The 128,267-nt window shown below is 33.9% G+C and overlaps 15 protein-coding genes and 1 pseudogene across 19 annotated transcripts; 9 read left to right on the forward strand and 7 right to left on the reverse strand.

Annotated features, from left to right (window-relative positions):
• Window positions 1-9,488: 9,488 nt before the first annotated feature.
• Window positions 9,489-10,892, forward strand: LOC110740060 (protein FLOURY 1-like). Its single transcript, XM_021920551.1, has one exon. It carries the CDS (start codon window positions 9,643-9,645, stop codon window positions 10,690-10,692), a length of 1,050 nt encoding a protein of 349 aa, XP_021776243.1. The 5' UTR covers window positions 9,489-9,642; the 3' UTR covers window positions 10,693-10,892.
• Window positions 10,893-13,972: 3,080 nt separating this feature from the next.
• On the forward strand, window positions 13,973-26,609 carry LOC110740063 (annotated as a pseudogene).
• Window positions 26,610-27,391: 782 nt separating this feature from the next.
• LOC110740061 (methylmalonate-semialdehyde dehydrogenase [acylating], mitochondrial-like) lies at window positions 27,392-35,311 on the forward strand. The gene is made up of 19 exons (XM_021920552.1): window positions 27,392-27,617; window positions 27,761-27,849; window positions 28,898-28,969; window positions 29,138-29,299; window positions 29,448-29,526; window positions 29,613-29,767; window positions 30,568-30,631; window positions 31,163-31,242; window positions 31,513-31,578; window positions 32,232-32,282; window positions 32,376-32,527; window positions 32,993-33,083; window positions 33,641-33,721; window positions 34,087-34,164; window positions 34,279-34,314; window positions 34,416-34,459; window positions 34,549-34,627; window positions 34,891-34,981; window positions 35,130-35,311. The coding sequence occupies exons 1-19, from the start codon at window positions 27,593-27,595 to the stop codon at window positions 35,234-35,236; spliced, it is 1,602 nt and encodes a 533-aa protein (XP_021776244.1). The 5' UTR covers window positions 27,392-27,592; the 3' UTR covers window positions 35,237-35,311.
• Window positions 35,312-44,988: 9,677 nt separating this feature from the next.
• Window positions 44,989-49,309, forward strand: LOC110740064 (gamma-glutamyl peptidase 5-like). The gene is made up of 4 exons (XM_021920553.1): window positions 44,989-45,894; window positions 48,351-48,506; window positions 48,631-48,798; window positions 48,940-49,309. The coding sequence occupies exons 1-4, from the start codon at window positions 45,490-45,492 to the stop codon at window positions 49,042-49,044; spliced, it is 834 nt and encodes a 277-aa protein (XP_021776245.1). The 5' UTR covers window positions 44,989-45,489; the 3' UTR covers window positions 49,045-49,309.
• A 2,728-nt stretch (window positions 49,310-52,037) lies between these two features.
• On the forward strand, window positions 52,038-64,232 carry LOC110740065 (dynamin-related protein 3A-like). The gene is made up of 20 exons (XM_021920554.1): window positions 52,038-52,653; window positions 56,118-56,400; window positions 56,507-56,535; window positions 56,621-56,722; window positions 58,123-58,191; window positions 58,301-58,360; window positions 58,451-58,564; window positions 58,788-58,836; window positions 58,926-59,035; window positions 59,214-59,306; window positions 59,459-59,551; window positions 59,629-59,766; window positions 60,324-60,437; window positions 60,524-60,619; window positions 60,756-60,798; window positions 60,927-61,072; window positions 61,160-61,306; window positions 62,351-62,403; window positions 62,515-62,614; window positions 63,500-64,232. The coding sequence occupies exons 1-20, from the start codon at window positions 52,288-52,290 to the stop codon at window positions 63,776-63,778; spliced, it is 2,484 nt and encodes an 827-aa protein (XP_021776246.1). The 5' UTR covers window positions 52,038-52,287; the 3' UTR covers window positions 63,779-64,232.
• Window positions 64,233-64,858: 626 nt separating this feature from the next.
• Window positions 64,859-70,277, reverse strand: LOC110740066 (GATA transcription factor 24-like). Its single transcript, XM_021920556.1, has 10 exons — window positions 69,777-70,277; window positions 69,030-69,116; window positions 68,815-68,948; window positions 67,862-67,963; window positions 67,572-67,686; window positions 67,425-67,481; window positions 67,011-67,079; window positions 66,711-66,779; window positions 66,125-66,205; window positions 64,859-65,202 (listed from the first exon to the last, which is right to left on the reverse strand). The coding sequence occupies exons 1-10, from the start codon at window positions 70,047-70,049 to the stop codon at window positions 65,116-65,118; spliced, it is 1,074 nt and encodes a 357-aa protein (XP_021776248.1). The 5' UTR covers window positions 70,050-70,277; the 3' UTR covers window positions 64,859-65,115.
• A 1,193-nt stretch (window positions 70,278-71,470) lies between these two features.
• LOC110740068 (costars family protein-like) lies at window positions 71,471-72,977 on the forward strand. The gene is made up of 2 exons (XM_021920558.1): window positions 71,471-71,700; window positions 72,554-72,977. Exons 1-2 carry the CDS (start codon window positions 71,620-71,622, stop codon window positions 72,755-72,757), a joined length of 285 nt encoding a protein of 94 aa, XP_021776250.1. The 5' UTR covers window positions 71,471-71,619; the 3' UTR covers window positions 72,758-72,977.
• A 424-nt stretch (window positions 72,978-73,401) lies between these two features.
• Window positions 73,402-77,823, reverse strand: LOC110740067 (KH domain-containing protein HEN4-like). The gene is made up of 7 exons (XM_021920557.1): window positions 77,251-77,823; window positions 76,217-76,645; window positions 75,846-76,121; window positions 75,157-75,450; window positions 74,940-75,010; window positions 74,115-74,226; window positions 73,402-73,785 (listed from the first exon to the last, which is right to left on the reverse strand). Exons 1-7 carry the CDS (start codon window positions 77,806-77,808, stop codon window positions 73,648-73,650), a joined length of 1,878 nt encoding a protein of 625 aa, XP_021776249.1. The 5' UTR covers window positions 77,809-77,823; the 3' UTR covers window positions 73,402-73,647.
• Window positions 77,824-78,607: 784 nt separating this feature from the next.
• On the reverse strand, window positions 78,608-81,796 carry LOC110740069 (fructose-1,6-bisphosphatase, chloroplastic-like). The gene is made up of 3 exons (XM_021920559.1): window positions 81,255-81,796; window positions 79,827-80,223; window positions 78,608-79,421 (listed from the first exon to the last, which is right to left on the reverse strand). Exons 1-3 carry the CDS (start codon window positions 81,630-81,632, stop codon window positions 79,021-79,023), a joined length of 1,176 nt encoding a protein of 391 aa, XP_021776251.1. The 5' UTR covers window positions 81,633-81,796; the 3' UTR covers window positions 78,608-79,020.
• A 4,832-nt stretch (window positions 81,797-86,628) lies between these two features.
• Window positions 86,629-87,481, forward strand: LOC110740071 (VQ motif-containing protein 10-like). The gene has a single exon (XM_021920561.1). The coding sequence runs from the start codon at window positions 86,837-86,839 to the stop codon at window positions 87,251-87,253; it is 417 nt and encodes a 138-aa protein (XP_021776253.1). The 5' UTR covers window positions 86,629-86,836; the 3' UTR covers window positions 87,254-87,481.
• Window positions 87,482-89,666: 2,185 nt separating this feature from the next.
• LOC110740070 (ADP-glucose phosphorylase-like) lies at window positions 89,667-92,923 on the reverse strand. Its single transcript, XM_021920560.1, has 3 exons — window positions 92,212-92,923; window positions 90,880-91,170; window positions 89,667-90,165 (listed from the first exon to the last, which is right to left on the reverse strand). The coding sequence occupies exons 1-3, from the start codon at window positions 92,704-92,706 to the stop codon at window positions 89,848-89,850; spliced, it is 1,104 nt and encodes a 367-aa protein (XP_021776252.1). The 5' UTR covers window positions 92,707-92,923; the 3' UTR covers window positions 89,667-89,847.
• Window positions 92,924-93,439: 516 nt separating this feature from the next.
• Window positions 93,440-96,277, reverse strand: LOC110740072 (protein usf-like). The gene is made up of 5 exons (XM_021920562.1): window positions 96,060-96,277; window positions 95,265-95,407; window positions 95,043-95,172; window positions 94,699-94,890; window positions 93,440-93,846 (listed from the first exon to the last, which is right to left on the reverse strand). The coding sequence occupies exons 1-5, from the start codon at window positions 96,228-96,230 to the stop codon at window positions 93,640-93,642; spliced, it is 843 nt and encodes a 280-aa protein (XP_021776254.1). The 5' UTR covers window positions 96,231-96,277; the 3' UTR covers window positions 93,440-93,639.
• A 1,967-nt stretch (window positions 96,278-98,244) lies between these two features.
• On the forward strand, window positions 98,245-100,106 carry LOC110740074 (nicotinamidase 1-like). Its single transcript, XM_021920568.1, has 5 exons — window positions 98,245-98,522; window positions 98,659-98,842; window positions 99,070-99,203; window positions 99,299-99,484; window positions 99,686-100,106. The coding sequence occupies exons 1-5, from the start codon at window positions 98,379-98,381 to the stop codon at window positions 99,767-99,769; spliced, it is 732 nt and encodes a 243-aa protein (XP_021776260.1). The 5' UTR covers window positions 98,245-98,378; the 3' UTR covers window positions 99,770-100,106.
• A 184-nt stretch (window positions 100,107-100,290) lies between these two features.
• On the reverse strand, window positions 100,291-108,898 carry LOC110740073 (protein EXECUTER 1, chloroplastic-like). 4 transcript variants are annotated; one of them, XM_021920565.1, is made up of 12 exons: window positions 108,310-108,891; window positions 106,912-107,028; window positions 106,768-106,833; window positions 106,398-106,504; window positions 104,403-104,484; window positions 103,256-103,987; window positions 103,025-103,148; window positions 102,706-102,875; window positions 101,751-101,825; window positions 101,568-101,660; window positions 101,306-101,448; window positions 100,291-100,739 (listed from the first exon to the last, which is right to left on the reverse strand). In XM_021920565.1, the coding sequence occupies exons 1-11, from the start codon at window positions 108,745-108,747 to the stop codon at window positions 101,356-101,358; spliced, it is 2,097 nt and encodes a 698-aa protein (XP_021776257.1). In that variant the 5' UTR covers window positions 108,748-108,891; the 3' UTR covers window positions 100,291-100,739; window positions 101,306-101,355. The 4 variants fall into 4 exon arrangements, with proteins under 4 accessions (XP_021776257.1, XP_021776256.1, XP_021776258.1 ...); XM_021920564.1 differs by having other exon boundaries at window positions 100,291-100,674; window positions 108,310-108,890; XM_021920566.1 differs by lacking the exon at window positions 100,291-100,739 and adding an exon at window positions 100,746-100,862.
• Window positions 108,899-109,852: 954 nt separating this feature from the next.
• LOC110740075 (pentatricopeptide repeat-containing protein At1g63330-like) lies at window positions 109,853-115,815 on the forward strand. Of its 2 annotated transcripts, none has more exons than XM_021920569.1 (3): window positions 109,853-112,568; window positions 114,351-114,657; window positions 115,616-115,815. In XM_021920569.1, the coding sequence occupies exon 1, from the start codon at window positions 110,121-110,123 to the stop codon at window positions 112,281-112,283; it is 2,163 nt and encodes a 720-aa protein (XP_021776261.1). In that variant the 5' UTR covers window positions 109,853-110,120; the 3' UTR covers window positions 112,284-112,568; window positions 114,351-114,657; window positions 115,616-115,815. The 2 variants fall into 2 exon arrangements, with proteins under 2 accessions (XP_021776261.1, XP_021776262.1); XM_021920570.1 differs by having other exon boundaries at window positions 114,533-114,657.
• A 433-nt stretch (window positions 115,816-116,248) lies between these two features.
• On the reverse strand, window positions 116,249-119,703 carry LOC110740076 (IAA-amino acid hydrolase ILR1-like 5). Its single transcript, XM_021920571.1, has 5 exons — window positions 119,320-119,703; window positions 118,606-118,731; window positions 118,030-118,344; window positions 117,559-117,687; window positions 116,249-117,022 (listed from the first exon to the last, which is right to left on the reverse strand). Exons 1-5 carry the CDS (start codon window positions 119,686-119,688, stop codon window positions 116,666-116,668), a joined length of 1,296 nt encoding a protein of 431 aa, XP_021776263.1. The 5' UTR covers window positions 119,689-119,703; the 3' UTR covers window positions 116,249-116,665.
• Window positions 119,704-128,267: the final 8,564 nt, after the last annotated feature.

The following is a 128,267-nucleotide window of genomic DNA, read 5'->3' on the forward strand; positions in this document are numbered from 1 at the left end:
AAATTGAAAATAGAACAATCGTATTGATGAAGAGTATATGTTAACTACTGAGTGATGTATTTAACTTAAAATCTTCTTACTTCTATTATCTACAAAAAATTTAAAGTATTTGAATGCTAATGTGATATGAGTATATGGTTTTGTAAAATTTTATGCATGCATATACATATATAGCGTTATAGATTTAGGCTCCGTTCACTTCACCTTATATTTGTTGAACTAAAATTATTTTTACTAAACTTAATTTATTTTTGCTTAACTTAAATTATTTTTACTGAACTGAAATTAATTTTACTGAACTGAAATTATTTTTGCTGAACTGAAATTATTTTTACTGATTTTCTACTATATTTCTTCTTTGAAGATACTGAATTTTACTAAACTGAACTTATTTTTACTGAACTGAAATTATTTTTACTGAACTGAAATTATTTTTACTTAATATTATTTTTTTAAGGTGAAGTGAACATGGCCTTAATTAATAACCAAAATAGAAAGACATAGATAAAATATTCTTTATTTTATCACCTGTTATGAGATCACGACTCACTACATACACAAATGTTAGTTAGTGAATCAAATAAATAAAATTTAATATAAAGTGTTCAGTTTTTTTACCCTTTTATTTCCATAAACTTTCTTTAAGAACAAACAATCATATCATAAATCATTCTGTCTAATGTCTATAAACGTTCTTGTTTTTGAGGGGAGGGGTGTCTTTATGTGTTTCACTATCTTCTTTTGCTTTTCTCCCATCACATTATAAGGGTTGATATGGAACCATATGCTATAGGGTAATATACTTTCATTTCTCTTTGATTGAAATAAAAGTAAAAAGTATTCCTTGAATTAGTTGTCTAATTATAGAATTCTAGAGCATTGGAATATATTATCCAGTTTGTCTCTTCAAATGATCTAATATGAGAGTCTCATTGTACGCGTTGTATTGGGCTATATTTACTGGCTTAAGTCCCGTGTAACACACAATTTTAACTAATGCTATTATGATTTATAATGTTAACAATAATAATTTATTCAAATAATGACATTAAGGTCTTAAGGGTAACTATTACATTAGGCCGACATTGTAAAAAAAGTGAAAGAAATTTAAGAACTACAGAGATGTGTTTAATAAATAAATAAAAATTAGATTAAAACTCATGTGATATACATACATACTTCCATCCTTATTTTGTTCGCACACTTTGACAGATACACTATTTAATTGATTAGTTAAGAACATTTTTTTTTTACAGTTTTTGAAAATATAATGGTGGAAAATTTTTGCACCAAATTTTGACATATATATACTACTTACTTTTTTTTTTTCTACAGACGCATGCTATTATTGATATGCTTTTTAAGAATAGAAAAATAAAGTATATTACCAAAATGATTTTTCTTTTATTTATTGAAATACAATTTATTACCCAAATAATGAAGTTGGAGCAATTTAAAAATAGAGCGATTATAATAAAGAAATCTTGGTTAATAACATTATTCTAAATACGTTGCATGTTCATTTATTTTAAACACCTACTTGTAATATAAATATATATAGAAAATATAACACATCATTTTTTTTCTTTATATAAGAATCAAATTATTCTATTTGAGTGTATATGGAAACCAATATAATTGTCAAAATGTAAGGAAAATATTTTTTTTGTTACGAAAAACATAGTGAAGATCAAATTTGGCAAAAAAGTGGAGGGAAAATTTTCAACCAGGAGATGGCATGTGTCACTCCTGATTTTGCTTTTAGTATATAATTATTGATTCATGTTTATTTTTCATCCGTACTACAACGTATATTATATTATATTGTATATTGTTTAGGTTAGTTTTAAATTAGAGCATTGACTCTTCATTTGTTTCTTTATAGCCGGCCTTGAATCTATATTTACAATTATCTATTAAAAGTGTATATTATTTGTTTTAGCTGTCATTTTAATTTTAGACTCCTAGAACGTTGGAATATGATCAGTTTGTCTATTTGAGTGTTGACCTGATAATAAGGGGTCTCATTGTACGCGTTGTACCGTAGATATAATATACTTCTTCCGTTTTACTAATATTGTAACAACTGGAATTTTACACTATTTATCATGCTTACCTTGTTTGACCACATAATATGATTTATACGTAAGGTAAAATATAGTTATGTGGGATCTTGTTAGATTCGCTCGTAAAATACTTTCATAATATCAACTTTTTATTATAATTTTTACTCTTATATAATTATAGATATTTAGCATATAAAATGTGATTTGGGATGCGTAATTTCATCTTTGTTACAATATTTGTGAAACAAAGGAAGTATTAGGACTATATTGTTTTTTACTCGTGCGTGTTTATTTTTCAAATCTATTTTGTTTATCCATGATGTTTTAGAGTACTATCAGTAGACGACTTTCTACCCATATTAATTGATCTAACTTAAAATTTTACTCCTTGATTAGTTTCTTTCAATCCTAATTAATTAAACCTCTCTCTATTACATTGTTAATAATTAAAGTTAAATTTGTGTGTTCTCATTAGTTGTTTTTGTTTAATCTATATGGTGATGGAGGATTATTAGTTGAATTTTTATATTGTTTTGGGGTGTACTTTACCTTTTCATTTCGATAAGTAAAGAGACTTATCAGAGAGGAAGATGTGATGAAGTACCTCTTCCCTAAAACAATTACTATAATATAATTAAGGCTCTTTATCATGTCCCATACTGATATAACTCATATTCCGTACAAAGTTACAGAAATCAAGTTATAAAATATTAATAAATCCATATATATATTATAAAGGTGAAGATTCAACCTTAGCTATCCAATCAATACATACAATGTGAACAACATCACAGCCAAAAAAATTAAAAAAATGTGAGCAACATAACATTATGGAATCAGATCACATGTCATGATCAGACAGTGTAGATCAAATTGCATATTAAAATAGATGATTTAGGATAAAATGGGTAATAATACAAAGTTTAGCTAATCATAAATAGTTAAAATGAACTCATTAATATACATTAATGTTAACAATAATTATATTAATTTTAGAAGATACTTTTGGTGGGGTTTTTGTGGTAAGAACATTGATTGCAAGTACACAAAATTAAGAATATTAATATTAATTTAATACGAAGTAACATTTTAGATGATGTTTAAGCATATAAGTAAAGACAATATTGCACAAAATCAAACCGTGTAAATTATTCTAAAACAGAGATAGCACTCTGATGTAATATTCTCCTTACATTTTATTGGCAAAAGTGGCTGCAACACCTTGAAATATGGGTTAGGTGCACTGAGCACCCTGAACTTTGCGTAGTAGCCAAAACACCACCAACTATGGTGTTAGGTGCAACGTGTGCCTTAAATAAAATTTTCGGCCACGTATTTCACCGGAGGAGGTGAATCCACCCGTGCTAAGGTAATGGAAGACTGTATAACTATTTTAGAGAGTGAAGATTCACCTCCTTCGGTGAAATAAGTGGCTAGAACTTTTCATTTAAGGCACGCGTTGCTCGTAACACTATAGTTGGTGGTGTTTTGGCTACTACGCAAAGTTCAAGGTGCTTAGTGCACCTAAGTCATACTTGGATATTGCGACCAATTTTGCCTTTTTTATTTCCTTTACCTTAAAACTTTTGTTACTCCATAAAACGATACTCCTATGTGACAATTTAATTAAGACAAAGGAATACAAGTATTTTAAATAGTAAATCAATTAATTAAAGTAGAGTATAGTACTGCTAGTAGACAATGTTCTGGTCAACTAATGGATGCAAGATTGCAAGTACATGAGAATGCCGAGGACTGTCAGTAGAAGATAGTAACCTGAAGCTGTACTTACTTTTTTTTCCCCTCATTTTTTAAAAGATAAACCTGAACGGCTGAACTCCTGAAGTAGTACCAAACTCGTTTGAACAAAAAAAAAACAAAAAAAAAACATAAAAAAAGAAAAAGAAAAAAGAGAGAGAGATCTCTATAGTCTCTTAATTAGAGCGACTTCCACATATAAAGCTTTATTTTAAACCAACTTATATGAGCGAGTCCCACCTATTACATTTGCTTAGGTTTAAGTGGATTTGATAAGGGAGTAAACGCGTCGTCAATTGTCTATCTTTTGATCAAATACAATTTATAAAACCTTAACAAACCTAACACGAGTATAAGGTAAGCATAGGGGTCGAACCACAGAGAACGATTAAACACCACCAAATGTTATCAACAATTAAGCTAGTCCGGGATTAGGGGAAGTAATCTTAAGTATAATGACACTAAAACAAGAAAGATATCACTAAGGGAAATGGTTTAGGCATAGCATTCACTCAAGCATGATCAAACATGAAATTGAATTGAACGTGAATTAAGTAAGTCATGTCAATGATTTAAAGCACAATCTAACCGTCTATCGGGACTAATTGATTTCTCAACTCAAGCAAATCATTCAATGGAAATTCCTAGATCATTCAGTGTAAGTTGCGGTTGAGTTGAGAAATCAATTAGTCCCGATAGGTGGTTAGATTGTGCTTTAAATCATTGACTTGAGTTACTTAGTTCAAGGTACAAATCAAGCAAATCATTCAATGGAAATTCCTAGATCACGCTATTGCCATAACCTAGTTCAATCCACCCAAATGCAATAATTGGTAAGACATGGAAAATAAAGCATTTTAATCACAAACAAATCAATTCCAAACCCTAAGTCATGCTCAAGATACAACTACACCACCACCATCCCCTTAATGGGGGAACTACTCACTAATCATGCTAATAACAAGATTAATCAACAAATTACAAGCATCAACATGATTAACAAGCAATCAACAAAGCAAAATCAAAAGAAAGCAATAAAGATAGAGGAGAGAAGGTAAGAAATTCTCATTAATTTAAGAAGGAGATCTCCAAAACAATTGTCATAAGTTGAATCTTTAAGCTCTAATTCCCACCCTTGAAGATATCTCACTTTCTCTCTCTAAACTACTCTAATCCTAAGCTAAACCTAGAGAGTGAAGCTCTCCTAAAACTAGAGAAAAAGATCTAAAAAGAATGGAAGAAGTCTCCTTCATCATTGTACAAAACAAGCCTCGCGTATTTATAGAGCCATGGAAATAAGCCAAACACGGGTCCGGCGCGCGCCCGCGCTTTTGTGGGTATGCGCGGCTTGTGCGCTGGGTTGCGCACCCGCGCACTGTAGCTGCACGCAAATATTCTGCCTCCGCTTTTGAAATTTGCTCTCATGTGCACAACCGCACACAGGGATGCGCGACCGCTTGCAAATTGAAATCTGTCGCACCATGGCACATATGCCGCGACACTGCAGCAACTGCCGCGCAACGGCAGCAAACGCCGCGACACGGCAGCCATTGCCGCACTACGACATCCACACTGCGCTACGGCAGCTGCCTTGCTGCAGGTGCGCACCTGTGCTCAATTCATGCGTGCCCACGCACCTTGCTTTCTTCGATTCTTCTCTCGTGCTTCCTTGTCTTTTTCTTTGCAATTCTTGACTTCAAAATCCTAAGCACAAACACCAAAGGAAGCAATAAGGTAGGGCAACGGTATTCACGCAATAAAGCCAGACATTCAAGTTCATACGCGATTTCATCCAAAATACATCGAGACATGAATGCACGAATTATTTGAACAAAAAAACTATAAAACAACCTAAGACAAGCTAAAACAAAGCAAAAACACTACCCTAACAGTGACATAGATGTCACTCATTAGGATTCCCTTATCTATCCCCTATACTCTCAAGCGTCGACTTACGGAGTTGAACTGACTTAATCTGTGAGATAGATGTGTTGGTTTAGTGGTGTCTTTCATCTTACTTTTAAAAAGAAAAAAATAAATTAATTATACGAGAAAACTTTAATAAAACATGAATACGTGTTCAAGCCACCAAAACGAGTATAGACCGCGTAAAAGTTGAAAGAAGTATATCTCCAACATTCCAACAATAATAATATTAGTGGTTGTACAATGTACAAGCTAATAATTGCATGTATTAGTGAGCCCATTAAAGTAATTCATTATCTGATATCTATATCTCTTTATGAACAACATTAGTGGTTGTACAAACTAGAAAAGTTTAAAGTTTTATGCATGTTCTTTCTCTTCATAGCACATGCTAGTTTAGTATGTAGATGTCCAAACAAAGAAATTTCATTTAAAAATTTGAAAATACCCACAGTATTTGCTCCACCACTTCCACTTTGTACTTTGGTTGTTTATGATTATAATTAATTTAATTAAGCATGATGTACCAACAATTAATTAAGATTTAATTCTAATCTTTAATGTTATTTTAAAGTGCAAATCAATTAAGAGTTTAATTTGTACACGGCTCTAAGTTTTATTGGTTTAGCCGTTGAAGACTTGAAGTGACCAAATAAAGCTATACTTAGCAAACCATATAAACAAATTAGAAGATCTATCAAAGGAATAATTACTTAATTTGAAGATGCTCCCTTTTTGAATTGAACCTCCCTAAATTATTATTTTTGTTGTTAAGTTTTAGCCATTTCATAAGAAATATAAGGAGTAAATTAATAAATGAATAAATTAGCTCAAATTAGTCGTTGACGCTCAAAGAAATATATTTGTGCAACAAAAAAAAAAACATTAATGGTCACTTTTTTTATTTGTTTAATTTATTGTTTCATTAACTTTTTCGGACTTCTATCCGAAATTTAAATTGATTTATGAATTTTTCAAAAAATACGCATTGCTTACAATACAGAAAGGTCAGCATATAAACAAATATAATAGTGGTATTTGTTAGTAAAATAGTAATATTTTAAGTACCTGGAACTTTCTAACTTGTTCAGCCTGAAATCAACCTGTCCCACTAAGGTGTAACTATCTAAATGTAGGTCAGTATTCTATTAGAGTGATCTAAATAAGGTGTTTAATTTTATTATTATTATTATTGTGTAATTAAAGATTGTCTTTTGTTATGATGGTATCAAATTTGATAGATTGTTTTGTTCCCTTTCCCAATAAGAGTGCATGCTATATGAATAGTAATTATGCCAATAGGTACTCTATATTCTAGAATTTTCATAGTCATATATTCCGTACTTATTAGATTTAGATGTAAGCTTAATCTTTCTTTATTATTTATAAAAAATATCTTATGATGTACTGGTATGAGTTTCGGTATTTTAAAATAAATACATGTATGTAATTTCTTCATAACTTGTGAAAAATTCCAAATAGCTTCATAAGTTGTTTTTCCATATTTAATTTATTTCTGTATAACACATAATTCACTTTATTGGAGCAATCCCCAATCCATATCTATCCTCCTTGCTAGTTCACCAAACTAGTTTTTCATGCTTAGCTTCTTTCAAAATTCTATATTATTAGTCTAAATAAGTTAGACTTTTCATAGAAGAAAAGTTGAAAGTACCAACTTCATGTACTAAAATAATTAAAAGCTTCAAAATTTGCCCAACCTTGACTAATTTATTAATGGATGGACATAAACGAGGTTAAGACATTCATGAGATTGAGACATTGAGTTGTTAATTGAGAGTCTCGACTCACTATACACCCTTAGATAATAGAGTAATCGTATGCATGAATTATGATTATATGATGATTGGGTAATGTTGCTCATTAAGATTTCTTTAAGCTAATTTACTTACTGACATCGCTTAATTATTAGAGAAAAAAAAAACTTTTTTACTTGATGGAAACCAAAAGATTTTATTAACTGTAATGACTAAATTTGACCTCTCGATCTGATGAAACTCACCATTTTTTTATAGCATTAACATACCATATATAACTATTAACAATTTAATTCAAAATGAATACTATAAGAGTTTGATTTCAAGTCTTTGATACCTCTTCTAAAGACTTTAATCAATTAGGTTAGTTGATAATCTATAAAGTAATTTTACTTACTATCCCCGTTAATTACTATGTGTAACAAAATGATATTTTATATCTCACAAATGATACCATTTTGTTGCACATAATAATTGACGGAGGTAGTATTACTTTCCTTCAACATTTATTTTCAAAATTTTTTGCTTGAACATTTTAAGGCCCAAAGTTTCTTGCCAAATTCATAATTAAGTTTGACCCAATGAGAGTCCATTTATATATGATTAATTGGATAATGATCCAGATTTCGCTTAAGCACAGACCAAAATTTAATTAAAGGGATAACCAATTTTTAAGCCCATTTTATTGCTTAGTCGTACTAGTACATAGCATATAATCCCATATTCCCATGATCCGGCCTCATTTGTAAAGTGTTCGTGCTTCTTAGAGGTTCTTAACTTCTTTCCTTAGTTGCTCCCTAATTTGTGTAATTAAGGCCCAATTATTGGTTATCGCTAAACTAGTTTTTAGATTTGGACAATACTCCGGGTAACATAAGATCTTTCTATGTGAGTTACCCATAACTCAAATATGTTCAAGATCGATACTTAACATTCGTACGGAGTATAATCAAATATTCTGAAAAATATGTTTGAAATTAATGGTATTTTATTACCGACTAACTAATTAAAGTAAAAATGTAATTTTATTCATCTATGCGTGAATCAATGCATGTATTTGGTCACGTAAAGATAACTTTGTTAAGTACCATAAAATGATCATTTTTCAAGGACTTCCAAACATGTTTTCTAAGTTCGCTAAAATTCTGGTAAATTATAATATGGAGTGAATAATTAGAAAATTAAAATGATAGAGTAAACTTAAGATCATCTTGAGTTTCTTTTTCTTGGTTAGGTGATGATTAAGATGTTTTAAGATTAACACTTAGATCTCTTCAACATTCTCATAACTCAAATATTACAAAAATGTCTAATTCCTTTATCAACCACAATATGTGTTTTGAATGTTGTAAGCAATCAAATATTTTCCAAGTTGTCATTTTACACTTCAATTTTGCTAATAAAAATAATTCATAATTAATATAAATAATAGCACATGTATTCTCGTAAATCAACTATTTTATTTATCCTCAGAACAAAGACAATCAAATAGAATAACCTAAGTGTCTTGAGGAGGAGAAAAAAAAAACACAAGTTTATGTTTATCAAGTGGAAAAACCATAAAATAAATCTACAAAATACCTCGTATCATGGTATTAAACCATGAAAGCCACGTATCTCAAAATTGGTTAACAACATATAATAACTTGTTAGATGTGAGTAAAAATCTAGTGAAAATAAAAATTGGATATCAAATCCCGCCTTATTACTTCCTTACCTTTATGACTCTCTTTAAGTCAAATCAAAAGCTTTTGTATACGCGAGTGCACTCAATTTTTTTTAATGCCAAATAACAATTTAACACTAATCTAGCGATTTACCAACACAATTATTAAATTAATTACAGAATAATCAAATCACAACAGCCAAATAGAGCAGAAAACTTTACCGTTATGTCTAGGAATAGGATTTGGACCCACATTTTCTTATCAATAAATTCATTGATTTTGGATTATACTCATACTAAATTAATTAATATTCATTCATACAATATAGTTTCTTCACCAAACTACCTTGATCACTCCAATATCATCACCGAACTCTACGTCCATCTCACTCCCTCTCCATGTGGGAAAATCTTCAATAGCTTCGTGTCCTTTACTCTGTGTTCATCAATGGCGGCCCTTTACCTTCTTTATCTCGCATCAAAAGGAGCAACATTTCTCTCTTTTCTATACAAAATATCTCGCTGTACCCAATTTAGATTGATGGGTCGTCTCTGTTTCCTGATTGTACTGTGTTCAATTATCGAGTTTTATAAAAGGGTACTTTTAATTTTTCAATTGATTTCGAGTTCAATTTTCTTGATGGATTGTGTATCTAATTTGAAGGTTTTGCTGACGAATTTTGATGATTTTGGATGTGGGTTTCTGATTTTCGGGTGTTTTTCCAAGATTTTCAATGTTTTTGTGTTGTTCTGTATGTTTTTTCTAGGGTTTATGGTGTTGCAATGTACTGGGATTTGCAAATTTAGGGGGAAATCTAGTGAGGAGAGAAAAGGGTTTTCGTTGATTTGTTCTAGTAATGATGAAATTAATGGTTTAAAGAAGTTGTCATTTGAGAATGGGACCACTAAGAAGATGTCTAGGGTTTTCAGTGGGGACCAGAAATTCGAGGAAATCGATGAAGTTTTGGGTTTTAATCGTGGGTTTCATGATGGTGTTGGTAGAATTGGTGAAGAAAGGGAGGATTGGAAGGAATGTTGTCATGAAGACCAAGTGTTCGACGTTATTACTCTGAGAAAGATGGTAAAAATTCAGAGACAAAGGGCTTATGTTGCTCAAAATGAGCTTGAGAAGGAAAGAATGGCTGCTACTTCCTCTGTCGACGAGGCGATGGCGATGATCTTGCGGCTTCAGAATGAGAAGAGTGTTCTTCAAATGCAGGTTAATCAGTTGCAGAGAGTTTCTGAAGAGAAACAGTTGCATGATCAAGAGGTTAATCAATCACTTCAATGGAATATAATGAGACACGAATCCGAAAGGAGTATATTAGAGGATCAATTGAGAATGTGTAGGGAGAAATTGAAGGTGCTTATGAAGGGTGAAGAGTGGGATCAATTTGATAGTGTTTGTCCTACTCCAAGTGCTACTTATTCCTCATTTGGAAGTAGGGATGATGAATTGCTAATTGGCTCGCTCGATTTCGAATCATCGCCTATGTAGGATTCGAGTTTCTCAGCTATTGTTGTGATTTGTTTGGCTAATTGTAATTGAAGTCTTAAAGGAAGATTTTTGAATAGGGAAAAGGTTTATGTGAATATGCTTAGTTTGATTACACTGTTTCTTTTCTTTCATGTAAAAGCAATTGGGATAAACTCAATAAAGTTACACATTTTTGGTTTAATAAAATTTAGTTAGTGCTATCTACAGCTTGATTTCTTGGAATCATTTTGTTTTGTGTATTGCAGCTGATTAAATTCTGCATTGTTCATGTTCAATTGTTGTTTGCAGCTTTTGTCGAATTTTGTTAAGGTCATTGTGATGATTGTCTTATGTCTTAAAACAGCCTGTGAAGGGAAGTAACTGAGTTGCTTTCTTTGATTAGTGTACTAAATGTTGATTCTCTCATTAGGTCATACCATTTAATGGTTGGAAGAGCATGTCCTTACGACAAGCTATGAATCGTGTACTATGCGGTCCAGTGTTACTGTGTAACCGGTGAGGTTGCTGCTTGTCATACTAAGATCAAGAGTTTTGTTTTAGACTGTCTATTATAATGAAAGATGCTTATCACTCCGTAATTATTATACTTCCTGATTTAGATTATAGTAATTATAAATGCATTATGAATTTATGACAGTCAGCTTTAGAATTATCTAATGTGGATTTTGTCCGTCCTACCATGAATAACAAACGAACTTGATGTTGTGAAATGAGATGAAAGCGAGGATCTCTAGTATGTCAACCTATCATTCAACATTTAGAAACCTTGGCCTGTTGAGAGAAAGCGAGGATCCCTGGTACTTCTTCGCTTCTACAGAAAATGATTGCTTTAGTCCTTCTACGGAATCTAAAGCATATACATTGAGAGAGAGTAACCTTCTATGTGTAGTCCATTTAGAAAACTATCAAATAAGAAAGATTATATCGGACTGGCAATGTTACTACCTGCCTTCTACGATAAAATTGAAAGCTGTCATCAAATTTAGAGGTTATTCTGTTGCCTTTTATATCACAGTTATGTGAATAAACGAATTAGATAATAACAAAACATTTTCAAAGGTTTACAGAGAGCAGTAACACTTCTACTAGTAGAATTTCAGAGAGAAATTATCAGACAGCATAGGATAACATATTAATATAAGACTGCATAGCTGAAATATCATCAACAGATCCTTGCTCTTGATTATGGTAGATAGGATTGCATTTCAACAGCATGTTATCAGTAAACCCTGACTCTTGCTTGCAGTAGCCTGTACTCGTTATAGAATAGTCGCATTGCAGAGGAAAATTATCAGCAAATCGTGGCCCTAGATCACCATTGTAGATAGAACAACCCATCATTGGAATGCATTGCAGAGGATAGTCATTAGCAAATCCCGAACTTTGATCAACATCAGTGTAGCTAGTAGGAGTAGGATAATCATCAGCAAACCCCGACCCTTGATCGACATCATTGTAGCCAGTAGTAGGATACATCATCGGAATGCATTGCAGAGAATAATTATCAGCAAATCCCGTCCCTTGATCAATATCGGTGTGGCTACTAGGAGTAGGATTCATCATATTTATGTCATACTTCCCTTCATAATCGGCAGTAGCTGGTTCTATCAGATCAGCAAACATCTCATCAAAATCAGACAGCATGAATTTATCGACGTCAAATGCTTGAATTTCTTGTTGATCAGCAACAAAACCATGATTCTTAATACTCTTTATTGCAGCAATTCTACTTGTCACAGAATCAAGCTTATGCTCCAAATTTCTAAGCAATATAACAAGTTGTTCATCAGTGAACTCAGAAAGATTTGTCCTTTTGCACCTTATATTATACAAATCTTGGTCCTTCCTAACCAATTTCTCCTCATTAACATCTTTCAACACGTCACTTAAGTTAAGTGACCTCTTGTTATGTTTAACATCTATAGGGAGTGCTAAGTAACGATTGATTATCTCACGAGCCAATTCCGGGTTTGTTGCTGAGTCATCGCCTCCCTTGTATGAAAAAATTTCGGGTTGTTCGAAATTTTTGTTACCTTCAACAAAAGGAAAGATGATGACACAAATTGGAACATCACATAAAATCGACAACTCACGTGCTTTCGTAATCAAAGTTTTCTTTTTCTGTCGAAAGTATAAATTTCTCTTCTTTTCTTTTACTATGAATTGCCTTAATGATTTCGCCTTACCCATAATTAGAACGATTTTTGAGCTAGAATTTGAAAGAGAGACAAAAGGGAAAATATAAGGACAGCAATGAAGAGAAAGGTAATGTCCAAATAACTATTGTGGATTTATATTTATACAAGTGCTAAGTGAAGGAGATTATAAAAAATAAATTAATAGAAAAAAAAAATAGAAAAAAACCTTTGTACAAGGCACGTAAATGTATTACTCGTATTTTTACAACTGTAGTATCTTGCAAGATCTTTCTGCATAATGAAAAATCTTTTTTTTTTTTTCCTAAAAATTAAGAAAGTGATTGTTTTTTTCCTAGAAATCAGGAAGAATTGATTTTTTTAATTTTTTTTTATAAAGATTTGGAAAGTGTGTAATGTGTGCGGGGAAGAATTATTTCAAAGATTTTACTCCTCAAAACAGTTTAATTTTTATAATGCATGTGTTCATATTACATATGAGTGATATAACCCTAACTTATATTCTTATGATCTTTCTTGACAATCTATTAGTTGGTCACACCAGTTACTAACTACAAGAGGTACTTAATTAAGTAGGGCTAGATGGCTAGTCCTTCTCATCATATGTCTATCGACTAATGTAGTAGTTCTAACTTTTAAAGTACGCATTATTTTCTTTTCTTACATCGGATGTGTTAAGGTTGACCCTTGAGAAAATAGAGATTATGCAATTATAATGAAATTTTAATAAATTTAATTTTTGCTCAGAAGTACGGATTATAGAGTAATTGTACCAAACTACTAAATGTTATACTAGTACTTTGTATGTATTTAATTTATTGATCCCTTTAATTGGGTGTTAATCAGAAATTCAGAATTAGTCATTTAAGTCTTGCTAAATGAATGTAATTGCCGTATAACTTAAATTATATTCCTTAAGGAGTACTTTGGGTCACCTCTCGTATTGTGTCAGATAATAAAGGGATCACTAGAGCACTACCTCTACAATCAAATTCGAATTTAACCCGATAACCCGAAACAGCGGAATGTATCATAACATGAAATCCATATACGCGGAATGTATCATGTATACCGTATACGGTAATTCCGTAATGCCTACACTCTCCAAATTTCAATTTCAGTGTTTCACCTTCTAAAACGCAAACACGAACACAAACATCAAAAGCCAATAAGCAAAGAAAGGAAAATCGAAAATCGAAAATCGTTTTGCGCCAAAAATTAGGAAGTTTCGTCTCTTTAATCAAGTAAGAGTTCAACAATGGTGGATTTTCTTGCATGTATTATTACCATGGGACCGATTATGGCGTGAAGAATTTCGATCTGAAACATTAATTTTATCATATTTAAGGTTTGGCAATCTTCACAATTCTTATTTTCAGGGCGAAATTTTTATTCTATGTAAACCTTAAATTTGAGTTCATGCTTAAATATTCATACATTTTTTTTGCCGCTATAATTTAGTAGCTAAGAATCGGAATGACACATTTTTTGTTGTTTGTTTTGATTGATTTAGTAATAATGATTTCATAGTATGAAATTGTGTTGTAATCTCGCGGATATTTGATTTTGCGACAAAGGAGTTGTAACTATGCTTAATTTCTTGTTAATTATGTATTTATGTTGTTTGTTTGCTGGATTAGGACACTGAATTGCACTCTCATTAGGATTTTTTAGGACAAAAGGACTTAAATTTAAGATAATTATTACTAGGGTTTATGCAGTTTATGAAGTTAATTGCTAAATTTAGATTGCTATCCTCTCCGAATTATACTGTCAGTACTTGGTTCATCATGTTGTAGTAGTAGTTTAATGTTTTATGTATATAGATAATTTACCAAAAGACATAGAGTAGCACAATGTTTTAGTGATGTGGTCAATTGCTTTTCCTATTGAGGCTAAGAGAGTTGGATAAGTAGCAAGATGATGCGTCGCTTAATGAATCCTCATTGTAAAGATATGGATGTCATTATTGACGGTAACTTAATGCTTTTCGCCATAGTATAAGGGCCTTTGTTTTCGTCCCCCATCTTAAAAATGTAGGAACTTGCCTTTTCTGATTTTGTGTTTCCACTTTTTATTTTGAGGAAAATAAAAAAGGTGCTTCCAAAATTTAGAGATGCCGAGTATATTTTTTGTTAGAAAGTTGTTTCTTCTTTATGCAGGCAATTCAAACTTGAAAATTTTATTCCTTGGATTGATTGAAAAATCTGCAATCATGATGATGTAGGTCTTTGCTTTACATCTTTAATGATGGATCCTGAAAGTTCAGTGCCTGCTGAACCTCAAATGCTTCCTCCACCACCTGGAAGTTATGCAAATCGTGAACAACTAATTGAGCATGTTGGGGATTTCGCAATTTCACAAGGATATGTAGTTATCATAAAGAAATCCAGAAAAGATAAAGCAGTAGTACTTGGTTGTGATAGGGGTGGTGTTCATAGGAATAAACGTAAATCTACAGAGACAGTCTGCAGAATGTACTCGGAAGCGAAAAATTAGTTCCCGAAATGTTAACTGTCCTTTTGAAGTCATGGGTAAAAATGATGGTGGAGTGTGGTATATAATTGTAAAAAATGGAACTCATAACCACGAACCTATGAAGGACATCGCGGAACACCCGGCTGCTCGTCGATTTTCCGAGGATGAGGTTTTACGGATTAAAGAGATGACAGAAGCTGGCCTTAAGCCACGTCAGATTTTGAAAAAACTTAGACAGAGCAATCCAGAACTTTTATCTACTCCAAAGCATCTTTACAATGTCAAAACCAGGCTAAGACAAGGAAATTTAACTGGTATGTTCTTTCGGTGCTGACTATTGTCATAAAAAATGCAGAAAGTATAGTAGATGATTGTCATATAGAAAGGGATAGCCTTTTGGTTTTTGTTCTTTTGAAGCTAGCTTTGTAAGTACTTTTATACTATTCTGATATTATCAACTTCAACATGTGGGTATACTTATCTCCTGTCCTATTTATTTATATGCTGCTAAGGATTGTACACGGGAACTCTGGGAAGTTAATTGTGCCTGATGCTTGCTTATAATAGATTTCATATGAACTTTCTGTACCTTTTAAGTGCCTCATTGCCTTTTTTATATTACAGTCAGAAAATACAAGTCTTTTAAACCTCAGAAAGTGTCGATTGGAAGTGCTCAGGTTCCTGGCAATCCAGCCTCAACTGAGCCATCTTGGAGGCTTCGATTCACGGTAAGCTTACGTTGCCACAATTTCACCAATGTTCTACTCTTTTGCCTTCATGATACAATTCCTGTGGTTAAAACTTACTTTTTTTTTGTCTCTATCAGAGAATACCAAATTTTATTGGAGGCCAATTTGTGGAGTCACAGTCTACTGCAACAGTCGATATTATAAATCCTGTGAGAGCTGCAATGCAGGCCTTCTTATTGTTTCATTTAGTTCTCAAATTGGTCTGCTATTTCTGATCATGACAAATTTTTTTTGGGGTAATATTGCTAGTAGGCTACTCAGAAAGTCGTATCTGTACTTTCTTTAACAACCATTGGAGAACTTAAAGCTGCAGTATGTGCAGCGAAATGGGCGTTTCCTTCTTGGAGAGATACGCCAGTCACATCACGTAAACGTATAGTGTTAAAGCTTCGGGAACTTATTCAGAGGGACATGGTAAGAATGTTCTACCTTCTTTATTATCTTGTCAATACAGAAGGTATGATTTTCTCTCCTGTTTATTCCACTAGGATAAACTTGCTGCTACTATTACATCTGAAGGGGGCAAGACACTGAAGGATGCCTATACTGATGTGCATTACAGCCTTGGTGATTGTCATTTTAAATATATTCTTATAATTTTATTCCCTTTAATAATCTATGACCATGTTTGCAAAATTTACTGTTTTCTATTGTAGAGGCTTTGGACTGTGCTTGTGGGATGGCAACTCCGCAGATGGGACGATTTGTTTCAAACGTATCCAATGAACTAGATATCTATAGCATTAGAGAGCCTCTTGGTGTTTGTGCAGGAATTTGCCTTGCTAATTTTCCTGCCATAATTGCTTTATGGGTATGGATACATACTTCAGCTGTTAATTTTCACTGCCTGTGTTTTCTGGTTCAAATCTGGGTGATGTGCTTCCCATTGGCTGTTGATGTTTGATGCTCGTCACATTATTTACTCAAAGCATATTGTAGCATTCTAAAAACCACATTTGCATACTCAAGTTAACTTGAGAAGTCATGAATGAACTTTCTTGTGCTCCTGGTGAATCATTGCCTCATATGCTTGTATTTGTTTTGTATTCTTCTGCCTTGTTTTAATTAGGTTTTAAAATTTATTTATCAGTTAGAATTTAGAAGGCTTCTGATGCGTATTTTTGATAGTTTATATTTAGTGGAAGGATTTGAGTGATTTTAATGGTGGAAATTTGAAGGATAGTCTTAGAAGGCAACGACTTCTAAGTTTGATCTTAGGAGCAACGATCCTAAAACCCTAGTTAACAACTAGTTTGAACCTTAACAAAGTTCTCTTCAAGCAAAAGCTCAATAATCTCAAATTATAATCCATAAAACATCTTCCAGTTTATATTTAGTGGAAGGATTTGAGTGATTTTAATGGTGGAAATTTGAAGGATAGTCTCAGAAGGCAATGACTTCTAAGTTTGATCTTAGGAGCAACGATCCTAAAACCCTAGTTAACAACTAGTTTGAACCTTAACAAAGTTCTCTTCAAGCAAAAGCTCAATAATCTCAAATTATAATTCATAAAACATCTTCCTAAAATTATTGACATATAACTAGTATATATAGGAAAAAAAAATCTATCCTACTTGCCCTGCAAGCAAACTAAATAAAAAGCCCTAATAATTAATTAATGAACCAAGAGAGCCCACTAATTAATTAACACAACTTTGGAAGTCCAAGGCCCCATAACTACTACTAAGAAAATAATTAAAACATTATTAAAAACTCACTTGTAAAACCCCTACTTTAAGAGTTAGGTAAAACCAAGAGAGTACCTAAATAAAGCAATAAAAATAGTTATAAGAAAGGGGACTCGATTCACATCATTCCCTCCCTCTTAAAAAAAACTTGCCCTCAAGTTTCGTTCGGAAGACAAGGTACCAAATCACTAGCCCTCATAGTAGCGCAAATTCCCGCTCCAAGAAGTACTTGAAAAGTATCATAATTCTCCATATGCACAATCTTGAAAGGTCCTTCCTCTAATGGTTCATTCTTACCTCTAGAATTATTAAAGATTTTTTGAGCATTTAAAGATAAGAAAACATTGTCACCAATCTCAAAAGGATGTTGGTTTCTCAATGACAACATATTAGCCCTTCTTTCCTTTTTGTCAAGTTTAGGCATAATCACAACTCTCTAGCAGGAGCTTGAATAGGTGGCGCCTTAGGGGGTAAAGGATGTAATTGGACTCTCTTATCCCCAACCTTCACTAAATAAACATTTGTAACACCATTAAATAACACCCCTCGATCATATTGCCAAGGACGACCCAAGAGTATAGAACAAGCAGTCATAGGTAAAATGTCACACCACATACTATCAGAATATGAACCCATGGAAAAGTTCACCAAAGCTTGCCTTTTAACTTGTAGTCCATCTCCATCATGTAACCAATTAAGCTTGTAAGGAGTAGGATGGTCCTTAGTAGCAAGATTCATAGTGTCAACCAACTTAGTAGATTCAACATTGGTACACGATCTCGTATCTATGATCAACGAGCAACTCCTATCACCTACTTTGCATATAGTATGGAACAAATTTTCCCTTTGCTCATGTGAAGTAGGAAGAACAAAATCAGCATGCAGAACTCTCCTTAAGATACCGATATGGTGATGTTCAGGTTCATGAGTAATCTTTTCTTGACCCTCAAACTCTTCAAAATCAAACTCTTCCTCTGTATTGAGAAAACATGTACTCTCCTTCTCTTTCTCTTCTTGGTCAAGATAAGCCAACAACATTCTATGTTCCTTCTTGGATACCGTCACTTTGTTACCACAATCTCTAGCAATGTGTTCCATGCGTTGACACTTGAAACAAACTTTTTTCGCCAATGCAGCTTGTTCGGGAGTAACAACAATCATCTTCCCTTTATTGTTTGAATTGTTAGAGTTGATATTCGAACCCTCACCATTAAAGAATGACTTCCTTTCCTTGAAATAAGAAGTTTTCTTTTCTTTCTCCTGTTTCTCAAATCTCTCTGCCAACCTTAAGACATCATCAAAGAACACATAATTTGATGTTTCCACCTTGTGAGAAATCGAAGGTGTCAACCCTTTTATGTATCATCCAATCTTCATCTCCTCTTTTTCTTGCAAATCACAAAGCATGCACAATTTCTCAAACTCTTTAGTGTATTTGGCAACACTAAGACTCTTTTGTTCAAGATGATTCAACTTCAATAATTGATCTTGGATAAATTCCCGTGGTAGGAACCGTTTCCTTAATTGTCTCTTCAACTCACTCCAAGTATTAATTCGTGGCTCATCTTCTCTCAATCTCTTGGCACGTAAATTCTCAAACCATAGAGAAGCATATCTCGTCAGTTTTAGGTTTGCAACCTTGTAGGCTTTTTGCTCATCAAAACCTTTATAGTCAAAGACCTTTTCCATCTGAAGAACCCAATCTAAAAAGTCTTCAGCATCCCCATCACCTGTAAATTCCGGAAGTTCCAACAACTTCAAATCTCGATCTTTGTCAATTGGAAAATTTCTCATGACTCCCCTAGGTTGTTCGTTGTTGATTATTCTTCCTTCCCCAACCACTTGAGTTGATAAAGTTTCGACCCTTTGATTGGTTTGAGCAATTTCTTGCGTACTCTTCTCAATTATTTCATTCATTCGTTCAAGACTCGCATTAAAATTTCTCATCATATCAACAAGCATATTATCTAGATCTTCCTTTGTTAAAAGTACGCATGATGTCGAAAATATTCAGAAAATTATTGCTCCGTATTAAAAGACAAGAACCCCAAACTAATCAAATAAAGCCTAATAATAATAATTTGGTCAAGGAGTAACAACTCTCACGCAACACTCTAATATTGTAATAGCAGGCGAAAGGGAAAAAAAAGGAATGAAAATTAATATTCTTCAATACTAAAATCAATTTGTGTTTATCCGTGAACCCTAATACGAATGCACAAAAGTATTAGTTGCACTATCTCCACCCACTTGATGATTTGCAGCAAGTAAATCAAGAAGTCAATATGCACTAAGAGACAAATTCACCGACTAAAACTCTAGAATTACGTACCTCTAGTACTAGTAATACTTGCTTCCAGATTCGAAGACGAAGTATACTACCCGAATATAATTGCAAATCACCCGTAATTCTTGAAAAGCAACCAAAATTTGTTCTAATTACCAAGATCGTGTAAGTCGTGAGAACTTACAAAACCTAAGCTCTTGATACCAATTTGATGCGTATTTTTGACAGTTTATATTTAGTGGAAGGATTTGAGTGATTTTAATGGTGGAAATTTGAAGGATAGTCTTAGAAGGCAACGACTTCTAAGTTTGATCTTAGGAGCAACGATCCTAAAACTCTAGTTAACAACTAGTTTGAACCTTAACAAAGTTCTCTTCAAGCAAAAACTCAATAATCTCAAATTATAATTCATAAAACATCTTCCTAAAATAATTGACATACAACTAGTATATATAGGAAAAATAAATCTATCCTACTTGCCCTGCAAGCAAACTAAATAAAAAGCCCTAATAATTAATTAATGAACCAAGAGAGCCCACTAATTAATTAACACAACTTTGGAAGCCCAATGCCCCATAACTACTACTAAGAAAATAATTAAAACATATTAAAAACTCACTTGTAAAACCCCTACTTTAAGAGTAAGGTAAAACCAAGAGATTACCTAAATAAAGCAATAAAAATAGTTATAAGAAAGGGGACTCGATTCACATCAGCTTCTTTTTTGAATTATGATAATATCTTTTTCTTGGATGATGGAGGCCCCATGGACATACTTTTAACCATGTTCTATTTTTTGTACAGATGTTTCCTGTGGCAGTTCTGTGTGGTAACACTTTCATTTTGAAGTCTTCAATGAAGGATCCAGGTGGCTGATGCTCTCTTTGTTGTAGGCTATATGTATAATTACTAATATTAGTGTCATGTAGAGCAAGTATATCCAGCTAGCATGCTGTGATTTTATTCTTTGGTCAAACTTTACTAATTATTACTCTCCTTTTCCCTGTATTAATATCTTTTATCAAATTGGTACTTTGTGGTTGGACTTGATGCTGAATTGCTGATGATCGTTCAGGTGTGTCTATGATCCTCGCGGAGTTGGCTTTAGAAGCTGGTTTGCCGAATGGGGTCCTGAATATAGTCCATGGCACTGATGTAAGCTATGAGCCCTCTTAACGTGTTTACTGTCTGTTTCTTGATGTCATTAAAACTCCTTCTGTCCCATATTATTTTTTACAAATATTTTCATCTGCGTCCTAGATTAGTTAATACACTTTTATTTTATGAAAGGCCCCACTTTTACATTAATACATCTCACTTTCCACTACCGAAAAGATATGACCATACTCGCATTCAATAATAGAATACCCTACTATCTTAGTATCTTTTATCACGTCTACTTTTTCATTAAAATAATACTCCACTGTTTTCACATCTACTTTTTCTCTATAACAATTGGTAACCAAACAACAAGTTATTACTCCCTCCGCTCCTTTTTGTTAGTTACTCTTTTACCATTTACTCAAATGTAACCAATAAATAGGAACGGAGGGAGTACCTAAACAATATAACATGATAAGTGTCAAAACTAATGTGGGACCGAGGGAGTAATATTGTAATATTTTACTGTATGTCCGTTGATTTAAACATCATTGATTTTGCTGACAAATATGCTCTAGAATGCCAGATGCACACGATGATATCTTAGGCTTCACTTGTGGAATTTTTTAGTGAGCCTATGTTCATCACTTAGCATTTGTTTCCTGTTTCAATTTATGACACGCGTGCCCTTGATTCTATAATGTTATTTTGTGCCAGGACGTTGTCAGTGCTATTTGTGATGATGATGATGTAAAAGCTGTAACAGTTGCTGCTTCTAAAGCAGTAAGTTAATCATTCTTGGAGTTTTTGCATGTATAATTGGTGTTGGTGACTTGATGTAGTTAGCAGCATACTAGCCTACTAGACATTCTACTTATTTCCTTCAAGCTTCAATTTCTGTTGATGAATTGTATGGTCTTTTATTCAAGTATGGCTTGCTTGTGCACTCAAGAGCATCTACTAAAGGGAAGAGAGTTCAGGTTAGTAAATCAACAAACTATGTAAAGTATGTTGCATGTATATCGCTCGGGGAGATAATCATTACTGAAAAATGATCCCTCATCATTTCTAGTCTTATACAGAAGGGAGAAATCATATGATTGTCATGCCTGATGCAAATACAGATGCTACTTTAAATGCTCTTGTTCCTGTGGCTTTTAAATCTGAAGGAGAAAGGTGCTTTGGACTTAGTACTGTTATATTTGTCGGAGACTCTAAGCCATGGTATAGTACTGTTTTTTTGTGCTTGAATTTTCTTCCTCCGGCTGCCTGGTTCATCCATGGCTTGTGTGTTTAGAGCACTGTCCACATTCATTGATTTGCCTTTTAATTAAGTGTTTCCACTGACATGTAATTCTTCACACTTAAGATTTTCTTATGTTGCTTCAGCTGATCAGGGAACTTGGTTTACTAGGACTCATTCACTTGTTTCACTTGTGTCTACGTGTTAGAGTCAGGTTTTTTTTGAAAAAATTTCGGTGCTAATCATGTCTGAGTGTTGGAGGATGTAATCTATATACTCCAGGCTTAATGAAGAGTCTTAGTAAAAATATTTACCCCTTGTTTTCCTTGTTTTTGGATGTATGTCTGCTGTTCCAGCATGTTATTTCTAAACTATACATTGATTTAGTTTTCCTTAGGAATTTCTTGGATTCTGTTCCTTAATCTGACTTTTCTCTTTTAATTTCCAGGGGATGCAAATTGGTAGAACAGGCGAAGGTGCTCAATGTAAATGCTGGTACTGAACCAGATGCAGACATCGGTCCGGTGATGAGTAAACAGGTGAGGACTTTTAAATGTCTTGGGAATACTTTCCTTCGTGTCTCTCTAACCACTATTCTCTTCCTGATGTTAATTTGGTTATTCACTTATTCTTGCACTGTTAACCTTTCAAAGGGAATTCACCTTTTATTTTTATTTTTATTTATAGCATAGTGAATGCGGCCCATGCAATTATAGGCCTTACACCATTGTCAAAGCAAGTATATACAGGATGATTACAAGCTCGTTCATTTTAACTCAAGAGTACTTTAGAAGAGCACCCTCCCCCCACTCCATTTTCTCCTCTATCACCTCTTCCTTCATGGATGTTCAATTGCTTGGTAACTCAAGCAAAGATGTTTCTCTTTTTCTGATGGAAGTCGAACATAATACCCTGTAAATTTCATTGGAGTCATGCGCAACCTACAAAATATGAAGAGTTTTGTTCTCCAGAAAAGCTTTTTCTGTGTTTTTTCTTTTACATGTATAGTTGAGAGGTCTATATTCTTTTTCCACTAAGAGGGTGGAGGGACTATAGATAAATGGGGAGGTTAATATATTTATTTGTCCTGAGGGGTTGCTGTATGTTACAGGGGCTTTCATACTGCTTGAATTGAAAGAATGTTAGGGAAAGGAAATTGAAAGGGAGAAAGCTCATTGAATGGAGTTTATGAAATAGACTTTATGATTGGTTTGATTTTTATGAAATATGTTTACTTGTTTAGTCTTTGTGTAAGGGGTTTTTGGTGGTAATTTTATGCTATATAAACCTACTTGTTCAAAGGACATGATTGTTTTTTTTTTTTTTTTTTTTTTTTTTTTTTTGTTGGGTTTTGTTTTCTGTGGTATAAACTATAAACCTACTTGATTTGAAGTATATGATATTTTCTCCTTCCTCGCACGTAAGCTCAGGTTTCTTTGTGTTGTCAGCCTGCTTATAACTGTAGGAACTGCCTCCTAAGTCAAATAGTAAATCAGTAAATTGAGCTTTTTGCGCAAATGTTTTGACACTGAAGATTTGTCTTGCAATGATGTTGCCTAAATTAATTAACTTATAAAATTCTGTATTTTCAATGAGTAGTATCGCCTATTCAATGACACATTTTTCCATGTCCCAGGAAAAGGACAAGATATGCAAATTGATAGAAAGTGCTATTGAAAGGGGTGCCCGACTCATTCTTGATGGCAGAAACATCATGGTATGAAGTTGTAGATTTTTTTACTACAAAAAGTAATAATATATATATATATATATATATATATATATATATATATATATATATATATATATATATATATATATTTCCTTTGTGGAAGACAAGAGATAAAATCAGCAGGACTCTTTAATAGACCTAATACCAATACTTCATATTATATACAATTAGTATAACATATAGAATTTTCACTCTGGTATGAGTCATGTCTATGGTCTTTGTTATTCATGTTTTGTGTAAACACTGAAGTAAATTTCCACCCATTAAATAAAAATCTAGCTTCCCTGTCTTAACTAAAGGAAATGTGTATGTCATTGATAGTTGATATTTATGTTCTTTGATATGTTTACTGGGAAAGCTGGGAAGAGTTATCTGGAACATGATCTGCCTGTGAAAACCATGTCAGTCTCTGTTAATTTTTGGTTTATAGAAAGAGTTTTTTGCAAACTTTTAGGAGGTTACAAAACTTCTGTAGTCTTAATCCTCTTAAATGATAAATGACTGGCTTTGGCGGGTGGATATGTTTACTCGCTTTTCTTTTGGAGTTTGCCATATCTCAGTTCTTGTTTTATTTGCCGGGTTAGCGAGCTTGCTCATTTGTTTCAAAGCTTGGAGCACCCTTCTTTTATAGTTCACCTCAAGTGCAAGACATGTTTGGAGTTTGCCATTTCTCAGTTCTTGTTTTTATTTGCTGGGTTAACTAGCTTGCTCATTTGTTTCAAAGCTTGGAGCACCCTTCTTTTATAGTTCACCTCAAGTGCAAGACATGTGTCAGTTGTGTGGGGACGTATGGTGCAAGCTACCTATGTATTACTTTGATGCAGAGTCCAAATCTGCTGATATTAGTTCATTTCTTGCTGCTTTTTCAAACTTCATCTGGCTATTTATGTGCCGATCTTCCTTATTTTAACCCCTCCTTTTATTTATTTTATTGGTATTATTTTTATTTTTTTTCTTAATTTCCCACTTGTGTCAAGCAATCAACATCCAAATGCATAGGAATTTTAGTCGAGTTAGCTTCTACAAAAGCAATGACCTGAATTGCTTTGTTGTATGACAGGGTAACTGCCAAGGTCTATCTGGTTTATTTTGTTTGATGCCTACATGTTTTCATATTTTTGAAACTTTCACTTTCCTTTTCTGATGGGTTATTTCATTTTTTATGTCGTGCGCTCATGGCAGAGTTTAGCTGGCTTTTTTCTTATATTACTAACTTAACTTCACTGGATGGTTTTTGTAGGTTTCTGGATATCAGCAGGGTAATTTTATTGGCCCAACTATTGTATGTGATGTCACTGCAGACATGGAGGCTTCAGGGTACATATATTGGCACTTTGGTGGTTTAAGTCTTATAACTATGTATATTGAGGTTTGGACAATTAATGATCGATTCATCTGATACTGTTCTTAATATATTGCAGGAGAAGATGTATGGGCCCATTCTTCTCTGTATACAGGTGCAATTATGTGTTTTGTAAATACGTTGCATGTTGGTCAATCAAACTGCTCCCTCTTTTTTGAGATTAGCTAACTTCGATATATTCTGTATTTCCTCTATAAACAGGTAAAGAGTTTAGAAGAGGCTATTAGCATTATAAATGAATGCAGGTAAGCTGCTACTCCTTGGACAAGTTCAAGTTTTTAGGATGTTAAGTTTGGCTGATTTCATATCAATAAGCAGACATTGTAATGGAGCATCTATATATATGGCATCTGGGGCCTCTGCGCAGTTTCAAACACTAATTGAGGCTTCACAGGTACTGCAGGATTTTCTCTACATCAGTCTACAATGTATTTATACTCCCCCTGCATGATAGATGAAGTTTCTATTTTAGGCTGTCCCTGAAATAGTCAGTCACTATTATTCAAACTTTTTCAAATGATTATCTTGTTATGTCCTTTTTCTTTATATTGTACGGTTCCTTATGACGATTCATGTTAGCCGACCCCAAATCATTTTGGGACTAAGGCTTTGTTGTTGTTGGTCAAACTGTTAACTTTCCCATACACCTTTAACTAAGATTTCCAATGCAAGACAACATTGTAATGAATATAATGATTGAATGGATGTATGGCGAAATGGTGTTTTCTTCACAGGTTGGCATCAATGTCCCTGTTTCAGTTCCTATGCCTTTCATCTCGTCTGGTGACCCAGAGGCTCCGTTTGCAGGTGAAATGTTATTCGTGCAGAACTTTTATTTATTTTTCCCTTGAAGGAAATGGTATTGTCCATCTTCAATAATGTTATGTTTGTACATCAGCATTATCTAAGACCTGCTTAAGTCACGCCATTGTTTTTATTTCTTACCCATGTACTTTTGCACAATGAAGTTCAGATAAGTTCTTATGTCCCGATTTATTTTCAGGACAAACTGGAGTACATTTTTTTACAAAACTCAAAACCGTAAGACAACAGTGGAATGATTTTCTAAAGGATGACGAAGAAGCTGTACCAATGTCAGATTCTCCTACTCCGGAGCAAATGTTTGCCTATCAAGAGGGTCTAGATTATGAGCAGAGAATTGAGGGTGTTTGAGTATAGTAATTTTATGTATATAGTGCAAGCTTCATATAACTCTTGGATGTGCCATTGATGCTTCAGGCCAATTTTTTAAAAAAATCAATGTGTCGTTGATGCTGCTGAGCCCTAGGACTAGGACCTTGAAATTTTGTTATTCCATCACTATTCTAATCTGTTTGTTGGGAAAAAATAGTCACATCCACGTTTTTGAAATATTTAAAAATTTCATGAACTTTTTGGAGTAGTTATAGCTTATGATTATATTTCTTACATTGATCCTAGCCAAGGAGAAATTGCAATGAACAAGAAGAATTCTCAAAAAAAAAAAATGTCATGTTTGTTGTGTAATTAGTGAAATTTTTTTGTAAATTTTTAAAATTTTGACCATGGAACACTACTTGGTACACTCTAGGACAGAGGATGAGAGGAGTATGAAAATCTATGTGTTGCAATTATTTAGATTCAGCGTATAAAACACATTGATTTTAAGTCAGATTAAATGTTCAATCTCCTCGTCAAAAAAATAAAAATATTGTTCGACCTCAAATAATAACCATCAATTCAACCAAAAGGGAAAATAAAATCAAATAATTCACCAAATCAACCAAATGATAACTACATCACATTTCCCATTTTTCTTGATTTCTATTTCCCTCATAAGTCTAGGTGGATTCATCGTCATCAACCTCATCAATTAGAATTATATATTTTCACCCAAAAAATAAATTAAACAAAAACTTCGAATCTGAACCATCTGATTTCCTGTCAACGCTTCATAACCGCACGATTTTCTTCCAAAATTGCTTTGATCACTGGTCTCTTTACTAATTTCATAATTTGATTTCAAAAACAAAAAAACTTTGTAAAAAAATATTTATTTAAGAAATTCAGACACTAACTTCGTTTCGTCGCTCTTCAATTCTCTCTCCTCAAAAATCAGCCAAGATGCTTCAATTCTCACTTCAACGAGGTAATTTTAAGCATTTTATATCTTCAATTTTAATTTTTCAATCTTTTATTCTGTTCGATTGATTTTGTTCAAGTTTTTAGTTTAATTTCATTTTAATTTCAATTTGTTGATGATTTTATTCAATTTTTTTTCAAAAATGTTAGCGAAAAACATGAAATTGTTGCGACCTCAATTATTCGCTCTCACGTATTCGACTGCAACTAAAGCATCTAGTCAGCATCCCAAACCTTCGGTAATTTCTATTCTTTTTTATTTAATTTAATTCTGTTTTTATGCGTTTGTTTAAATTGAAAGTTTGGAGGAAATTAATTGAGTCACTGTTTCATTGCTTGAAAATTCTTAGTAATTGAAGCTGGAATCATTTTGGTGAGGTATAGAGGGGAAGATCATAAGTGTGTTAATGTGTATACCGTATAATCAATTTTCGACGTATATTAAAGAACATATTTCCTCCGTTCTTTAAGTATTGCAATGTTGTGACTTTCATACTTATTTATCCATGCACAACTTTGATCATGAATATTTTTACTTATCAATTGGTAAAAATTGATTTTACAAAATTGATGTCTTGAAAATACATATTAGGACTGACACAAAAACATTTGAAAAACACGAAAAACATTGTTTTTGTATACTCGTAAATTACGACATGAATATATTTATGGTCAGAATTAATTTATGAATTGTGTAAAAGTCAAAACGTTGCAATATTGAAGGATGGAGTAAGTAAATGTTAAGATTGTAATCATAAATTACAGCACTAATCAAAATGCGTACTTTAGCCTCATACACACACTGAGAAATATGGCAAAACAAGTTGATGAAGATATTGATCTTGTACAATATTTTACAAATTGTAAAACTTGGTACTGTAAATTCTTGGTTGAACTTGAATGAAGCCGTAGACTTGTTCACTTTCATTGATAAGTAAACTTATTATAAAGAAGATTAAAATTTGACTTTCTTATAAGTCTATTGGATTGTTCCTGTATGTTGCTGTAAAAGTAAGGATGGGAACTCTATAATTCTCAATTTCGATCATGTGTGTTGATCTTTCGAGGAAAAAGTCATCCCTCCATACTATTGATGAAAATTGTATCAGGAGAAAGATGACAGTTAAATGATAACACAACTGTATTGGTGGGGAGGGGCCGGAGGGGGGGTAGGGGGTGCTAAGCCGCTAAGGATTAATGTTTATTTTCTGCTGAGAATTATTACTCTTGTAGATCACAAATTGTGCGTTGCTGACTTACCATTTTGTATCCTAATATTTGTGTTAGAGGACTCCTCTACTGATTGGAGGCAAGTTTGTTGAGTCCCAAGCAGCTGGATCAATTGATGTTCTAAATCCGGTAATCTCTTAACTTCTTTCTTTGTTTTTCTTGTTGCTTTTTAAAAAAATGTGTTATTCTTATGTTTTTCCTTTTGTTTTCTTATTACTGTTTAGAAACTTATTATACCTCATATTCTATCATTCCCCCCCCCCCCCCCCCCCCCTCTCTCTCTCTCTCTTTGGTCAGGCAACACAAGAAGTTGTTTCTCAAGTTCCATTGACAACAAAAGAGGAGTTCAAAGCTGCAGTATCTGCAGCGAAACATGCTTTTCCCTCATGGAGAAACACACCTGTTACAACTCGTCAGCGCATAATGTTCAAGCTACAAGAACTTATCAGGAGAGATATGGTGAATATCAAGGATTATCCTTTCCCCATTCTTATCAGGATATATATATATATATATATATATATATATATATATATATATATATATATATATATATATATTGTTAATCGAGTTCCTCTTCTAACTGCTGTTGTACTTTATATTTCAGGATAAGCTTGCCTTGAATATTACCACTGAACAAGGAAAAACACTTAAAGACGCCCAAGGCGATGTTTTTCGTGGATTAGGTTGGTGATTTGATTTCGACTTGTTTATAGTTGGTATAAGCCACTACTTAGTTTTCTAATATTTGAATCTCAAAAACTTTCTTTAGAGGTGGTGGAACATGTATGCGGCATGGGGACTCTTCAAATGGGAGAATATGTTTCCAATGTTTCACATGGTATTGATACTTACAGCATTAGAGAACCTCTTGGTGTTTGTGCTGGCATATGTCCCTTTAACTTTCCTGCAATGGTCCCTTTATGGGTAAGAAATAATTCAGTATCCAATGTTGTTACATAAACTATTTGTTGATGGATTTTGTTTACTGTAGGAAGTAGAGCTCTTATTCCGTATAATCCTCCTTTTGACATATAGCCTATGTACAATAAACATTTTTGTTTGATTGTTAACCAGTGAGATTTTGGCAATCTATTGAAAGTAAATTTGTTTTCTCTAGAATAACAATGTTGAGGCAAACTTACTATATGCCTTTTTTAAAAGAAAATTAAATTGGTTTAGAATATACTTGTATTTTGATGAAATGGCTGTTCAATCTTTAATTCTTCATATTGAAGAACCTCCGAGTGCGTCCTTTTTGTAATTAATCATTATACATGTAATCTGCTGCTCTTTGTTTACCAGAGCTGCATACTAAAATAGTTAAATGTACTTTTTAAAATGTTATAATTGGTTTTCAATATGCTGTAAGTTGTAGCACAAAGGAGTAAATATTGGTTTTTGTTTGGGCCTTTTGGGTTGGGAAGTGATCCAGCCCTCATGAATAGAATGTCGTGGAAATCCTTGTATGATCATTTGAGTTAAATGACTTATATCTATAGGTTCAGTAACGTAATAGCAAATTCCAGGAAATGGGTTGACATACAACTTCCTTGTGACACTTTTACATTATTTTTTTTTTTGAAGTTTCTTGTCTAGAGAACTTGAGTTTTCCATAATCTTTCTAAGATGTGTTTTTGTAGTTAGCTGCCTCTTAAGTCCATATGAGTCTCTGAAGGAGAACAAAATTGTTTTTCAACATGCTAAAAATGTGATTCTTTTCTCAGATGCTTCCAGTGGCCATCACTTCTGGAAATACCTTCATTTTAAAACCATCAGAAAAAGACCCAGGTGATACTTCTGTTCGTTCTACCATTCATGTAGAATTCTGAATTATTTTCCTTGTACTTATTTGCATTATGTGGTGCAATACTTCAAAATTTAGTCACTTCTGTTATTGTGCTGACAATTTTTTTTGGTCTTCCTATGACATCATGATGCTGTATATCTTTTAATGTCTTCTGTTTACAATTAGTGCGTTGTATGAATTTAAAGAAGTTGTTTATTATTGTCAACTTGTGTAAACATTTTACAAAATTTGATTATGATTTCCCAAACATCAGTTGAAGTATTCTTCTTATTTACTTTCCTGTTTCTGTTTCAGAAATCCATCTCTTTACCTACCTTGAATTTTTATGTGCGCCCCTGGGATGCTTTATGAATTCTATTGTGATTCCTTTTCCTTTCTACACATTTGTGTTAATTCTTTTGACTCTCTTGTATAGATGTTTCATGCTTTTAATCCATGAGGATCGCTAAGGATTGACTACGCTGTTTCACCAATTTTGCCCGCTTAACTCCTGGTTTTATTTTTCTTTATAGGGGCTTCTGTTATGCTAGCCGAGTTGGCTATGGAAGCAGGTCTACCTGATGGTGTCTTAAATATTGTTCATGGAACTCATGTATGTCTTTTCAATTTTACTTCTTCCTCTTTTTGTGGTCTCTTTCCATGATATGCAAGTGTAAAGACTGTCTATTTGGTTGTTTTCATGAAGCTTCCATGAAATTTATTCCTCTGCATCTATATTTAATTGTTTCCTTTTTTAATTTCTTTTTCTGGGGTGGAGAGAAGGCAATGTGATAGGGACACTTTCCTTTCCAGTGTTGCTAATTGATGTGCTTCACACTTTGCTCCCACCATTGTTAACGTAACTTATTGTGCTTTTATACAGGACATTGTCAATTCTATATGTGATGATGACGATATTCGAGCCATATCATTTGTTGGTTCTAATATTGTAAGTATATTTTTGAATTTTTATAATTTCTTAAGATATACTAGAAATATTGGCTATTTGTTATAACTAGGTTAAAATCCCGTGCAATGCATGGTTGTTAAATATTTTTGACAATAATATTACAAAATACTACATAAAGTATATAAAAGATATTGAGAAATATTTCATTTGGGTATATATGGAATATGATTGTCAAACTGGAAAGAAAATATTACAAGATATAAATAGTTTACTTAAAGATTTTGCAAAAAAAAAAAAAAAAAAAAAAAAAAAAAAGAGAGAGAGAGAAGCGAAAAAGGCAGGAAAATATTTCATTTGGGTATATATGGAATATGATTGTCAAACTGGAAAGAAACTTCACAAGGTAATGACAAGTGTCATGGAAGGATTTGCTTTTAGTATAGGTTAATAGATTGCTTTTCGGTACCACACTATTCACTTTAATTTAAATTTACATTCTATCAGTTTCTTCAAGATCTTCTATAGAATATATGTTTGTATATCCCTTACGTACTGGCAAATTTTTTTAAATCACATATACTTTTGTAAGTCAAGCTAGGTGAATCTGGGCCTTAATAATTTTTTTTTTTTCTTTTTTTGGTTCTTTTAATCTTATAAAATTTTGATGGCTCGCTTTTCTCTGTGGCCTGAAGGCTGGCATGCATATTTATGGAAGAGCATCAGCTAATGGAAAGCGTGTTCAGGTATATACAAATCACTTGATTCATGCAGGAATCTAATTAAGTGCCTAATTGTTTTGTTAATAGCTAACTGACTTCTGCTTCTGTATTGACCAGTCTAACATGGGTGCCAAGAATCATGCCATTGTCTTGCCTGATGCAAATATTGATGCAACCACAAATGCACTTATTGCTGCTGGATTTGGTGCTGCAGGTCAGAGGTGCATGGCTTTATCCACTGTGGTCTTCGTTGGAGACTTAAAGACATGGTACTTTAATGCTAACCTTATTCTATGCGATTTTTGTATCCCAGTTAAATCATCCTAATCTCATAGTGTAAAGACGTATGTGTTTGGGCTAAAGGTCAATTGCATTAGGTCTCTTGATATTGTACCAAATACCTTTTACTGCATGTGTTGTGCTTGTTTTTTGGACCTGTTGGAAGTACTGTTTCTGCATTTCATTTGGTTTAATGCCACATGACCATCTATGAAGTTCATAGGTTTCCATTATAACACCTTCTAGCAGCGTTACTTTCACTCACAAGTCACCAGTTAATGAGTTATTAATCTTTCCAAAACTTGCTTCATGGTTTTGCCAGAAATAATATGATGATGGTCAGTGATTCAGTGAAATAATTAAAAGAAACCTGCCATGAATTTTGGAATATGCCTTTCTTATAATGAAAAATGTTGATATTGGTTATTTAATCAATCATATCTTTATTTTGTTAGGGAAAATAAGTTGGTCAAGGCTGCCAAAGCACTAAAAGTGAATGTGGGAACAGCACCTGATGCTGATCTTGGTCCAGTCATAAGCAAGCAGGTATTGATCCTATCTGTAGCTGCATCCTGTTGCACCTGTTATAGAGTTAGCCCTAAATGTAGATTGTCTGGAATTTTTCAATACACAAGAAACCCTTGTTTCAAAGAATTTTTGTTGTATGCTATTGGGTTGTACATGCTGTGCAGAAGCTTAAATTACTTAGTTTAGCAGAACATCTCATTTGATCCGTCGGACAGAGTTATTCAATTTTCTGATGTTTGGAATCTCTCCTGCTTTGGCTCTTTAAGGGCTTAAACTAAGCCTTAGAAAAATCCTTCAGTTTAGTTCAATTAGATCGGACGTAAAGAATTATGGAAGGATGCCAAAGATCCAATGGCTTCAAAACAAAGATCATCAGAAAATTAATGATTGCATTCCACTATCACGGAGCAGGGTCCAAATCAGTTTCAATCTCTTTTTTTTTTTTTTTTTTTTTTTTTTCCTGTTTATTGTCGGAATATTCAGGGATTATGACCATTATCATTCTCCTTTTCACTATGCATAAATCTGTATTTTATGTAATATTCTTCTTAAGTTGGTTGATTTCATATTGACAGGCAAAGGAACGAATATGCAACTTGATTCAAAGCGGGGTTGAATCTGGAGGGAGACTAATACTAGATGGAAGAAACATTGTGGTATGTGTTGGGTCTCTTTAGTTTCATTGGCTTCTATCAATTTGTATCCCAGTTTTATGCTTCACAATGAATTGGAAACAATTGATGCTTTAATGAAAACGATCACAAATAAGGTGGTTATAGGGTAATAGGCATCTTAAGGTCATCAAAGAACATCATGTATTTAGTAGTATTCCATGCATATTGCTGCCTATATCTTTGTTAGATTCCACGCCAATCCAACATTGTAGAGATTGTTGCATCTTTTTATAAGGTGCAAAACTTCTGTTAGTTACTTATCTTGTTTTTTGAGCTATTTGAAATATGTTTTGTAAATTCCTAATGCTAATTAATTTAACTTCTTCTGCCTGGTTTTTTCGGGACAGGTTCCAGGATATGAGAATGGAAATTTTGTAGGTCCTACTATCCTCTCTGATGTCACAACTGAAATGGAGTGTTATAAGGTATTCTTTATCAGACTCGGTGTTTCCTCTACTTTAGGAAGGAATTTTTTCTTCTCGTCTAAAGCAGCATTGTTGAGTTTGTGTTCACATTACCTTTCTGTTTTGTATGAACAGGAAGAGATTTTTGGACCAGTACTTCTTTGCATGCAGGTAAAATAGTTGTTTTTATATCATTTCTGATGTATGCTAAAGCTTTCTCCGTTGTAGCTTGAAGCTAACTCATTCTTATGACATTTTTTTTTATTTATCAGGCTGACAGTTTGGAAGAAGCCATCAGCATTGTTAACAAAAATCAGTAATTACTTCATATATCCCTTAATTCCTGTTGTAACCTGTAATCTTTTTTTGTCTAGTCACTTGACAATGATCATTTTTCTACTGCAGATATGGAAATGGAGCATCCATTTTTACCTCATCAGGAGCCGCTGCAAGGAAATTCCAAACTGAAATTGAGGCTGGGCAGGTAATCAAACTAACCTCGAACAGAACTCTGGTTATATTTTAATACTCTAGGTTTTGGTGAGAGCCTACTATAAACTGGACTGGCGGACTGTTCACTTTTTTCATGATCTATATCTTGCATGACTCAGCCTCCATCTTCACTTTGATTTTTCTGTTTTTCCGCTAACAACTGTAGGAACCAAATTTTGTTTTGCACTTCTTGAATTTTTGCTGCTTGAACTTCATATTGATTGTAGTGAACTTTCTGTGAATCTTGTAAATCAGGTTGGCATTAACGTTCCAATTCCTGTTCCTCTTCCGTTCTTCTCATTTACCGGCAGCAAGGCATCATTTGCAGGCGACCTCAATTTCTATGGTAAGTTGCAGCATCAATGCTCTTGTTGCATCTTCTTTTTATGAATTTGTACTCTTCTTGACCGATCCAATTCCAAAAAAAAAAAAATGACCGAATTCCATCCAACTGTTTGCTTAGTGTTAATACATGATTTCCTTGTGAAATTCAGGAAAAGCTGGAGTTCAATTTTATACCCAGCTGAAGACAGTGACTCAGCAATGGAAAGATTTACCAAGTGGTCTCTCTCTAGCTATGCCAACTTCACAAAAGGCCTAATGAACTTTTCTTGAATAACATTATGTAAAACACTTCAAGAATTTAATGCAAAAGCCCTTTCTGTTATCTTATTGCAATTTGTTTATCTAGTCATTTATACACCATATTTTTGCAAATTTGTCATCTGCATACCAGTTACCACATGTCGTGTTTTCAGGCCAACTATCAGCTACCACGGTTTGAGTTATCACGTTTCTTGGCCCTATCATTTGCGTAGGCTAAGCACTTGGCAAGATTTGAGCCTTAAATTTCTTAAATATAATGGTTTGCGACATTTTGAGTAAATCTCTTGCAATACCTGTGGCTTGTGGGAAGTGGTGGGTTCGGTTCTTGTCTTAATAGACAACTTTTTTTTAAGTGTAAAAACAATGAATAATCTACTGACTCATTTAAAAGATTCATGATTCATTATAAGATTCTATAGAGTAGTGTATAGATTGTTTGAAATATTTTTTTTATATTTTAGCTGTTGTTCTTCAATGAAAATTTTACCTTTACCTGTATAATTGCTGATATATAGGTGGCTAATTGGCTATATTTGTTTAAAATTGATTTTAGGCGGAAATCAATGAGAAATTAAAGATTTAGGTTATGATCTTTGATATTTTGGGACACTTTTTTTCTAAAAATATTTCACAAAGAAAATGAAGGGATTTTTTTTTTTCTTACCAAACTTTTGCTAAGATTCATTCATATTTGCGCTATATTTGTTTCAATTCTTTTCTCACATTACTAGCGAATCAAAAAAATTCCATACTTTATAAAATTTCATATATCCAGCTTCTTTTGTTACCAATTTTAAATTTCGGCATTTTTTCACTCATAAAACCCTAAAGTTACTTATTTCTTAAATTCTTATATAGATGCAAGCATTATTATTATTATTTCGGAGTAGTAATATAGAGCTTAAGCATTTAGCAAACTAAGCAAAAAAAATGCAGCAATCAGGATTAATATGTGATGTATGGATGGTGTTACAATTAATCACTTCATTTTCCTCTAAAACAAGCACTCATCAAAGTATAGCCTCCAAATCTAAACCCAAATCCAAAATCAAATCTAATACCTCTACTTCAAATTATGACCACTCTTATCCTAGTGCCACATCCGTCATTTCGTCTCCGAATCCACTAGGACCGCCACCATCACCATCATGGTCACCACCATTACCAACATTATTTATTCCGAAGAAGGGTACGACTACGACATCGTTGCCTACTAATAATCATTTTCAAAATTCCTTTACTTGTACTCCTCCAACTACCCCTAAGTCAAGGTATGTGTCTCAGTTCCCTTGGTCATACCCACTACCACATTCGTCATCACCACTATCGTCGACTCGTCGTCATCAACATGTTCGCTACCAACATCATCTCCACTATCGTTGAAGGTTACGACAACAACGACGACAACGTCAACGACGGATGTTCGTAGGAAGTCGTTATGGCGTGCCATGAAGACTAGTTGCATGGCATGTTTTAAGCCCAACAAAAAAAGAACATGTAAGAAAATTGGACATAATGATGATAATAGTCATGATTTGAGTCTTAGTGAGGAAATGACAGAGCAAAAAGTGAAAGAGGCTATCCTCTATTGTAAATATACTAGTAAAATGAACTCTTGTTGAAACTTGAGATGTCTAGCAGCTTTTAGGGTCCGTTTTGATTTTTATTTTATTTTTTTTTCTAAATAGAAATTTAGGGTTTTCATTTTACTTTTCTTTAATCTTTATTCTCTATTACTATTAATTTTAATCAGTTTGTTTATTTATGTGAATAAATCCATAATTATCTGTGATTTATAATTTATCAGCTCAGGACATTGGTAAGGCTCCTTCAGTAATTGAATTGTGTTTTTTTTTTTTTTTTGGTGCTTTATTATACACACCATAGGAATATTTTCTTATTCATTATAAGATAATAGGAGTGTGAAATTATTTGGAAAATGATTTGTAGTATCCTCATTTAAATATTACTTTTTTTTTTTTTGAAAAACATTTAAATATTACTTTTAATATCTACAAAATATACTAAGTTGTGCACCCATTATTTTTTTCCTCATTTGATGATTAAATGATCAATTATTATCAAAATTAGCGAAATATCTTTGGTGTACCTTACCCTTTAGTGTATATAACAATCTCTAAAAACTTAAAAGACTAGAGTATCATTGGTTAGATAGTACTAAGCCATAAAAATGACACGTATCATTCGTCCTACAAATTCTCACCAAAAAATTCTGAATTTGAAAATCAATGATTTTTAATTATTTACTATAGAGTATGTACGTATTTAGTTAAGCCGTTAAGGAGTGTATTAATTGCTTAACTCGTGCACTTGGTGCATAGGACATGGAAGGGAAAAAAAAAAATGGACACATGTTGCAACTCATTAGGAATCCAGCAAATACTGAACTGTTGAGCATGAATAAAATGCTTAAAATTTAGAAGTTATACATCACCTTCTCATGATTAAAGTAATAAAACTGACATGTTTATATTATACTCTTCTATAAACGTTTTGTTAAAAAAAAAACTCTTCTATAAACGTAGCAGTCCTATATATTAACCATTTTCAAGGTTTATTTTCTTGTAAATTAAGGCATGTATAGGATTATTATGGCCTTAAATTTGGGAAAAGTTTCAACCTTAAATTAAGGCTTAAATTGGTAAATTGCTAAACTCTAGTACGTAGTATTTTTCTTTTTTTGGTGTAAATTAAACTTGCAATATTTAAACTCTTAGGTTCGTCCAAAAAAAAAAAAAAAAAAAAAAAAAAAAAAAAAAAAAAAAAAAACCTCTTTAAGAGTTAGAAATTAGAAAAGAACAAGCCTTTTATTCTCCCTAACCACACAAATTAGAGTCAAATTTTGTTGGAGTTAATAATTAACTAACACTATTCAAATAATAATAATAATAATAATAATAATTAACTAACAAATTTGGTTGACGAAAGATTAAGTGATTCATCATTCACATCTAACAGAATTATTGTTGCTAATAGATTGATATTTGGACGTTATAAATTGAAGATGATGAGTTGCTTGCTCTACTAATTGACTAAATGGAATATATATGTTTTCATTGATTAAAGAAAGCAAAAGGTACATAGGGTGATATGGAATTTGAAAACAATTGAGTTGAAAGCTCCATTTTAATATAATGCTTACAAAAGCAACTCTATTAGTTCATTTTTGTTGTTCTTTAGTGACTTTAACTTTATTATTTTATCTCAAAAAAAGTTTTTAAAATGAACAAACTAATAAAATTAAGTGTGTGTTGATTTTAAAAAGTAAAATAAATAAAAAAATTACTACGTATTAAAGTACTTCTCCGTAGTTGTTATCTTTCATAAAAAAAAAATTAAGATTCAATTGAATTACGGACATTACAAATAGAATATGGGGATCTGAACTTGTGATATATCAGCATATCGTACATACGGTCCTTCAGTTTTTTATCAATTAATCTACGCACAAGCCTACGGTCTTTGTCAATTTTATAAAATGTCACATAATCACAATCATTAATCTTAACGAGCAGATTCAATAATATGCAATCCTACATGATTATTCTCAATAACATGACACGTGGCTCCCATATTGTGGTCATCTCTTCCAAGATCATTATTTAAACGAAGAAACAGATTACTACAGAAATATAATTACCTTTTCTGATTAGCTAGTAAGTTCAAAGATTCTTTGTTTTTAGCCTGACCTTTTTAAACTTTGCTAAATTTAATAATTCATGTGATTTGTTTCGTATGACATACTGTACAATTGTTTCATTATTGGCCAGCTGATCACGATAAGGTGCATGATTTTATTTATTTTATGTAGAGTAAATCTTATATGATAACGTAAAGATAATAATTTAGTATAAAGTAGACATTCATTATAAAAGATTTTCAATCTTTATATTTGTCTATTGGATGAATTAATTGAACAAGCCAAATAGAGTTACGTGATTCAATCACAAGATTCATCATAATAGTTCAAATTACGTGCGGAGTAATTGAGATCCCCTCTCCTCAGCTCCTAAAAAAAGAAAGTTTTTTCCGATTCAATTTGTCGAGTTTAAATTAATTAACTTGAAAATAAGGTTATTAATTATTAGCTATTTTGAAAGATGTATGGGCCGACAATGTTAATAATGTTACTCACTACGTTTGCTATCTAATAATAAGGCACACTTAGCTTGTATTCAAATTAACTTGATCGTTTGAAAAATTGTAATAACGAATAAGGAGAAAACTTTTTTAATTTGTGTACAATCACAAGGTTGACAATTAAAGAAATGGTTCATCAAGCACAAGACAAGGCTTCTATGAGATTGCATTCAACCGTAGTCGGTGATGATTTTCACACGTGGGTCTTGGATATACTATCATTTTGAGGCCTCAATAGCTTAATGATCAATCATATGAAAGGTACTAATCCATGTACAATCTACCCTAATAAAGTTATCCTACTGCAACATTAAATATTTGGGCATGAAATCACATTGATCCAAAATTATTTGGACATAAAGAAATTATCTCGAAGGGAGGAAAGTTTGGGTAAAGAAGGTGAGACAAACGTGGAAAATTATGAAAGGTAATTAAATAATGAGGGACCCAAATTTATAGGTACTACTCGTAGCTAATTGGTCCCAAATATCTGCAAAGTTTTTAGAGTCCACTTTTTGTTAACAGACATTTCACCAGCTAGTAAATGGTCTGAATGGCGCAATAACGATGGAGTTATTTGTAACTTTTGTGTATGGGGTGATCGAGTGGTCACAAAATAGAGTGTATGTCCATAGATGCAGACTACGCGTTGATTCTATTATATACTGATTAATCTGTATTCAAGGCAAGTTAATTGTATTCCAGTTAATAATGTCGTTCTTATGCGAAGGTAGTTCGATTAGACCATCAATTAAATATCACACTTTTGATTGAGTTGAAACCACAAATACTTTCTTACCAGTACCATTTTTTATCACGGGATACTCCCTTAAACCAAACTAATTTATGCCAAGTATGTGTTGGTTAGGATATACAAGTATATAGTACGATGAGATATACTACCGAACTTTCTTAGCTTGGAAATTATTGTAATACTCCTCTTACTTAAATTAATTAGCGATTGAACGACAAAGAACTAGTCTATCTGATCTTTTGTTTATTGTATTGCATCCTTCAAAGTAATCAAAATGGCATGATTATATTTCCTAATTTTTGTGTATTATTAATAACAAACTTTCGTTTAGAAGCTGTTTAATAATTTGTTAAATTAGCTACTAAAGTGTCTTACTTATTAGAAAGATGGAGTAATTAGGAATTTGATTTGGAGCTAGCTGTAATGAATGGACTTGCAAGACCATAAAATACGCGTAATGTGTGTATGAAGCACGTGACTAAAAATGCTAGATGAATAAACTTTTAGTAACTAATAGGCTTGTTCACGGATCGGATATCCGAATACTCGGATATCAGAAAATGATATCGAAATCCAATCCGAAGATTTCGGATATTCCATTATCCAATATTAAGTAAAATTGATTATGATTACTCTCTAAATTTCACTAATTTTACCACTTTTTTATCGTTAAGTTGTACAACATATTTTAACACAATAGTAGTCTTTTTGCAATAAAAATTATCATCAAATATATTAAGAATATTATAATAAGTTAATAATATAGGGTCAATTTTATATGAACAATTTAAAAAATTTATTTATATTTCACTATTTCAGCTTTATATTTCGGGTATCGGATATCCGAAATTTTGAAAATTAATATCCAAATCCGATATCCTCTTTTTCGTATCGAATATCCAAAAATTCAGATTAGTTGCAGATTGGATTTTCGGATTCTCGGATAGTTTTATACAGGCCTACACACTAATACACTATTATAAGAATGAGACATGGGAGAGTTAAATGACAAATATTCCGAAGAAATATATAGAAATATGATAGAGATGCCAATTATATTCTTATTATATCCAAGATTGGTCTCATGTTCCGAACGTCCATCTTGCGGGGGCGTGTAAAGGATAATGATATCACCAATATCATTATCCCTTGATTTACTCCTTGCATTGATTTACACAATTAGGTTAATTGTCAAAGATTTCTCTAACTATTGTCTAATGTATCTAGACATACATTTTTCTAAGGTATCTAGTCATAGCCTAATGCTTATTTATGTATTATAAATACTCTTGTATAATCATCAAATATAATTTAATTAAGCTTTTTTTTTAAAAAGATATAATTTAATTAAGCTTTCCAACATTCTCTTACTCATAACTCTATCAAAACATACTCATCAAATGTTTCAAATCAAGTTTACACAATCTCGTGATTTTAGAGGGAAAAAAACATTGTATGTTATCCTACATGAAAAAGAAAATGAGACTATACAAGAAATATATATCATGTTCATGACCGTTATGCATTCTTAATGTTTTGTTCATAAGCATCTAACATATACTTCTTATAGTATAATCCCTATTTTTGCTCCATTATTTCGCAAAACATCCTCGATCATATTAGCTTTCTAATTATTGTTCTTCATGAGCAATTAAATGATTTAACGCTTTTAAAAAACATAAACATCGCTAACTTTGTAACTTCAAACGTACAGTATAAGAGATTAATTAATTTGTTCACGAATTGAATGAAGTTTTAAAAAATAAGTGTAGTGGCTTTATTTTACATCGTATTGTCAATTGATAGTCTTATCATGGAATTGCAATTAGTGCATGCTTTTGAGACCAGAGTGCGTGCTTTATATTTGGAAGCCACATTATTAAGTAAACAAAGAAATGAGTCCACACAATTTAACCTATAGTTCAAGAAATGAATGATCTTTGTGTCGCAATCTACTTTTTCATCTATTCATCATTTTTTAGGTGATTTGGCATATCAAGTTATCAACATCATTCGAATCTGTGATTATGCATATATGGTGAATATACTTGTCCCTTACGTTTGATAGTATGCATACTATGCATAGAGATTTTTTTATTTTCAATCACCATGATATATATATATATATATATATATATATATATATATATATATATATATATATATATATTTTTGTTGTTTAGAGAGCCACAAGGACAGGGGTGAGAATCGATCCTAAGATCTCCTGAGATCGAGAGGGAAGCTCTAACCACTTGAGCTATCCCTCACTCTCTCAATCACTATGATATATGATATTATATATTGGGGATTATTTTAGTTAGTTGTATTTTGCACTAATTAGTTGTGATGATCAATCGGTGCCTCATTAGTCTAATATTAGGTTCGTATAAATTCTTTGTCGATATACACATTAGGGAAAACAATTTCTACTAAATTTTAGCATAGTATCAAAGTCAAGCTTAATTTTAATAATATTTAAAAATGTACTTGGGCCAATTGCAAACGTGAACCAGTTACGTTGTACACAATAGTACATTTTTATTGATGTACGTCTTACGAAATTAAACACCGAGTATTATTGGGAAAAAAAAAAAAAAACATTATATGAGGTATTTGCGATTGTATATTTTAAATAAATTATTAAAAGTATGTAATGAACATTATATACATTGTGTAAAATTAAAGTGTTGCAATTATATTCAAACTGACGATGATGTGAATCGAGTCCCCTTTTTTATAACTATTTTTATTGCTTTATTTAGGTACCCTCCTGGTTTTACCTTACTTAAAGTAGGGGTTTTACAAGTGAGTTTTTAATAATGTTTTTATTATTTTCTTAGTAGTAGTTATGGGGCCTTGGGCTTCCAAAGTTGTGTTAATTAATTAGTGGGCTCTCTTCGTTCATTAATTAATTATTAGGGCTTTTTATTTAGTTTGCTTGCAGGGCAAGTAGGATAGATTTATTTTTCCTATATATACTAGTTGTATGTCAATTATTTTAGGAGGACGTTTATGAAATAAAAATCAAATTGTTGAGTTTTAACTCGAAGAGAACTTTGTTAAGGTTCAAACTAGTTGTTAAGTAGGGTTTTAGGATCGTTGCTCCTAAGATCAAATTTAGAAGTCATTGCCTTCTAAGACTATCCTAAAATCACTCAAATCCTTCCACTAAATATAAATTGTCAGAGATACGCATCAGACGAGATATCACAAAATTGAATATAAAAATATATGGACCATTCCACTATACAATATCTACCAATGACATTTAATACAATGGTTCTCATATCAGAAAGGGATTGGTTTAATTTGAACATGCTTGGTTTTGTATCTTGGACAACTCCATGTCTACATCCAATAATATATTCTCATCCCTCACTAGCTGAGTAGCTGGTCTATTTATTAAAAAAATCTTGACTCTAAAAGTATATATATTGGCCCTCACCTTCTTCTTTCACATCTTAATACTGTCCTTCCATATTAATTACTTCATACAAGTATTAGATAACCTAACATATAAGGATTGGAGTGCATATACGATATCTTTCTAAAGATTTTATTTTTTATTTTTTTTATTTTTTATTTTATTTTTAAAAAAAAAATAGGAAAATGATAAACATAGCCCTTTAGGAAATATTAAGGATAAATAAACATTAATTATACCGATCTGCACGTGATTTTGTCATGAATTTCCAACTTAATTTCATTTTAAGAAGTGTTTTTAATGCTTATATATAACCTAAGGGCTACATATATTATTACCCTTTTTTTTATATAGGCCACATATTCCATTATTCAATAGTATACGTTACAAAAAAAGAAAAAATCGATATCTTAAAGAAACATAATGAAATAAATATAACAAAACACGATGATTAAATTTAAAGTGTTGCAACTAATACAAGATAGAAAGAAAGTAAAATAAGATAGAACATGTTATATTGCAAAAATAAGTTAATAAGTTTATATTATAGCTCAAAAATAAGTTATTAATAAGTTTGAGAACAACTTCTAACAATATCTAGCAATAAATCGTGGCAGGACTAAAAGTTTTCTTCGTAGCTCATATTTTATTATCCTCTCAAGACACTTGTATTCATCTGGAAAGAGAATGAATGAATGATACAGAGAGTTCAATCTTCTTTTGCATAAGCTCGCACTGTCATCTTTTCTGACTCCGTTATAAGTAAGCGTTACATATTACTCCCTTCGTATTTTATTATTCAGTATTTGCTCTATTTTTTCATATGCGGAATTTTAAGAGAAATAGTAAAAAATAATAAAAAAAAATGAAGAAAGTAGGGTTGGTGGAAGAATAAAGTATGATAGATGAGAGGAGAGAGGAGGATTTCTCTGCCTCTAATAATTTGAGTCATAAATGACTCTAATAATAAAGCGTTGGTATTAAATTGTGTTTATATGGTATCATCTAAATACCAAAAAGGAACTATATTGATACCAACAAAACATTTTTGCATTCGTTGGTACTTCTGAACTTGTTAGATTTCAAGAAAACTCCTCAATGTGGAGTGTGTACTATTGATCAATCTGGTGTTTTGATTACAAGTGCGGAAACGTGAAACGAAAAGAAAAAAATAAAATCCCTAGGATCAAAAACCTTAAGCTCTGATATAATGTTAGATTTTGGGAAAACTCCTCAATCTGGAGTGTGTACAATTGATCAGTATATATATGGTTTATAGTACTAGTCCTAATCACGTTAGAAAACCTAGTACGATAAGGCTACAAAATATACACAAATATTATCATAACTTAATACGAACTATTATCATAACTTAATACGAACTATTATCATAACTTAATACGAACGCGTGTTATTAGTCATTCATGACTCAAATTATTATAGGTAGAGAATTCCTTAGGAGAGCGAATATGAAAATATTAAAGTATGATAGTAGATTAGTAGGGGGTCCATTACGATAGAAAAAATTAGTAAAATATTGTGAAAGATTTCAAAAAAAAAAAACAAGTTATAAAATACGACTACAAAAGAAAAGTGAAGCAAGTAATAAAATCTGAAAGGAGTATTATGTAACAAAAAAAAAAAAACCAAAAGAGCCCACAAAATATTAAGAAAAACAAAATAAATAAAGAAATCCACCTAAGATACATGCCAGATCAACAAGCAAATAGTCATCAAAGCCTGTTATAAAACCCCACCTCTTCTTCTCTTTTCTTGAATCAAAAAAATTAACAGAGCAAAATAGTAAGTTATTGAAGGGGAAACAACCATTCCCTTTCCCCTTCATCAAATCCCCCAAACATTCTTAAACTCCCTTCTTTTCAATTCCCTCCTCCAAACCAAACCCAAAATGGTGAATCTGATTCCCAAGTCCCCAGAAAATGAACTGACAAATGATCAGTTACTAGAGGAAACAAACAGGGTATTAGGGAAAGGGAATGGGAAAAAACAGGGGAAAAGGTTTGCAGTATTACTTTGTGCAGATGATTCAGAGTATGTAAAGAAGAAATACGGAGGGTATTTTGGGGTTTTCGTAAGAACGTTAGGGGAAGAAGGAGAAAGCTGGGATGTTTACAGAGTAGCAGAAAATGAATTCCCTAAAGAAGAGGAATTAGGAATGTATGATGGTTTTGTTATTACTGGAAGTTGTAGTGATGCTCATTCTAATGATGTTTGGATCTGTAAACTCGTTAATCTACTCAGGAATCTGGACTCTTTGAAGAAGAAGGTTCTTGGCATCTGCTTTGGTCATCAGGTATTTTTATTTTTATTAATTGTCATTAATAATTAATTAATTTGTTTTTCGAGATATGGTCAGAATCATGCTGTTGATGTGTTGATACCTTAATTACAGGGACGTGTCCCCTAGAAATAGTAAAAATTAAAAATGTTTTTTTGTTTTGCTTTGGTTAATTTGAATTTTGAAACTAATCCTGTGATCATTTATAACGTGACTATTGATTCTGAATAGAAAGAGTAATTTTTCTGTTTGTTTTGGTACATTGCCTAGTTATGGAGTAACCGGCGCAAATCAAGTACTTAATTAACTAGTTTAGCTAGAATGAGCTAGACGTGTGATGAATATACTTAAATTCGATTGATTTAAAATACAATACTAGTATTGTTTAAGGCAATTTACAGTGCTGCCAAAAAAATGCGTCAACTCAATTTGCGTTGAGAGCATGTATAGAGCATAAATTTGTTGAAGGGAAGAATAAATTTGGTGTTGTTATAACAGTTTTGTCGACAAATTTAAACGATTTTCTTGCTGAAATATGGGCAAAGTTGACGCATAATACCTAACCATGTTGAATATGAGTGGATTCTATACGTTATATTGTACACCTAGGCTATTCCCGTGCGATGTACAGTTAGAATTAATATATCTTGTAATGTTCTGATGTATGTTCAATTGCATTACATTATTGTATATGAAATTAGAATTTATAAAATGATTTACATTTAAGGAAAGTAAAAAAAAATTGAAACCACGATCAAACATCAAACAAATTAGGTATGTGAAACTATAATTTAGGAGAGAAATTTGGTTAATTGAATTTTATATACACTTTTATACATTGAAGTCAAAAGTGTAGATAAAATTAAAAAATAATAACATCATTAATAATTGATGAAATCACACATTAAATTGGAGGGAAATTTTTTAATGTGAGAATGATACGTAGGATAATTTCAGAGTTAATGATGTCAGCAATATTTTGTTTTAGTAATACTTAATAAATATGGAATTGAAAATAGCAAGGCTAGTAGAATTTACCCATAATGCATTCCTTTATTTTAAAGGAGTCTTTCACGTTATTTTTTGGGCTACTGTATAAGGCCGAAATTTATACATTGTTACTACGATAGTTTACCATTTTATCCCTTTGATTAATTATCTTCTCTCCCTCCGTTCCTTCTCTAAGCTATTCGCCAAAGGACCACTAAACTTTGCTAACTCGTGGTCCAGTAATTGTACAAGCTGACGAGTTGTTAGGGTAAATTAGAGCCTCAATAGTATATTGTATGAAAATGGTCTACCACTTTCCTTATTGCGTAATAACGTATTAGCTCCTCTATCTATTAATTAAGTGTTAATACATCATTTTGAAAAGTGTTCTTAGCTTATTAAATAATTTACAAAGTACACGTACAGTATGTGTTTAAATCCAAAAAAGGCTAAATTATATAGTCTTAGATTCTTAAGTAGCTTATAGTGTACCAATTAATATGAATTGATAAGCTTAATTTTACGAGTTTTACAATTAATAAGTGGGGGAAAACAATCAAGTGGGCCTTTCCAACGATGCGAAGCCCTATATAATTTTTTAATTGTTGATAATTTGATTTTTTTTTTTGGTGAAATTGATAATTTGATATTAGTGGTGTAGATTTTGTAACATGAAACATGAGTTAATTAAACAAGTCACTTTCTAATATTGCAGGGTTAGCAAAGTCTCTTTCTATCTTGCTGGCTCCTATATACTTAGGTTTTTTTTTTTTTTTTCACAAATATGATATGGAGTACTCTGTAACATATATCTATGACATTTTAATTTTTAAAATTCTTTAGAAAAAAAACTCAGGCAATTAGTACATACAAAATAATACATTACGAAATTGCTTATTTATAGCTAATAGCTCATTATTTTTTTTAAGAAAAATAAAAAAAACACTTTTAACATTCGGGTATACAATATCAATCTAAGTCAAATTCATGTCGGCAAATTACTAGATCTTGTAATTTGACTTGCACTATTAAAATACTATTGTTAATGGTTTTTATTTGCTTACTTGTTCTTCATTAAGTTTAGGTAATGCTGCCGGATACTAGTGGGTCCACTTGCTTTCTATGAGCATTTAGGCCATTTTAGATTTAAAAATTATGGGCTACTTGCTGGTTTTCAAACCCTAACTAATACAGTAGGAGAGGAAGATTGGCACTCATATTTTTATATATTACCTCTGTATCATTTATTTTTTATTACCAGTTCAACTTTTAAATTTGCTGCAAATGACATTACTTTTACAAGTATAAAGTAAGATATGTGACAAACGATAAGCTGGAGGAAAGGAAAAAATTGCAAAATTTTAAATCGTCATCTTGTTTGGTTCATAATACATTCTCATTTATAATTCGTTTCCACGTAATCATTCCAACGCTGTTACTATACTTATGTAACAAACACTTGTTGCTTCTTGTTTGAGCAGATATTGGGCCGAGCATTGGGAGGGAAGATTGGGCGGGCTAGTTCGGGCTGGGACATTGGGCTTAGGACAATTAATCTCTCATCTTCATCAAATAAATTCATCTCAACTCTCAAAATTCCTTCTACGCTCAACATAATCGAATGCCACCAAGATGAGGTTAGTACTTATTAGTAGTAATTAAGGAAAAAACTACACTAATTGCTGTTAATTAACACATCAGAATTATATCAATCTTACATATATTTTCTAAAGTATTTCATGTAATTTTTTTTTAAAAAAGGTGTTAGAACTTCCTCCCAAAGTTGAAGTGATAGGTCGGTCCAACAAAACTTCGGTTGAGATGTTTAGATATGGTGACCATATGATGGGCATTCAAGGTCATCCCGAGTACAACACGGACATTCTTCTACACCTAATCGATCGCCTTCTACAAAAGAATTTTATTGTGGTATGTTATCGACATACTTGTACTTCTTCGTCTCATAATAATAATAATCTTAAGCATTTATTCCGTAACACTTAAAAAGGTGTTAATAATAACCACGAGTTGATGCTATAATGGTGGCTAATAATTGAATGTAATTGGCAGGATGCTTATGCTAATGAGCTGAGGGCTAAGTTTATGGAGTCGCGTGATCCGGACAAGGAAGCATGGAGAAAGCTTTGTGTCAATTTTCTTAAGGGAAGATTGTGATGGTAATTAAGCCATGATTAAGGCTCTACATTCATGTAGTAGCAAAATTAAATAAATTAGTGAGGGAAGATCAAATTTGTAGATGTATATATTTGGTGTTATGAACTACGTACTTATTTGATTACTACTTGTAACAAGTATGAATTAGTTTCGAGGAACCATTAGGTATTGCATGTTATTTAGGGAGTTTTAATTTCTATGATTCATGAGTGTAAAATCAAAATTGTTTTGAAAAACTTCTTGCCTATGAAATTTCACTCTTAGCTTAGCTTGTTATCACAAACGTTAGCAATATATGAAATTTCTCAAATTCTTATTTACTGTACTCTTTAACATTCTCAACTTGACGGCTATATAAATTGAGTTAGGTTGAATCTTGTATATACAAGATAGGACCAGCCGGGACATTGTATGATAAAATACTCTTTAACATGTGATTAAAGTTATATGTTTTTCATTTCGATCATAATACAAAAGAAACTATATGCTTCAGAAATTAAAAGCGGTGCATTTATTTATTTGATCAAGTATACCTAATTCTATGACCAAGTCATTTACATTAGGCAAGGCAAACTTGAATGATCACTATAATATTGTCCAAATACAAAATGTTGGCTTTGATTGCATTAGCTTGCATGCTTCAACATAAATAGGTAAATAACTTAATCAAAGATTACGTTGAAAACGTGACTTGTGCATCCAAACACGTACGGAAGGGAATAATAATGAACGTATTGAAATTGTCAATTTCCTTAATTAATAGCATTATATCATCATTATGTCGATTATCCATTCTAATTAAGACTAAGCATCACTTAATGTAATGTAATTTCTAAAAAGTCCTAGTTTTTGGCCAATTACAAGCGTTGAAATTAAATATTGCACGGTCTTATTCGATATTCCTTTAGTCTACGACCTTTCCTTCTTCATATATATGTAAGTTTGAAAAACATTTTTTATAATTTATGTTGTTAGTCTATGGACTGGAGGGAGGCTAATAAACATTAGACTCAGCCTCTTATGCTTCTTTAATTCATTGACTTGCTCATTGAACACTAGTTTTACTTCATATTTTCAAAGTTTCCATTTTGTCTGTTTTGTTTCGTTTGAGAAATTGAGAGGTCATTATTTGCAAGTCTATTGGGTTAACGAAGGTCATGATCCATCATATAAATAATCCACAAAGCACATAATTTCTCGGTCATGACTTTTATTGCTGTTAAAATTTGACTCCTTACCATATTATATCTGCAGTGAATAATTAATTAACTTTATGATCGACTAGATATATGCCTATATCCACCATCACTTTTACCTAATTTGACGTGTCTCTTTATTACATCCTTTGTTTTTTTATATGATTGCAATACGTTTTATAATTAAGCACTTAATATGATTATTTTATTTGTGTTTAAATTATTTTAGCTAATTTTTTTATTTATCTCATAATTAATATCACACATGTCAATTAGAACTACGCATCAGATGGTGTGGTGATCGAATCCTAGATTTTTTATTTTTAATTGTTGGCTAGGAGTTAAATGCATATCAAATGATATGAATTGATGGAATTTTTTGTTTGTTTTTAAGTGGGGGCGATAAATTGATGACAATGATGGACATTTTTGCAAGACCAACTTTAAATATTGGTAAATGACTTGTAACCCATTGTCATTTGTTCCATCAAACATACCTACATATATTAGACTAGCTGTAAAACTGATGATTATCATGTGGCTCAGCTAAAACAGCCCCGACAATCGAAAATATGGTTAAAATCTTCACACTTGCAAATTACAAGCCTAGTTACAGTGACCTTGTACTTTTGTAAACAAAATAGATTGACCTTAGCTTGTACATTTGTAAATGAACACCGCCAACAAATGGGACCGGTTTCTTGGATTTAGACCGGGTACCCATTTTTGCTCACTCCTAGACATGAAACAAGAACTAGATTATTAGAAAAAGGAAGTTATTAAATGTTTTTTTTTAGATCAAGCTTCGCTAGATCAATTATATTTTATGGAAAAGAGACCATACAAACTACTCTGAGTACTCTCTCTGTTTTAGAATAGTTTTCACACTTTCCTTTTTGTCATCTCATCTTGCCATTAGTTTCGATGGGATATAATCGGGAGAAGGGCAAAGCAATATTACCCTTATCTCAGTTGCTTGGTATGCTGGTTAAGCCCTTTATCACTAAACCTAACCAATAAGGACCAACTTATTACTGGCCATTATCTCTAACTAGATTTTTAACTTTTACATACATGTTGCATGTCTAATTTAAATTAATTCTTGGTATCGTTCTCCTTTATCATTTATGATTATAGTTATATTATGTTGTCTCATCTCAACCCCCATAACTTAATTGATTAATAATTTGATATATAATTTTACAACCCTTAATAAATTTTCTAAATAGTGACATGCTATTATACGACCCTTAACAAATTTTCTAAATAGTGACATGCTATTATACACCCTTAACAAAATTTCTGAATAGTGACATGAAAAGTACTTTAAATTATTTATAATTTTAAGAAATAATGCAACAATACCACGTGTCATGTTTTTAAGATCAAAATTATTAATTCACATAGCTCATAGCATTGACTTCACTCTAAACAAACATATATTATAGTTATATATGATATTAATCCATATAATTCAAAATACTATATGTAAATAAATAACCAAAGTTAATAAAAAAAAAAAAACACGTAAACTTCAAAGGAAGTACTTGGAGAATGTTTGTATTGGTAAGTTCTTTCAAAGTTTATTACGAATTATTAACTTTGGCGGAAATTCATTTAGCATAATAAAATGGCTTTGTAAGTTGGTATCATTTGAGTCCATGATTGCCCAAAATATTTCTAGGGTTGTCCAACACGAAGTGGGCTCGTAACACCTAACAAACACATAGTCACATCTCTTTTTCGTTGTTCCCTCCAAAAATCAAAACGACACCCATATCAACCAAAAACGACACCTCCCCCTTTCCTCCACTCCAAGATATTGGCGAAACCAAAAATCTCCTCCTACAAAAAAAAAAAAAAAAAAAAAAAAAAAAATCACAGTAGTAACACATCATACCTTCCTCCCTGAAAAATTCCTAATCTCTCTTATTCTCTCTCCTCTTTCTTCTTCCTGTAAAATTTTGAAAAACCCCTCTTTCTCTCTCTAGGGTTTGTTTCCATTTCTATCGATCGATTTCTCTCACTTTCTCTCTCCTCACCTCCAATGTCATCAATGGCGGACGATTCAATCCCGCCGCCATCGCCACCACCGTCTACGGCGGCGTCGCTAGGGCAGTCGGTGATTCCGATAGTGAACAAGCTTCAGGATATTGCGGCACAGCTTGGAAGTAGTCCTGCGTTTGACTTGCCGCAAGTCGCCGTCGTTGGAAGCCAAAGTAGTGGTAAATCGAGCGTTCTAGAAGCGCTTGTTGGCCGCGATTTCTTGCCGCGAGGTTGCGATATTTGTACTCGTCGTCCGCTTGTGCTTCAGCTCTTGCAGACTAAGAGGAGTGATGAGGAGTGGGGAGAGTTCTTGCATCTTCCTGGAAAACGATTTTATGATTTCAATGATATTCGGAGGGAAATTCAGGTATATTTATGTTGCCTTTTGAATGATTTTAGTAAGATTTTTTGTTTTTTTTTTTAAGTGAGAAATGGATGTTTTGATTTGCATTTTAGCTTTGTTTATGGAAAGTGATTGGTAAATCAGGTGTATAATGCGAATTTGAATGCTTAATTTTGAAATTGAAGTCATTAGAATTGAAATGCTTAATCATGAGGAAGAGTTGAAATGCTGCATTATAATCTAATTTTCTTTGATTGATAGCGATAATGGAAAATGATTGATAAATCATGTATAGAGTGCGAATTTGAATGCTTAATTTTGAATTTGAAATCATTAGAATTGTATGAGTAAGAGTTGAATGCTGCATTATAATCTGATTTTCTTTGCCTATTTACGAGGACGAAATGAATGTGACTAATTTGTGAATTAAGGTAGTATTTAAGTGGATAGAGTACGGTTTTGTTTAATTGATGGTTGTTTCGAAGCAGGATTGCCTCTTTAGTGTTATTACCCTGTATGAATGTCTGATTGGAAGAATACTGAATACATCAAGTTACATTTAGTCCTTTGGTGCTGAGTAGAGTGTTTAAATTAGTGTTGGGAGGTGTTAATTTTTTTGTTTTTGTTTTTTGTTTTGGCGTGGTCAATTTAAGCTTTTAATGGTGGTAAACAATGGTGTACTATGTGCTAAGGAGTTCAAACCTAGTGTTTTGCATAATGGTTAGTGACAGCAGCAAGTATGAATACTACGTTTAGGTGGAACGTACTTGAAGTATGTATTCTATATGCGTGGTTGTGTGAAAGGCTTTTGATGTGTTTCGGATGCAAGAACCAAGCAATGGACAGGTCCTAATAGACAGCACAAAGGGAAATATTTAACGGAATAAAAATTTGTCAAATTTTGGATTTACGAGAGTTTAAATCTAAGGTAACATTATATCTTATTTCTGAGCACAAAGCAAGACTAATTCAGAATCTATGGTCAATGTTCACACACAAAGTAAAACCACTTGTACAGTGTACACCTTCAAAAACTATCACTAATATTACTTACAATAAAATATGCTTCAGTTCTCAGAGAGTGTGGATTTAGGATTTACTCCTTAAGATATCTATACTGATTGGTAAAACCAAGTTTCCTTATAACTTTGAGGATGGTAGTGTTTAGTAGAGGATGGAAGTTGTGGTATTTGAATGACATCCAGTGGTATCAGGATTTAGTTCTTATGATCTCTATTGATTGGGAAGAGGAATCAATTAGCTACTTGATTTGTTATACCTGATGCTTTAATTCAGGATGTGAGAGGATTCTCACAGTTTGGGGCTTCTACTTGCTAGAAGGAAACACATATGACTCCCTTGCTAAGGTTATAGGTTCAAGAGGCCCCATGTAATTTTTTGTTTTCATTCCATCCTTTCTTAAATATGCACTAGTCAGTAGTGAAATTATGAACAGATCTATTGTAGTTAGTTGGTACATGCTGTGTACTGTTGCTGTATAAGTGAAGAAGAGTTTTATACTACTATTTTCACCCTCTTGTGCATCATATTAAATTTTTTATCTCTCCTATTGTAATTTTTTTTTTCTTCCTTTTTTTTATTATTATTTATTGCCGGAGTGGCATTCACTTGCTAAAGGAGCATTGAAAAGGCTGGATTATCGATTTAGTAGCTTTTTGCATTGCCAAATGCACATTTATACTGATCAATGGTCTTCTTTCTTTTGTTCTGCAATAAAAATCATGCACGACTCAGTTTTGTGAGCGTCCGTTGGCCTTTTTTACATGGCACTAGGTCTTGATGTCTTGTTGATGAGACATTTCATTGGAGTCCTTGTCAATGCTTTTTTTTTAGTTCTTTGGAACTAAATTTGGTGTAGGCATGGGTCACCCATTAACGATAGGGTGAATAGAGTCGGTGGGGGGGGGGGTCAAAACTATGGGATCTTCAAAAGAAATTTCAAATTTATATAACAACGGCCACAAGAGTTATTTGCTCATGGTTAACGAAGGGCTGATGTTGCTTGCAACGAAGCACTGGGCTACAAGCCTCCCATCTTACAAAATCCTTAAAAAATGGAACTTGCTATTTGAAATTGCGGAGCACTCTCAGTTCATTCCTTTTAAATGTGTGATGAACATTGTCATGGAAATTTTAACGAACTTGTACAACTAGATTGGCCTGATTATGTTTCATTCGTTCTTCTGAATCTTCCTCCATGCTTCAGATTGATGCGTTCAAAACTTTAGAATGGCATTTTGTGAGAGTTGAGCCAGTACAGTCGTCTTGGTTTGATTTTGAAATTATAGTTATGTTGATACAATTGTCTGCTGCATTGTGTGAGATTTTAAGTAGAAAAGGAAAATGTCTAGTTTTAGAGTTCATGGTTGTGCATTGTTGCACTTTATGCTTCTGTCGCATTCTAAAATTTTCGGAGCAGTGTATAAAAAGGTGCACCTAGGCACTAGGCGATTAGGGTAGCACCTATTTTGCTCTTGGTGAGGCGCATTCAAAGAGGCGCACCAGGAGCGCACATAAGGAAATTTCTGTAGCTGTTTTAAACTGTGCGCCTGACGAACTGAAGCGCGCTTTAATAGACTTATAATCTGACTTTGTATTTCTGATTTCATAAGGCATATGAGTAAAGATTAAAGCTTGATGTTTGATGGACAATGGCAAAAGAGGTTACAAGATAGGTTAGTAACTTTAGGCTATCACTCTCTAACAATGGCTCTAGGCCATTACTCTCCAAGGGTTCCCAATACAAATTTCTGCCTATTTTCCTTCTACTACTCTCTATTCTCTACCTATATATACTACATAGCTAAGCAAATACAACTTTAATTGCTACATACTAATTCTTGTCTTCATCCCTAAAAGCCAACACAACAACTACTGCAGCATTAAGGTAGTGCAGCTAATAAACCAACACAACAACTACTGCAGCTTTAAGGTAGTGCTTCTTGTGGTGGTGTGTTAGCCTACCCCTTTATTCTGCCTCATGCTGCCAGTGTGAAGAACAGGTGGTGTGTTGGCCTGATGCATTACACGTGCCCAAGGTGCACCTAGGCGCAGCAGGACCTTTATTGCTTCAAGTCGCCTTGAGCTTTTTTATACATTGATCTGGAGGACCAAGGTTAAGAAATACGAAGTATATTTTTACCTCAAATACAGCATACTGACCAGAAAGAACCACTATCTACTATACACTTGACCTTTAGCTTTGATGTTTGAAGATAGCTATCTTGTTTGCAGTTGGTTTGTTTTGTGCTCCACATTCTAAAATATGTTCACATGTATATTCTTTATTAATTAGTTCAAAGAAAATTTTGGTTGGTATCACTTCTTCCCCTTGCTGTTGCTCTGTTTATATTCTCTACTTGTTTTAATACCATACGTGTGATACCTCTTAGAAGTGGCCTATGACTCTAGTAGGATTGGAAATTTCTAAAGACTAATAATTATTATTATATATTTCTTTATTGCAGGCTGAAACTGACAGAGAGGCTGGAGGAAACAAAGGTGTTGTTGACAAGCAGATTCGTCTGAAAATATTTTCACCTACTGTTCTTGATATTACTTTAGTAGATCTCCCGGGAATAACAAAAGTTCCAGTTGGTGATCAGCCATCTGACATTGAAGGACGAATAAGAACCATGATAATGTCCTACATCAAAATCCCTAGCTGCTTAATATTAGCGGTCACCCCTGCTAACTCTGATCTAGCAAATTCAGATGCCTTACAGATGGCTGGAATTGCAGATCCTGATGGTGAGTTAAGCGATAATATTTCTTACTCAGTTTTTTTTTATTTTTAAATCAATCAAGTCATGATTTTGCAACTATATTCATCAATTTTTTGGCTTATTTTGGGCAGGATATCGAACAATTGGTGTTATCACAAAGGTGCATGGCATGTTAGCTAGTTTATTTTACGTTAAATGATACTGTGATTTCTGCTAAGATGTTGGACTCTTTTATGGTGTTTCAGCTAGACATTATGGACAGAGGCACAGATGCTCGCAATTTTCTGCTTGGAAAAGTTATACCACTACGACTTGGTTATGTGGGCGTTGTGAATCGTAGTCAAGAGGTACATTTTTTCTTTTATATAATTTGATGGCTTTGACCATATTCTCAAAAACTACGCTTTAAGAATTCTGGATGTTTGGTCCATTCATCTTGTCTTATAGAATTTCTATTTATTGCCAAATACTCCTTATGTTGGGAGGATTAATTATTGGGTTCCTGGACTCTTGGCTTAAGGATTTTTTTTTTTTTATTGTTTTTAGTGAATTCTCAAAAATCATGTTTTAAAGAATTTTATTGCTTTTATTGAATTTTAGGGTTTTTTCAAATCAAGTTTTTTGCATGTTTCACCTAAACTTGCTTTTGCTGCATTATGCTGTATCTGTGTTGAGCTGAATCAGAATTGTCTTTATTCCTCATATTAGTGGTAGATGGTGGATGATTTTGCCAATGAAATGATTCATAATGATTTGACGTGGAGCCAGAAGCAAACAAATTCATTTAGATTGACATTGACATAGTCATATATTTGTAATTTACATGATGAAAAGGCTAAAGAACATAATATGGTGTAGGGAGTTAAAATGTGATTGGTGAGCTTTGAATATGGCTGTATGGGGCGATTAATTGGACTGAAGAGGATGTTACACGAGAATTGTTTGTTAATTTTAGGTGTAATAATAACTTATTGTGTGGACTGGATCTTGCTCTCTGGACTCTTTAGAGGTGAAGCTTACCATACTGCTGTACCCTCAAGGTTGGGATTGCGCAAAACTTTCAGCAAAGTAGTTTTGGACATTTTCAGAGGAAAATGATGGTGGTTGTAGTGTAATTGTGGAATTAACAGCTTTAACGGTAAAAATATGGATGATAAATATAGAAATAACTATGGTTCTGATTGTAAGAATAAAAGACAGCATATTGTATATAGTTAAACACATATTGGGCACCCATTAGTGAAAAGACGGGCAGCTGTCTTATGGAGTATATATCTGCGTCACTAAAGGTTGTCAGTTGTGTAAAATACCAAACAATTTTTGTAATGGCTGCTAACAATGCACATACGTGAAACAACTTAATTCAAAGCATGCATCTAAAAGTCATCTTTGTCCTTGTTGATGACTTTATGTAAATTGTAGTTTGATTAATAAGGTTAGTTGAGTTTGTTGACTTGTATTTTGTCTGTGTTCTGTAATTGGTTCCAAAAGTAAGGAATATTTCTTTCTCTTCTGTCAGTTCTATTGATAATGCCTATTGCATTCAGGCATTACTGGAACACCAGACTTTAGTTGTTCCATGTGTTTGATCTTGCATTATATAAAGGTATATTGGATGTTGTAGAATAAAGAGATCTTTTTGATAGGTATTGTTAGTTGTTACCATACGTATTATATAATTTCACAGTTTTCTGTTGTCAAGTCAATTATATTTTTTTCATCACTCTGCTGTGTCTTATCAAAACAGGACATTGCGAATAATAGAAGCATAAAAGATGCCCTCCTGGCTGAGGAGAAGTTTTTCCGTAGCCGTCCAGTATAGTACCTCTAGCCTTTTGTATATTTACTCATTTTACTTGTTCAATTGAGTTGTAGGTATATTTCATTCCTGATCTTTCTTTTGGGGTTTCACTTGGGTTATGCAGGTGTACAATGATATTGCAGATCATTGTGGCGTTCCACAACTAGCCAAAAAGTTGAACCAGGTGAGAACAATTTAGTGCTACTGTATCTTATCTCTTATATATTTGGGTTTTAAGCCTGATGGTTGGTTTTTTTATTTATTCATTTTGAAGATTCTAGTACGACACATCAAATCAGTTCTTCCTGGTTTGAAAGCGAATATTAGTGCTCAACTTGTATCTGTTGCCAAGGAGCATGCCAGTTATGGAGAAATAGTTGAATCTAAGGTATGATCCTTGTGTATCCTGATTATTTGTTGGAAAGCTGGAATATTCACTATCACTTGGTTAGTTTGTTTAGAATTATGCAAGATGTCTTATAATATAGCATGGTTTGGAGTGCTGTTGGAATTTCTGCTTCAAATTAGCAGTTAGACTAAATGCAGTGGACCTATAAACTTGCATGTTGCTAAACTTCTACTTAAATCTCTTTGCTTTTTGTTGTTGCTAGGCTGGTCAGGGTTCTCTCATCTTGAACATTCTGTCTAAGTACTCAGAAGGTAGGTCTGCTATATGTTTGTCTGTACATACATTTTATTTACTTTATTGTTCTTGGTTAATGCTTAATTGGTAAGATTTGTTTGAACAGCTTTTGCTTCTATGATAGAAGGGAAGAATGAAGAAATGTCAACATCTGAGTTGTCTGGTGGTGCAAGAATTCATTACATATTCCAATCAATATTTGTAAAGAGTTTAGAGGTTCAAATTCTGACTTTACTCCTTCCCTCTCTTCTTGGATTTCTGTTTCTATTGTTGATGTTTGTGTGTCTTTCTTGCTGTGATTTCCTGTTTAAAAAATTATTTTTGTCTAGTCGTAATTTCAAGTAATAGAGAACTTTTATTGATTACTATATATTTTTAATAATCTTTATTATAGGAGGTGGATCCATGTGAGGATTTAAGTGATGATGACATCCGAACAGCTATTCAGAATGCAACTGGTCCTAAATCTGCATTATTTGTTCCAGAAGTAAGTTCTTTAATGATACCGAATTGATGAGTTTTTTTTTAATAATGTGTTTTGTTATTGGATTTCCTTTCAAGTGTCTTAACATCAAACATTTTTTTATTATTTATTTTCTGGCCTTTAAACTTTTTGGATTTTAACTGTGGAAAATGTAGGTACCATTTGAAGTTCTTATTAGAAAACAAATTGCTCGTCTATTAGATCCAAGTCACCAATGTGCGAGGTTTATATATGACGAATTGATAAAGGTAGTGAAGTTTTTCTGTATCATCTGGCTTATAATAAATTCCAGGTGCTAAAATATTATAGAATATTCTTCATGTAGATGAGCCATCGCTGTCTGAATAGTGAATTGCAGCGCTTTCCTATACTTAGGAAGCGAATGGATGAAGTCATTAATAGCTTCCTGAGAGAAGGCCTCCAACCTGCTGAGGCAATGATTGGGCATATTATAGAAATGGAGGTAATTGCTGCTAAAAGAGTGTTAATTATTTATCTTCAATTCATTGGGTATTTTCCTTTTTCATGTTTGTAGTTGTCTCTATCTTTATGTACTTCAATTTAAAATTTGTTGTGTACTACTATTAGTGATTTCACTTCCTGTAGTCCTTATTCTTACTTGTATTGGGTGATCTGTAAAGTGTGTTGCTTATTCTTGCTTGTACACTAGTCTTCACTGATGACTATCTGTCGAGAGTAGGGTTGCTTAGCTGGAAGGTAGATTGGAGTCTTATCTGACTTACTGAAGTTTGTACTTGCATTGTGCACTATAGAATGATAATCTAGGCTATCTAGCTAAACAATTTGATCTGCTCTTTTACATTGTTTATGCTGTTACTGTTACATTATTAAGATAATATTGATCATTTCTTGTATTAAAGGTAGAGCCACCATTTTCTTTTAAATTTATGGTAAATAGTTTAATACTACATCTACAGAGGAGTAATTTGCTAGTGGACTAGATCAAGCCCCAAAAGGTCCTTGTGGTTAGAATACTAAATTCTAGTTTAAATTTCATAGATGGACTACATAAATACTTCACATCCTAATTTTCTTGGTGGAGCCAAAGCTGTTGAGGTTGCTTCTCAACATATCAAGTCCTCAAGAACTTCAGTATCTATCCCAAAGCTAAAGGTACCTGTCAAGGCACAGTTAATCAATGAGTTAATGTTTATTTATTTATTTATTTCATTTCATAGTTGGTGCATATTGGCTGTTAGGATGGTGGGGATACAGATAAAGCACCTGCATCTGAAAGGACCATCAAAACACGAGCTATTCTTCCTCGAAATGCAAATGGAGTTATGTCAGAACAGGTATGAAAACTCGGACCTGACTATATCTGCAGGGTACTAAGTTTCATTTCCCTTTTAATTATTGGAAATATTTTAGTAGATTGAGTAATAAGTACTAACTATTTACTTGCTTGATGACATTTTGTCTGATTGACAGAACATTCGATCTGTAGTTGACAGTGAAAAGCCTGCACATCCTGGTAAGATTCTACCCATTATTATTACATTATATACTTCAATCTAGTCAAATTGAAATAAGACAATATTTACCATGTTCATAGGAAACCATGGGTTTTGTGATTTTGATATATAGATAATGTCTGAACAGGAGGTGCAACTAACTCTAGTTGGGGGATTTCATCAATTTTTGGTGCTACTGACAACCGCATGTCTTCTAAAGAAACCAACATTAACAAGTCAAGTGAGCCTGTTCATATCTTGGACCATGCCTTTTCGATGATACATTTGAAGGAAGTAAGTGTTTTCTTAGTGATGATAATGCTCCCATCTTTGCTTTACTTTGTCAGCTTTGAAGTATTAATTTACTTTTCTGTCTTGAAGCCACCAGCAATACTAAGGCCTGCAGAGACTTGTACAGAGAATGAAGCAATTGAAATTGCTGTCACCAAATTGTTGTTGAAGTCATATTATGACATTGTCAGGAAGAATGTGGAAGACTCTGTGCCTAAGGCGATCATGCACTTCCTGGTGAGATCTTGACTACCCTAAATCAATTTCCTCCTATATCTGTTCTTTAGTTTTGCCTTTTGCATCAACTCTATATGGTTGTAGATATGTAATTTTTTTAAGTTTGTAGTCCGCATTTGCTCTCTTAGCTATTTATGGCTTTATGCTTCATGCAAACTTTGTGAATATAGAGATATAGACATATATAACTGTGATTTGGTAAGGATCTACCTCTGACCTAGTTTGTAAGTTTCCTTCCTTTTTGGTGTGTGGGAGTTTGAATCTTTAATCTATTAAGTGGAGAAGAGAAACAGGTGGATTACAGATTTGTCGTTTTTTGTAGACTTTTATCTACTTCAGATGCCCTTGAAACTCCTGATTATACAATGGTTTGGTTTGGGCATTGGGCTTCTGTTACTTTGTTATACTGGTTTGGGAATTGACTGCTTTAAATGGTCTATAGGCTACTAACATATATGAGTTTCCTTCATCATGGTATCACATCGATGTGGTATATACCATCCATGTACCACATGTGCATTCCTTCATCATGGTATGAACGTCATCGTTTCATCAAGGATGGTTTAATCTATCTCTGGGAGTGCATTATTTCTCCTATAGTGCTTTGGTTGAAGAGCTATACCAGCATGAAAAAGAACAGTGCTTCTATACTCGGTCAAGTTGAAAAATATAATTTATTTACCCCGTTATACTCGTTGATTTCCATGTTTTTTACATGAGTATTGAGTGAGGCTTGTGCTGGCCTAGTTTAAGATTGTTCTCTTCCAGAACATATATATAATTGAAAAAATATAGCATGTTTGTTTATTTTGCAGTGACTTGAAATTTAATGTTTCCTAGTAGGTTAACAATTTGAAATGTGAATTGGAATATAGATTGTAAAAGCTGTACTTCAGTCTGGCTTTTCTGTTCTAGTATGGTCTAGTCATACTTTGGCATAATAACAACTAACAAGTAACAGCTAGTGGTAAAATGGGTTATTGGCTTATTGCTGTCATTATCTCTGTAGTTGATTTATCATTTTGTTATATGAATATTGTGCAGGTAAACCATACAAAACGAGAGCTTCACAACGTGTTTATTAAAAAGCTCTATAGGTAACATGAAGCTTCCACAAAATGTTTTAAGTTGTTTTTTTTAATAACATCTAACAAAGCATAAGATAGATTTTGAATAAACCTGATGGCACTGATTTGCCCATGATACAGGGAGAATCTTTTCGAGGAGATGTTGCAAGAACCTGATGAGGTTGCAACAAAAAGGAGGCAAACTCGAGAAAAATTACGCATTCTCAACCAGGCTTTCCGGGTAAGTTTCTGTAACTTAGGAAACCCTAAGAACTGTAACATCATTGCATATCAGTTTTCCACTTAAATTTGGAGACTTTATCAATCTGCCTTTGCTGCTGTCGGTATTTGCTTAATAAAATTCTCTGTGGATGTGTGTGATGTTTAGGAATTGTTGATATGTGTTTCAAATTTGAGTATTTACAGCATAATTTGTCTTTTTCTGTGTGGAAACTTTGAATTAATTCTTATATATAAATAAATGGACTTTCCAAAAAATGTGACTCAGTTTACAGTCCAGTGCTTGACAGAATATTATTAAGTGGTATAAGGTTTTTTGTTTTCTGGAGGTGATCATCACACATTGCACTTAAGAATTTTTGGTCTTGACAGAATATTATTAAGTGGTATAAGGTTTTTTGTTTTCTGGAGGTGATCATCACACATTGCACTTGAGTTTGGTAGGCACACAAGAATTTTTCGTTTTTTGGAGGTTATCATCATGAATTGAAGTCTATGTGGTCCTTGCTCCGTATTGGATGACTTTTTTTTTTTTTCTTGTTTATTCATGGCTGCCAAAATGTAGTCATCTACTTGTTTTTACCTGTCTGCTTATGTGTTCTTTGGTCTCTGGATACTAAATTTGCAAATTTTCGTTGTCTGTCTTTACATTACACCCACTTGGAGCTCGACGAATTTCTTCAGCTGTTAGTGTTGAGAGAATGAAATTCTGTAGGTTTCTAAGCATCATTTTTCGACTTGCATTCTTGTTTTTCAACTTGTCTGTCTTTACATTACACCCACTTGGAGCTCGACGAATTTCTTCAGCTGTTAGTGTTGAGAGAATGAAATTCTGTAGGTTTCTAAGCATCATTTTTCGACTTGCATTCTTGTTTTTCAACTACAGGTACTTGATGAATTGCCGCTAGAGGCAGATACAGTTGAGAAGGGATACAGTTTGGGTACTTATGCTACTGGTTTGCCAAAGTTTAATGGGCTCCCATCATCTGCGTACTCAAACAGCAGTCATTCAAGTGATTCCTATTCGGCCTCTCCTAAAACCCACAAGTCAAAAAAATCATCCCACTCAGGTGAACTACAATCACCATTTTATGGTAATGCTGATTCTAATGATGGTGGTGGACGTAGCTCTCTACCTGGTTTGTATCCAACTGTCCATATGTAGTTATATGGTCAGTCTGCTCAATCATCCCAATTTCATTCATTTCTATTGGTCTGTCCAGTATCATTGAATCTTCGGTGAAAGAATTCCATAAGAAGCCTTTGCACTGTTTTGTGAAGTTTCATTTCAGTGATATTAAAAGTTGCATAAGTCTTGAGGTGGTAAAATGAAATCCGCAGATTCTTGAAACATATATCCTTAAAACAGTCCATGTATTTTTCTCTTTTGGCCTATCAGTTTATTTTTCGTCATATTATTACTTGTCCTAGTTAGCATGCCTGAAGTCGATTAGGTATAGTAGGGGTAATGTTTTACCTCTATTCAGTTTTGCCATACAAATAATTTTGGTTTGTTTGCCAATGAAAGAAGATGATGGAAGTATTGATAGAATGTATATTCTGAAGTCCTGTAATTGAACATATACTATTGCATTGAAACTATTACACTTTGTGGTCTACAATTCGTTTATTAGTTATCGTGTCTTCTCAATTTGCCCTTATTTTTATTTTTGTAAAATGCTGCAATCCTGGTAAATGTAATTTGTAAATCATTAGCAATAATCATGTCTTGATACCCATTGTTTGGGTTACGAAGTGGGCACTAGTACATATGTACATGGTACTGAGTTCCTTGATGCTGACCATTTTCTGGGGCACCAAAGTGCTTACTAGGAGTATTGTGATGTTAGCGTGAAGGACTTATATTGATGTATTAAAATGCTTCTCCCTTCCACAGCAGGACTAATTTTTGCTTGGGTTGAACGTTACGTGTAATGGGTCGTTGTGAAGCCTTAATCTCCTGTATCACTTGACTTTTTACAAGCAAGCCCTTCTAATAAAACTTCTGATTTTTCATAACTGTTCCAGTTCCGAAATCATTACCTGAGTTGATAAGTGGCCAGTCCTAAGCTTGAACAATCATGTAGATAGATCGTGGAAAAATATTCCACGAATATCATAAGGGTCCAAAGGAGATGCTTGCCTGTCTTCCTGCGAAAAATTAAAACGGGGGAATTGGAGTGGAGAACCCTTGCAATTTGTGTCTTGCGTCAATGACCAAGAAACACCTGAAGCGGAAAACTTCTACACAAAACCTTTAGGCTCAGTATATGACAGGTTAAAATTGGTTCACAAGTAAATCTTTTGTCGTTACATACAGCCTTAAATCTATTGTTTGTAGTAAGGGCAGGTAGTCCTCTTACAAACAACAGATTGGAAAATTTGCTTCACAATCCTGTAAGTTGACGAGGTGTTAATTACTAAATAATTACATGTACCGACTACTTGTGCAGTGCTTGCTGTCGCAACCCAAATGAAAAATGTGTTCCCAATAAGTTTAAGTCAGTAGAAAGCTCCCATTGACTCGTCAAAGCCAGAAGGAATCTCAAACTCTGTTCCAGAACCATTGGTAACTTCTTCTATAGCCTCCTACAAAATAGAAGCAACTTCAGGTGGTCATTGATGGCCATGCATAAACAACGATTCCAAAGAAGTGTATGGGAGCAAAGGACAAAGCACTGGACTTAAATACAACAGAAACACAAATTACAGCACAAACACATATTTCAGCACAAACACAAATTCCAGGACGCAAGTTTGGTTGAAAGTAAGGTTATCCAAACTTCCGCTCTCATCTGCTCACAAGAGCTGCAAAAGTGCAAATTCTAGGTTTAGTTCACATATTGTTCAATTCACCCGTTGTTGTATGGAAAGTTGGAAACAACTTAATTTAATTAATTACTTCATCTAAAGTTCAAGTAGATCCAGTGATCCAAAAGTCACCAAAGTGTGGAAGGCCAATAGTTTCCACGTTAATTACTAAGCCTTTTTTCCCAGTAATTAGATTATCATATTATCCCTCCCTTTCAGAAGAAAAGGCATCCAAGCTTTCAAGTCGACCAATCAAACTTAATTTCTCTTGATTATTGTTGTTTATTTATAATAACTTATTTCTTATATTATATCAATATACTACTACGTATATTGGAATTAAACAGTCAAGCTTCAGTCTTGAAACTGTGAATTCCTTTAGTTTAAAATAGTAGGGACTACTTCAATATCTACTCCATATGGTCCACCTACTATCAAGCTCTAATTTTTCCTACAATAATTCCTAATTGTGGATTGCCAGCTCGATCATTAAATATGCCAACACTTCAAAAACCTATTTGGCCACATGGGGCACATTCATATCTATGCTTATGTATATCTAACAGGCGGTTAGGGGAAAAACAGTAATCCTACTATGACGTCTGACAAACGACCTTAGTATTTCATAATATTTTGTCAAGGGATTTATATGTTCCATACACATTCAATCACAGACGTTATTGAATGTAAATTGAACTACCTGCTCAGTGACACTGACTGATGCATTTTGCAATGAGACAGCAGAATCATTTGTTACAGCTTCGTCATTCTCCAGCAAATCCTGTACAGAAACAGAATGATGTTAGTACTTGGAAACACAATATCCAGTGAGAACTCCAATAAACTATTCTATTCATGATACTGGTCCACACTGAACTAAAGAAAAACAAATTGGAACGGGGATTGTTTGCTGATGTGGTCTAACCTCCTTCCATAAAACCATGATTAAGCTTTCACTCGTTTGAATATGGTAATCCAAACTAAACAAATAGGAGATATAATGAGGACATTTTTTTGAGTTTTGACACACAAGACGATCTCGATGAAGCATGGTAATGATGTCATCAACTTGCAGGATAAGAGGATTAACTCGGGTTTAGAACCTAGAGTTAGACTTTCACTTGGTTACAGAATCAAAGGAAAAGAAAATAGGGCTGGCATGAAAAATTCATATCCCTGATCATTTGTTAACATCCCTTTTGCAGATGAACAGTCAAGGTTACAAAAACCTATTTATATTCAAGTATCAACCTGGAAAACCCAGATTTTTATTTAAGAATTTGTACCTGTTCATCCTCCCTCGTCGAGGTTTTTCCTGATTCAGAAGCGAAAGGCTTTGCCTCCTCTGGGCTTTTCTGCAGTAAGATTGTTATCCACGTGAACCATAAGTCTTTCAGTAGCATATGTCCTAACAATCAAATGACAATAGACCAGCTTTTTGATTGGCCATCTTATTGACTTATACAGAGTAAATAGCCAATGTGCTCGGACAAATTTGCTCCCTAACTACCAAATATTGACCTGGTAATTGGATGCACATAGGGGGTGATCCTTAATACTATAAATTGGAAAAGAAGATACATTACCCGGGTTTCTTGATTGCCGTAAGAACTGTCAGGCTCAATGGCCAGAGGCTTTACATCACTTGGAGTGTCCTGAAAATGCAACATCACAAAATCTAAATAAAGCATAATTAATTCCTCCAACTTACTCAAACAAATTACAATTTAAAATAATAAAACAATAAATAGAAAATTAAGCAGAATAAGTTAATTTTAGAAAATGTTCAGCAAAAGCTCAAAAAAAAAAAAAGTTATAATCAGGAAAGTATATCAGAAATTATAGCTATGGAGAACAAAGCCTCAATTAGATTACCACATAACTAGTCTTTCATACATAACAATTAATGCAGGAAAAATAAAACAAATTTTACATTACTCCACACATCTAGAAAACTAGGTGCAATACTAAAGAAAATGTAGAAGCTACAGATTACATACCGGGTCACCCTGAAATGGTATAATCCTCCCTGCCTTTGAAAGATCTCTCAATGTTCCCTAAACAATAAGCACATATGTCTCAAGCTCTTAAGATCACAAATTCATGACAACCAGTCTTAAGCAGATTGATGGAATAACAAAATCCACCTTATTTGCCCACATAAGCCCACAAGCATTACAAAGGGTCCTTGGACCAGATGGGCCTCTACGCATAGCTGGTGTAGACTTTTCATTGGTTCCACAGTGCTGACAACTGCGTGGGCTGTTTGGAAAAGAATGCCACATCAGATCTATCACTTAAAAATAGAGTACAATACTTCACACGACATGAATATGTCAGCTTACAATAACTTGCAAAACCCTTCCACCTCCCCCCCCCCCCCCAAATAAAAAAAAAAAAAAAAAAAGAAACATTGCAGAAGTTGATTCAAACTTACACACATTCTGGAGGTGGTGTACCATCATTAGGATCCCAATTTACAGCAGCCAAGTTGTACCTATCCTTCAACGATACAAATTGTCCATTTTTCCGATGCATCCTATAAGACATTATTGGCACCCATATTTTAGCAATTAACATAGCACCATATTTTCAAATCACAGAATATGCTCCAACAAAGCTTTTAGAATTGAACAAACTTTATAAATTAATAATGCTTGATAATTTTTTTAAATTGATACTCTTACTATCTACTTCAACAGACATACCATATTCACATAGTCCAGTTCATAAAACAGCATGATAACTTAAAGACACTATTTTAACCAATAATTTCAACACTGTAATGGTGTTAGGCCTAGGTTAATGCATCAAAGGAAGGGGAATCTTTCCTTTAAATACATCAACAAACAAGAAGCAACAATGAAGAGAAAATTCTTATGAAGAAAAGAACATCCCGCGGTAAAGCCATACTGCATATTGAAAGACTAAGCCTATCAGATAAGCCAATTGACAATTTAGATATTCTGGAAAAGTTGAACCGACAGTTTCTTGTTGAATAGAAGGCCATACATATTTATATCCAATTTCATTCTTGCATGACAAAGAGAAACACGTCCTTCAAAAATATAGTGTAGGCGTGTAGCTGCAGTTACCAATAAAATGTTCAGCTCTAGAATGCGTGTATGACCAGTAGAACCAAAACAACAATTCTAGGAGGAAACCACATCCAGACTTTCTATAATATACTTCATATGGAAATTTAAAAAGCAGTCATAATTCTAGTACTAAGATTTGACCCAACTACCTACTTGTCAGTTGTCACAAGCAACAGCAGAACTAAACCTCTGGAGTGCAATAAGAAACAACAGAAACTTATGCTAGTCAAGGTTTCAGAGGGTAAAACGAAAAAAAGTTCTTGATATGTCAAAAAGGACACGAAAGGATCACCTTTGAGCAACTTCTTTCCGGCATGTGTAGCGAATTTTCTTATCATAGCATCTTTCTTTCCTCTTTTTTCGAAATCTAACCAAAGACGCAATTCTATGAGAGATTTTTTGGCCACATGAAGGATCACCTAGTGCCTGCATCATTTTGCAAGCATATAACCTCAATTAAATTGACAGAATAACATATAATTAGCACATACATCGCTTCGATTATACCATATGATGCTGCTGGAGTAGAAACTCTGATGTAGGTACACTGGTGGATACGTCACGCCCTCCCAAAAGTAATAAAACAGCTTGCACCTGTCAAAAACCACATCACAACATAATCAAATATATGGAAGCCTCCATAAGAATTGAAACACATGCTCAAAGTTGCAGGGAAATCAACAAAAATAACTAATTCAGTTTGTAAATTAACAAAATCACATCAACTATCCAGAAAATCACATGATCAATAGCTTAACAGTTGAATGGGTAATCTTACAAGTTCACTTCAAAAATCATATCATCAAAATGAACTTCTTACAGTTTACCAGACATTCATGCAAATTCATTGCATACTATACTATATACTGATACTTGTATTAGTTGTATATTCTAAGTATTTCCAAGATATGTTGTTACATTCCACAAACATCAACATCTATTTCTGATCATCAATTAATTCATTATTATATCCTCTGTTTAGACAAAAATAGATAGAAAATTCCTAATCATCCAATTCTTTCCTTTGAAATCCGAGAATGTCTGCTAAATGTCTATTATACACTCAAGTGTTGTACACCTACCTTCGACTCTACCTAAATGAGCTAAAAAATAGCCTCGGGTTTAATTACACTCTAGGTGCACCCCGATGTATAATCGAAATCATCTGTTGCATGTCCATGAATCACTATTCTACAATTTGCTTCCAAAAAACACAAAATCAAACAAAAAACGAAAGAGGAGAGAGAAAATCACCTTATCAGGTGTAACAGCAGGGAAAACATATACTTCGCCTTCGAAAGCGATTGTAAGCTCACTAGTTCTCCTTCGAATTAGCGAAGATGAAGATGAACACCTCACTGCAGCAGCAGCAGCAGAATCAGGCCTATTCGCATTACCAGGAATCGCTATGCTAACATGCGCATCTTCACCGGCGCTATCACCTCCGGCGCTGAAATCGTCGTCGTCGTCTTCCTCCATAATCGCAAGCTGGTTTTGATCTTCGAATTGCTTCGTTGAAACCTCCATTACAGCAACATTCGAAGAGCATAAATCTCTCTGTAAAACCCTAATTCTCAGGAATTTGGTTTTTTGAGGAAGACGAAGAAGTAGAGAGAGAAAATAGAGAGAGAAGTAGTGCTAAAATGGATAATTATAAATTTATAAATGAGAAAAAAGGGGAAATTAGATTTTGTGTTGCAGAGCAAAAAGTCGTTTATGAAGAGACCATTTTACAGGTTCTCAAAGGACAATTTTCTGGATTTTTTTTTTAAAATAATATATTTTATACTCCTATATTTTTTAATTATTTTGTGTTTATGTGGGTGTTTACTGTTTAGGGCAGAAAGAAAGGATTGACTTAGCCTTTGACTCTTTTTTTGTTTCAAACACAAAGAATTAATTGAAAATAAAATGGAATAAAAATTTGGTTGTAAGCTTGTATTTGTGGGCTTAATGAGTGTTAGTGTTTAAGGGTTCATTTGGCATTGTTGTGGTGTTCTGTTTTTTGGTTTTTTTATTTTCAAAATCATATAATATATGTCATATAATGAATATAAAATTAGTCAAACTTATTAAAATCCTGATAATGTAGAAAATTGACAACAAAAAAGTGGAAACACTTTTTTTTATTTCCTGTTTTTTGTTTTTGGTTTTCAAAAAAACAGAAAACTAAAAACAAAAAACAATATCAAACAAGCCCTAAGCTTTTGAGGTGAGATGTAATAATCATTTGAATAAGTTTGCTTCAAGTATTTAGTTTAAATTGACTTAGATAAACTTACGTGATTTGTAAACTCATCTAAATTAGTAAGATAAATAGGATTATTTTACCAAATGTTGTGGTAAAAAACAACTATGTTAACAACATTTCCAACATTAAGAGACTTGATTATATATAAAATTTTCCAACATCTCCAACAAATAGGAAATTTCAAATGAAATAGATTTAATTATTGTTTAGCAAAATGTAAATGTTCTTACAATGAATTTTAAGTTTATTTATAATCTAAGTGACTAATGTGATTGGCAAATGATTCATTGAAGCAACCTCAAACTAAGTTTTGTTTAAGGATTTTCCAACTCCCACAAGTCCCTCCTCAATTCTTTAAGAAATTCCATTTAAATTGACATGAAATAAGTTTCATGCTTAACAATAGTTTTACATTGCATGTTTTTTTTTTTTTTCCTCTTTTTTTTTTAATTTTTGTACTTTTCGCATGAAATTATTTTCATTATATAGCCATACGAATATGTCTAACATGCTACTCAATAATATATATATTGTCATGCTCCGTAAGATTTAAGAGTTTTCAACATATTAACATATTCGTATAATAATCTTCCTTAAAATTGTGCCGAAATGTGCCATATGACTTTCGGCATTTGATAATGACACGGTGACACATCAAACAATAATCCTATATTGGCATAACCGCATAAGCAATTATTGCAATTTGCAAGTAGTCTAGTTATCAAAGGCCTAATTTGAACAGAAGTGGGGAAGCACTTTCATTTGTATAAGTCCATTACTATCCTGTCTCTTCGGCCTCAGCTTTAGCTCTTACAGAACAAACAAACAAAGAGAAAATTATCAGTCATGAATGTTGAAGAAGAAGTTGGGAAGCTTCAAGAAGAAATCAAACGCCTTGGTCAGATCCAAGAAGATGGATCTTATAAGGTCAATTCTTTCTCTAAATCTAACACATTTTTATAAATTTCTTGTTTTTGTATCCAATTTCACTTGAAATTGAAATTGAAAGGTTCATCTTTTAGCATGATCTGGATTTCTGGGTCAATCTAATTTTTCAGCCAAAATTATCAACATTCAAAGTATAATTGATCTGGTTAATCTGACATTGCTTTATATTTTTTACAATATTGGTTTTGAGATTGTAGGATCTAATTTCAGAAAATGGACATTGTTTATTAATATTACCAAATTTGACAGTGAAATGAGCAGACATATATTTTTGGAAATGGCTAAGAAAGACCAACATATTTAGATGATATTATATCTTTAGTATGGTTGGTTAACTTCCATAGTTAATTTTGTAATTATTGTGTGACTAATTTACTTTCCTTATGTGAGATCACCTGTGCAAGCTACAAGAATTCCCTGTCTTATGGATTGAAAGCTTTTATCACAGCTTAATGCAATGCGAAATGCTTGGTACTCCAAAATAACCCTCCAATTTAGTCAGGAAAATCTCAGGATACACCCTATCAATATATCGAAAAATTGCTGTTAGGTAGGACTAAAAAGTTCAGTCTCCATGAGTGTTTTCGATTTTTCAACATTGCTCGAAAGAGTGCGCCCCAGAAGTCATTAGTCATCTGTTAGCTTGCTGAATGAGAGAGCAAGAATATTAACTGATATTCGACTGAATGTCTGGCAAGACATTCTATGTAGTTTGTAGTCCACTTGTCCTACACTTAATCCTTAGCCTTCCTTAGAAATTTGCTCTATGGATTCACTGTTTTTCCTGCAAAATCAGGTCTGCTTATATCTTATTTGATCCTTATATATATAGGTCACCTTTGGTGTCCTATTTAATGATGATCGTTGCGCAAACATATTTGAAGCTCTCGTTGGAACACTAAGAGCTGCAAAGAAGAGGAAAATATTGACTTATGACGGAGAGCTGCTTCTACAAGGTGTCCATGATAATGCAATTATTACCATGAAACCTTCTGCAACAGTTCCTTCTTCTACTGATGCCGCAGAGAAGAGTTGATCAGCTTCATGTTTCGACTTCCTTTAATTCTATTGAGGACGAACCTTACGTGCTGTAATTCATTATCTCATCTGTATGATTACTCTTTTTTCTCTTCCTTATATGTAACTTTGCTCTACCTGAGATGTATCTGTATCTAGACTGTTGAGATTTGCCTGAATGTGAGTCTTTCTGCTAAACCTTTGCTGCAATTCTCTATATAGTTGGAACTTTGAGCTCTCATCTTTCTCTTCAGCAAACCATCTGTCTATCGATAATACAAAGTTTCATACTATTGGCCCATTTGGTATCCAATGATAATGAGAATGAAGGCTATAGGAAACAGCAGAAATGAACACGAAATGTCTCGACCCAAATGAGTTGATTGAGACATCCCACACATTCTCTTCAATTTTGGAAAAATTTACCAAAATTGTTTTAGATACGTGGACTTGTGATCTTCTGTTTTAGACAATTTTCAACTTAGTCAGGCCCGAAAAGGAAAGAGGTCAGAATATTTGACATGGACCTCACGAAATCTTAGAAGGTCATTTGGGTGGTTAGTTAGAAGTCTTAGAACTAGCTATATGCTAGTTCTTTTTTAAAAAAAACAAAAAATTCATAATTGCAGTAATGTGGGATGCAAATAGTTGTAGAAAATAGTATTTACAACAGAGAGTTTTATAAGTGCTCAGTCTCTATATACAGAGTATTTGTATAATTTACACCATGCAAATTGCAAAATTTCATCATAAACTTGTACTTGCAAACGATGTAAACTTGTTTAATACACGGTCAGAACTAAAAAGAGAAATAATTACAGCCTTTTGCAATTTCAAAATGTACAATTTTTCGGATCCACTCTACAATGGCTACTAGCTAAAAAATTAACCAAAAGTGAAGTAATTCACTCAGGACGACCCAGTAAGAATGAATGCATGGATGAGGCTTTGGGCTGCCTGCGTCTGATCAGGTGTCCCAGATATTACGACAGTCCTACTTTCTATTCCAGGAACCGCTTCATGCACTATAACCTTAGCACCTGATATCTGAATTAGTCCAAGAATACTAAGTCAAAACAAGGTCAGGGCACACCACAAGAAAGGACCAGAAGTAAAAGATATAAGTACAACAAAGGTATGCTAGTAAATGGAAGGCTACACCAATTACAAATACCTGATTTCCACAGCATTATGGCCTTAACATATTACAGGCATATTATACTCCTAAACAAACAAATGTTGGTTTCTCACATTCACACAAATGAAAAGAATCGTGATCCAGTTTACTATATTTAGGAATCGACAAAATTATTTGGGGGCAGCAGGAGTAAGAAAATCAGGCTCACGGATATAAATAAATGAAATTTTCACTATACCTGTCTTATACGAGTTAAATTGCTTCCATTCTCACCATAAACAGAGCTAATAGAGCTTTCAGGAACCACAATTTCCACTACTGTATTTGTTACAATAGCTGGTCTGAGTGTCCTGAAACAAAAATGTTGGTTATTTGTAGTGAAAATACACAACACTAAAACATACTTGTATTAGTTAATATATTCTTTAATCACATGACTGCTCATGCAATCAAATTCCCTATACTAAATATAACGCATGCAGCTTTATGAATGCAATTGCTACATCAAAGAAGTATATCAACACTGTCAAATCATGGAGCAAAAGCTTCATAGATATTGCTGCATTGTTTATGAGCTGAACTTATAATACAGTAACACCAAAGTACAAAAAAAATTGTTACATACTTCCTCCATTTTTATAAATGTAACACTTTCTATAAACAACCTTTTTTTTAAAAAAAAATCTCTCTCCACCTATCGTACCGACCTTCCTCTCACATCACTTCTAAATAAACTATTTAGCCACTTTCTCCTTTTTATAATTTTTAATTCCCCAACAAACCCCACTTACATACGAATATTAAATTTAACAAGTCAAATAAAACACCTAAAACTCTTTACTATCTGAGTGGATAAAATCCTAAGTTCAGAGTATAGTCAGCAGATGACCATAACTTTGCTTTTTGGATTGCCTTTTTGCATAATTGAGATATAATTTTCAATAAAACTATAATCTAGAAGATAAAATTAAAGCCATTATATGAAGTTTTTGACCTTCAAGAAATAATAATTTTTTTTTTTTAAAAAAAATGCAGTTTTTAATAGCAGATTTTATCTATTTACCTGCCAAGTTGTACTCCACCAGTAGCAAAAGCCAATCCCCTATCAAAATTCCTTGGATTTACTCCAGCAGGCTGTAATCACCACAACATCATTTAAAAGGGTATACAATATACATCATAGGGTGAGACTGACAGAGAGGAGTTAGGAAATAAAAAGGAAAGAGGGAGTGTGTGTGTCGGGGGGGGGGGGGGGGGGAGGGGGGGGAGCAACTCCATACCTCAATTGTCTGAAGGCCTGTTGAAGGTGAAGATTGAGATATATTAGGATGCGGCAAAGGATCCAACCCCTGACTTAAAGTAGCTTGTCCACCAATAGATTGATTTGTTCCAAAAGAATGGCACAAACCAACTGTTGTTGCATCTTGGATTCTTCCATAATTACTAGTATCCAATAATAATTTACCAGTCCTGCTTCCTGGAATGTTCATCGCTATACTAGTGAATAGGTTATTTCGAAGCCTACTAGTTACATGATACAAGGCATCTTGTATGTTTACAAATTGCCCTGAGATCTGGCATTTGAGAAGGCAACAAGAGAAAAGGTAATGAGAACATCAAATTGTCAGAGGTTTCAAATTTAAAGGGGGAAAAGGCTATTATGATTTGTGAACAGAGGTGTATTTGATCAACTTTGGACAGGGGGAAAAATTATACAAGTACTAGACATTAAGAGGAATTTCAATTAATAATATAGTTATGGATGAAAATTGGAACATAACATTAGATTAAACAAAAGCACGTGAGAGCATAATTATCCCTTTAAAAAAGAAACAGTTGAAAATGAAAAGGCAACTCTCAGTCAAGGAACAGAATGAGAAATTTAAAACATAATTGTAACACAAATTACATGACTTAGTATGACATTAAAGCTTGAAGGGAACAAGAAAAGAATTAATAGGCATATTACCTCAACTACTTCGTTATCCTGTGCAGCACACTTCGGCACCTGGTCACCATTATGTATACGAATGTAGGCTCCAGTTGCCTTTCTAATCTCAGAAATTATAGCAGCTCCTTTACCCAATAAGCAACCAACTTGATTTGATGAGACTAAAAGTCGTGCAGTGACTGCGGATCCCTTGTTCATGCCTGCCTCAAGTCCCCTCTCTGCCCCAGCTTCAACATACCTGGAATAGACCAGAACTACACCACGCTGTGCCGGGGAATATCTTGCGTCAACATCCTATAAAAGTTAATGCAATGAATTCAGTGAGTTTGCACATCCAAACACATAGTTTCCATGAACATTAAGCCAATTATAACCAGTAATCAACGCACCTCCATCGAATAAACAGTGACCAACCGCTCATTACAATTAGCAACAGAAAGTCCAACATCTATACTAGCCCCTGACTCTTCTTGAAGCGCATGGATAATGGATCCTCCTCTTCCAATCACCCCACCAACTCTATCATTTAAACAAAGAATTTTAAAAACAACTTCTTTTTTTTGGAATTTTGACTCCGAGGCTGGAAACCTAGCAGACTCCAATGCCGACCTCATAGCAGGATTGTAAGGGGTAGTTGCCACAGATAATGGCATCTGATGAAGAGAATGATCAGCGCGAAAATCCTGTAATGCTGAATGTGAAGTGGATTCCAAAGGTTTGCCCTCCTTGATGCTCAATTTATCTGCTTGAGAGCATTCTTGCAATTGGCCACAAATACCAACAAGAGCCTTTTTAACAGCCATCACATCCCCCTCAATCTAGATCAAACAAGGATAAAGATCAATAATTCCATGTCCATTCAACATAGCAACACTTAGCAAGTGTATTAGACCTAATTAGGTAATCAATGTGAATTACGCGATCCACCTATATGGCTATATATAACACATTAATCACATTAAATCGATATAAATAACTTTTGATGTAGCTGGATTAGATTGTCGCCTTCACAATTAATAAAAATATCACCTTTTAACGACTGCCACAGAAAATGAGTAATCTACCCACTCGGTTAATCAAGGTTTTTTATTTCCCAAATTACAACGCGTTACATCAATGCCAATCGAACACAGCATCGTTTCCATCAAATGACTTATATAATGAATAAACAATTTAAAAACTGTACTCTATGGCTATGGGATTATTTTTTTGAGATGAAACTAGTCTTTATAATTAAGTCACTTACTTTGCACAAGTATATCATAATTTTAAATTACTGCAACATTATTTTAATTACCTATAAAAGTACACACAAAAAAAAGCAAAAGATCCAATAAATTCAATAGTTAGTCAAAATAATCATCAAATACTACCAAAAATAATTGATTAGATTAAAAAGACAGAGCAAAAAAAAAAAACCTACCTCAACAACTTCATCAGGAATAGAAACACCAGGGGGCAATTTATTCCCAACCAAAACCCTAATTTTCGCTCCACTCTCTCTCCTCAATTTCGCCACAGTTTTCCCGCCTTTTCCAATCACAGCTCCCGCTTCATTCGCCTCCACCAAAACCCTACAAATCACAACCGCATTACCCTCCCCGGAAACTTCTAGAACCTTCTCGAAAACTCGAACCGCCGCCTCTTGAAACGCCGAGACCTGAAATTCAACCTCCGCCGGAGAATTCGACAAGTTCATCTTCTTGAATGGAACATTAGGGGCGACAATGACGATGACTCGGTGGTCGGAACCGAGTTGGAGCGAGTCATCAACTCGGATTTTGGAAGCGGTTTGGAGTTGCAGGTGTTTGATGGAAGAGCCGGATTTGCCGATGAAGGCGCCGACGGAGGAGTCGGGGCAGAGCATGCGGAGAGAGGCGTGGCCGGCGGGAGTTGGTTGCGGAGTGGCGCGCTTGGAGGCGGCGGTGGTAGCCATTGGAGGACGTTTGGAAGGTTGAGTGGGAGAAGCAGTAACTGCCATTAATGAGGAAAATTGAAGTGGAAGAAGAAGAAAAAAAGAAGCGTGTTTTTGACTAAATTGACTGGTTATTCTCCTCTATGACTTGTTTCGTAGTTACTTCCTTTGTTTTTGTCTTTTTTCTTCTTTGTCTTTTCACTTTTTTCCTTCTTCAAAGGGGTGAGTTTTATCTTTTGACGTAGTCGTACCTATCCTTTTTTTTTTTTTTTTTTTTTTTTTTTTTTTTTCTTCTTGTGGGCGTATGAAAATTTCAGGTCATTTTTAAATACTTGTTTTATTTTTTTACGTGCGAAGTTTTTGAAGAAATTGGAAAAAGTAATAAAATATGGAGATAGTGGGGTTAGTGAAAGGTAAATTGGAAGAGAGAGAATCTAAAAATAATAAATTATAATTGTATTGGGTCCTACTAATTAAGAGAAATGAATTAAATATTGTAAAAGCTTTCCAAATAAGGAAATGGAGCAAGTATTTAAAAACGGCTGAAAATGAAAAGTGAAGCAAGTATTTAAAAACGGAGAGAGTATATATATATATATATATATATATATATATATATGGCTAAAGCCTTCAGGTATTGGATTACTACTACTTGAGTCGTGCTAAATGCTGCTCCCTCCGTTTTTTTTCGAGTGCTCCACTTCTCATTAACGACCTTTTTTTTAAGTGCCTAATGATTTAATAACCAAATTTAAAACCTCACTTTAGCCACGGGTCTACCATATATAATCTCAACTACATTAAAATACAATTAATACTCCCATCTCGAGTTAGTCATACGAGTTTAAACAACATAAAATTTTACGGGAAACAATTAACTTCTTTTACTTTACCTCAAAAGTCAAAGAGGCTTTTGAGGCTTTGAGCATTATTTACAAATCTCTTGCATGTACACACATCAGATATTCTGATTTCATAATACTACTGTAGTATTTTGTTTTCCTGCATCTGGAAGCCAAAAACTTGCATTTGCACCATTAACAGTCCCACCAGATTACTTAGGGTCATACCAGCCAAGTTACTAATGCAAACAACTAACCAAACCAAAAGTTCATAACAACAATCTTCCAGTATATCTTAAGCAGAAAACAAAGGTCAGATTCCTGGTAATTGACAACAAAGTGACTCTAAAATTTATTCTGCACAGAATTTGCAGAAAATAAAAGTAAATATACCAAAATATTGGACAATACCAGTGACACAAATATGCACTGCCGATCATACTTCATAGCCGGGATTAACTTTCTGTTGAATATCTTCGTAACTCTCCAACTCATCAATATCTTCAGGACTACCTAGAAATAGAGGTAATCTTTGGTGAAGCTTAATAGGTTGGATGGAAAGAATCCTACTTTTACCATCAGAACCTTTCCCCCCAGCCTGTTCTGCAACAAAGCTGAGGGGGTTTGCTTCATATACAAGCCGAAGATGATCCCTTGGATTCATTGCCACTCCACCATATAATAAAGTCCTATGAAAATCAGCAACCAGTGAGCATATATAGCGTGCAGAGTATTTCTTTGGATATTTTCCTTTTCCTTGTCTAACAGTGTCAATGTACTGCCTCAAACCTTCCGGCCAATCAAAGTAACGGGCATCATTTACAGAATATATCTGACCTGAAAGATTAGACATCATCAGTAGAAAACAGACCCTTTTTAACCAGTTGCACATTTTTTCAACAAAGAGATTTGCCTACTTTGCATGACAGCAAAAGAGAAAAAAGAACCAGACACTCCATGCAATTCATTCAATAGAAAATTCTAAACAACATGCATTCTTAGTGAGCTTAAGCCACAGTCTGATATGTACACGAAAACATTATACGAAGTATTATTAAAAGATACAATGATCAAATCTCTCCTGTTCTCATGACTTCCATGCTCATAGAAACCATAAATACAAAAGGACTGCACAATCTAAGGTTAAGAGCTTATTTAACAAGTAGAAAATAGATTGGTTATGAATATCAAGAACCTTAATTTTGTCACAAATTCAACATGAACTTCAAACATTCAGCATACCTCGAGGTGGAATTTGGATACTAGGATGTGTAAGTATAAAATCGCCTGTTGAACGATCCAGAGTGAATGAATGGACTCCAGAGCCAAAAGTGGCACAGAAAATTGTGGCTGATGAATAGAGGACATAGCCAGCAGCAACAAGCTTGGTACCGCTTTGAAGTGAATTTAATGATGCCTTCTCATTGTGGGGAAGGTGATCTAGCTCCATAAGACGATTGTAAATGCCAAAAATTGTTCCAGTGGGAATTGATGCATCAATATTTCGTGACCCATCAAGAGGATCCATAACCACCACATATGGACCATCATCAGTCATACAAACTGGGGCATCATTTTCTTCAGAAGCCACAACTGCTACTTTTCCTGATCGTTGAAGAGAAGACAAAATAATTTCATTCTGCATAACCAAGTGTCTTCATCAGAGTAATACTATCCATTTGACTTTATTGAATCAATAGAAGGTATCAATCATGTTATCCTCAGATGAGAATCATGAGATTTAATGCTCATTCCCAGAGTTGCCTGACAGTACAGATAACATGTGGTCTTTGAAGTTCAGATTCAGAAGTGGCGGGAGGTGATCACTTGAGGTGATGCCCCAAGGTCCCATGCTTCTATGATAGTATGTCCAGTTAATAGTGTTCCTCTCTGCAATCTACTCTACGAATATCATCACTTACTTTTCTAGTACTACTGATCCTAAGTTCACAACACCCCAATAGGCCAACAACTACCAAAAAGAAAGATGAAAATTTCAGTCCAGTAGAATGGGTGATATAAGCCATAATTACAAAAGGTCTCAAATTCACTTGGGCAAACTCCAAAAAGAATTGTTTTAACAAAAAAAAGGCATATGTAAACACAACCTGGACTATAACAGTAGACAAATGTTAAGCTGAAGGAAGGTACAAGGAAGTCTTTGTAATCGCCGAGCAAAGACAACCTGAGTCCACTTCAACATTGTGACAAATTATACCCAACAGCATTTGGCACAGATTCCTGTAGCTTCTAAAACCAACCTTACTCCCATATCATCTCAAGTCCATCTATACCCAACACTTATATACCATCATACATTGAGAGATAATACTCACAAATCACTACTTTGCTAAAAACAACTAGCTACAATAGAGTCAGAAACAATAATTCTTCTAATATCAATCACCAAAACAAAAATGACCATCTTTACTAAAATAATCTATTATCAAACAGCAAAGTGAATTCAATCACCAAAATCATGAGCAATGACAGTATGTTTTACTCAATCCGGTCACTTTTATTAAACACGGGTACATATGTCTAAGTGTAAGACTCGATTATTTTAATCAATTGATCATACTCATGTTCGGAGTGTCGAGAATCCAACACAGGTAATTAACAAGAAATGAAACTAAACATACAAGGTACTCTAAAGAAATAAAATCATACCGAGACAATATCAAGGGGTTTAGGAGCATCTCTATCAGACCCAGAACTATTTCCAGAACCTTCCACAAATTTTCCAAGACTAGAATTGAAAGGTGAAGCTATAAGAGCAGCAATTTTCTTGCAAGCATATTGTAAATGATCAATTAAGACCACCAAATCGTCACCCACATCTATTCCTCCTTTACCCACATACTCAATTAGTGTTTTTGGTTCAATTTCAACACTCATTTGAGCTTTTACTGAAAACCCACCAAAATTTGACATGTTTGGGTTGCAAATTTTGGTGGGCAGGGAAAATTGGGTGGATTTTGGCGGGAAAATTTGGGGTTTTGGCACTAGGAATGAAGTGGGTTGAACGAATACGGTGGATGTAAGCATTGGATTTTGGGGTGTTTAGTTTTGGAAGATGGCATTTGATGGAAGAGGAGCATAGAGTAACTTGGCTTTCGTTTAACTGTGGAGTTTATTTGTTTATCTACTCTATCACTCTATAGAGTCAGAAGGACGAGTGATGAGAATCAATCCAGGATCACCTGGAATCGAGAGGACAACTCTAACCACTTGAGTTATCCCTCAATCTCTCTATCACTCTATAGTTTAATTACAAGTATTAGTTTATCGGTGTTTTTCAACTTCAACACTCCTTTCTGTAAGAGTACAATTCGAGATTCAAAATATTCAAAAACCTATTTTCTTCCAAGAATTAGATTCAAAATAAAAACAATCGAATAAAAAATATGAAAATAAGAACTTTTGTTCGTCAAATTTGTGAAAAATGCCAGCTGATCCGCAGACGGGGACGAATTATAGTAATTTGTTCTAACCCAAAACATAAACAACGACAAGGATAACTACTATACTAAAAAAAAAGGGACTATCTAAAAAGAATTGCTAAAAGATTTGATTGTGTTGATATAAAAAAAAACGGAAAGATTTGTTTTGACATGAAATAGATGTATCCATATACGGAGTAGTTATCTACTCATTTTTTGTTTTGGTTTTGGGATAATGTACTAGTGTGTTGTTTTGGCTTCTAACTTCTCCTCCCTTTTTAAATAGTCGCAAATTAAAGCTCCGTTCACTTCACCTTATTTTTGCTGAATTGAAATTATTTTTTTTGAACTTAAATTATTTTTGCTGAACTTAAATTATTTTTACTGAACTGAAATTAATTTTACTGAATTGAAATTATTTTTGCTGAACTGAAATCATTTTTACTAATTTTTTGTTATATTTCTTCTTTAAAGTTATTTTTATTGAACTGAAATTATTTTTACTGAACTGAACTTATTTTTGCCGAACTGAAATTATTTTTACTGAACTAAAATTATTTTTACTAAATAATTTTTTTTTAAGGTGAAGTGAACAGAGCCTAATTTGATTGATCATTGGTGAACGAGCCGATGCAGCATAAATTTTAAGTAGACATTATTACTTCCTCCGTTCTAGTAGTGGATTGCAACACCTGGACTTTTGCACTATTCATCATGCTTGTTTGACCACAAATTATGATTTATACATAAAATGAAATATAGTTATGTGAGGTCTTGTTAAATTCATATCGTAAAATACTTTTACAATATCAAATTTTTATAATTTCTATACTTATATAATTATAGATATTCAACATATAAATGTGTTTTGGGATGCATAATCCAATATTTGTGGAATACGGTATGTGTTTGCAAACATATAATACATGAACAAAACAGAGATACGTATAAAGAGGAAGAGAGTTGTTAATTTTAAAGTCAAGAATTGTGATTAATGGAAGTATTCAAAATGTGATATTCTTTATTATTATTATTACTAGTTTAGTTTCCGTGCGATGCACGGTTTTAAACAAAATACATTGTAAGATTTATTTATAATACTGAGAAAGAAAGTTTTCTACTCTATAATTTTTTTGTATACATGGTAAGTAATTTCTATTGTAAGCATATTACTTATAAAATAAATAAAAAAAATTATAATGAACACTTTAACATTGAAATACAAATATACCTGCAAAAAAAAAAGGACTCGTTAATGACAAAGGATAAAGTATATGAAAAGTTTATTAGATTAAAAAAAAACACTAATGACATCATCATAGCAAATTGGCGGGAAAAAAATTTATGTCAAAGTGACATGTGTACAATTTGAAGAAGAGATGATGTCAACAGCGTTTTATTTTAGTATTTATTATTATTATTATTATTATTATTATTATTATTATTATTATTATTATTATTATTATTATTATTATCTCAAAAACAGACAAAGTCATACAACCTACAACAAATTAGTGGGAAGCCAAGATACAATCTGGGCCCCCACTCCTCTAGCTATAGCAAAGCCTACCCTAGTGAAGATATAAACTGCAGCACGAGACCCGATGTCTTGCGTCGTCGAGAACCTCTGAACTCGCTTCAGCAACACAACAACCTCCTTCTCTAATTCCCCAAGCGAAGAAAAGGAGAAGGGAATGAAACCATATCCAATCAGCCGACAACTAGCTTCATACTTCATCCTCTTCCGATGAGCCGCATCAGCCACAACCCATCCAGGAACAAAGTCAGAAAACCATGTCTGTGTCATAGGAGAAGACCCTGTTAAGTCCACACAAACATCGCGACCACGATCCCAAGAATAAAGTAACACATCAGTAGGTCTAAGAGCCCCGTCATTCCCTCCAGACAACCCTATGTCAACCTCCTTTCTTGCTGAAATCCCAGATTTGTAGCAGATATCAACAAGGGTATCCCGAAAAATATTATGCCGATGTTTAATACCCACAAGACCAGCACACGACACCGCGTGATCACCAAAAATATCCCCAGGAAAAACCCGAGAACAAGCAAAGCACGACGTCGAGATAGAGAACAATGCAACACCCATCCTGTAGCACAACACACATCGGTAGGTCTTTGGGTTCATCGTCTGACCCAACCCAGAAATAGGGACTGCCCGAAGCCAAGCAGAGGTGTGATCTCCCTGTTGCGATTTCCACAATGCTGATTGCCGAGGAGTCAAAGAATAGACGGATTCTGCAGAAGCGGTAACCTTTGTAAAATACATATCTGCCAATTTCTTCATGAGTTTAGGGGCAGCGACCTCACTAGGATTACTCATAATGTCAGACTCCACTATTCCATTAAACAAACTCAACGCATCTCCAAAGGCTCGTCCAAGACCAACAACACCAGCATGTCGTAATAATTGTGTCTGCAACCCAGCAGACTGTAACCGAGAAGCAAGAAAAGCATAATGACGAACATCACCTGCGGAATAAACACCAAGCCCGCCATACGCAAAAGGTAAGGTGGAAGCCGCCACTGCCAATCGCCAAACCCAGGCCCTAAAACAACAACGATACGCTCCAAGGAAGATCGAAGAGCCTCGTCGAATGTGAGCTGAGCCTCCTCAAAAGTACTAGGTGGACAAGTACGCAAAGCAAAGTAGAGTTTAGAAACTCCGGTACAAGCCCTAAGTAACAATAACTCGCACTGAGGATCATTAAGCTTAACAACCTTATCCATTAGTGTAATGGTCCTGGTAACCCTTTGCATCATAAGCTCACTTCCAAACCCAGAATCAGAACTAGCCGGACCACCAAGCAACTTAACACCACGAAAGGGTCGAGCAATATTAGGTGGAAAGACACCCCTAAGCCTGCTTCGAGGGTCTTATGTAGGCCAGAAAACCTTAGTTTTTTCCACGTTAAGATGTAACCCAAAAAAGGCCCTTCCTCCATAATCAACTGTAGAACCTTCCCCACCACCAACGTGTCACCAATAACAGTGCCGTCATCCAAATACCAAGCTTGAAGACAAACATCAAAAGAGTCTATGATATTATTATTATTATTATTATTATTATTATTATTATTATTATTATAGCAAGAAATCAGTCAAGGCTCCTAGAAAAAATGGTGGATTTTCTCTATTTGATGCTTCTAGATTTTTGAAGTACTGAGTTACTGCATGACATCACATATCAGCAATATATATAATCAATTTGTGACATCATCAATAATACATCACCAGAAAATTTACATGAAATAAGTCTAATGTACAAGTGTACTGTGTACAGGTATACTTAAAATTCACAAATACTTGTAATATGTTGCAATATCTTTTAAAAATAATCTAAACTTTGAGTCTTGGATTGCTTTATAAAAGAACAAAGAAATCAAGTTATTTATGTCTTGCTTCAAAAATCTGAAGAAAGTTATGCAAAGTTAAATAGAGATTTTTAATTTTAAATAACTAGACAAAAATGAATCGAATATTCAACTAAGACTAGTTAGATTTAATTATGAGAGTGATCCATCAATAACATTTTTTTTTAACAAAAATGAACCGAATTTGCAACAAACCATAGAATTAGACTTTATTGTGAGAGCGATCAATCATTAACACTTATTTTAATTACCTTAATTAGAAACTTATTGAATCAATTTAGTCATGCACTTCATAAGTTCATATTGTCACAATTTTATAGTATTGTATATAAAGAGAAAGGGCTTTTTAGGTGATAAATTTGCTTTTTTTTTTCCAAAATGTCCTTCTCAATATGCAAAATTACCTTTCTTATCTACAATTAAAAATAAAGAATTTTTTTTTAAAAAAAAAAATTACCTATCATAACTACCCTATAATAACTGATCCATTTCTTGCACATAAATTTATATCTTTAACTGTTCTCACTCAAAATAAAAAATGAAAGTGCATGCTCTTGATTAATTTTAATTTTTGTTTTAATTTTTTTTTTGTGGGAAAAAACTCCTCCTAAATTTTTTGTTCTTCTTTCTTTTTCATGCTTTTAGTAAATATTTTATCTTATTATTAATTTTTTGTGGGAAAAAACTCCTATATATATATTTTCTTTTTTTGGGATGATTCTAGATTGATGGCGGGCGTTGATTAATTTTTTATTTTTCCCTATAATTTCTTATATGATATGCGTGTACCTCTTAGCTTGTAATTAAAGATTTACTATAAATTCACTTAGAAAACACACGAGTAATCAAACATATGTTCGGAATGTCCTTATCCAAGACCATTTCTTAACTCCCCTCCAAGTAAGTTCCACATACATCACCCCTTATACTAAATTACTAAACCCCACTTCCCCCTCTTTCCTTCTCATCTACTCTTGAAAATAACCTTTGTTCAATAAGTTGAATTATTGGGACCCAAAAAAAAGGTCTATTTTTACCCATAGAACAAATTAACACGTCCCTATCATCTAGGAATCTAGGATGAATCACATTCATATATATGCATCTCTTAATTTCATCAAAGAACCTTCCTAGTTCCTATTCAATTGGCTTGACCAAATCCTTTTAAAAAATCCACAAAATTGGCTATTGTTGAATTATATATATTTATTTTATAAACCAAGGCTTTGGTCCTCATAGACTGCTGCTAAAAGTAACGGTCCACTTTATCTAACCAATCATTTTTAATTGCTTATCTTTGCTTCATTCTACGACTATATAATGAATGATCTAATCATTTTAAAATTTCCCAAAACATAAAAAAGCTGAGAAATTTTTTTCCGAAAAGAGTTGCACTTTTTAAAAGTGATTTAATTCCATGTCTAGTAGATCAAAACTAAGGCAGCCTTTGAAAGTTGTGCATATAAAGACACAATACGTGGAAACTGATGCATGTAGTTTCAAGTCTGTGGTTCAAGATCTCACTGGCAAGGACTCCACCATAGCTTACGCGCCTTCAACTTCACGGGTTATGAAAGTAAGTAAAGAGAAAATTAGTGCTCGGCCTCAATCGAGGCTAGCACGTACGAGTCATGGCCCTCAGACAACGCCTGAGGGCCATTTCATGCTTGATTGTTGTGAGGGAAACAACCTTCAAGATTGTATGGGTCGAGGTAGTAGTGGTGGTGGGACTTATTCGTTTTTGTCTAGGAATTTGTCTTACAAAGAGATGGATAGGTTGTTGAAGGAGTTGCCTCCTTTGGATGACTTGCATAAAGTTTTATCTTTTGATTAGTACAAATCATTTTCTTGTCTAAGGTAGGAAAAATGGAGAAGATATTATTATATGGTTCAAAATGGTGAGCATATTGTTTCGTGTAATTAACAGGGCCTAACACGACTATCGTTATTTATTATTAGGCAAGGGAACAACACATTGGAAGGGAAAAAAAAAATTATAAAATCGATATGCTCTACACCATGTAGTAAATCTTTAGTGTATAGTTGATTTTTGTTTTATTAATTATTTTGATTTATTTTTCATAATTTTTTTATATTTATTTATTGGTTGTTCACAATCTAGCAGTTGATTTTACATTTTTTTTTTTGGTGTTTTCATGTATCTATCATCAGTATCACGAACTTAAAACATTGTATGTTAAGAGTAACTACAAATATGAATTTGATCATAGAACTTAATTGACCCTGTAATTATTGTTGTTTTAGAAGAAAGAAATAACCGTTGGTAAAAAAAAAAGAAAAAAAAAAAAGAAAAAAAAAAAAAAATAACCTATCTTATCCTTGTGGACCACAACTAGCTAATTACCCTAGCTGTTTCTCTTTATTTTTTCTCTCTAGGGTTCTTCAAAAAAGTGTTTTATTGGCCGGTAATAATCAAATTTCTCCGAAAACTTGGCTATTTTTGACCCTTTCCCTTTAGTTTCCTTATGTTTTTGTTATTGAATTCAATAAATCTACACTGTTAGTGAAGTAGCAGGTATATTGAGTATCCAAAGTGTCCTTATGGTGGACTTTGTTCTAGTTTTGCTTTTGATTTTGTTTTTTGAGTTTAGTATGGTACAAGTTATTTAATAGGTAAAGATTTGTACGGGATCGAATAAGAGGTTAATCATTCGATTACAATATTTGTATAATGAGATTGAAACCCATAAGATTTAATCCCTGTACTACACATATAACGTAGGGACTGGAAACGATACTACTACTTCACTACCTCATCCTCTTTAGATAACTTAACTTATATCATATTCCATGATGTAAATGATATCACATCAGTAGAAATATTATTAAGGAGTTGTACACTTGTATAGGATGTTAGAATACTCCGTATTATATTAGTACATCATGTTCAACATACATCATTTATTATGTCATCCTAAAAGTAAACTACAATTTTTTTTCACCAAATACCCCTAAGCAATTCGCTTATTCACAATATACCCATGAAACTTTCCAAATACATTATATATCCCCGAGTTTAACAAAAATGTCCCAAATACTCAAATAACTTACGGACGTCAACTCCATTAGTCATTAAGGGTTCATTGTGCCACGTGGCATCTGCTGATTGGTTGTTTTCTTAATCTATTTAATTAATTATTAAAAATTAAAAAAACCAAACACCGCCGCCGCCTCCCCTGAACCCCATGCCGACGCCAACGCCGTCGCAAATCCCCCCAAACCCCTACCCGGCGCCAGCCCAACCTTGACCCCCTAAAATCGTCCTTCCCCTTCCCCCTAACCACCATCCCCACAATCTAAAACCTCTCCCTCCCTCGAAAAAACCTCCCTCCCCATTTGCCAGCACCCCAAATCCCCCTCCCCCGTACAGGCGAACTCAATTCGGCCCTCCCCCTACCATCTTCGCCTCTTTCCCCCCGAACCACCACCTCGAAACCCTAAAACCACACAATCAAAATCTAGGGTTTCAATTTGGGGTTTTAGGGTTTCGATTTTCCGGGTTAGTGAGACCGTGGGGCGGTCGCCGGCGTAGGGGAGTGTGGCCGGCGCCGGAGTGGGGGAGTAGGGTGGGTGGGGCTGGTGGTGGAGGCGGCGGTGGCTGGGGTTTAGGTTGGTTTTTTTAAATTTTTTTTTATAATAATTAATTAAATAGATTAAAAAAAAACCCAATCAACGGATGCCATGTGGCACAATTAACCCTTAATGATTGACGGAATTGACGTCCCTTAGTTATTTGGGTATTTGGGGTAATCTTGTTAAAATTGGGGGCATATGGTGTATTTGGAAAGTTTCATGGGTATATTATGAATAAGGGAATTACTCAGAGGTATTCGGTGAAAAAATCGAAACAAACTATTACATGCGAATGTAGCATGCATCACATTACAACCTCTCAACAGTCCAATTCTTGTCTTAGGGCGTGTTTGGCAAAATATAATTGTGAAGGTAACTGGTAGCGGTGTAGGTAGATAGTTTAGGTATGAGTGTTTGGCAAAGTAGCGGTTGACTAGCTGTTACATATAAAAATCAATATATATTTTTTTAAAACTATAGATTAAATTTTCAACTGCTACCTCTAATTTCAAAAACTAACATTTCTAGCTTTTGATAAAAGCTACCTCCACCACTAAAAGCTACCCCAACCGCTATATTGCCAAACACTTATATTTTTTGTTACTTAGTGGTTTGACCAAAGCTACCTAGAAGAGTAAAAGCTACTCAAAAGCTAGTGCCGAACACGCCCTTAAACTAGTACTGTATATTGTATATAGTCAAGACATTATAAAATCACGTATCATAACTTTGAAACAAATGGAGTGCTTACATTTTTATTCACCCAAAAAATGACACTTCGTATCATCTCAAGCTACTCTTTTCCATACTCGAGTCCACATCTCAACAATCAACCTAAACTTCTTTTGGTATCTCAGAATCTTCAACATTAACTTCTTTGAAAATCTGTTCAGTGTCTTCAACGTCAACTTCTCTCAATATCTTTGCGGCATCTTCAGGAAATACTGGATTAATATGACATCCAGTTGCGATTTCAAATCCAGCTAACACAGTCAACTGAGGGACTATCTGTAGAAACCAGTGACTGCAGCTCAATTGTGAATCATCAATCCGCAGAGGAGATGTGTGAATCATGTAGTTAAATGGTGGGTTGTTTAATTGCAAAGCCATCTTTTCCAGCATAAGTTTGAGTAATCCACCAAGGTCGTCTGCCTGCATACAGAGACCAAACAATGTCAGAATCTTAATATAAACATCAATGATTGCATGAAAATGACAATTTGGTACGGCAAATTTGCAAATGTAGTTTCTGTGAAAGCTGAATTAATGTACTATATAGTAGTTACTATCAAAGTATCAATGGCATTTGAAATCAAGCAGACAAGCCGTACTCAACTGGACTCATTCCTATGCATTATAAGCAGCACATGTCCTAATTTTGAACAGCGAATTCTAAAACTTGTGCTTATTGACATGGAACTCTGGAAGGACCTTCCATGAGTACCATTACAAATTCACAAGCATACCAATAATGAGAACATCGGTTATACACAGACATACCAATTTATTTACTAAAGAATGATTAATCATGATGTAAACCCCATTTCTCTATAGAATAATTTGAACCGTACAGTACATTACTGGTCTCAATATACCAATTTTACTTTTTGCTGATAGCTAAGCTAATCCTCATTATTCAACAACATAATGTCTGCTACGATACACAATTTTTGAAATTTCGCAAGTACTCATCTATTCAACTTTAGCACTTTATAAGATTGTAAAAAGATCTAGTCAAGATGTGAACTTTGTTTAGTGCAAAAAAAAAAAAAAAAAAAGCAATTTTTTTTCCTCGCTAAAATACAGTCAATACAAAATGAAAACTAGCAAAATGAATTATAAGGGAACAGGAGCAGCAAATATCACCTTTTCTTTATCTATATCATGGAAATGAGCAGAGTGAAACTGCGGAATAATCCAAATCTCAAAGGCATAGCTTGCAGCATATGGAACAACCGAAACAAAGTGTCTTGATTCATAAATAAGAAGCTCTTTCGGTAACTTCTCACAAAGGATGCAGTTCCCTGTCTGCTCAAAATGCTCTTTCATAGCTGCAAGGCGAGTAGATACAGAAGGGGGAACAATTGGAAGAGCTATTATCTGACTATGAGAGTGGCTCATTGACGCTCCAGCAGAAGCTCCATGATTTTTGAACACCTACACAGCATCAAATGGTCGGTTTTAGCAAGCACGGAAGGGATAGGGGGAAAGTTAGCCAATCATGACAGGGCTCAGTTTAAGACCTTTAGGTCATCAAACTTGGACTCTTCAATTTACCTCAACTAGCCAAGTCAAAATTCTCTACACTTCAACTTAAGTATGAGAATGGACACTTGAAAATATATTAATACGTAAATACTTCAATGAATAGCCAAGTCACACTTACACGAGTACATATCCAACACATCTACTCGAGTGTAAGTAATATTTAAAACAAAGCAGATCAACAATGGGCATCAAAACTTAAATGTAAACATCCAAATTGAATGCTTCTTGTTTACACATTTGAAAATTAGAAAGAACACTAATCCCCAAAGTCTCACAATATCCTAACTAAAGCCCTTTCTAATAATAGGCAACACCATATCTAACAAAAAGGACACATAAATTATGTATCACTCATTACTATTTTTCAGCATGAACTTTCTCCCCTTTTTTTTCCATTCACAAGTTCAACAAGATTACAACTTTATCATACAACCAAATATCCACACAAATACAAACTATCACACCCTTTACCCACACTACCAAAAGTCCAGAAGTAGTAATTTTTGTTCCAATTGCACCAATTTTGGACCTAACACTACCAAAAGTAGTAATTTTAGTTTCAATTGCACCAATTTTGGACCTAACACTACCAACAGTAGTAATTTTAGTTCCAATTGCACCAATGTTGAACATACTCTTTAAAACAATCATTTTAACCAGTTATTCTTTTGCAAAATTAGTAGTCTCCCATCCTGAAATAAATTCCACGCTGTATGTTACTCAAACTCCTCATTTCATTCATACCCATGACAAATGGTCAAAATTCCGACATTGGTGGGACACTTTGACACTTCATTCAGGGCAACAATTACATAAACTTTTTACAAAATAGTCGAGTTGGACATTTGGACACGGATATATTGATGATAAACCAAATGCATTTAACAACATTAACATTAAATAAAACGGGATAAGAAGAGAAAATCAAACCTGAATATATTGGATGCCATCAAAAGAAGCAATTTGAAGCACCCTCTTTCTATAAGCCATCAAAACCTCCCCAACTCCGGACCCGGGAAGATCAGATAAATGAACAGGATGTGTGGTTGTCTCAATCACAACATCATGAAACCCAAACCCGGGGACAACCCCACAATCCGGGTTCAGTAGACCCGGATTGTGGGGTTGTATATCCCTGCTAAGAGCGGGATATAAGTTCTGGATGACTCGGATTCTCCAATTAGAGTAAGAATCCGAGTCATCCAGAACCCGGAAAATCTCCGGGGCACATTTGCGCTCGTGCCCAATACAAAAAGGACAAGTCTGCGACTGATTTTGATTGGGGTCTGAAACAGGGGATTTGGACTTGAAGTCAGAAGGGCGTTTGGATCTTGCTGGAGAAAAAACAACCCATTTGTTGTTGATTTTGTCTTTCCTTAATTCTGGGTTTTGAGGTAATGAAGAAGGAGGTTTTTGTGATGCCATATTTTTCTGGGGTTCGGAATTTTTGCTGGTGAAATTGGTGGCAAAAAGTGGGTTCCAAAATTGAAGGGAAAGGAATAAATAGTGTAAGGTTGAAGGTTAGGCGTTGATTACTGTAATATGAAAATGTAACGATGTTTTTTATCTTTTATTTGGAAAAAATTGCTTCCAAAATAAAGCTATGGTAAAAGTTTAGCGCAGTATTTATTCGAATGATTATTTGGCCTATACATAAGTGAAATTTTTACTTGATTAAGCGGATGCCAATCTCATTGATTCCTTTCATAAAAGTTAGTTTGTATTTTTCCCACAAAAATGTTAAAGTTAGTTTATTTTAGTAAACATAAAATATATACAAAGTACATTAAAGGATTTGATGTTTTTGCTCAAGGCACAAGAAAATACATTGAGATGGTAGAGGACTAGAGGCGTAGAACGGGCAAAAACTGACATAACAGGACAACACAACACAACGCCAACCGAACATGAAAAAATCAAGTTAGTGACATAATGTCAAGGTTTCCAACACATTTGATTAAACGGATAAACATATACTGCGTATCGAACAATTCATCTAAAATTTGCTTGAGCATCAATAAGTGCATACTACATACTACTCCCGTACTCCCTATGTTACTAAAACTTTATTTTACCCGGAAACATTTCAATTTATTTATTGAATGTTTTTTTACCCAATGTCCAAATGAGCAACAAAAAATGAACATAGAAAATAAAATGAGTGTTCAATGCTCATTTGAATATAAGAAATAATAAATTATAACCATTGGAAGCTCATTGAGCATTTGAGCATATAAACATAGACTATGCTCATTTCATAATGTACAAAGTGCGTCACACACTGAGACACGCAGCTTATTTTCAAGAGTAAACACAAAAGCTAAGTTTCAAAGGCAGTAATAAGATCAACATATTTGCTTAGGACAAGTAACGAGACATCCATGACTGGAAGCGAGACCATGCAAGCTGAACATTAGCTTCATTTAGATCATTCAATCCCATGGCTTTCCTCCTCTCGGTTCCTTCTGGAGACAGGTTCATGAAAGCATGTCCACTTCCTGGGTAGATATGAACCTCATTTGGCACACCGGATAACTTCAGCTTTTCCTCCAAACTTTTGGCAGTCTGAGATTTCAAGTAGATGCCATCAAAATATATATTCAGAAAGTCTTAAGAGATGCATTACCCAAAACACCAATTCACCATAACACACTAATGCATTCAAACCTTAGTAAATATTGACACATGGCTGCTTTTACAATTAATTGTAATATGAAGAGTATAATATAATGAAAAAGAAGGAAAAAATCAGTTTTTATATTATAGACAATAAAATCACATTGAGCATAATCCTGAACTATGTTTTGGTATTTAAAGCATTTCCCAGTTTAATTGTCATGGAATATGTACATATAATATACTCAAGTTGATCTACATGGAAAGCTCACTGCTCAATCGCATATTCGTATGCCATCTTTGTGAGTACAGATATTAAGAATGAAACTCTCAACCTATTTAACTTAACTGATCTTTCATTTATTTTGGATGCATGTGATGTAATGCAACATCCAAAGACAAAGGGCCTTGACTGTGCAGAGTTGGGCCACAGAAATGAAGAATTTTTTAGATAACAATTTGTAGTGTGAATATATGATGCTTGGGTTCGTAATCAAATACTACATACTTCGTACCATTTACAGTGCTCACACATTTATTTTCTCTATATGACAAGAGAATAGTTCGTAAGTTCTCCTTTTCTGGTCAATAGGATCTGTACTCCGATAGCCATATGTGACCAACTGTAGGAGCTTAGGAGGGGATATAGATGTATGCTGTTCTACTCTTAACTAAACATAAATTAGGTGTAGTAGGGCTTTATCTGGAATAAGTTACTAATCAAAGTTAGAATTGAAAGTTTAAATTCAGGGTGGAGGGTTGTGAAAGGTGGGGAGGGGAAATTTTAAGGAAGAGACTCACTGCCACATCTGAAAACCCAGCAATGTTATCCAAATCCCCAAAATGAGCTTGGACAGGAGTTTTGGCCTGGGCAGGATCAGCAAGCTGTGGTGAAGGAGTTCCATAGAAGCCAACAACAGCATCAATTCCAGGCACTAAGACAGCACTAGCAATCGAAAGAGCACCTCCCATACAATATCCAGTTACTCCAACCTACAAAACGAGTTGGTTCATTAATAAACGCGCCCATAACTTGTATATGGAGTGAACAGTTTTGTATAACAATAACATCCCTAACTAAAGAAAGCAAGAACTTTTACAATTTTTCCACAGCAAAATCAAATACCAGACCAACAAGCGCATACCTTCTGCGAACCATTTGCCTTAAGCCAATTGACAGAAGCTTCAATATCCTTAATAGCACCTGCCCAGTCCAGACCTTCCATCAAATGCTGAGCTTCAGCAGCATCTAAACCCACCTTTCCACGGTACAAGCTGCAATAAACAAACACAACGAACAAGTTAATATGACCACTAAATTATACTCTCAAACATTCATAAAATCAAAGAAACCACAAATTCCTTACTCTGGAATAAGTGCCTTATAACCAGGCTCCAGCTGAGATATTTTTATAGCATGGTTCTTAATTTCGTAGTCTACTCCCCACCATTCTTGAAGCACAACAATCCCAGGAGCATCGTCTTTTCCAATAACATATGCATCAAAGCTCTAGCAATTCATACAAACAATACACGAAAAATTAATCATAAATTTTTAGTGAAAACAGAACCCTTGAAACGCTCTTATACTTTAAAAGTCAACAACTCAAACCAAAAGATAGCTCCTCCCTAGTCTCCCTGTTAAGTAGTCATTACCAAAGTTAGACTCTTCATATACGCCCAAGTACCCGTGTTGGATCCTTGACACTCCGATATGGGTGTATAATGTATAAAACATACTTGTACTTGACACTTCACTTTGGACCAAAAATCATGAAAAAATTTCATTATTATATCTGAGTCCCAGTAACATAGGTTATTATTCATATAATGGTATCCAAAATTCCTCAAACCACACAAACCAATTAGAGAAATGGAAAAACCCAGAAAACAGTAATAAATAAAAAAAATTACTCATCAAAAACCCCAAAAAATTGCCCTTTGAAAAAGCCAAGAGCTTAATTTGATAGAATCCCATTTCATTTCTCAGCTAAAATATGCTAAATTATACCCAAAATTTCACCAAAAATCAAATAAACATGCAGAATATACAAGAAACAAAGACAAGAAATAATACCCATCTAAAAACCGGGTCAAACTATAAGAATTAAGGAGAAAAGAAAGTATAAAAATCAAAGATTATAAGATGATGAAAAACATACAGTGTCCTCTCGTTTAATCTGGATTTTGTTGAAGGCAGAGTCAGCCATTGATCGAATTTGAAGGCGATTAGAGAAGGAAGAAGAAGGGTATTTAACAGGAGAATATCTGATGAAGGAAGATGATGAATCAAATAAGGTTCTGGAAGCTCTACAAGCTAAAGACCCTATCATTTTCAAAGGGTTTATTTAAGGTTTATTTTGTTGGGTTCAATCTTAGGTGAATTGTTGGTCTAGTTTACTTTTCTACCTTCACCTTGTGTCCTTGTACCTAGATGTATCAAAATCGAACCAATTCGAAAAAAATCATCCGTTTTAAACTGTAACTGATCTGATTTGATCCGAAAAATTCAGACTCAAATCCGATCTATAACGACCTGAACTTAATCTGAATCCGAATTTAACCCGATTTGAACTAAACCCGGCACCAATTTGACCCGATTTGAACTTAACCCGAACACGATATTACCCGACATGAACTCAAATCGAACCGATTTGACCCTACTTGAACTCAACCCGATCCGAAAATGACCCGATAAATAACCGATTTAATCCGATATGTTTTAACCCGAACTGATATTAACTCGACCTGATTTTAAACCGATCCAATTTTAACCCGATCCGATTTTAACCCGGCCATAATTTTAAACCTAACCTATTATTGACCTTTTTTTTTTTCAAGCTCTTATACTACCATATATTTACAAATTTATTAATTATTAATAAGTTAGAAAGTCTAAAACTCTAACAAATATCTTATATAAATTGAATTAGTAATAAAGCAAACTAATAGTACTTGTAGCCTCATGAGATTAAACAATTGAAGAGTAGTACCTTAAAAAGAGGACATTCCTTATTATATATCACCATATGTGACTATCATCTATCAATCTATCAGTCTATCACTAGTTCATTACTAATCATCTCAATTATGTACGTAGGTATGATAGGTCATCGATAATTATTCAATTTAAATTTGGCTCCAACATAAATATTACACAAGAATTGATTAAATGAGAAAACTAATTCTTCGTATTTCGTAATAATTAACCACACAATATGATAAATGACACATGAATGACTTGATATCGACCTAATAAGAAGGTAAAAATTCAATAATTACACTCTAATTTAAAAATGATCTTATTTGAATATTGAATTTGGTCAACTCAACCAAAATCTAGACAATCACGGAAAGGATTTGAATCGGAATTAACCAAATACTGAATCAACCTTATCTTCATCAAACCGAACTTGACCGAACCAAAATCATCCGAACCAAAACCAACCCGATCCAATTCATGCGACCCGAAATCAACTCGGTCAAACCCGTTTTGAACCCGATTCGAATTTATCCGAAACGAACATGAACCGATTTGGAGTTGACCCGACCCATATCCGACCCGGACTCGATAGACCATGACCCGAATTTGATCCAACCCATATTCGACCCAAACTCAATTGACAATGACCCGAATTTAACGCGATCCAAACATATAGGGAGTTAGGCACATAATAAACCATAATGTAATAATATAATGCTTTACATTTGATATCTTAAAAAATAACCTTTTAATAATAGGGAGCATAATCTATCTCACTACAAAATTCCATTAATCATAATCTCTCAACCAAAGCTTAACTTTTTTTTTTTTTCCTTTTTCTTTTAGTTCTCTATAAAGTGTTTTATATATAATTCTCCACAACGGCATGACCAAATGTTTGCAAGTTGTAACATGAAATCGTGGGTCTTGTTCTTTTACTTTGTCTTGGAAAAGCAAGTGATCCCCCTCCCTTTTACCCTTTCATAGTTTTATTTACTAAAATGACACACTTCTTTATAACGTTGATGGGCAAGCTAACCACTCATAGTTAGTGATATAGCCAACCTCAACGATGAATTTTTTAGACTTGCACTTGCCAATGTGTATCAATACTAACACATTCAATACTTTTTGTACTTCATTATCAAAGCAACTAAATGAGAACAGTGTCGTTTAGCTTAATTAAGAATATTCAAGGGTAGTATTTAGGATCTAATATCCAACCGCCATTGATGACTTCGAGCTTACTATAGACCCCAAAAAATAATTTCCCCATCCCTTGTCAGATTAGTCAAGGATAACTCTTTTCCACAGATAATAACTTTTGACCAAAATGCACATAAAGCCAATTACTCATCAATTATTGTTGTGATCAGACCAATAGAAAGACTTGCACTACATATCTCACTTCTCATCTACTATAACAATTGCATACCTTACTAACCTCAAAATCATACATTTAGTAAGTTGGCAAAATAAGATAAGAAAGAAAGCAGAGATGGTTTCATCCCCAATTACTGATCTTCTGAAGAATCAGCTGCCTCTTGAGCAGGAAAGTCTAGAGCTTAGCGAAAACGTTCGCTATGGTCTGGTTCTTGTAGACATCATCAATGGTTTCTGCACTATTGGAGCTGGCCCTTTGGTAACTTTAATTAGTACTCTTATATTTCCTGATATGATCATATCCTAAAATTGAATCAATATTTGATCATATAATATACGAAGTAATATGCATATATATATATATATATATATATATATATATTGGGTATTTTCAGGCTCCTGCTGAACATAATCAGCAAATGTCAGACATGATCAATGAAGCAGAGAGGTTAGCAAGGCTTTTCTGTGAGAAAAAGTGGCCAATAATGGCCTTCCTTGATTCTCATAATCCTGATGTACCTGAGCATCCCTATCCTCCCCACTGCTTGGCTGGATCAGAAGAATCAAATCTTGTTTCAGGTAAATAATTTTTATTTTTCAGCTTTAATAGCTGATTATACATGTTTCTGCAAACATAGAAAAGTATAATACTCCTTTCGTCCCAATTGTATCATACATTCATGTTCCTGTAAACGCAAGTATAATACTCCCTCCGGTCCCAAAAGGACAAAAGTATCATATATGATATATGTTCCTGTGAGACTATATATCACTATTTAGTTGTATATTTGCTCCTGCTGCTGCAGCTTTGAGATGGCTAGAGGAAGAATCAAACGTGACAATTAGGCGTAAAGACTGTTATGATGGATTCATAGGCTCCATCCAAAATGATGGCTCTAATGTCTTTGTGGACTGGGTGAAATCCAACAAGATCGAATCGGTAAGCTCTAACATTATCTTAATGTTAACGGGCATACAAACGACATCAGACCTACATTTAACGGTAGTTCATTCTTCTGTTTTTGGTTCTTGAAGCTATTGGTAGTCGGAGTATGCACAGATATTTGCGTGCTGGATTTCGTATGCTCAACATTATCAGCAAAAACTAGAGGTTTTCTCTCTCCTTTAAACGATGTGGTGGTTTACTCAAATGGCTGCGCCACATTTGATTTTCCCGTCGAAGTTGCTCAAATTAGTAAACATGGTTTTGCTCATCCACAGGTAAAATACTATTACTCAATCTCCAAATAAGAGTCTTAATAACTTCATTGCTAGATAAAAGTCCCTTATTTGGACAGAGTAGTTCTTTGAGTCACATGAGCACCAATTGTACGAGTAATGCATTTTTCAGCTTACACTCCAAATCATTGTTGAATCTTCTATATTAACGGCAGAACCTAAACATCACTGATTTGGTTGCAGGAGATTATGCACCATATGGGGCTTTACATGGCTAAAGAGAGGGGGGCAAAGATTGTAAGCAGCGTGGTAGCAAGAGGACCATGAAAGCGTCGGGCTTATTCCCAAATTTGAATTCCAAAAACCATGTATTTTGTTTCTATATCACACTATCACTTCATGTATAAGTGAAACTAAGCACCCAGACTATTTAGGGCAAAGATTGTGAGCAGCGCGGTGGCAAGAGGACCATGAAAGCGTCGGGCTTATTCCCAAATTTGAATTCCAAAAACCATGTATTTTGTTTCTATATCACACTATCACTTCATGTATAAGTGAAACTAAGCACCCAGACTATTTACTCAAATACCAAGTATTACTGTATTAGTATCAGATTTTACAATCCAGTCTGCTAAAATACAAATCTTGTCCCAGTTGTCCTTCAGCAATAGTTTAATTCCCCAGACAAATTATAGTTCAAAGGTAGACTTGTTGTGAGTCTCACCTATGAATTAAGATCAGCTGTTTTCATTAAGATCATCTCATAAGCTTCCAATTTACAGAGCTTATTCACATAAGAAAGCAGACTGACTATGACAAGTCCTAACAGCCACAGGAGATAGTGAAGCTATAACAATTAACCAACAAGATTATTGTATTAAGTCTCAAACTATTGTCACTGAAAAATGCTGGTCTAAGATTTACAAGCATACAAAGCTCTCAAAGCCTAGAAGCAGAAATCATGCTACACTTATTAGCATATACAGAACCATAGCACAAGTTTGTGAGCTGAAACAGGTATATTTACATGTATTTGCAGGGCAAGTTTACCCATAAAAAACCGAGGTGCTGATAAGTCAGTATAATTTGAAGCCCTTGAAGATACACTCATCAGCCAAAATTGCTTACAGTCTGTCAATGATGTCAGCATAGGAAATGTAGCCTGCTACAAATACAATCCTTTGCGCTCCGCAATCCAGAATGAAAGGCTTCTTACAAATAATTACCTAAAGCTGCAGAAAACAATAGGATTGAATGACAACACCATAGCTTGCAGATGAAACTGCTATAATCTCACCTGCATTTGAACAGGTAACCAAAGTTGGTGTAATTCAATAGGCACTTAACAAAAAAGTATATCAGCAATTGTGTAGTATACTTTCAGCCTTTAAAGAGTGTCCTCCCTTGTTTTTGTATCAAACTTTGCGGATAGACATAGGTGCCAATCACAGATAGGAATAATAGAAATCATTAGACACAATGTTAGGTTATCCCATTCTCAATAAGATAAAGAATTAAGAAGCAAAATTAGCAATTTTTTAAAATGATAAATGGTCATAATTATTCCACTACTTAGATCAGCAGAAAAATTTAAAATGAGCAGTATTAGCAACTTTGTTCGGTATTCCCCCAAGTGAGAACCTATTGGAATTCATTAATCAAAAACATTGCAGGCCACATTTTTTTTTTTTTCATCCCAAATTTTTTTGAAATTCTCCATATTACCCTTAATGATACTCTAGCAAGCAGAACTGTAGGCTGTAGGCCTGTAGCAGTATGGTGTAGAAGAATAATTAAATATAAATGTAAACAGAGAAGAATAATTAACAGGACTGGAGAAACAAGCAGTACAAGGTTCCTAACCTTTTGATCTCAGGAAAAAGACAGATCCAACTTTCATATACAAAAAACACCTATTCTTCGATCCTTAAGCGGTTGAAAAACACTAGGAATTGATACTCTGGAGCCCAATAGACAAATCCTACTACAGGCCCTCCCTTAATATACTGCAAAATTCCAGTAATTATGTTATAAGGCATTTTCAATAAGTGGCCACAGGATTTTCCTATCCCGAAGCCAAGAATTGTAATTTTAAAAAGCAAGAAAGTGAGAATGGTAAAAGAACCTTTCCATCAAGAATAACAAGTTCACCATCAACCCATCTTGGATTTCTGAATCCTGGCTCAGCTAGCCTTCCTTGTCCTTTATACCGAGCAACCTGGCTCATCCAAAAAGGAATATTTTGCAAAAAGTTGGTAAGAGGACACTAAATTAATTGGTTAATGACCACCAAGTTTTTAATACGCACCACTCCAAATTCTTCTGGAATTATCCCTTTGTGAGGAAGCTGATAACTTTTGCCAATCTTTGCACGAAATGCAACCTGTAATATTGACTTGGAGCATCAAAGATAAATCTAAGAAGAACAGATACACTTGAAATTTAAGGAGACTCTGCAAAGACTTGAGTTTTAGACTGTGTCTTAACTCTTGATATTTAGTACATTAGCACCCCCAACATCCCCCGAAAAAAAATGCAATCACAGGTAAAACCTTTTTTCTTGTTCTTTGCTACATCTATATTTCTGGGCTGCTTAGAATGAGAGGAAATGGTGGATGCTGGGGGTAATGGGGATGACCTAGGGGTTAAAATAAGGAAGTGGTGGATGCTAGAGGTGGTGATGGTGGTCGGCACAGATAAAGGACCATAATACACCCAGCTAAGAGTTAATCATTTTATTGGCATTCTTGAGCAGGGGTAAGGACATCTGAGAAATTTCTATTATCATCATATCAATTTGACATAATAATTCTACAAGAGTTTAACAACTGAAATTAATATCTAACTATTTATCATATTGAAAATTGAGTGATTCATTTAGCAAGATTATAATGTGTATTAGATAAATATTCCTAGACTTGGTACTTAACATATTTACTGTAAAAAAAAAGTAGATTAACTCCCACTACTTCATGCAAATTGATCAGATTCTTTTCTTTATTTTTCATTGGCCGGGTAAAGATGCTCAGCCAAACTCAATCGCTATTAGCCCTTAATATATAAATTTGAAAACCATGCATCGCATGAGTGCTATACCAGTAAGAATAATAGATTTGTACATAAGCCTAAACTACAAGATGCTACCTCTCCTTTTGATTAAGTCATAATTTACCATACCCCATAACTATACAGTGATCTAAACAAGGCTTCATCCGAGGGTGGAGTATGGGCATATCTAATCATGACCCAAAATAAAAATTTACCTGACCAGCAGGCACATAAGGATCTCCTGTAATCTTTACAGCCTCAACGTATTCATAGAATTGGAGATTTGAAGGCCCCTTGCTCCCACCATCCTCTTTCCATTGGCCAAATTTGCGTTTTAACTGGATGACTTCTGAGGTGTATGGTCCATGGGATCCAATATAAAGTCCTAATCAAAGAAAATATACTGAATATCTCCACAGTAAGTCAGGCTTGAATTCAGAAAGGAAAAGACTTTCTCAAGTGCCCAATAGTGACACATTATTTGTGACTAACATCATTATTTAATAAGAAAGAACTTGTCCTGAAATTAATCACCATTTAGGGGATCTGGATATGATGGCAAATCAATGCGATTGAATGTTGTTGATCCAGACAAAGGCTGGCGATTCTGAACTTGGTTCAGAGTGAGACTAATCAAATCTCCCACATCCTTAAGTACCTGCAATATTTCAGCATAGGCAATGGCCATAGTCGTAAGTACTACTTGAAACTAAAATCATAAAAATAGACACCAGAAATAAACTCAAAAAGGAAATGAAAGTTTACCTTTACAGGTATTTTTTCTCCTCGGCTTATAGAATTGACAAGGTCAGACATTACATGGTCGATACTACGCCGACCTTTAGTATTAGCCTTTCTTTTAGACGAAGTCTGACCTTTTGTAACAGATTCTGGCTGACTTTTATCATCCTGTATACAGAAAGAGAAAGATTTGTGTCCCTTTGACTTGAGTTTTGCTGGAACACGAACCAGATCTTTAGAAGATGTCGTGCCGGATAGGTTCTCCACAAGACCACTAACTACTACGTTGACAGCAATTTCACTTTGCTCTTCCTTATCTAGGTCACTGCTAGTAGGATCAGCTTCACCATCATCCTTTTCTTCATCACTTTCTCCAGGAATATCGTCATCTGTATCTTCTGTGTCTATACTGCTCAACTCAGCCTCAATATCCTGATCTTCATCTTCTTCCTCTATTATCTGCTCAACCACCTTAGATATCAAATCTCGATCTACTTTTCCTGGTGCAGTTACTTTCAAGACTTTGACTCGTACACCAGGGATCATATCTTGTAATATATTTTGGAATCCTGATAGTCCATCAGCTAACTCTGGATCATCTTTATCTTCATCATCATCATTATCTTCAAGCACAGGAGTAAAAATATCAGTTTTCCCCCCTCCAGGACTCATTTTCATACTGCTTGGGGCAGCAGGAGACTTTGGGAACACTGATGGAAAAGTTTCAGGAACTGCTTCTCTCTTCAAGTATACAGCCTAAACAGATAAAGATTTACAAATGAGGTTCATATTTAAGAGCATATGCCTGCCCAAAATCAAAAGCAAGACTTGAAAAGAATATGTTTCACAACAAAGTAAGTATATGATTGAGGTTTTTACCCAAAGGTCTTAAAAAACTCATGCATCAACTCTCAAAGATATATAAACTCTATCAAACGCGAATTTTATTTAAACTTGGTAAAAGGTTGCCTCTACCTCAAGGCAAGGTATCTATCCCTTTCGTAATTCTTCTTATAACCTTTCGTTTACAAATGCTGAAATGCAAATGCAACTAAGGATAATTCCCATCACACCATGGCCCGGGAAACAATATCTTGCTTGCTTAAAATGTTCTTCAAATTAAAAAGGATAAACAAGACAAAAAAAAAAAAATCAAAAGAAAATAATTCACCTGTTGTCTGTAATCGCCTTCCTTGTTCAGTGTTACATAGATCTCAAACAAGGGAGCACCAGCAGTTGAAGTAGCTAGCTGCCTGAAATAAATAGTGATTAGCCCTACAGAAATAGTGGCTAAAGCTGTTCCCATACTGTGCTAATCAATAAATAATCCTAATATACAGAAGAAAAAAAAAAAAAAAAAAAAAAAAAAAAAAGCAAAATATACCATGTTCTCCACTTGAGCACTTGTCACAAAGTGGATATGAAATGGTTCATGAGGCTATGAGCTCCTCATGTTTAATCCTAAACACATCTATAAAGCTTAAAGAGATATAGTCATCACTGTGTATTTTAGAAATATGGTTTAAAAATTAAAACAGATTGGGCAGGTAACAACAAGAATAATTGGAGCCTAAAGCTTTCCCAAACCCTTGTCTCCCACCTCATAGTCATCCATCCTCAATATCCTCTAGCCGACTCAACCCCTCCCCCCCCCCCCCCCCTTTTCCAATAAAAACCTGGAACAGAGTAATAAAAGGCTTGTGAGACGATATGTTCAAGCATTTTATTTGTCTAGGTGAGGTGATTTAAAGGAGACGCAACTGATGCGCACACCTTTTTTTCAACATTTTTTAGTTTTTGTTAAGTGCAGCTTGCTTAAGCGTAGATAGATCCCTTTCACAGTATCATCTTAGTGCACAGCCTTTTGATGCATTTCGCTGAAGAAAATTAAAAGCCCCAGCCCAAAAAGTAATTCATCATTTTGTTGATTATTCAGCTGAAAATATCAATAATAGCAAAGCACTTTCCACCTGTTCCCTACTACTAGCATAAAACTCACATACCCTTCCTCTGCTTCACATGGGCAGCCAATGTTGCCCAAATAGATGCCTAATTGAAGACTACTTCCTAGTCCCTTTTCTCTTGTAAGTTGCTTCAGACACTACCAACAGATGGTAAATAAAGCTAATCTTCCAAAATCCCACAGCGTAAATTGAATAACCTAGATATAAACAGGATCGGAAGGCATGAGCCCACCTAAGGGAAACCAACAGTCAAGCAGGGAAATGATTGAGATGAGATAACACTCTAACATTGTGAGACTAGATCAAAGGATTCTGAGGGAAACACAATCTAGTTAAAGCTAGAACAATTTGTCTGAAGGGAACTAATCAACAAGAATACACAAGAATTTCAAACCATGGTTAAACCTACTTCTTCTCAATTTGATAGACTCCAATGATAAAGCCAGAAAAGTAGTACTACTTCTGAATCATACAACAGTGGTTAAATCTGTTCAGAAGGATTTTCACATTGCAAATCAACTTACATATATACCATACTATATTTAATCATTAGAAAAGTCCAACACCATCCTCAAAAAGCTAGCATCCACTTCATAGTATAGCGTGACTTTTGATGCTCAATCCACAAACTCTCCACCATACATGAAAATTCTATGGATCTTGTTCATACTGCACATGGATCAACTTGCCTCTCCAGCCAATTTTTCTTCCTTCTCTGCTATGATTCTTTTTAATATTGTGGGGGTAACCACTTCTTCAACATCCTACCAGGCTACCACCTCTAATTATAGAATCCACAAATATACCTTAAATGATTAAGACTAAGAAACTTCACAACTTTGCACATAAGCAATTTGTCAATCATAAAGAAGTAAGAGAAGGGTGTTAAAATGAGAAGAATGAAAAAGGATTTCATTTGCATATGTTATGAGTTGAATGTGCACATTTCATTTAGCTGCAACTTTTATAACTCAAATATTGTGTACATCTTTTTATTTTGCAGTAAATTTTTTTTCTTTTTCCATGGATATAATTTCAGCCCAGAAAACAAAATATGACCATTCAATTTAATAAATATGCACAAAAAAAAGGGGGGTTGTAAAATGTACATGCTTTTTTTTTTTTTTTTGTTCTTCTCAATTTAAAATAATACTCACAAGATCTCTTAATACATTGTTTTCCACATTAAGAAATGAGATTACCTAGGACTATAGCTTCTTGCCACATATCTACCATGCTCTGCACTTATACGGATTATACAGCCATGGGGATCATTTCTATCATCGGAAACACCAGCCCACCAGCCAACCTGAAATGAACAAAAAATTAAACTACATTTAAGATTCATCAAACGTATTATCCTTGGTAACAGAAATGTTTGAAGGAATTTAATGCTACTGGGAAAACACACAAGTGAGAGGTAGGGTAACTTGATATAATTTTCAAGCTCATGTTAAAGTAAGGTGCAAGAGCCCATATGGACACACATGCGCACAATAGATCACCTATTCCAAAGAAACCAAAAGTTCTATAGTGATGCAGTAACAGATTAATTCATTTCCTTTTACTTACTAGTCCAGCACCAGCATTATCTCGTACAAATACAGCATCTTGGTAGCGCTCCTCCTCAATGGCATTCTGCAATCAAACAGTTATTCAAGCAATGTAACTAAGCGTAATATATTCCAAATGCAAACTGTAGGACGAGGATGAAACCTTTAAATAACACATCACGCTTCCAACAGCATCTTTTGTCCCAGCAGCTGCAATGGCTACCTTGAGTCTTGCAGCAACCTCATAATCCTCTTTCTCAATGGCATGTCTAAGTTGAGACTATCAAGACAAAAACAGGAATAGCTTAGAAAAACAAAAAGGTCAGACCAAAAATACCTTTTATTTCAATCCTTTTCTACCACATAAATTTATCCACCATTGGTAATTTGGCATCAGATTAGAAATTTCCATATAAACAGAGATATAACCCAAAAAACAAAATTATATACATATACCCACACACACGCGCACGAACACACACACACACACAGGGCAGATTAATAAAAAAAATAAAAAAAGTAAGAACCACCCTTCCAGCCTCCCTTTCCCTTTCCCTTTCCCGTTTCCCTTCCCCTTCCTATGCCTCAACAAACACTAAATATGAGTTTTGTCAAAGATAGGGTTTAAAAGTTGCATCTTTACCCTCTAACTAGTGAGAGTAGCTTTCACCTCCCATGATTGTACTGAGAATAATGTTATACATGAGGTATATGACACATCTAGGCCCATGATCTCTAAAAGAAGAGTCAGCAATGCACCAAAAAAGCAGACAAAAAGAAATCAATAAATCCGACTTGAAAAACTTCCCAAGCATAAGCACATTCTGGGAACCAAAATTCGTTCTTACTTCCATGCATAAGCACATTTCAGGAACAAAGATTTGTTCTTAGTTCCGTGAATAAGCACAATCCAGAAACAAAAATTTGTCCTTAGTTCCGTGCATAACCACAATCCAGAAACAAAAAACCGTTCTTTACTTCCATGCATAAGCACAATCCAGGAACAAAAATTTGTATTTCACTTCCATGCATACGCACATTCTGGGAACAAAAATCCAATCTTTACTTCCATGCATAAGCACAATCCGGGAACAAAAATTCGTCCTTTGATCAACCAAAACTCAAAACCCAAACAATAACTTATTGAACAACCTACCAAGTAGTATTTAATGCCTGAAACAGGGCAATACATTGTTGAAATTATCTTAACAAAACCAATGAATGATCTCTAAAAGCAAATTACAAAAAAAAAAAAAAAAAAAAAAAAAAAAAAAACACTTGAGGCACTACCATGGTTGATTTTTTCCAGGGATATTGTCAATGGAATAGTAGAATATATGATCATGAGTTATATTCTAAAAATTTAAGTTCTCTTTCGATTTTAATCAGTATAATTTCAGATACTATTTCCAATTTGATAGAAAAATAACCAAACACACCTCAAATTCAAATTCAACAGAATTGTAACCTAGTAATAACAATTAAAATCGAAGCCTGTCACTTAGATTCTAATACAATAACGAATATATTAAGGCCAATCAAAACTGATTAAACTGATTACCTTAAGTAGATTAATCAAACGTTCTTGTTCTTCAACCTCCTTGAAATGCAATGACCAGCGTTCCCAATCCCAACCATCAACATCAACCTCCAAATTACCACCTTCCTCCGATTTCTTCTCCCTTACCACCACTTCATCCTTCTTCGGCGAAAACCGCGAATTGACGAAATCCTCAACCGCCTGAGCAGCAGCAACGAGAAATTGCTGCAACAACGACGAAGGCGAGGGCGACGGCGAAGGAGAATCGGATGAACTACTGCGACAACAACAGAAAGAGGAATTCTGAGGTTTAGAAATGGAAATTGAGGGGATTAAATTAGGTTTTCTGAGAAATGGAGAATTGAAGGAGAAGGTGGTACAACTATGGAAGTTAAGATTAGAATCGGAGAAAATTGCCGGCGAAGTGAAGGGCGTCGGAGGAGAAATCGGAGACGCCATTAATGGAGGAGAGAGAAAATGAAAGAGGGTTTTAGGATTTAGGTTTGTGGATGAGAGAGAGAAAAAGGAAGAATAGAGCAAAAATTGAATGGACAAAGGGAAGTTTTCTTTGGTGTTAATGATGTTGATGGATTGATTAGAGGCTCAACATTTATGTTTAAGTGGTGCCATGGTGGTTACTAATATTGTGGATAAGGAGGAGGATATTTGTTAATTCTATTTTTTGGTTTTTTTTTTCCATCTCGACCACCATAAAAAAACCAATTCATACAAAAGTTTCGTAATGTTTTATTTTAATTTCTATAACAAAATTAAATTATGTTCACTATATTTCCGCTTATCTCATAAGAAATTTATTCAAATTGGTGGATTAAAATTAACAAGTTCAAATAAGATAAATTCAGATAGAATAATAATCCGTACATTGTCATTGAGTAAAAAAAAAAAGGGCAATATTATAGCCAATTACCTTTGCTAAACTAGTCCTTTTTGGTTTAAAACAAACTTGGAGATTATTGCCTTCGAAGATCTCTCTATATGTACTCATGGATTCTTTATCCCTTAATTAATGACCAACCCGATTTCTCGATATAAAAAATGTTAATATAGTGGTTACTCCATAGTAAGGACTACCAAATTCAATTTACAATGTATGTAAGCTTAGTTACGGTGTATATTCAAACAAGTAAAAAACAAGTGAATATAATTTACATTTTTATGTATGATGCTTTGAGGTGACTATCCTTGAATTATTAACTATTGAAAGCAACATCTCTAACATGGAGTAATTCTCTACTTCTAACATTCTAATAGCTTGAATCATAAATGATTTTAATAACGCTCGGTATTAAATTGTGCTTAGATAATACTCCATATTCCGTATCATTCTATTAAAAAATATTTTGCATTATTTATTACTCGTGAATCAATATTTAAATATCATGAACATCTAAACACAATTTATTACCAACGAGAAGTAATGAATTAATGATTCGCGTAATTAGAGGCTACTCACAGAATGTTTCTCGCCAACATGTTGTGCAACTATTTCTATTGAATAGCAATACGGCGTCGTCTAGTTTCTCCTACTCTTTCTTCCCAAAATCCCAGCCGTAGGGTTTAACACTTGAACTCTCATTCTTTCTTCTGTCTGCACAAAACCCCTCTAATGGTCCATAAAGTAGCCAAGGTAAAACTCTACCAAACCCATCAAAATCACAACTTTTCTCAAGGTTTGATAACTTAACCCTCACTTAATTTCAATTTCCCAACTATTTTATAGTTAATTTCAAGCTTCATATACATGTTAAATTCACTTTTATTTCTGGGTTTATGGTTATTTTATCTTTATCATACATTTAATTTTCTCTGCTATGCGTTTTTGTGCAACTCATACATTATCCCATTTACGCAATTTTCCCAAAAGGTTCGGCCTTTTTCACCATTATTACTATGTAAATCATTCAGTTTCATGTGTTCTTCAAAGTTCTGATACTAGTGATGATAATGTTAGTGATGGTTCTAGTTCTAGTCATTATTGTGATTATAATGTTGTACATAGAGAAATGAGGGGTTATGCTAAGATGGGTTGTGTTCAAAAGGCACTGGAGAGTCTCAATTCCATGGGGTATGTCGAGGGGAGGCCGTTGGTTTATGATTATAATGCTTTGATTTATAACTATTTTAAATCCCGGAATGTGATTTTCGATGAATTAGGTCGAATCTATATGCATATGAAGGAATCTGGGTTGTGCCCGAATGCATTAACATATGTTGGCCTCTTTAATGGAATGTTATTGTTGAATTGTTTGTTGGATGCGTTGTTTATCATTGGGGAGATGCTTAGGAGTGGGTATGTACCGTCATTTACTTCTCTATCGCGGTTGTTGAAAAGATTATTGAGAGGGGAGGATTTATTGGGTTCGAGGTATGTTATAGAGTTGATGCTGGCACTGGACTACTTGCCAGCACAACTGTCGTTGAGTAGGTTGATTTTGAAGCTTTGTAAAGTGGGCAAGATACATGAGGCTTATAGAGTTTTGAGTGGTTTGCTATGTAAAGGTCATTTTTGCACTCCGCTTGTATATAATCCAATTTTGTGGGGTTTATGTAAATGTAACCAGAGTTCTATCGCATTGTCGTTGTTGTTTTCTTTAAATAAGAGAGGATTTGTACATAATGTGTGCTCATACACGGCATTGGTATACGGGCTGGGTAAGGAAAAAATGTGGAATGGAGTTTTCCAGGTGTTAAGGGAAATGGAAATTGCTGGGTGTAAACCAAATTCAATAACATACACTGTCTTAATTAAGTATCTATGTGAGGATGGGAGGATTCAGGAGGCTTTTACCATTCTTGCAAATATGGAAAAAGAAGAATGCTACCCGGATTTGGTGACATTTAACATCATTCTTCGTGAGCTCTCTCATCAGGACAGGGCAGTTGAAATTAGTGAGCTGATGTCTCTGATGGATCGGAGGGGCTTATCTCCCGATCCATACACTTTAACTGCACTGGCTGCTGGCATGTTGAAGAAAGGAAAGCTAGGAAATGCTAGTAATTTTTTGCTTGATGTTATTTCACGAGGGTACAATGTGGATATTGCTGTGTATAACATGTATCTACACTCCTTGTGCTTAGAGAGTGGATACAGAGAAGCTTTATCTGTGACAAAGAGCATGGCTAGTAAAGGTTTCACACCGGACACCACTTCATACAACACAATTCTGAAAGGAATATGTTCTGAAGGCAATTTTGATGATGCACTCAGGTTCCTAGACAGGTTAAACTTAGCTACAGATGGGCCTGACATAATTTCTTTTAACACAATTTTGTCTGGAGCATGCAAACTAGGGAATTCTTCTATCATTCACAAGCTTTTGGATTGCATGGAAGATAAAAAAATAGAGCTTAATGTTGTAAGCATGACTTGTTTGATTAAATATTTCTGCAGAGTTGGAAAAATCTTTGAGTGCTTCAAATTGTTGGAGAAGATGGTGGGTGCTGGTCCTACTCCAAACGTTCTAACTTTCAATGCTGTCATTGATGGTTTATGCAAGAACCACTTGCTCGGGACAGCTTGTAAAGTTCTTAAACAGTATAAAAACTCAGGAGAATTTCCTAATACGAGTACATATGATATTCTTATACATACAGCCTTGAGTGCTAAAGAATATGCGATGGCTGAGGAGTTAATCACTGATTTGTACTCCCAGGGATTGGAACCTGGTGCAGTCGCTTATAAATCCTTGGTTAGTGCCATATGCAAAGATGGGAATATATGCGCTGCTCTTGAGCTTTGTAACCGAATGCTTGCTGATGGACGCAAGCCTTCAGTTGACATCTACAATGTGATTTTGAAGGCAATGCTTCAGAAAAGGATGCTTAAGGATGCTTTTTTGTTACTAAAGGACATGGTAATAAATGGTTGTGAACCTGATGACATGTCACATGTTATTCTGAAGCAAGCACTCTTAGAGGATGCAGATAAGAAACAATTTCAGGCCAAAAATCTACCGGATTATATAGTGGTGTAACTGTATAAGAGAGTTGCAACTTTATATAGTATTATGCAGAGTGGTCTGAAGTGTCAGCCTTCTCCGCTTACCCTCCTCGCTCTCCAGAGTAACATATGTAATTCTGAAGCAAACACTCGCAGAGGATGCAGAGGAGAATCATTTTCAGGCCAAGATCTCCTGGAGTATGTAGTGGCATAAATGTATAAGAGAGATGCATTTATATAGTATTATGCTGGGTGGTCTGAAGTCTCAGTCTTCTCCACTTACGCTCCTCGCTCTTCAGAGTAACATAGTGTAATCCAGGTAACCAGAAGTATCATTATGTATATTTAATCTTGCCATTTAAACTAATTTTGTCTATAATGTTTGCTCGTCAATAATTTATGTGGAGTTTATAGATAAGCTGCAATTATACTAATATAGGCACAATATGTTTGCAATTATGTTACACTTGACATGTAATGAATGTAACTCTGCATATGATGGATAGAGGTGGTAGATCTATTCTAGCAACAAAGGCATTAAGATGATGCAGACCTAAAAATGGGAACTAGGTACCCCTGAATTCAAGCCTGTTTTTCAGCTCTCAAATCCCTTATACTTGACCCAGACATCACCTGAGTTTCCTATTCAGAGCACATATCTATACTATATATTAAAAGGCGTTCCTTTCAAAGGAACGGTGACACGTGGCACTCTTCACAATATATACACCATGTCACAATGCCACGTCACTATCCAAAGTATATGCGCCACGTAAGCTTGCCATTTCTCATTTAACAAAATAAAATATGCTTTAAACTAGATTTGAACCCAGAACCTCCAATACATATAGGTAATACATTTACCATCTCAACTAACTTTTATTAATGTTTCAAATTTCATATAATATTATATATTCTTTTCATTTATTAAGTAAATTAGAGGTAATATAATTCGTTTATTTTTCACAAGACTATTATATAAATACATATGAGGTGAAAAAAAAGTGACAACCCTCGAACCACACATTATATACAAATAGTTGAACATAATTATCAAATTAAAGAAATACACAAACTAGCAAACCGGGGCATCGCCCGGGGCACACACTAGTTATTACATTAAATTGTGCACTGACTCCTGGTTGTTGAGATTTATCCTTCTAGACTGAAAACGCATACGTGAGTGCTTCACTGCTTCTTGATCTCACAGTAGTCAACTAATCCTAGATTATATAACTAGTGCCATCCCTTATCAAGCTCATTACCAGCTCTTTCAGTTAGTGTTCCCATCTTATAGCTTCAGATGACATCCACACATTCCCAACCACAGTCTTGGGTTTCGGTGCAGTATGTAGGGTTTGTGTGTCCAATATGAGTTCAATCTGGAAGTTTCCCAACCACAGTCTTGGGTTTCGGTGCAGTATGTAGGGTTTGTGTGTCCAATATGAGTTCAATCTGGAAGTTTTTCTTTTTTTTCTTTTTTCCTAGCTAGAAAAAAAAAAATTGAGGTTAGCTCAAATCATTTTAGATATAAGGCTAATAAGTTTAGATTAGTTCAATGCGGAACTTGTAAATTCGGTCCACAGCTAAAAACAAGTTCAGTCTTTTTTTTTTTTTTTTGTAATCTTATTTGAACTGTTAAATCTAAAACCTTTTGTGTTTATGGTGATAGATTAGTAGCTCAAAGAAAGTCAAGAAACTATCACTGTATATGTGTTATGACATTTTTTTTAAGAAGATCTAAACTACTACCTATTGACCTTCATGGCTTATTTGGTAGGTGCTAATATATGGTGGTATCCTAAAATAATTATATCTTATTTGTAAATAAACTTTAGCCCAATGTTCATGTTATTGCAACTCCATCCGTAATGTGTTTTTCTTCCTATTTTCCAGTGATCACTTTAGAGTTGATATTTATTGTCAATGAAATCTATAAAGATATACTTTGGGGTGGAACTAGCATTACCATAGATATTGGCATGGGATTTTCCTTGAGAAATTACATGTAACTTACCAAAGGTCATGGCCATTAACATGGCCAAACTCTCTTGTTTTCGTGCCTGTCAGGCTGATCTTCTTTGTTTCATCGTTTTTGTAGCTTGTGAGATAACTCATAAAGCAGTAGCAAAGCTATGGAGAGACAAAAGGTCAACAAATAAGTGTCATTCCTTTCTTGTAATTGGCAAGTTCCTTAGTGGCCAAAATTTGTCTGTCGCTGCTTTTCAGTGGGATCCCTTGCTCCCTCAGTTTTTGAATAAGATTATTTTGCATGTTTAACAGTTCAGATATGATGTCCTTGCCCTTGTCATGGACTTGACATACGGAGAGCTTATTCTTTCTGGTGGACCATATCGTCTGCCTTGGTACCGATTAGAGAAATTATGATCCAATGGCTTCAGATGCAGGTATGATTATAATTCATAAACCCTTTATCTTATATATGCTGTAGAAATTTAAGTTAATGATGACCTTTGTCAGGATGTAGCTAGGATAAATCTTTAAGAAACTTAGTATGTTGTGTGTTTATAAAAATTCAATTGTGAGCATAATATAATGGTTATATGTTATGGTGGACGTGTGGAACAGCTAATAATTACCTGCAACTCTAAAGACCTTGACATACAAAATACAATTCATATTAGCTTGTTTGAGGATAATGTACTAATGGAATAAAAATGAAGAACATGGGGGTAGATGAAGGTGGTTGTAGAAGCAAGAGGTAGTGATTGTACGAGGATGGGATGAAGGAATCATTACCCTCATTGTTTCACCACCATAGTTGGGTATTGTGTTTTTATCATAATGAGGGTGATAGTTCCCCACTTCCCCTTCCCTACAATAATCCCTTAGACAACCACCTAAACTCATCATCATTCTCTTTACTTTGTTTTTGTTACCCTCTTAATATATTCCCCTCAATCCAAACGTGTCAATAGAGATGGAATTAAGAATGCCTAACTAAATTGCACTGTATTTACCTGCCAATTTAGGTGCTCCATGGTTAATCATTCTTTTTTAAGCTGCAAAAGAGTAAGTATGGAGTAGATGTTTAGATAAATATCCACTTGTTACTTTGTTAGCTGAAGAGCCACTTATAACTTGTGCACTTTGATATGAGTCATATGACTGATTGATAGCAAAGGCACCAACATTAGGTAAGATATGAGTCAAAATGAGATAATGATGTTTGTTAAATGATTTTCTCGCTATGCTTAATTTTTGGAACTTGTAGTTGATTTTAATTATAATGGTAACTTGATGTCCTGTTGACTTTGTTGTTTTAATTTTTTCAAGCCAATCAAGTTACTCTGTCTAGAACCTTGCTAATTTGTTTCATCATTATGTTTTATGTCTGATATGCAGAACTGGATATATGTTGCCATTTGAACTTCTATTGATCTGGTTCATTATTTAAAAGTTGTATCCACTTCAGTGATGGCTTGGTGGTCAAGAATTTTCAGGAGATAGGCGGTAGTTGCTCAGTCATCCCTATGTAATAAATATCATTTTGCTAGAGAATTGTGTATACAATGGTGGCTTGGAAATAAGCGATCTTTCTTCAATGAATTGGGTTTTAAATTCTAGTTGAACTTTGTATCTGTAGGTTGTATGTATAATTGCACTACAAAGGAAGTGAAAGATCATCCTATTTGAAGGTCACTTAATTATAGCCTTGAATAATCACTTTATTTGAAATTTATTGTCATATTTTTTCTTTCTACACCATATTCATAGCCATAATAAGAGATTAAAAAAAGCTTAAATAGAACAATATACTAAGGTGTTGTTTGTAAATTCCCTCTCAGAGTTTATTTAAATAATAATAAATTTAAAACTCCACTAAAATAGTTGTGGTGTGCAGCTTGTTCTATTTAATCAAAATTAAGGAAAGGAAATTTGACAAAAAAATTCTGGACATTTTTAGAAAAATTGTACATGATTTAATTATGTAGAGTTAGGCCCTGTTTTCTTTTAGTATTCACTTAAAACAATTTTACTTCGGTAAAAAAAAATTCACTTCAGCAAAAATAAGGTGAAGAGAACATGACATTAGTATACAATAATTTGCACTCTTGAACCTAACAATATACAAGAAGATATTCACTCCTTCAGATCTTTCAGTCTGCACAACAACTGAGAAAAGTCAAGTCTCGCATGCATTTTCTCAGGTGACCAGTAGCTGGATCTCTTCTATATATCGTGAATAAGTAATGACCAAACATCTGCCTTTTCTTTTTATTGATAAGTTATGAGGGACAAAGGCCAACCTAGAGAGTTCCAGTTATAGATATAATACAGCCTTGTCAGCTAGTCTAGCTAACATACAGAGAATCCGAGAATTTGTATATTGGCAAACTATTTCATCTGGTGGGTTGAGTTGTCCATGCTCTAAATCTTATCAGAGCTTCGGATCTAACTGAGATACGTCTCTGCAAAAATGGTGTGTAATGCTGCTCCGATAGGAAGAACATCCTCATCAAGGAAGAAGTAAGGAGAATGTGGGGAGTGTACTGCACCAATTTCCTCATTTCTTATACCTATGCCAATCAAGATGCCGGGGATCTTTTCTTGGTAGAAGGAAAAGTCTTCACTTGCCATTATTTTCTGCCCCGGCAGGACATTCTTAGGACCTAGTATAACTCCACCGATAGCCTCAATGTGATGATGCAAAGTATCATCATTGTTGACAGCTGGATAGGGAGGGTGGTAGTCTTCAATGAAGTCAACATATGCTCGACCTCTATGTAAAGCAGCTCCATGCTCGACCACCTTCAATGATTATTATTAGATACATCATTCTCGAACAAACATAAAACGACTAATAAGATAAAATGTAAGCAATAAAGAACCAAAGCCAGCCTTTTAGATGAAATACTTCATATGTATGAAATTATGCTAAAGATCTAACTAAAATTTGAGGCTAATTACATGAATTTGCTTTAAATCATGTTCTAAATTGTTTATAATTACATGATATAATCACAAATAGATACTCCATATTGTTTTAGCATTGGCTTTGACTAAAGGCAAATAGCGCCAGTATATTCACTTTTGCTTACAATGCAAGAAGAAATTTTTATTGTCAAGAGTTTCAAACACACATGCATATGAAATTCAAATAATGTCTTATGCTTTAAAAATTGAATTTCATTGAAGGTTGGAAACTCAAATTTATAAATCACCAGATTACTGGATGAAGACGGACAAAATTGTTACAGCAGATTGTGCAATGATTACCAACAGCTAGAGTAAGTTCGGCTAACTGGAATGCTGAGATAGATAAAGTTATTCAGAATTGAGGTTACCTCTTTTAACCTCTGTCGAAGCCAGTGCAGGCCATCCGTGGTTAGACTCCTAAGTGTCCCTCCAAACTCCACAGACGGAGGAATGATGTTCAAAGCTGTACCACCTTTGACATATGTAACAGATAGTACCTTCAGCAAAAGTAGTTGTTAGCATTTCATTTGCAGAAATCTTCAAGTAACTCACTTATGCTATTACTCGGACTCTTTATTTTACCTCAAGTATCATTGCATTGTCATGTCTATGATGCTCCAAAATTCATATGGACACTTTAAATTATAACATGGAGAATTTTATTAAGTACAAGTCATTGAGTACAACTCTTGGGCACAAATCCGTTTCTCAATTCTGACAGATTGACACAATTATATGACTCCAAGTGACAGCCAATATTTGAAGAATTAAAAAAAATAAATATATATGCGATCCTATTCAGAAAGTAAATGTGAAGAAGGTTTTAAGAATCATTATACATGGCTTTCAAGGGGATTTGCTTCTCTTGAAATGACTTGATGCAGTGCCAAAATAATGAATGATGTTGACACTATTGGATCAATGCTTTTATGAGGTTCCGCAGCATGTGCTCCTTGTCCTTCAATTTTCACTTTGAACATGGACACTGCTGCACAAGAAGGTCCTGAGACAGAAGATATGCTCCCTGTGAGTGTCGTAAATTCAACATGCATTCCGAAAATTGCCTTGGCTTCACCAAGGGCACCATCCTGTATCATGTGAGATGCACCCGCACCTCCCTCTTCAGCAGGTTGGAAAAGCAGTCTCACAGTTCCCTTCAGTATCACAAAATGCAAAATTACTGCAGTCAAACTTGAAAGGACATTGTCCGAAAACAAAAAACAAAACTGTAAGGACAAGCCTATAGAACATAAGATTCTAAATACTAATGTCTACCTATTTTTGGTCCTCAAAAGGAAACATTCGAAAGAACAAAACAAAATCAAATCACGGTTCCACCAACCAGAAATTGTCTAACCACAGGAGCACCAAAACTTCAAATTCACAGCATAGAACATAGTTACTAGAGACCGAACCTTAAGCCGATCCTTCCTTTGATTCAGCAATTTAGCAGCACCAAGGAGCATTGTAGTGTGAGCATCATGTCCACAGCCATGCATTCTTCCATCAATTTTACTCTTATGCTCCCAATCTACAAGTTCCTATTTTAAGCACAGTGATAAATAAATAGATTATATACGAAGTATATGCACTGTAAATTAATATAAACTTAAATCATGTTATAAATAGTTATATGGAACAGTTTAATCAAAGTACTTGTGTCATACAAAGCAACATATTTCGAATTTTTGGCAGCAGAACAATGACAAACCCATTATAAATACACCAAATTCAAAATTTTGGCCTAACAAATAAGCATAATAAGATTAATAACTGCAAAAATTCACTCAATTCCAGCTTCTAACATTCCTACTCGATCAATCAAATGACAACCAAACAATTCATATAAAATTCTTCTTCTTGGAAATTTAAAGCAACAACAGTAGTCTCCTACTTCCTTCGTCTCTAAAATTTCTTTCTATTTGGACAGTGATTGTCACATGAAAAAAAATCATAACATGAACAACTTTTAGAGACGAGGGAAAATATTGTAAAAGAAAACCAAACATACAACCTGAATCATCCACGCTCCAAAATGATTCGTGGTCGGCTAACATGAATCATCCGCGCAACAAACATCATAAAACAATTTCAAGAGATCATTTAATTAAAAGAGTAAATTAAACTACCTGCATAGGAAGGGCATCCATATCAGCCCGGAGAGCCACAACGGGTGAAGAACCCGACCCGATGATCGCAACAACACCAGTTTGAGCAAATGGATATTCATAATAAATGCTAAGTTTGTCAAGTTCAGACCTAATTAGAGAACTAGTGTTAAATTCTTGGAATCTGAGTTCTGGGTTTTCATGGATTCTTCTCCTAATTGATACCAACCAATCTTTCTCTCTTTTTGCATCTTGTAATACTTGCTTTGCATAGATGCTACTAACAGAGCTAGAAATGGGATTAATGGCTGAAAACCAGATTAAAAAGATTACCCAAATTGGTAACATATTAATAATCGAAAGAATACTGTGTTGTATCACAGTAGTCATCAATTACTCAATTAGAAAAGCTGAGTTGATAGGAATGATCTGCTAACCCACCTAGGGCTGGCAATCGACCCGACCCGATCCGATAACCCGACCTAATGTTATTGAGAGAAACCCGATTCGACCCAAATCCAAACAAATTTTACCCGATCTGACCTAAATTTCATATTTTGTAACAATATTCAGTTTTATGATAGATTCTAAGCAAAACTCGAAATCTGACCCGAATCCGACCTGCTGACCCGAATGGCCACCCCTAAACCAACCCAGTCACCAACTCTACGAGGTGGAAGCTTAATTGTCATTATATTTTATTAACTAGTTCTTAACTCGGACGATTCCCCGAATCACTGTAAATTTGTAAGTTTGATAAAAACTAAATTTAAAAGGTTGTGTTCAACAATACTCCTTCCGTCTCATGCCTCTTTGGTTTATACGGTAATTAAGAAAGTTGTTGATTCTTTATAACTAATGATTAGAAAGTAGATATTTGTAGAGGTGATCATTGGGCGGGCCGGGCTGGAGCTAAAAAATTATGCCCACTTCTTTGGTCGGAATTTTTGTGCTCAAACCCGCCCAAAATGGTCGGGCCGTGTGGGATTTTCGGTCGGGCCTAAATAATCAATTAAATATGCATAAAAAGTTAAAAACGCATTTCCAAACCCGCCCAAAAAAAAATTGGGCCGGGCCCAACCCGATTTTGGACTGAAAAATTCTGCACAAATCGAGTCGGGTCGGGCTGGGCCATACTTGATCAGGTCTAAATATTTGCATGTGGGGTTAGAGAGAGGTAAAGAGAAAGAAAAAGTAGTTGAAAATAATTGAAGAGCTAGAGAGAGAAAGTGTTGGAAATTAATGTCAAAAGTACAAATTAAAAAAGGAAAAAAAAAAAAAGACAACTCATCAAAAAGAGGGTAATAATATCAAAAAGTATAGCCTTTAAATAGTAAGGGGCATTGTATTATAAGACAGAGGGAGTATTTATAAGGGAATAAAAATATAATATGGAGTAATAAATTTAAGATTAGTGGGTGTAAATTTTATTCATTTTACAATACGTAATAAAATAATATTTTTTTTGTCAAAATAAAATAAAATAATACTCCGTAGCGGCGTAACTTATGTAAATATTACGGAATACTCTGTATAATTGCTTGACTAGTATTAAGTCTAGAAAATTAGCATCCAAGGAATCAACAACCTCTAATGTGTGATTAAGTCTTACAAATTAAATTGTAGACTATTGTGCAATAATTTAGGAGTTACATTCTATGGAAAAATTAAGTACATAGGCTATATATGAAGAGTTTTATGGTAATGAATGATGACACATTCTATGGGAAAATTAAGTACATAGGTTGGGTTTTCGAGGGGTGGGGTAGGGTTACAAGATTGGTTAGGGTCGGGTTACGAGCGGGGTTACGGTGGTTGGGGAAGGGGAAGGGTGTGAGGTCGGGGTGGCGCCGGTGCCGGGGCCGAGAGAGTGTCGGCGACAGGCGACAGTGGTGTTTTTGGTAGGTGGGTGGCTGAGTGGTGGTTTTAATTATTTTGATTTTTTAAAAAAAATTAATTAAGGTTAACCCAAAAAATAAAAAAGTTAGCCATAAAACTTAAAAAAAGGGAACTATGCTTAATTTTTCAAAACTTAGGTGTCACTAAAGAGAGTTGGAAAAAAGTTTGTCTTTCACGTAGAAAAATTAAATCCCGAAAGCCACCGTGTAGAATTTTCCCTTCTTTTTAAAGCAGCAAAAAAGTAGAAATATAGGTAGATTTGTAGGATGAACATCCACTTGTTACTTTGTTAGCTAAAGAGCCACTTGTAACTTCTGCATTTAGATGTGACTGCTGATAGCAAAGACACTTGTAGACTGTAGTAGATAAGACACGAGTCAAAATGAGAAAATGATGTTTGTTTGATGATTTTCTCGTTATACTGTTTTTTGGAACTTGTAATTGATTTTAAATTATAATGGTGACTGTGTTGTTTCAGTTTTTTCGAGCCGGTTAGGTTACTCTGTAATATTACTAGAACCTTGCTAATTTTTTCATCAATATGTTGCAGTCTAGTGAAAGTCAATAAAGAATTGCCAAGAGTAGTTTCCTAAAGCACTCATTATTCTACCATTCTTCCTAGCTCTTTTATGCCAAGAAACCATTTGAATTCAGTTGGCAGAGATATGAAGTTATGAACAACATTGACTAGCCTCAAACCAAATTAGTCGGAATGTGGAACTGGATGTCATATTGGGGCTTTAAGAGTTAAAGTCGATAGGGTGTCATTTGAACTTTAGTTTATCTGGTTCATGATTAAAAAGTTTTGATGACTACAGTGAATTTTTTAGCCATAATAAGCGATCTTCCTTTAATGGGGTTTTAAAGGTTATATATAGGAAAAATTGCTTTAAATAATACGAACTTTACCCCGTTCGCTAAAAACAAGTTGAACTTTTGTTTATTTCAGAATAATACGAACTTTGGGGGGTGTCCGCTTTAAACAGGTTATTTTACCTACAACCTGAGTAACCGGTTAATTTTTTTTTTCTTTTTAATAAATTCATTTAACAATGTAATTAATCTTAATAACAACTTTAATTATGATTTTATTAATAATTAAATAAAAAAACAAAAAAAAAATCAGGCCCTCCTCCTTCCCCCTGACCTCCTCCTGCCCCTGCCACCCATCACCCTCCTCCCTTACCACCGCTCCCCCACCACTCAACACACCACGCAACGCAGCAGCAAGCTCCGACCAGCAGAGCCTAACCGCAACCACCAATGACCGTCGCAGCACCACCAATTAGCAACAAGTTCTTCGGAGCCTCGTAATTCACCCACAAAACCCCCCAAATTGATTTGAAAACCCCCCTTTCCAAAACCCAGCCCCGAAACCGCCCTAACCGAAACTAGGGGATGGTGATTTCGGTGGTGAAGGTGGAGGGGATGCGGCGCTGCTGGTTGCGAGGGAGAGTCGGGGTTTGTGAGTGTTCTTGCTGTTGTGGTTAGTGGGTCTGGAGTTGAAGGTTTGTGGTGGTTGGTGTTTTGGGTGGTGGCGAGGGTTTGCGATGTTCAGGGAGTTTAAGGGTGGCAATGGGGTGCGAATTGCTGCGATTTGTGGGGCTGTGTGGGTGGCGACTTGTTGGTGGTGGAGAGTTGCGATGTTTGGTGATTTCGGAGGTGCGACTGGTTGGTGGTGGAGAGTTGCGTGGTGGTTTTGGTGTTGTTGATGCCGCTGTTGTTATTGTTGTTGTTGTGGAAATGGTCGTGGTGGGTTTTCGGCCTAGCTGCGACCACCACCTTCCGGCTGGCGACGTCGTGGACTCGTGCGTCGGCCAGAAATGTTCTGGCTGGCGTTGTGGGCTGCTGCTCCGGTGGCTGACCACCGAACTCACTTCCCCATAACCCTCCCTCCCCGCAAAACCACCAAAAACCCATCCTTGGAGTTATTTTTTTTTTTTTACAAAAATAATAATAATAATAATAATAATAATAATAATAATAATAATAATAATAATAATAATCAATATTATTACCTATTAAAAAATAAAATATTAAATAAAAAAAACAAATTAATTTTTTAAACCCAATTAAACATTGACATGTGTCCCATATACCTATTAATCAAGTCAACAACAGGTCATAACCTATTTAAAGCGGACACCTCCCAAAGTTCGTATTATTCTGAAATAAACAAAAGTTCAACTTGTTTTTAGCGGATGGGGTAAAGTTCGTATTATTTAAAGCAATTTTTCCTATATATATGTAGAACTTTTATCTCATTGAACTTGGCAAAATTGCAAATATAAAGGAAATGAAAGATCATGCCTACTTGAATGTCCCTTGCTTCGAATAATCACTTTCTTTGAGATTAGTTGTTGTCTCTCTTTAGGAGCCTATTCATAGCCATAATTAATTTTAAAAAGGCATAAATAGGAGAAGCTATAAATACTGAAACATTTTTGACGATATACTAAGGTGTTTGCAAGTTCTCTTTCAGAATATTTATTTATAATAAATAAATAAATAAATAAATAAATAACCATTAAAATGTGTCTCATAGCTAAAGTTGAATTATCCTGATGTCAAGATTTTGAACCACTCTGGGTTCAAACCCCACTTATTTTTTTTCACGACCTTTTATCTTGCTTTATTAAATTATTAGGCCTTGATTTTGATTTTGTAATTCCTCCCTCGAAAACAAATGTCGTCTTCTCTTCGCAAAACCCTATACTATCATCCTAATTTCCTCCCTTAACCCTAAATGAAATGGATCCTATTTTGATGAAATTGATCAATTCCAATGTTTCTTTCATTGCAAATAGTAGACAATTATAAGATCTGCTACAATCAAAAGTGATCAATTCCAATGTTTCTTTCATTGCAAAGACTGACGATTATAAGATCTGCTACAATCAACCTAAATATGGATATCCTATAAAATGCTTCAAAGTTAGTGGTGTAAAAGATATTTGCGACATTCCGGAGGATGTTGAGGGAGCTAAGGTTCTTGATGTGGAGGAGAACATTACTCATGAAACACCCTTAAATCTTTCTCTACGTAAATACTATAATAATACGTATACAATTATCATAGAGATAGACTTGAATTGGGCGAATTACTGTCACGTGATAGCGTTAGGCTAATTAACTTAGAAGCGAAAACCAAATCCAATTTTATATTATTACAAAACTTAACTAAAATTCTTGAGTACTAATATGTTGAAACTTCAAAATGAACATTAGACTAGGTGATCGATCCCAAACTCCTGATGCAGCATATAGACTCCACCTGAAATTACGACTGCTTACCAAAATTGGTAAACAGGGCGAAACAAAAACAAAAAAGAAATACGTATTAGCAAAAACGCTAAGTACATACACATACTAGACATGTAAATACATTTTATTTAATTAAACTTGCTTTAAAAACAATTAACTTGAATAAACCATGTTTATATAAACCTTCCATAAAAAGATATTTAAATCTATATCAAAAGTAGTAATGATTTCCAAGAATAGATTTCAATATAAATGAAAGTCAACTTTTCTTTAATCCAATTCCTCTACTAAGTGTGCACACCCCCAAACTGGTATCTTTATGTATAAAGGCTATACTTGAGGAAATGTTAGATCATACAAAGTTCATTGCCTTACTAGTCCTGTATAAAGGGAACAAAATCAAATAAATGTCTTTAATAAGACAACTTTCATAAACGTTCCAAAAATAAACTTTTCATACATAAACCTCCCATTTTTAAACCTTCCAAAAATGTGATTTCCATAATAACATTTCCATAAATAGATTTCCATAAATAAATTTCTATAAATAGAATACCTTCCTAAACAACTTTTTAAATAATTAATGATCATGTTTATAAAAATCAAAACTTAGCTTCAATCATAATTATAAATCAACAAGCATCATACAAACCCTAGCTACTTGTACGTACCTCGACCTCTAAGAATTGTTACCCCACCCATAACAATCACAAACGATTTCCTAAACAAACATTAGGTGATTCTTGTGCCTAACCTCAAGGATTTTTCAAGAGGGATAACTTTTTGTGAAACAATAAAATGCTAAAAACAGATAAAAAGTACCCAAAAAAATTGGCTTTAAATGTATACGAGTTGATTACCTAACAAAAAAGGTTAAGAAAAAGTAAGAAAAGGTTTAGGGAAAAGAAAAATAAGAGAGAAGAAGAGTATTGGGTTTTGGCGTGAACAATATGAGAGGTGTAGAGGGGTATTTATAGTGTTTAGGAAGTATGGAATTAGGGTTTTATGATTAGTAAAAAGATAGAAGGGAATTTAAGGTGTAAAAGGAAATAAGATTATCATTGATTTTTTTTTTATTTACAAAAATAATTAGGAAAATACTATAATTTATCATTTAATAATTAAATATGTAAAAAGATAGAATTTATAGTGTGAAAAGGAATGAATACAAGTATGAAAAGAAATAGGTTTTTAAGTTGGTTTTAATTTATAAATAATTAGGAAAATAACAAAAATTTATCTTTAAAAATACCATAAAAAATCTGGTTTTTATCTAATACTTTCGGCAGCCACATTTTTTTTTATGTTAAAATCGAAAACATAATTAATTTAGGAAATTAATTAATAAATCCGAAAATAGCTTAATAAAATCTAAAATTGTAATATTAATACGATTTAATTTATTAATTATCATAAGCAAGAATTTTAAGCTAGATAAGTTTTATAAACTGAAAATGATTAATTTTGACTTGCAAAGCTAAAAGATAGTTAAAAACTTAAAATATTTCAAAATAACTAATCAAATATTGATTTCAAAAGATAAAATCACTTCAAAAATAAAAAATTATTTTTCGTAATTTATAATTAATTTTTGTAACTTTTAAGATAATGGTTATTAATTAAATTTAATGAATCCAAAAATTCAAAATTAATTTATTAAAATCTGAAAATTGATTTATAAATTCATTAAACAACAAAAAAAATTACTTAGTTTAGTTAAATAAATTTTGGAATATTAGGATGTGATAGATTATAAAATTAGAAATTATTAACATTAATCAATCAAAATCCAAAAATAATTAAATAAATTAGGTGATAAAATCCTAAAATGTGAATGATATATATATATATATATATATATATATATATATATATATATATATATATATATAATCCAATATTTTGGCGCCTAAATTTGCATTCTTATTTTGTCTCTTAAATTCAAATAATAGAATATTACTAAAATACTCTTATTAAATTAAAATAATTAAGAAAAATAATTCTCAAAATTACGAGTACTACAACTCCAGATGAATATGTGAATTTATTGTGTTGTAGGAGTTAAGACAACAGCGAATCTAACTTTTTTTTTTAATCAGTGGGTTCAACCATTATGAACAAATTATATTAAATAATCCATAAATTAACAAATTTGTTAATATAAAAATTAACAAATTACGTGAAACAACATATATATATTATGTTATACATTGTTGACATATATAATTATTTGTATTGATAGAATACTTATAATTTTTATATTATCTTACTTATATTTAATAATTCAATAATATTGACTCATTATCTTAAACATAAATCCTTTCTACATAAACTCCGGGAAGTTCAAATCTTCGATCATCGTTCTTTTAGTGATGTTCCGTCACTCCGTACATTACTCTTTTTCTTAAACTTTTTTGATATTTGTTGTATATGTGTTTATACTTGATACAATTTTTATATAATTAAACTTTTTTCAACTTACTGGATATGTGTTTACACTTGACGCTGTTTTTGTTGCTAGATTTGTTAGCGGGTGATAATTACGATCAAATGAGATAATCAACATTAACCCTATAATATTATTACGGAGTATTATTTAAGTTGATATTTTTTTTTCCTATCTACCATGATGAATATTATTATTGTTGTTACTTTTAGTTCTTATATTATTTTGACGTTAAAGTAATTAGGGACAAACAAATGAGGTAATTAACATTAGCCCTAAAATTTGTAGGTGTTATTGTTTAATGTAGTTTAAAGAATATGACAAATGAGTTAGCTTAATGGCCTTACAATTTACTTTATATTGCATGGCAAAACTAGCTATTCATCTCTATTACAAGTGAAACTACTATTTTTCAACTGTTTATGACAATTGAATATATGTTGCTTCATTTTTATGTAGTCGTTACTTTTGATAGATTAACCACTTTGCAATCTATTTGATCATTAATGTGTACTTAAGGTACTGTATGGATGTCATAATTAGAAGTATGAGTTGATAGATAGAGTTAGGATATATAATCACTAAGCTAATTAGCCTAATAGTATCAATATAATATAGGAAAAATTATCAGTAACTACCCACCTAATAGGTCATTTTGTCAACAACTACTCGCTTAAAAATTCTATAAAAAAAAAAAACTACCCTAAGTTTAAAAAGTTTGAGTGGCACTACCTTTTTAGTTTTCCGGCAACAAAATCCGGCAAGTGGACCCATTTTTATTCTTATCTCCAAAACTTAAGGACGAAATGACGAATTTTCCCCCAAATTTGCGAAACCCCCAATTTTACCATAAATAAGAAGCAAAAACAATGTATTCACAACCTTAAATTGGCCAATTACAACTAAAAACCACAATTACCCCCAATTTTACAAAACCCCCCATTTCTCTTTCAACAAAGAACCCTAATGTTGTAATTATTCAACAAAATCTGGCAAGTTAGGCTTAAGTTTTGAAAGGAAAAATAAAAGTTGACCCCATTAGCCGGATTTTGTTGTCGGAAAACCAAAAGGGGTAGTGCCACTCTATCTTTTTAAATTTAAGATAGTCTTTTTTATAAAACTGCTAAGCGAGTAGTTGGTGACAAAATAACCTATTAGACGAGTAGTTCCTAATTATTTAGGGATTATTATTGGACTTGAACTCTGCAACGTATCTCTTTCAATAACTAGCTATAATGCTATATAAAATATTGCATATAAATTACTCCAATCTTTATACTTTGTAATTTATACTGTATTATCAGTTATTAACTTATTACGAATAACGCTTGTCAAAAAAAAATAATTATTAGGTATAACG

The sequence above is a fragment of the Chenopodium quinoa genome, unplaced genomic scaffold, assembly GCF_001683475.1.
Source record: "Chenopodium quinoa cultivar QQ74 unplaced genomic scaffold, ASM168347v1, whole genome shotgun sequence".
In the NCBI taxonomy this organism is placed as follows: domain Eukaryota; kingdom Viridiplantae; phylum Streptophyta; class Magnoliopsida; order Caryophyllales; family Amaranthaceae; genus Chenopodium; species Chenopodium quinoa.

Coding starts and splice junctions, on each gene's coding strand:
- LOC110740074 (XM_021920568.1), top strand. CDS start 98,379: ATGGTTTCATCCCCAATTACTGATCTTCTGAAGAATCAGCTGCCTCTT. Junction 98,523..98,658: donor CTATTGGAGCTGGCCCTTTG/GTAACTTTAATT, acceptor GGGTATTTTCAG/GCTCCTGCTGAACATAATCA. Junction 98,843..99,069: donor AGAATCAAATCTTGTTTCAG/GTAAATAATTTT, acceptor CTGCTGCTGCAG/CTTTGAGATGGCTAGAGGAA.
- LOC110740070 (XM_021920560.1), bottom strand. CDS start 92,706: ATGGCATCACAAAAACCTCCTTCTTCATTACCTCAAAACCCAGAATTA. Junction 91,171..92,211: donor ATGGCATCCAATATATTCAG/GTTTGATTTTCT, acceptor GATGCTGTGTAG/GTGTTCAAAAATCATGGAGC. Junction 90,166..90,879: donor ATGATATAGATAAAGAAAAG/GTGATATTTGCT, acceptor CTCTGTATGCAG/GCAGACGACCTTGGTGGATT.
- LOC110740065 (XM_021920554.1), top strand. CDS start 52,288: ATGTCATCAATGGCGGACGATTCAATCCCGCCGCCATCGCCACCACCG. Junction 59,036..59,213: donor TATTTGTAAAGAGTTTAGAG/GTTCAAATTCTG, acceptor TCTTTATTATAG/GAGGTGGATCCATGTGAGGA. Junction 60,799..60,926: donor TGAAAAGCCTGCACATCCTG/GTAAGATTCTAC, acceptor ATGTCTGAACAG/GAGGTGCAACTAACTCTAGT.
- LOC110740075 (XM_021920569.1), top strand. CDS start 110,121: ATGCGTTTTTGTGCAACTCATACATTATCCCATTTACGCAATTTTCCC.
- LOC110740072 (XM_021920562.1), bottom strand. CDS start 96,230: ATGATAGGGTCTTTAGCTTGTAGAGCTTCCAGAACCTTATTTGATTCA. Junction 94,891..95,042: donor AGGCAAATGGTTCGCAGAAG/GTATGCGCTTGT, acceptor CTCGTTTTGTAG/GTTGGAGTAACTGGATATTG. Junction 93,847..94,698: donor CTGGGTTTTCAGATGTGGCA/GTGAGTCTCTTC, acceptor TTGAAATCTCAG/ACTGCCAAAAGTTTGGAGGA.
- LOC110740069 (XM_021920559.1), bottom strand. CDS start 81,632: ATGCTTACATCCACCGTATTCGTTCAACCCACTTCATTCCTAGTGCCA. Junction 80,224..81,254: donor AACCCCTTGATATTGTCTCG/GTATGATTTTAT, acceptor TTGGTTATGCAG/AATGAAATTATTTTGTCTTC. Junction 79,422..79,826: donor TATCCAAATTCCACCTCGAG/GTATGCTGAATG, acceptor CTAATCTTTCAG/GTCAGATATATTCTGTAAAT.
- LOC110740064 (XM_021920553.1), top strand. CDS start 45,490: ATGGTGAATCTGATTCCCAAGTCCCCAGAAAATGAACTGACAAATGAT. Junction 48,507..48,630: donor TCGAATGCCACCAAGATGAG/GTTAGTACTTAT, acceptor TTTTTAAAAAAG/GTGTTAGAACTTCCTCCCAA. Junction 48,799..48,939: donor TACAAAAGAATTTTATTGTG/GTATGTTATCGA, acceptor TGTAATTGGCAG/GATGCTTATGCTAATGAGCT.
- LOC110740061 (XM_021920552.1), top strand. CDS start 27,593: ATGCTTCAATTCTCACTTCAACGAG. Junction 27,618..27,760: donor TCAATTCTCACTTCAACGAG/GTAATTTTAAGC, acceptor CAAAAATGTTAG/CGAAAAACATGAAATTGTTG. Junction 34,628..34,890: donor CTGAAATTGAGGCTGGGCAG/GTAATCAAACTA, acceptor CTTGTAAATCAG/GTTGGCATTAACGTTCCAAT.
- LOC110740073 (XM_021920565.1), bottom strand. CDS start 108,747: ATGGCGTCTCCGATTTCTCCTCCGACGCCCTTCACTTCGCCGGCAATT. Junction 103,988..104,402: donor AAGGCGATTACAGACAACAG/GTGAATTATTTT, acceptor TTATCTGTTTAG/GCTGTATACTTGAAGAGAGA. Junction 101,826..102,705: donor CTTATGTGCCTGCTGGTCAG/GTAAATTTTTAT, acceptor TCAATATTACAG/GTTGCATTTCGTGCAAAGAT.
- LOC110740067 (XM_021920557.1), bottom strand. CDS start 77,808: ATGGCAGTTACTGCTTCTCCCACTCAACCTTCCAAACGTCCTCCAATG. Junction 76,646..77,250: donor TTCCTGATGAAGTTGTTGAG/GTAGGTTTTTTT, acceptor TGTTTGATCTAG/ATTGAGGGGGATGTGATGGC. Junction 75,451..75,845: donor AGGATAACGAAGTAGTTGAG/GTAATATGCCTA, acceptor CTCAAATGCCAG/ATCTCAGGGCAATTTGTAAA.
- LOC110740076 (XM_021920571.1), bottom strand. CDS start 119,688: ATGACTACTGTGATACAACACAGTATTCTTTCGATTATTAATATGTTA. Junction 118,345..118,605: donor AAAGGAAGGATCGGCTTAAG/GTTCGGTCTCTA, acceptor GTGATACTGAAG/GGAACTGTGAGACTGCTTTT. Junction 117,023..117,558: donor TTCGACAGAGGTTAAAAGAG/GTAACCTCAATT, acceptor TAATCATTGAAG/GTGGTCGAGCATGGAGCTGC.
- LOC110740068 (XM_021920558.1), top strand. CDS start 71,620: ATGAATGTTGAAGAAGAAGTTGGGAAGCTTCAAGAAGAAATCAAACGC. Junction 71,701..72,553: donor AAGAAGATGGATCTTATAAG/GTCAATTCTTTC, acceptor TTATATATATAG/GTCACCTTTGGTGTCCTATT.
- LOC110740071 (XM_021920561.1), top strand. CDS start 86,837: ATGTCTAGTAGATCAAAACTAAGGCAGCCTTTGAAAGTTGTGCATATA.
- LOC110740060 (XM_021920551.1), top strand. CDS start 9,643: ATGGCGGCCCTTTACCTTCTTTATCTCGCATCAAAAGGAGCAACATTT.
- LOC110740066 (XM_021920556.1), bottom strand. CDS start 70,049: ATGGAGGTTTCAACGAAGCAATTCGAAGATCAAAACCAGCTTGCGATT. Junction 68,949..69,029: donor TACTCCAGCAGCATCATATG/GTATAATCGAAG, acceptor AAAATGATGCAG/GCACTAGGTGATCCTTCATG. Junction 67,080..67,424: donor TACCATTTCAGGGTGACCCG/GTATGTAATCTG, acceptor TTGCATTTTCAG/GACACTCCAAGTGATGTAAA.